We start from the raw sequence: 144179 nt of genomic DNA, 5'->3' as shown, positions 1-144179 counted from the left end.
AGCATCGTCAGAAAGGAGGGAAAGTGAGGGAAACCAAACAACAAACTCTGTTTCTAGCAATTGATGCACGTTTTTTGTGCTGAAATCACCAATTTCCCTGTTTTTCTTAGAACCTGTGATAATCCCTGATGACTGGGGTTGGGGTGTCAAAAGTACTTGAACAATTTGGAAAAGTATAGTAAAAGAGGGAGGTCCAGGAGGATTCATCTACAGACTCAGTTTCACCTGTAAAAAGAGAAAATCTTAGCATGCATCTCCCAGGGTTACTGGGAAGCCTAAAAATGTAAGTCAACCTAAGAACTTGAGCAACTTCCCAGGTACGGTGCCAGGCTCCTTGCGCAATCAGCGTCCCCTTGGGTACTGTCATGTCCAGAGCAATGCTGGGAGTGAGGCATTCTGTGTGCGTCACTATGCTTTAATGGCGGCACGGCGAAGTGTAGAGCTACAAGAGACAAAGGAGCGGGGAAAAGAAGCAGAAAGGAAGGGAAAGGAGAAGGTCCAGGAGGGAGAGAAAGCAAAGGGGGAGGAAGCGGGCTGGGATAAGGAAGGGCCTTGAAACAACATCCTCCGAGGGAATACAAAGCACAAAAGTCAAGACAACTGGAGTGCATCCTGATTAAGGAAACAGACTTTGTTCATTCAGCCTCACACTTAATGCTTATCTTGTGACCAGCGTGGTCCTTGCCCTCTTAGCATTTACAGTATAGCAGAGGTGACAGCTAATTTAAAAGGTCCCTGCTGTACGGTGAGTTACGATACAGTGACAGAAGAAGAAAAAATGGCTATGATGGAATAGAGCAGGGGCAGGGAAATAGTTTTCAGTGGGTTCGAGGGAGGTGAGGGTTGTCTGGAAAGGCTTCCACTTACCAGGTACCAGGAATAAGATACAGGAGAAACTACTCAGTGTTGCCGAGTCTCAGTTGCTCATCTGTCAAATAGGCGCCATGACACTGCTTACGTCACAGGAACGCTATAAAGAAGAAATAGGACCATCTGCGTAAAGTACTTCAGCAGGGTGTCCGTCGGTCAAGCAAGGGATTGAACCTGGTGGCCGCGGGGCAAATTTAACCTCACTCCATCTTTAGTCTGTGATTCAAAAGGAAATGAGGTGGCCATCTTTAAAAATTGGGAAATTTCACAGGAATCTGTATCTCTAGCTTCTCATGAAAAATACGGAAACCCGGCAACTCTGTTCTCAAATTCCATGTGGCAGAAATTGGCTGGAATTGAGGAACAGCTGCCCTTCTGGGCGCGGGGTCTGGCCTCAGGTTGGCCATACCCCAGGCACCCTTCTCTCACGTGTGTTCCCTGCCCACCCTGCACTCTTCTGAAATGATCACTCAGATTACTAAATACAATGCAGATCCCTCACCCCAGCTTTGCCCCTCTTCCTGCCTTTGCCCTCGTCATTTCAGCAACCCTGAATAACCTACATCTCCCCCATGATCTCCGTGCAGAAGTGCCCTTTCTCCTGCTGCTCTTTCTGCCCAGAAGAAGAAGCATCAGTTAACTCTTACTGAAGTGGATTTGAATTCTGTTTTCAGGCATGAAAAAACTTGCTTAGACAAAGCCATGGGACAAATGGCACATCATCCTTGGGGTAGTTTTAGGCTATACGCTCAAAAGAGAAAAATTGGGCTGACCTTATTACCAAAGGGGGAACGTTTCTGCCCAACACCTGTTGTTTCCTTCCAAGTGAAGGGGGCTCCTTCACGGTGTGACACCTGGACTCTCCCAGCTTTCACTTACTCTTCCCAAGGAAAGAATGAATTTGGGTGAGTTTGGAAGAAAGAACCAGAAAGGCACCACCTGGCCCCTTTTTTCAGTCCTTTTCTTCTACTTGCTGGTGTGCCTACAGAAGGCGTGTGTCTTGCTCTGCCTCTGTCCTGTGGGAAAAGAACCTTTCCCAGAAAGGATGAGTTCTAACTTCAGCAGAGTCTAGATGGGTAAGCCTGAATGGTAGGTTATTTGCAGGAAATGGCTGAAAGTATTCCTTGTCCTGTACCCAGCCCTGTTAAGTAGTTCATACAACTTGCAGGATGAAGACAGCTTTCAGGGAAAGGGGAGAGGAAACCTGGGAGGCGGCGGGTTTGGGGGATGGGGGAAATCCACAAGCTATCTGGACATCACCTTTCAATTCTAAACTCCTTTATTTCTCTGCCACTTTGAAATTTTAAAGTCCCAGTTCTGCAAAGGACAATCTTCAGTCTTTGCTCACCTAGCATTTGACCTCTCCACATAGGAGACAAAATGTGCCTTCTAGTCTGGAATCTGAAATCCTGGACATGGCCTTTGCTGCACTCGCTTGCAGCAGGAGGACCCTCTCCACTCCAGAAATGCTGTTTCTGGAGATTCAATGTGGAATCTGAAAATAAAAGATCACCCTGACCACAAAGCTTCTGCCAGCAGGACTTCTCAATGATTTATTTATCATCAACATTGATGATATAATGCATTCAACATCATGTCTTTTTTTTTTTTCCAACAAGAACTTTTTCTTTTTTTACAGCGAGAGAAGAGTTTAAGCCCATGGGATCCACTGTGATTATCATATACCCCATCACCTAAGGATTCCTGACCTTCTAGAAGAGTGGGAAGACTTCTTGAAAACTCAATCTTCATGCCAGTTGGACTTCCTTGCATGGCTGAGTTGCAGTTACACATATAAAATGTAGGATATGCTCTGAGCCAGACAGTAATTCACTGGTGTTTTTCTCATAGCCCAAATACATTGCACTCCACACCCACAAGGGACTTTAATGGTTTTAGAAAACTCAGTGTCCAAGAGAATGTTTCCTTTAGGAGACACAGAAAGATTTCTTCAGATGGGGCACTGACCCACTGCCTACATATTCTGGCACCTCTGTTAGAGGAATGGGGGGAAGTGAGAGGTAAGGTGTTGGTTAGGAACATGAATTCTGATCAGCTAGGGAAGGTGGACAGAGAAGGCAATGGCACCCCACTCCAGTACTCTTGCCTGGAAAATCCCATGGATGGAGGAGCCTGGTAGGCTGCAGTCCATGGGGTCACTAGGAGTCGGACACGACTGAGCAACTTCACTTTCACTTTTCACTTTCATGCATTGGAGAAGGAAATGGCAACCCACTTCAGTATTCTTGCCTGGAGAATCCCAGGGATCGGGGAGCCTTGTGGGCTGCCATCTATGGGGTTGCACAGAGTCGGACACAACTGAAGCGATGCAGCAGCAGCAGAAGCAGGGAAGGTGGAAGGCTGTGTTTTGATCTCGGGTGGTCTCCTGTGATGGCTTTTAGTAGTCCTTCCCTGTTAGTGACAAAAATGAGCGGAAGATAATAGCAACCCCAGGCAGGTAGAACACAAAGGACCCCTACTCTGCGGGGATGAACATGTGGGTCAACCCGCCAGGTAGAAGACTTCAAGCATCTGATAAGTCAAAGAAGTCAAAGGCAACAGGAAATGGATAGAAGAGAGGTCTTAAACTGACAAATGCTGACTGTAGCCTTATGAACAATTACTATAGTTAGTTCTCTGTGTCCTGGCACTTTCTTCCTCCTTGACTTGCACGTACACAGACGTATTGACTAATTTTCTTCTTTCTTCTGTCTCCCGCTATGTCAACTTCACAATTTATTTTCCTACAATACGGAAAGATTGAGATGGGATGGTGACTTTACTAAAATAAAAATGGGAAATAGATGCCCCAGACCTGGAGCTGAAGCTAGAAATGACTTCATGTTGGTTTCTTTGAAGGAGGAGATGCAAAGTATTTTTTATTTTATGAAGGCTATCTGCATTATATGAGATTTTGTTTGCTTATGTGTGTGTGTTGATACTGTAAATTTGGGGAAATCAAAACATGGTAAAGAACATTTAAATGCCAGACATTTGCCCTGATTTTTGGCTGTCCAGCATCTAAACCCCGCTTCCTACATGTGGCGGGTCCACCCCTGGTAAGGCAAAGCCCTTCTCCCACTAGAATCTGAAAATGCCTTCTGTTTCTTTACTCATTGGGCATGTAACCTCCACCTTTCCTACTGAGTATACCTGCACAAAACTTTGAACCGGAAGGTAGTCAAAACTTTGAACCGGAAGGTAGTGATAGAAAAGAGGCTTCCCTGGTAACTCAGCTGGTAAAGAATCTGCCTGTAATGAGGGAGACCTGCATTCAATCCTTGGGTTGGGAAGATCTCCTGGAGAAGGGAAAGGCTACCCACTTCAGTGTTCTGGCCTGGAGAATTCTATGGACTATATAGTCCATGGGGGTCACAAAGAGTTGGACACGACTGAGTGACTAAAACTTTCACTGAATCTGTGCTTGGATGGGCAGTGACACCAAAGGCAGAAACAGAAACGGTCAAAGTAGTGCCAGTGAGTATAGTGACCAGTATTGCCAGCAGCAGCCCAGGGATGCTTCAGGCTAGTTCCTGTGCTTTGGGTATTGCCCGACTGTAAATTCTGAGCTGAAACCTCAGGCTTTCCTAACCATTCTGAGAGTTACTCTATTATCTTAAAAAAAAAAAAAAATTTATGCATTTGGCTACTCTGGGTTTTAGTTGTGGCATCTGGAATCTTTAGTTGAAGCATGAGAGATCTAGTTCCCTGACCAGGGATTGAACCTGGGCCCGCTGCCTTGGGAGCATGGAGTCTTAGCCACTGGATCACCAGAGAAATCCCTCAATTATTTTTTAATGAATTTGCTTTATGCTTAAATCAGTCAGATGTAGTTGCTGTTGATTGAAACTCTAGGCCCTAACTTGATAAATATCATTCTTTCAGTGACTATTAACTGAACTCTTACCACACACCAGACACTGAAGTGCTATGCTGTCACCCACCAGTAGAGAGCAAATGTAGATATGGTTCCTGCTTACAGAGAGCTTAGTCTAGAGAGGTAAATATTCGTCAATAATACTGAAGATACATTTGAGTCTGATTCTCAATCAGAATACGTCTTTTCCACATTTATAGTTCCTCAAAGTCCATGTCACTATCCTCTCCTCACACTAAAGCGAACTGTTATTTCTGAGTAAGAGGGAGGAGAATGAGAACAACTGGCATTTTCTTCTTCACACTTTTGGGCATTTTTTAGATTCTTTAGAATTGGTAAATATGTCTTTTAAAAATCTGTCTTTCCCATTAGACAGACTATACTTCATTCTCCAACTGGAGTCATTAAAATCTGCAAAGATTTTTGGTTAATGCAATCAAAACTATTTTCCACTTCTCTGGATCTTTAAAACAGCATTTAGAAACTGCATTCTGTTTATGGAAAATTATACCAAATGAATTAAGTAAATATATCTTAATGTGATTGGAAAGATATGCTTTATTTTATTGTAAGCACAGTTATAAACCAAGAGAAGCAGGTCAGGTTATGGTAAGAACAATGTTATTGCACATTAGAGTAAATAACCACAGAGGGTTATTTATTTAAAATTTTGCAAATAAGTTCAGTAATTTAAAAATTGATTTATTAAATGTCTAAACTGTGGAACCTGTTCAGTTATGTAAAATGGTATTACTTTGCCACCATGGTGAATAAACAATTATGTCAACAGAAATTGAAGTCATTTTTCTCTCTCTTCTCCCTCCCCCGCCAGCTCATTCTTCATGCTGTGTTTGTTTATCTGAGTCATCTGATGGTCCCTTATGTTCAGACTTCTGCATCCCACCAAGTTTCCCTCTCTGCTGCCATTTAAAAGAGTATAAAATTTAGCATGGTTTTGGACAATTAGCTTGAAAGAAAGTTTAATAGCAAAAGGGGAATTCTACTTGCCACATTTCATGAATCACTGGGGTTTTCTTTGGCCAACAAATCCCTTCTTTGGGAAAGTAGATTCCCTCTTCATTTTGCTTCCTCTATTCCTGTAGCCTTCTTTCCTCCCCACCGAATTTCTCTTCATCTGTATATAAACTGCTCAATCCACTGGAGAAGGGATAGGCTACCCACTCCAGTATTCTTTGCCTTCTCTGGTGGCTCAGCTGGTAAAGAATCTTCTTGCAATGTGGGAGACCTGGGTTCGATCCCTGGGTTGGGAAGATCCCCTGGAGAAGGAAACAGCTGCCAGTGTTCTGGCCTGGAGAATTCCAGGGACTGTATAGTCCACGGGATTGCAAAGAAACCAACACAACGGAGAGACTTTCACTTTCACTGTTACTAGTGATCAGTCGCTCATCATCAAACTCAAGAACCTACTCCTTTCCCCACTGGAGATTTTTATAAATTAGTAAGATCGCCTTCTTCCTCAAAAAGGCAAAACCCAAATCCTCTGAGGTCAACAATGGGAGGAAAATTTTTCACATAAAAAGGGAAGCTGGACTTGGAAGCCCTCACCATTGTCCTCTGAAGCTCCCCTTCCTCTTTGGAAGATACTTGCTCATGACTTCTCGTCAAAACCACCACAAAGCTGGCAGGATTGAGGGGGGATGTTACTCAGCTCTAAGCTTTAATACTCGGTCCTTTCCTCATCTTGCCATGACACCTCATATAGGCTGCTCACTTATGCTTAAGGAGCTAACTTTTGGCTTTTTCCCATTATCAACAGTTAAAATTCTGGATGAAAAGATGGACCTATCTAGGACACAGTGTTCCCAGGGTCCTTGTCTGGATGGAGGTGTTGCACTGCCCACAGATTGACTGTTATTGGGCAGATGCCCATCTTTAAGAAACCCAGTGGTACCTCATGTTTGTCACCTGAAACAAATCCTTTTAAAACAATCCTTTCCTCTATACTTCAAAAACGTTTTTAGTAACCCTGTCATAATCAACAAAAATTAAATGCAATATTGAGTATTTACTTTTACAGCAAATAATTTAAAGAAAAGATTTTTCAAATTATTGTTTGAAACCCATAAACCAGTTTATTTATGAACTAAAATTTGTACTTCTTGGCAATAATATGTATTGCAGCTCACTGTCTTGAAATTTAAACAAATAAAAACTCCAAGTCACCCCATAAAACTAAAGTAGTTCGTTTCCCTTTTTTTTTTTTTTTTCACAATCACAGGACTAACATTGTTAATTTCAATTCAACTATTTAATTGCAGGGTTATCTTGTGCCATAGAATCTGGAGACAAGAACCAAAGCAGAAGAGAGCTGGGACAAGTCAGAACTGCTCTCACTTGACAGTGAGGTCAGAATGAGTCTGCATTTTTTTAAAAATTTAAAACAGCTATATCCATATGCATCAAGGCTCAGTTTTATGATTGGGAGTTCTTCAAAGTGACTTTCACAGAGAATATTACACTTGTTAGATGATAACTAATACAAATTACATCACCTGTAAATGATTAGAGCTCACAGTAACCACAGGAATTGAATAGAACTTAGACCAACGGAAGACTTTTTCATACCATTTTATCACTGACATTGTTTACAATAGTGATAATAGAAACCTTGATTTGATTCTCATCTATATTTACATGGTGATAATGAAAAGCATTTGGCCTTGGAGTACAGAATGAAGCAGGACAAAGGCTAATAGAGTTTTGCCAAGAGAACGCACTGGTCATAGCAAACACCCTCTACCAACAACACAAAAGAAGCCTCCACACGTGGACATCACCAGATGGTCAATACCTAGAATATAATCAAATCAGATTGATTATATTCTTTGCAGCCAAAGAGGGAGAAGCTCTATACGGTCAGAAAAACAAGACCAGGAGCTGACTGTGGCTCAGATCATGAACACCTTATGGGCAAATTCAGACTTAAATTGAAGAAAGTAGGGAAAACCACTAGACCATTCAGGTATGACCTAAGTCAAATCCCTTATGATTATACAATGGAAGTGACAAATAGATTCAAGGGATTAGATCTGCTAGACAGAGTGCCTGAAGAACTATGGATGGAGGTTCATGACATTGTACAGGAGACAGGGATAAAGACCAACCCCAAGAAAAAGAAATGCAAAAAGGCAAAATGGTTGTCAGATGAGGCCCTACAAATAGCTATGAAAAGAAAAGAAATGAAAGGCAAAGGAGAAATGGAAAGATATACCCAGTTGAATGCAGAGTTTCAAAGAATAGCAAGGAGAGATAAGAAAGCCTTGCTCAGCGATCAATGCAAAGAAATAGAAGAAAACAATAGAATGGGAAAGACTAGAGATCTCTTCAAGAAAATTAGAGATACCAAGGGAACATTTCATGCAAAGATGGGCTCAATAAAGGACAGAAATGGTAGGGATCTAACAGAAGTAGAAGATATTAAGAAGAGGTGGCAAGAATACACATAAGAACTATACAAAAAAGATCTTCATGACCCAGATAATCATGATGGTGTGATCACTCACCTAGAGCCAGACATCCTAAAACGTGAAGTCAAGTGGGCCTTAGAAAGAAAACATCACCACGAACAAAGCTAGTGGAGGTGATGGAATTCCAGTTGAGCTATTTCAAATCCTAAAAGATCATGCTGCACTCAATATGCCAGCAAATTTGGAAAACTCAGCAGTGGCCACAGGACTGGAAAAGGTCAGTTTTCATTCCAGTCCCAAAGAAAGGTAATGCCAAAGAATGCTCAAACTACCACACAATTGCACTCATGTCACACGCTAACAAAATGATGCTCAAAATTCTCCAAGCCAGGCTTCAACAGTACATGAACCATGAACTTCCAGATGTTCAAACTGGATTTAGAAAAGGCAGAAAAACCAGAGATCAAATTGCCAACATCCACTGGATTATCAAAAAACCAAGAGAGTTCCAGAAAAACATCTATTTCTGCTTTATTGACTATGCCAAAGCCTTTGACTGTGTGGATCACAACAAACTGTGGAAAGTTCTTCAAGAGATGGGAATACCAGACCACCTGACCTGCCTCCTGAGAAATTTGTATGCAGGTCAAGAAGCAACAGTTAGAATTGGACATGGAAAAACAGACTGCTTCCAAATCGGGAAAGGAGTACGTCAAGGCTGTATATTGTCACGCTGCTTATTTAATTTATATGCAGAGTACATCATGTGAAATGCCAGGCTGGATGAAGCACAAGCTTGAATCAAGATTGCCAGGAGAAATATCAATAACCTCAGATATGCAGATGACACCACCCTTATGGCAGAAAGTGAAGAAGAACTAAAGAGCCTCTTGATGAAAGTGAAAGAGGAAAGTGAAAAAGTTGGCTTAAAGCTCAATATTCAGAAAACTAAGATAATGGCAACTGGTCCCATCTCTTCATGGGAAATAGATGGGGAAAGAGTAGAAACAGTGTCAGACTTTATTTTTCTGGGCTCCAAAATCACTGCAGATGGTGACTGCAGCCATGAAATTAAAAGACACTTGCTCCTTGGAAGAAAAGCTATGACCAACCTAGACAGCATATTAAAAAGCAGAGACATTACCAACAAAGGTCCATCTAGTCAAAGCTATTGTTTTTCCAGTAGTCATGTATGGATGTGAGAGTTGGACTATAAAGAAAGCTGAGAACCAAAGAATTGATGCTTTTGAACTGTGGTGTTGGAGAAGACTCATGAGAGTCCCTTGGACTGCAAGGAGATCCAACCAGTCCATTCTGAAGGAGATCAGCCCTGGGATTTCTTTGGAAGGACTGAAGCTAAAGCTGAAACTCCAGTACTTTGGCCACCTCATGCGAAGAGTTGACTCACTGGAAAAGACTCTGATGCTGGGAGGGATTGGGGGCAGGAGGAGAAGGGGACGACAGAGGATGAGATGGCTGGATGGCATCACTGACTCGATGGATGTGAGTCTGAGTGAACTCCAGGAGTTGGTGATGGACAGGGAGGCCTGGCGTGCTGTGATTCATGGGGTCACAAAGAGTCGGACATGACTGAGCGACTGAACTAAACTGAAGGGTTGGGGAAAAGGAGGGAACAAGTCAGGGGTCCAAAGCCTAAAATGCTGTGCATGCTCAGTCCCTTCAGTCACATCCTACCTTTTGAGACCCCATGGACCGTAGCCCACCAAACTCCTCTGTCCATGGGATTATCCCGGCAAGAATACTGTAGTGGGTTGTCATTTCCTCCTCCAGGGGATCTTCCCAACCCAGTGATCGAACCCACGTCTCCTGAAGCTCCTCTATTGGCAGGCGGATTCTTTAGTAGTTAGCCACCTGTGAAGCCCTCTAAAATGCTGGGTTAGGTCTAATTCTTCTTTTAGACTTAATGTTGAAGAAGAAAATTCAAGACACAAAGAAATCTAACAGACCATGAAAAGTGATATCCATAATACTGCTCCTTTGCTGCTGCTACTGCTGCTAAGTCGCTTCAGTCGTGTCCGACTCCGTGCGACCCCATAGACGGCAGCCCACCAGGCTCCCCCGTCCCTGGGATTCTCCAGGCAAGAACACTGGAGTGGATTGCCATTTCCTTCTCCAATGCATGAAAGTGAAAAGTGAAAGTGAAGTCGCTCAGTTGTGTCCGACTCTTAGCGACCCCATGGACTGCAGTCCACGAGGCTCCTCCATCCATGGGATTTTCCAGGCAAGAGTACCGGAGTGGGGTGCCATTGCCTTCTCCAAAAACAACGTCACACACATGACATTCAGAACTTCTGATGTTGAAGAGGATAAGTTAAAATTTTACATAACCTTCTTCTCTTTCTGCCTCTGTAACTCACCTTGCTCCTTGCAAAGTCTGGATCACATAGGTCTCAGAAAGTGGGGACTCACAATACTAGGAACTTGAGCTTATCTCACTCACCCTTGTCCTGCTGTTTATAATTGCCCAACCCCTGCAAACCTGCTTAATCATGTCTGTTGGTGTATAAAAACTCTGCAACCCCTTTGTTCAGGGCTCACAGCTTGGAGTGTTAACTCCTCCAGGCCCGCCAGGATAATAAACCTGAGTTCTCCAACTCTCCGAGTGTGATGCTTGGTTTCTCCAGTACTGGTTTCTGCAACAATCTCACTGACACTGGTTTCAGCCCCCTGCTTGTGAGATTTTTTTGTTTTTTTTGTCCAAGCAGATCTGCCGCTCTCTTCCCTCATTTTGGTGGATATAGTATGTTTGTTTGTAATGGGGTTTCTTCTTTAAAGGCATAAAATGTTCTGCCTTCATTTCTAATGACTAACTAACCACACCACACCACACCCCCTTCCACATTCATGATTTAAGGTAATATTAGCAGTAATATTATTTACTTTATAGTCTTCCCAGTAGTCATGTGTGGATGTGAGAGTTGGACCATAAAGAAGGCTGAACACCAAAGAATTGATGCTTTCGAACTGTAGTGTTGGAGAAGACTCTAGAGGATTCCTTGGACTGCAAGGAGACCCAACCAGTCCATCCTAAAGGAAATCAGCGCTGAATAATAATTGGTAGGACTGATGCTGAAACTGAGACTCCAATACTTTTGTCACCTGATGCGAAGAGTCAACTCATTAGAAAAGACCGTGATGCAGGGAAAGACTGAAGGCAGGAGGAGAAGGGGACAACAGAGGACAAGGTGGTTGGAATGCATCACCAACTCAATGAACATAAGTTTGAGCAAGCTCCCGGAGATGCTGAAGGACAGGGAAGCCTGGCATGCTGCAGTCTATGGGGTCTCAGAGGTCAGACATTGACTGAGCAAGTGAATAACAACAATATTATTTAAGCAATGCTATTAGCTTATTGGAAGCAAATTTAAATATTTTATGTATTTATTTGACAGTGCTGGGTCTTAGTTATGGCACGTGAACTCTTAGGTGCAGAATGTAGGATCTATCTAGTTCCCTGATCCAGGCTGAACCCTGGCTCCCTGCACTGGGAGCATGGAGTCTTAGCCACTGGACCACCAGGGAAGTCCTTGAGGCAAATTTAATAGGCAGCTCTCTCTCTTGCCTGCACAATCTCCCCACAGCCCCACTTAGTCACTCCCTTAAAAGACCATAATGGCACAGTCTATGGATGAAGATTTCTCATAGGAACTTTATATGCATTGCATATCCCATCGAATGCAACATTTTAAAACATTTTTCTGAGAAAGATGAACACCGATATCAGTTCAGTTCAGTCACTCAGTCGTGTCCAACTCTTTAAGACCCCATGGACTGCAGCACGCCAGGCTTCCCTGTCCATCACCAACTTCTGGAGCTTACTCAAACTCATGTCCATCGAGTCGATGGTGCCATCCAACCATCTCATCCTTTGTTGTCCCCTTCTCCTCTTGCGTTCAATCTTTCAAAGCATCAGGGTCTTTTCAAATGAGTTGGTTCTTCACATCAGGTGGCCAAAGTATTGGAGTTTCAGCTTCAACATCAGTCCTTCCAGTGAATATTCAGGGCGGATTTCCTTTAGAATGGACTGGTTGGATCTCCTTGCAGTCCAAGGGACTCTCAGGAGTCTTCTCCAACACCACAGTTCAAAAGCACCAATTCTTCAGCGCTCAGCTTTCTTTATGGTCCAACTCTCACATCCATTCATGACTCTTGGAAAAACCATAGCTTTGACTAGACAAACTTTTGTTGGCAAAGTAATGCCTCTGTTTTTTATATGCTGTCTAGGTTATTCATAGCTTTTCTTCCAGAGAGCAAGCATCTTTTAATATCATGGCTGAAGTCACCATCTGCAGTCATTTTGGAGCCCCCCAAAATAAAGTTTCTCACTGTTTCCATTGTTTCTCCATCTATTTTCCATGAACTGATGGGACCAGATGCCATGATCTTAATTTTCTGAATGTTGACTTTTAAGCCAAATTTTTCACTCTCTTTTTTCACTTTCATCAAGAGGCTCTTTAGTCTTTCCTCGCTTTCTGCCATAAAGGTGGTGTCATCTACTTATCTGAGGTTATTGATATTTCTCCTGGCAATCTTGACTCAAGCTTGTGCTTCATCCAGCCTGGCATTTCTCATGATGTACTCTGCATATAAGTTAAATAAGCAGCATGACAATATACAGCCTTGACGTACTCCTTTCCCGATTTGGAAGCAGTCTGTTGTTCCATGTCCAGTTCTAACTGTTGCTTCTTGACCTGCATACAGATTTCTCAGGAGGCAGGTCAAGTGGTCTGGTATTCCCATCTCTTGAAGAATTTTCCACAGTTTGTTGTGACCCACACAGTCAAAGGCTTTGGTATAGTCAATAAAACAAAAGTAGATGTTTTTCTGGAACACTCTTGCTTTTTCAATGATCCAGCAGATGTTGGCAATTTGATCTCTGGTTCCTCTGCCTTTTCTAAATCCAGCTTGAACACCGATATAGGTAGAACTTATTTGAAAACATCAATCATATCAGAATTGTTCATTTCTTTCTTAAGAGGAGGGCTTCCCTGGTGGCTCAGATGGTAAACAATCTAAGTAAGAGTAAACTAAACTATGACTGTAATTCATCTTCCACCCCATGGGAAAAGAATCAATACAAGATCTCTTGGCTTCCCTTAAAGTTGTTGAAATAGTTGGAAAACATGACTCCTCCCCTGGAGGGCTTGACAATTTTTTCCACAAAACAAACTCTAACTGCACAGAGTCTCCCCTTACATCTCCTATTGAGTCTCTGATCTGTTCTCCAGCTGACTCTGTACTGCCTGTAGTTAAGAGCTTGGGTTTGGTATAGACAGACCTGAGTTCAAATTCCAGCACCATTTACGTGCCCGTATGACTTTTGAGACCTATTTAATCTCCCCAAGCTTCAGTCTTCTATTAAAATCAATGTGGGATACTCATGCTTTTCTACTCAGGGGTTTTGTGAGCATTTTGTCAGAAAATACATGTAAGGCACATGGTACAATACTGGGTACATACTAAGATCATGAAAAGTTATACCTCTTGTGATTAATTTTATGGTTTTTTCAGTAGTCATGTACAGATGTGAGAGTTGGACAATAAAGAAGGCTGAGTGCCAAAGAATTGATGCTTTTGAACTGTAGTGCTGGAGAAGACTCTTGAGAGTCCCTTGGACTGCAAAGAGATCAAACCAGTCAATCTTAAATGAAATCAACCCTGAATATTCACTGGAAGGACTGATACTAAAGCTGAAGCTCCAACACTTTGGCCACCTGATAAGAGCTGACCCATGGGAAAAGACCCTGATGCTGGGAAAGACTGACGGCAGGAGAAGGGGGTGAGAGAGGATGAGATGGTTGGATGGCATCACTGACTCAGTAGACATGAGTCTGAGTAAACTCCAGGAGGTAATGAAGGACAGAGAAGCCTGGTGTGCTGCCGTCCACAGGGTCTCAAAGAGTCGGACATGACTTAGTGACTTTACAACAGCAAAGGATGTTAGCTATGTGCTAACTCAGTTTAGTTCAGATCAGTTCAGTCGCTCAGTCATGTCCGACCCTTTGCAACACCATGGACCACAGCACACCAGGCCTCCCTGTCCATCACCAACTCCTGGAGTGTCAGGAAGCATTTAACAGGAGGCTTCCTGTGTGCAATTTTGGATCTGTCAGGAATCCTCCGTTCCTTATCAATTCCTGAATATTCAGGAATTAAAAGGAGAGGCAAGCCTCTCCCCAGGCTGAGGGATCCAGGCAATTTCCTTCTTTAGTTTTTCTATATGGTGATAAGTACCCTCATTATGGTAATATCTCTGCTGAAAATAGCTATCTTGTAAGACAGTATAAATACCTACACAATGTTGAATAAAACACCTTTTCTCCAACAGAGCTTCGGTCCCTGTGTCCCCATGTCCGAGAGAGCTTTCTCTCTCTCTCTCTCTCTCTTTTTCAGGCTGATTTCCTGGAGCACAGAGGCTCTCTGAGTTCACTTTCCTGTCCGGGCTTCTAAGACCTTCTCAAGAAACCTCTCTGTGCCTTCGCCCCATCAAGAGGGCTCCTGAGGCCTCCGTGAACAGAGCAAGCCCCGTGCAGGGGCTTTACTGGCTTTCTGCGTAAACCAAGGAATATCAGCCTCTTTCTCTCTCCTTTACTTTCTTATTGGTCGACTCCGGACCACCAGGTTCTAGTCCATTAAAGGACCTCAACAAGTGGCACCTGAACAGGGACTTGACACACATATGCAGATTCGGACGGAGTGACCCCTGGGCCTACTGAGGCCGGTAAGTATTAAGACAAGGGTAAAACAGCTGGAAAGCTCCATCACTTTTCTACTTTACTTCATCACTTATTTAAAGTTCAGGGACCTAATGAAACGTATGCTGATTTTTTAGCTAGATTACAAACTGCTGTTTCCCGTACTGTAATTGGAGAAAAAGCCAAAAGGCAACTAGAGAAATTACTTGCTTATGAAAATGCAAATGAGGAATGTCAAAAAGCTATAGCTCCAATTTGTGAGACAGGGACTATTATTGATTATTTGAAGGCTTGTCACAATCTAGGATTAGAAACTCAAAAGATGCAAATGCTAGCTGAAACAATGGTTGCTGCCTTAAGAAAGGGAAATGAAGGATGCTTTACATGTGGAAATAGAACCATTTAAAAAGGAACTGCCCTAAGAAAGCTAAAAAAAAAAGGAAAAAATAAAAAAACCTCCAAAAATCTGCCCTCGTTACTGTAGAGGAATGCATTGGGCCAAAGATTGTAAGTCTAAATTTGACATTGAAAGAAAACCTATTCCAGGAAACTCCAAGCAGGAGTTCCCCCCCCCGCCCCCAGGTCTCTTTCACCAAAAACCAGGGGCAAATTCCATCTTTTCCCTCAAACCCTCAACATCCGGCATAACTGCTGTCGATATACCAGTTTTGTTTTTAGATAATATGAAGTTAATGAGCTCTATCTACATTTAAATTCACATAACTAAAAAATATTTAATATTAAATATAAGGTTTATTTAAATATAAATATAATTTAAATATAATTTTTTGCTAATCTAATTAAGACATGTCTTAAGTCATCAACATTATATAATACTTTTATTATGCCTAGGTTTAAGGTAAACTGGACTTCCATGGTGGCTCAGACAGTAAAGTGTCTGCCTACAACACGGGAGACCTGGGTTCAATCCCTGGGTCGGGAAGATCTCCTGGAGAAGGGAATAGCAACCCACTCCAGTATTCTTGCTTCCCCCTTCCCCCCTCAAAACATGGGCTCAAAGAAATATTTCGGAGAAGGCAATGGCAACCCAGTACTCTTGCCTGGAAAATACCATGGATGGAGGAGGCTGGTAGGCTGCAGTCCATGGGGTCGCTAAGAGTCAGACACTTATTGAGTGACTTCACTTTCACTTTTCACTTTCACGCATTGGAAAAGGAAATGGCAGCCCACTCCAGTACTCTTGCCTGGAAAATCCCATGGATGGAGGAGCCTGGTGGGCTGCAGTCCATGGGGTCGCTAAGAGTCAGACACTTATTGAGCGACTTCACTTTCACTTTTCACTTTCATGCATTGGAGAAGGAAATGGCAACCCACTCCAGTGTTCTTGCCTGGAGAATCCCAGGGATGGTAGAGCCTGGTGGGCTGCCGTCTATGGGGTCGCACAGAGTTGGACATGACTGAAGTGACTTGGCAGCAGCAGCAGAAGCAAGGTAAACTAAATTTGTCAACAAAAAGATAACTCTTTACATATACATATATGTATATATATATATAAATATATAAATGAGATGAAAACTTTTAGATAAACTCTATTATAAATAATTATATTTTAATAGAATAATCTATTATTATAATCTAAAATAATCTCTTAAGATTGAGATAACTTAAATTTCTAGAGTTGTACTAAACTAAATAATAAAAGTTTATTAAATAGCTAGGTCATTTCCAAATAAAATAAGATTTTAAAACATTAGTTACTAAACATTAACTTCCTCTTACAAAAAGTTTTTCTTACAGAAAACTAAAGAGATTTTTAACTATTAATAAATATATTATATAATGTATAATATATTTATATATATTATAAATATATATATTATAATATGATATAATAAATATATTCACCAATCTATAAAATGCTAATATACAAGACACTTCATAGTTGCTAAAAAAGGTAAGATATATGCTTTTAATAAAAAGATATAAGATATGACAAACTTAGATATACATTCCACATTTTTCCTAGGGGCCACTGCACATTTAAAAAACAATACACTTATTAAAATAACTTGGAAGAATGACGAACCTATTTGGACAGAGCCGTGGCCTATCACATGAGAAAGAGTAATTACAGGTGGCTCAGAAATTTATTCACTGGAAAAGACTCTGATGCTGGGAGGGATTGGGGGCAGGAGGAGAAGGGGACGACAGAGGATGAGATGGCTGGATGGCATCACTGACGCGATGGACGTGAGTCTGAGTGAACTCCAGGGATTGGTGATGGACAGGGAGGCCTGGCATCCTGCGATTCATGGAGTCGAAAAGAGTCGGACACGACTGAGCGACTGAACTGAACTGAACTGAAGAAACTTATGCCGGAGAAGGCAATGGCACCCCACTCCAGTACTCTTGCCTGGAAAATCCCATGGATGGAGGAGCCTGGTAGGCTGCAGTCCATGGGGTCACTAGGAGTCAGACACGACTGAGTGACTTCACTTTCACTTTTCACTTTCATTCATTGGAGAAGGAAATGGCAACCCACTCCAGTGTTCTTGCCTGGAGAATCCCAGGGAGGGGGGAGCCTGGTGGGCTGCCATCTATGGGGTCGCACAGAGTCAGACACGACTGAAGCAACTTAGCAGCAGCAGCAGCAGCAAGAAACTTATGCAGAGTACATCATGAGAAACGCTGGGCTTGAAGAAGCACAATCTGGAATCAAGATTGCCGGGAGAAATATCAATAACCTCAGATATGCAGATGACACCACCCTTATGGCAGAAAGTGAAGAGCAATTAAAAGGCCTCTTGATGAAAGTGAAAGAGGAGAGTGAAAAAGTTGGCTTGAAGCTCAACATTCAGAAAACGAAGATCATAGCATCTGGTCCCATCACTTCATGGGAAATAGATGGGGAAACAGTGGAAACAGTGTCAGACTTTATTTTTGGGGGCTCCAAAATCACTGCAGATGGTGACTGCAGCCATGAAATTAAAAGACGCTTACTCCTTGGAAGGAAAGTTATGACCAACCTAGATAGCATATTCAAAAGCAGAGACATTACTTTGCCAACAAAGGTTTGTCTAGTCAAGGCTATGGTTTTTCCAGTGGTCATATATAGATGCGAGAGTTGGACTGTGAAGAAAGCTGAGTGCCAAAGAATTGATGTGTTTGAACTGTCGTGTTGGAGAAGACTCTTGAGAGTCCCTTGGACTGCAAGGAGATCCAACCAGTCCATTCTGAAGGAGATCAGCCCTGGGATTTCTCTGGAAGGAATGATGCTAAAGCTGAAACTCCAGTACTTTGGCCACCTCACGCAAAGAGTTGACTCATTGGAAAAGACTCTGATCTTGAGAGGGATTGGGGGCAGGAAGAGAAGGGGACGACAGAGCATGAGATGGCTTGATGGCATCACCGACTTGATGGACGTGAGTTTGAGTGAACTCCTGGAGAAGATGATGGACAGGGAGGCCTGGCGTGCTGTGATTCATAGGGTCGCAAAGAGTCGGACACGACTGAGCAACTGAACTGAAGAAACTTATAGATATACAACTAGAATTAAAGCATATTGAAGAATCTTGTTCTCCTTCGAACTCTCCTATCTGTGTTATAAAAAAAGAAATCTAAAAATGGTGTCTCCTAACAGACCTTAGAAAAGTTAATTCATCTATGAAACCTATGGGTGCATTACAACCAGGAATCCCATCACCTACCACTATTCCACAAAATTGGCATATCTGAAATATTTTGGAGAAATTTCATTTCATTATCCTTCTGGTAAGCTGTGGAATTTCTTCAAAAATACTGAATTTATTATTTCTTGCATAATCAGCTCACAGTCTATACCACAGGCTGAGGTTTTTTATATAGATGGGACTAAAAATGCCAAAGCTTCATTCTGGTCTCTTAAGGAATATAAAGTCTTTTATACTAAATTTCATTCTGCTCAACAAAATGAATTATATGCATTTATTCAAGTTATTTGCCTACATCCTTACCCCATTAATATAGTCTCTGACTCTATATTTTCTGTTTTTGTATTTAAAAATATAGAAACCTCCACCATAAACTCTAATCAACCTATTATTCAACAACTCTTTTTTGAACTACAATCTGTTGTTAGAAACTGCTATTCTCCCATTTATATTACATATATTTGAACACATTCTTGTCTTTCGGGCCCCATGATTTATGATAGTGGACAAGCTGATAAACTGGTTTCCTTTGCTACTCCAGAGGAACAGCATGCTCTGTTGCATAACAATGCTGGCTCCCTACTCCAGCTATGGAAAATCCCATACCACCAGGCTAAAGAAATTATTAGTAATTGCTCTACTTGGAGACCCCTACATCTTCGACCCATTGCACAAGGTATTAATCCTCGTGGTTTGCAACCTAATGAACTATGGCAAATGGATGTAACTCATTGCCCTAGACTTCCTCCATTTTCTTTCCTACACGTCTGTATAGACACAAATTCCTCTTTTATCTGGGCCACACCTCTTCGTGATGAGGCTACACAACATGTTATACCCTGCCTACATTTCTAGACACTTTAAACAATTTTTACAATATTTTTCTATTAAACATATTACAAGTATTCCTTATAACCCACAGACAGAAGACATAGTCAAACAAACACATCACACACTAAAGTTACAAATAAAAAAATTTAAAAAGGGAGAATACACAAGGTTCACTACTGTCTTCCTTATCTAAAGTAGACTTTACTAGATTCCAACATAAGATATTTTCTAGACTTATAACTATTGTTAATACAGTTTTATTTGTTTAAAAAATTTTTTTTAACCTCTTTGGAAGATTCGACCCAAGGTGGCCCCTGGCATTCAAAATGGAGATGAAACAACAAAAACCCCAGGAAGAAAAAATTCCAATATAGGCTATGTCAGCTCTAAAGATCTCCAGAAAGCACCGCCCTCGGCAGCATCACCCTATGATCTCCCCACTTGGGGACAAATAAAAACCCTTACTAATCGAGCTGAAAATTTGGTCTCTCAACAGGGATTGCCTCCGAGTCCTGAATCCTGGCAATGCTCAGTCTTTTGGCCTGTACCTCCCCCTGCTGGACCTCGACTAATATCCAACCCCCATCTATTCAGATCAGATCAGATCAGTCACTCAGTCGTGTCCGACTCTTTGCAACCCCAGGAATCGCAGCACGCCAGGCCTCCCTGTCCATCACCAACTCCTGGAGTTCACTCAGACTCACGTCCATCGAGTCAGTGATGCCATCCAGCCATCTCATCCTCTGTCGTCCCTTTCTCCTCCTGTCCCCAATCCCTCCCAGCATCAGAGTCTTTTCCAATGAGTCAACTCTTTGCATGAGGTGGCCAAAGTACCGGAGTTTCAGCTTTAGCATCATTCTTTCCAAAGAAATCCCAGGGCTGATCTCCTTCAGAATGGACTGGTTGGATCTCCTTGCAGTCCAAGGGACTCTCAAGAGTCTTCTCCAACACGACAGTTCAAAAGCATCAATTCTTCGGCGCTCAGCCTTCTTCACAGTCCAACTCTCACATCCATATTACAGGTGGTCGAATGGACAGAGAGAGGACCAATAGTTTCAACTAAAGAGTATACATATGCCCCCTCCCTAGAACCTGAAGGAGCCATCACACCCTGGGGAGGAAGGAAAACTAATTAACATTTATTTAGGCTATGAAGTCCTTCCATTGTGCCTGGGCCCAGAGAAATTATCCATAAACATCAGCCAACAAACTTGGCTTTCATCCTGCCTCCAAAAGAAGACTTTCAGACATTGCTTGGATTATTTACTGCCCTTTTTTTGTCCGTAAACCATGTTTATACTACTGAAACTTTAGGGAAAGAGTTGGGGAAAGAACAAAAAACATTATGTAAAAGGTTACTAATGAAACATTACTATAACAAAGGACTTCTTGGCTGTCTTGACAGTGGAATGGCACCCCCTTCTCCTCCTCGAATCATCCTCGATAAACAGAGTGGGCCTAAACAATGGGACATTTGGGCGGCGAGCACTGAAAAGCTTGGAACTTGGACCGGACATTTTACAGGGAGCAGTTGTGGTCAAAGTAACTATTTCTAAAATCAGTCATATTTTATACAGGCCTATGTCCCACTTCCTTTTGTTATAGCCATAGGAAATTTACAATAAGACTTTACGTTCTGTAACTTGTATTAATTGTAAACTATATACTTGTCTTAATTCCTCTATCTCTTTAAGAAATGATTCCCTTTTGAGTCTTTGATCTTGACGTAATTTGCAATTACCAACGACCCCGGGAAGAAGGTCCCATGGTTGGACTTGCTTCCGGATTACCTCAATTTTGTGTTACTCTTGATTCATTTTAACAATAGTGCCTACAACTGAATACAAATCAAATTTCATTTTACAAATATAATAAAATAGGGGAATTGTCAGGAAGCATTTAAAACAGGAGGCTTCCTGTGTGCTATTTTGGATCTGTCAGGAATCCTCTGTTCCTTATTAATTCCTGAATATTCAGGAATTAAGAGGAGAGGCAAGCCTCTCCCGGGGCTGAGGGATCCAGGCATTTCCCTCGTTAGTTATTCTATATGGTGATAAGTACCCTCTTCCTTTTTATGAACCATATGGTAATATCTCTGCTGAAAATAGCTATCTTATAAGACAATATAAATACTATACAATGTTGAATAAAACACCTTTGCTCCATCAGAGCTTTGGTCCTCAGGTGTTGCTTTCTCTCTCTCTCTTTCAGGCTGATTTCCTGGAGCACAGAAGTTCTCTGAGTTCACTTTCCAGCCCGGGCTTCTAAGACCCTCTCAAGAAGGCTCTCTGTGCCGTCACCCCATCGAGAGGGTGCCTGAGGCCTCCATGAACAGAGCAAGCCCTGTGCAGGGGCTTTATTGGCTTTCTGTGTAAACCAAGGAATATCAGCCTCTTTCTTTCTACTTTCTTATTGGTCAACTCCGGACCACCAGGTTCCGGTCCATTAAATGACCTCAACACTGGAGTCTACTCAAAGTCATGTCCATTGAGTCGGTGATGCCATCCAACCGTCTCATCCTCTGTGGTCCTCTTCTCCTCCCGCCTTCAATCTTTCTCAGCATCAGGGTCTTCAAATGAGTCAGCTCTTCGCATCAGGTAGCCCAAAGGATTGGAGTTTCAACTTCAGCATCAGTCCTTCCAATGAATATTCAGGGCTGATTTTCTTTAGGATGGACTGGTTGGATCTCCTTTCAGTCCAAGGGACTCTCAAGAGTCTTCAACACCACAGTTCAAAAGCATCAATTCTTTGGCACTCAGTTTTCTTTCTTTCATATGCTAACTAATGCTAGCTAAATGCTAACTAGTAATAGGGGTTATGGGGCACATAACTAACCACCCTCAAATTTGGTGGCTTAAAATAAGGAGTTATTTAGCTCATGCCTCTGTGTGCTGACAATTTGGGATGGTCTCAGCTAGGCAGTTCTTATGCTAGTCTTGGCAAGAGTCACTCTTGACTCTTTGTGGAGTTGGAGGGTCAGTTGGGGCTCGCTGATTTACAGTGGGCTCATCTGGAATGGGTGGGATCACTGGGCCCTCTCTCCTCCAATGGAGCCCAGGCTTCACCACATTTTCTAAGTCTCTGCTTGCATGGTGTTTATCTCTGTCCCATTGGCCAAAGCAAGCTGCAAAGCCAGTCCAGCGTCTCCAGGGTCAGGACTGGGGAAACAGAATACCAAAGCCAACTGCAAGAGTGTGCACAGTCAAGGGAAGGAAGAATCTGAGGACTTTTCTCCAAGACACCACAAAGAACCTCTTCTAATACTTTTATTTATCTATGTTTGCTTCTTGTCTTTATGTCCTTTGTGTTTATTATCATCCCCGCTTCTTCCTCTCTCTCTCTGTCTTCCTCTTTCTCCTTCTCTTCTTCAAATATTTATTAAGCATCTAGTGTGTTTCACGAAGAAGGCAATGGCACCCTACTCCAGTACTCTTGCCTGGAAAATCCCATGGATGGAGGAGCCTGGTTGGCTGCAGTCCATGGGGTCGCTGAGGGTCAGACACGACTGAGCAACTTCACTTTCACTTTTCACTTTCATGCATTGGAGAAGGAAATGGCAACCCACTCCAGTGTTCTTGCCTGGAGAATCCCAGGGAGGGGGGAGCCTGGTGGGCTGCCATCTATGGGGTCGCACAGAGTCAGACATGACTGAAGCGACTTAGCAGCAGCAGCAGCAGTGTGTTTCATGTAGAGAGAATACACCAATATATACTATCTAATTCGAGTTGTCTTGTAAAGGATCTCATTGCCTACAGTGCCTCTACGTTTAAAAGAAGTTTTTTTCTCTGTCTCCTTATAGCAGTTCCACTTTAACACCCTGTGTTAAACACTAAAGCTAGCTAGTATTTTAGTAAATAACAATGGGAGATAATGCTCTTCTCTAATTGTTTAAAATGATAGTGTTTCTAAGGAAGGGTTACCAGCTGTTTTGTCTGCTCTAATCAAGAACTCAACCTTATTATCTCAGGATTTTGCTCCCTATCCATTTGCAATTCTCTTTATAAAGCAGAGATGACGGTGACATTTGGCTCGTGGAGTGTGTGCCTGCACGCCGTCCTAGTTGGCATAGAGAGGGGTTGGGAATGACCTTCTGGATTAGAGGCTCATCCTTTTTATTTGTTCTCATGTGTTTCCAACCTCTTTGACAACGACGGAAGTGAGAAAATTACTCTGGCATTCAGTGTGCTGTGTTCTCAAATGCATGAGCTTAAATGGCAACAGAAATAGCCTGATGACATGTGTGGCATGCCTGGGTAGAGCTTCACTGTACTTCAAGTCTTTGCTTTCTCTCTCTCTCTCTTTTTTGATGTGGACCATTTTAAAGTCTTTATTGAATTTGTTATAATACTGCTTCTATTTTATGTTTTGGTCTTTGACCTCAAGGCATGTGGGGTCTAAGCTCCCTGACTAGGGACCGAGCCTGCACTCCCTGCACTGCAAGGTAAGGTCTTAACCGCTGGACCATCAGGGAAGTCCTTCACCTCTTTCCTAAGAGGATGGATCTCCACCTTGGTTGCGCATAAAATATCTGGGGAGCTTTTAAATTAGGTCCACACCCAGGCTACGCTGCAGACCAAACTACATCAGAATCTGGGAAGTAGGATCTGGGCGTGGCTATTTTTTAAAAGCTCTCCTGGTGATTTCAAAGTTGAGTCAAGGTTGAGAACTACTGCCTTGAGGGGACTCATAAAATGTTACAACACAGAAGTCTCTCTTATCTTGAAATTGAGGAAAATTACATCCAGAGATGTCAAAAATTCTCAAAAGGCTAGGTAAGAGGGAAGGCAAGATTCAAACCCAGGTTTTCTAAGTCCAAAGTCTGTGTTTTGATGCCTCATAAAACATAAGTGACCTCGGAAAACCCTGAGTCACTATTAGGCGATGGTGGAAATAGAATGGAGTGAAACAAAACAAGAAGGGTATACTCCTGATATAAATATTTAGTGAGAAAGAAAACTAAGCAATGAGAGCATCAAATTGCATCATTATGACTTTTTGGGAATAAGCTTTTGGGAGAAGTAAATAACAGCTATTTCCTATAAACTGTAAATTTGCTGGCAAATACCTTTGAATACGCAAATGCATGCTAATTAAAAGTGAATCATCTCAGTGCCTGATTTAGAAATTGGAACAAATACTGGACTAAACCTAAAGCAGAGCTATTTTGAGCAATTCGGGCTATAAGCAAATATTCTGATAGGATGTCGACAATGGTATTTCTAATACCATTTGGACGGATACTATTCTTTCTGGAAGAGCGATCTATGCAGAGGCTCATCTTTGTGTTGGCCCCACGCAGTGTGTAAGAATCAGAGCTGGGAGGTGCGGGGACACAGAGATCGATAAATTCCAGTTCCTACCAGTCCAAATTTGGCTTTAAGAGAGGAGCACTGGCACAGAGTGGATAGGAAGGGTATTCACGAGAGGTTCAGGACAGGCAAACACCCTTAGCTCAAGTACTAAAGAAGGTGGTGGAAGAATCAGTCCTCTAGAAATTGAGGTGAGGAAAGGGGTAATACACAGGCAGAACCTGACCCAGAAGATTTGATAGGGAAAGGAGGTCTGTTCAGTAACACTGTACTGAAAGCCCACCTGTACTAACTTGGAAAACACTTCGGCATAACACTTAGGTTATGTGATGTTATCTGTGCTATCATTATTCCTGACTTTCAGCTGTCCCTTCCTTAGGATCTTTGGCTGCTGACTTTATTTCTGGCAATGATACAAAACCAAAAGACCAAGAGGGAGTTTTTAAAAAAACCAAAAAACCCAAACCCATTATGGGTCAAATGATCCAGGGCCTCTGAGACTTGTATCTTTTTTGAACAATGTAAGCAGAGATGTCTGTCATTCAGCAGCGTGTCCTCCTTTGCCTTCTGGGGCACTGTGCCCTCTGGCTCTCCTCCATCTCTGTCATTCTGGCTCCACACCCTCCCTCAGCAGGCTTTCTCTGACTCCTGCCCTCAGCTTCTGTCCCTGGGCCAAAGATTTCCAAATTTCTCTGAGATCCCTCTGCCTGCCTTCCACCTGGTATGCCAGCTGCCTTCAGATCTATTTGCTCAGATGTTTCTCTTGGACGTCATCTCAGGCTTAATACGTAAAAGAGAAACTCACATCCTCTCTTCACACCCCCTCCCTAAAGCAGCTTTCCTTCCCAAGTTGTCTCCTGCTCTTCCAGCCCCATCCGTTTCCTTACTCCAAACTTTGAGTTACGTAACTAACATATGCCTCACTTTTGCTCCCAAGTCAGCAGACAGCAAATGCAGGGAGTCTGCTTATGCAGTAAGATTCAGCCCTTTCCTTTTCCACAACCACCAATACTTCCTTCTGTATAAAAATCGAGGTCTCCCCTCCATGGTTCCTCTGCCATGCTGTCTGGTCCATAGAAAGCTGTTCCTGATCTTGTAATGATATTGTCCTTATAAAGAACCTAGATTCTTAAAGGACAAGTTCCACATTTGCATGTAAAGTTGTTCATTAACTAGTTCTATTGTACTTGCTTTATTTTTATATCCATTGAATAAATATGTATTTTATTTACATAGTTGTTAAATTAATATGCTTTAGATACTTTCGAACTGTGGTGTTGAAGAAGACTCTTGAAAGTCCCTTGGACTGCAAGGAGATAAAACCAGTCAATCCTAAAGGAAATCAATCCTGAATATTCATTGGAAGATTGATACTGAAGCTGAAGCTCCAATACTTTAGCCACCTGACGCGACAAGTGAACTTACTGGAAAAGACCCTGATGCTGGGAAAGACTGAAGGCAGGAGGAGAAGGGGATGACAGTGGATTAGATGGTTGGATGGCATCACTGACTCAATGGACATGAGTTTGAGCAAGCTCCAGAAGATGGTGAAGGACAGAGAAGCCTGGGTGCTGCAGTCCATGGGGTTGCAAAGAGTTGAACAGGACTGAACAACAACAAGCCCCCCTACTGTGCGCCAGGCTGGAATACAGACATAGGAACCAAATATGGTTTTTGCCATTTTCTGAAATGTGTACAGTCCACTGGTGGAATATAAGCACGTATAAAATTTTAATTAGGATTCAGTGAATAAACTGCTACAGTAAAGGTGTCCTGAAAGTCTGGGCAAGGTATCTGGGAGCAGGAAAGATGTTACAGATGATAAAAATATGCAGCAAGGCATTGAAAGAAAACCAAGTACTTGGTAATCTGGCCTTTACCATTAGCAAGAAACAGTCTCCTACATATGGATTGTACACTCTCCTCTCATCCACTTCCCTGACTCACTTTAAATTGCCCTCTACCCTCCCCTAGTCTCTTTAAGAGCTGTCCAGGTCTTTGCTAGTTCAATTTTTTTTTTTGCTAATTCTGCTTTTTCACAAGTCCACCTCAAGACAAACTCCCTCAAGCCCTGCCCTCTCTTATCTTCACCTTCTTTCTCCTCTCCATACTGCACATCATTTCTTAACTAGAATGTTGGCACTACCCTCAAAGACAAAGAATTTCAAAGCTAAATATATACTTGAATCACTCTCATGTGTGATTCATCGGGTTTAGGTAGGAAGGCAGGAATTCGATTTTTAGTAGATTCCCAGGTGATTCAGGCACAAGAAACAATCCTGAGTCACTTTGAGAAACACCGTTTGAGACCCCTGTGGGCTTCCTATTTCTTTCTCCACATAGGCTGTCCGCATCCTATAAGGACTAGCAAAGCATATGTGGGTTGCTGAAGGCTCTGGGCTCCAAGTACCAGCTTAGGCCGTTGACTAATAGACACATCAATTACCAGTGACAGAGAGTCAGGAAAAATGACTCAGTCAAGTGGACAGAACCTCTGTCTCTGGAGGAAAGTAACTCCGGAGGCATGAAATCTCTCTGAAAGTCATCCAAGGAGCAAGAGGAAATTACATTTTCTGTCCTCTCAAAACAGACGCAGCCACCGCCCCGGAGGACCTCCGGACGTCTCAAATAAATCACGCTTCCAGAGAATAAAAGACGCACTGCAAGTTCAAGGGCTTAGAAGAGAAAAACCCTACGGGTACTAGACGCATTCATTCAACGCCATCCTGCTTAGCTTACAACCTCATAAACAGGTGCAACTGCTAAGAAAATAATTGTTGCTAATGCACCTCGAATAAGGGTTCGTGAAAACGAATGTGACTCAAACCACTCCTTTTTGACAATAAAGCGAAGTCCGAGGATGCCCAAAGCGCTGCGCAGTCCTTCCGCAGGTCCCCAAGTCCCCCCATGCCGCCCCTCCCACCTTCGAGTGCCACCGCCCTGCGGGGGGGCGGGGCCTGGACGTCGGCGACGTGCTGACGTCAGGGCGTGGGGTCGCCCCGGCGTCGTCCAGCGCGGGGCTGCGCCGGCGGGGGCCTGCTGCTGCCCGCTCCGCCTGCGTGGTCTCGGAGGTCCGCGTCGTGTCTTTCGGCCTTTCGCCCTTAGCCTCGTCCCGGCCTCCGCGGCCCGGGCGGCTGGCCCGTCGTGATGCGGTCAGCGCGCCCGGCGCGGCCCCGCTGAGCCTCGGCGCAGCGACGAGCGCGGCTCGGGGTCATCATGCCTACCCGTGAGTGGCCGCCCTAGGGCCGGGCCGGGCGGGGAGCGTTGGGCGCGCACTCCGGGTGTCGCCGGGCCGGGGAGTGCCCGCGACCGGCCGAGTTCGTTTCGTTTGGGCTTAGGCTTTCCCGGGAGTGGGCGGGCAGAGGTGGTTGCGGCGCGGGAGCCCGTTGCACGGAGCAGGAGACCGAGGCCCGAGCGCGGAGGGCGCCCGGCTTCGGAAGCGGCAGAGCTGCCAGAAGTCAGCCCCGCAGGACTTCAGAGTCCAGCTGTTCCTCCAGCAAAGCGCAGGGACTTCCTGCAAAGGCGGGGAACTCACCCCCCCCCCCACCCCCCGCCATCGCCATAGCCTCTTCACTTCCTCGAGGACGGGCGTCGCCGGTGGGGACGCCCCGGCCTCTCCCGGAGCGCTTCCCCACGACGCCCGAGCCCCGGCAAGCCTGGATTTTCCCTCTGAGACACGTCCTGCTGGTTGAAGTAGGCGCGCTCCTTGGGGAACTTTGTCAGGCTCGGGTGCCCCGTGGTGGTGGACCACAGGGCTTCCGATCCACCGGGCCGTCGGTTGGAAAAGGAGGGTTTAAGGTCTCCCTCCCTAGACACGTTGAATAAGACTCCCGGAGCTTGGGCCCCGGAATCTGTGTCCTCCGTGTTAAACGGAAGGACCCTGAAGTTTGAAAATCGCTGGACAGTTGGAGGCATTTTGGGCAAACAGGGTGTATGTAGTACAGCATTGCCAACGACCAATTTTTCAACGAGCCCAGAGCATCACCAAGTAGTGATTCTTTAAACCCACTGGCTTAGGTATGTGCCCACTAGGGTAGTTCTAGATTTTGGACGCAGAGGAAAAGCATTGATGATGATTGATTTGAGAATTTTTTTCAGGTAGGGCTCTTGTGAGCACGGTGTTTCATAATGTGGAATCCTGAAACACTTGGCAGCATGTTTCCAGTTAGCTCCTATTTCTTAGAATTCATAACGTTTCCTAATTGTCCTTATTTTTGTAGACATATGGGACAGTGGATTTCCAGGTCAGCCTCAAATGCTTCTTTTGTCCAGTGGTGGGTAAAGAGGCATTATCTCCTGATACTAGAAAGGTTTATGTAATGCTGTTGCATATGTTTAAACAGTCTTGATTGTAAAGATGACTAACAACTTCTCCTGTATGTCTGGGTAAGGTGGGTTTTGTTCTCTTAACACAGATTTCCTAACCTTGATCTTCTTGGGTTTTGTATCCAGTATGCATGTCAGCAGGCTTCCCTGGTGGCTCAGTGATAAAGAATTTGCCTGCCAATGCAGGAGAGGTGGATGCCATCTCTGGACGGGGAAGATCCCCTGGAGGAGGAAATGGCAACCCACTCCGGTATTCTTGCTAGGATAATCCTGTCGACAGAGGAGCCTGGTGGGCTGCTGTCCATAGGGTCACACAGAGTCGGACACAGCTGAAGCGACTTAGCATGCATGCATGCATTGGGGAAGGAAATGGCAACCCACTCCAGTATTCTTGCTAGGATAATCCAGTGGACAGAGGAGCCTGGCAGGCTGCACTCTATGGGGGCTCGAAAAGAGTTGGACTCGGCTAAGCACACACACGTTCATATGTCAGCAGTTTATATTTTAATTTTATTCATCTGGACTGGAGGAATATCCTCATCACTGTTACTGTCAGTTTATTGTTCCTGAATTCATGTTCGTGTTATTCAGTGAATTAGCACTGTGCTAATCTACACTCCAGTATTCTTGCCTGGAAAATCCCATGGACAGAGGAGCCTGGTGGGCTATAAGTCCATGGGGTGGAAAGAGTGGGTCATGACTTAACAACTAAACCACCACCGTGAATCTACTTTCTTAGAAAGCAAAGTGTGGGGAGGGGACACCTTTCTTGAAAGTTAGGACTTCAAGTGGAATTTATTGGTAAAGTGGCAATTATTTTTTTTTAATTATGTTTTAGGGTTATCTAGCTTCATAGACGGAGAAGGCAATGGCACCCCACTCTAGTACTCTTGCCTGGAAAATCCCATGGATGGAGGAGCCTGGTGGGCTGCAGTCCATGCAGTCTCGAAGAGTCGGACATGACTGAGCGACTTCACTTTCACTTTTCACTTTCATGCATTGGAGAAGGAAATGGCAACCCACTCCAGTGTTCTTGCCTGGAGAATCCCAGGGACGGGGGAGCCTGGTGGGTTGCCGTCTCTGGGGTCCCACAGAGTCAGACAGGACTGAATCGACTTAGCAGCAGCAGCAGCTTCATAAAATGGACATAGGAAACATTTGTTTGTTTTCTTCAGTTCAGTTCAGTCGTGTTCAACTCTTTGCGACCCCATGAATCGCAGCACACCAGGCCTCCCTGTCCGTCACCAACTCCCAGAGTTCACTCAGACTCACGTCCATCGAGTCAGTGATGCCATCCAGCCATCTCATCTTCTGTCGTCCCCTTCTCTTCCTGCCCTCAATCCCTCCCAGCATCAGAGTCTTTTCCAATGAGTCAGCTCTTCGAATGAGGTGGCCAAAGTACTGGAGTTTCAGCTTTAGCATCATTCCCTCCAAAGAAATCCCAGGGCTGATCTCCTTCAGAATGGACTGGTTGGATCTCCTTGCAGTCCAAGGGACTCTCAAGAGTCTTTTCCAACACTACAGTTCAAAAGCATCAATTCTTCGGCACTCAGCCTTCTTCACAGTCCAACCCTCACATCCATACATGACCACAGGAAAAACCATAGCCTCGACTAGACAGACCTTTGTTGGCAAAGTAATGTCTCTGCTTTTGAATATGCTATGTAGGTTGGTCATAACTTTCCTTCCAAGGAGTAAGCGTCTTTTAATTTCATGGCTGCAGTCACCATCTGCAGTGATTTTGGAGCCCAAAAAAATAAAGTCTGACACTGTTTCCACTGTTTCCCCATCTATTTCCCATGAAGTGATGGGACTGGATGCCATGATCATCGTTTTCTGAATGTTGAGCTTTAAGCCAACTTTTTCACTCTCCACTTTCACTTTCATCTAGAGGCTTTTTAGTTCCTCTTCACTTTCTACCATAAGGGTGGTGTCATCTGCATATCTGAGGTTACTGATGTTTCTCCCAGCAATCTTGATTCCAGCTTGTGCTTCCTGCAGTCCAGCGTTTCTCATGATGTACTCTGCATGTAAGTTAAATAAGCAGGGTGACAATATACAACCTTGACGTACTCCTTTTCCTATTTGGAACCAGTCTGTTGTTCCATGTCCAGTTCTAACTGTTGCTTCCTGACCTGCATACAGATTTCTCAAGAGGCGGGTCAGGTGGTCTGGTATTCCCATCTCTTTCAGAATTTTCCACAGTTTATTGTGATCCACACAGTCAAAGGCTTTGGCGTAGTCAATAAAGCAGAAATAGATGTTTTTCTGGAGCTCTCTTGCTTTTTCCATGATCCAGCGGATGTTGGCAATTTGATCTCTGGTTCCTCTTCCTTTTCTAAAACCAGCTTGAACATCAGGAAGTTCATGGTTCACGTATTGCTGAAGCCTGGCTTGGAGAATTTTGAGCATTACTTTACTAGCGTGTGAGGTGAGTGCAATTGTGTGGTAGTTTGAGCATTCTTGGGCATTGCCTTTCTTTGGGATTGGAATGAAAACTGACCTTTTCCAGTCCTGTTTGTTTTCTTAGTTGTGTGATTTACAACGCAAAATGACACAAGGATGCGCCATGGTGTACTTTGCATAGTTAAGAATACAATATTCATGACCTGATTGGAAGAAAGTGAACTACTTGAGTTGTCTGTCACTGTTAATATTTATTATGGTACGGTTTCTGTGATTGCTTCAAAGTATGATACTGATTGGTGGTACCCATGTGAAGTCAGTTGTGTTTGTAATTGCCGTTTTCTCTTTTTGTGACCAGAACCACCAAAATCGCTGGGATAGTGCAATGAACATTAGTACCTCTCAGAAATTCTGCATGTAGAATAAGTAATTTTTGCAAAATCATTATTTTGTTTAGGGATTTTTTTTTTAGGAACACCTACCCACCCCAATAAACGAATGTGTTTTTCTTTTTGGTGTCAGGCAAGTTAAGAGGCTCGTGTATATGCTTAGCTAGTTAATCCTTAAGGGTTTAGTGAAATAAATGTAATGGTTTTCTGTAAAATGAAGGTGTTGGAGATGATCACCAGGGTTTTTTCAGACTCTATAATTCCAAGTCATAGAATTTTTCTATTCCTGCTATTTTGTTGCTTACTTGGAATGTTGATTCTCTCAGTCGTTGAAACTGGAATCGGTGAGTAGAATCTAGTGGAGCATGGCACACCCATGAAGGCAGAGTGACAGCGTGTCTCATGAATGTTAGCAGTCACGTCACTGGAGTTATTTAGAAGATCCAAAAAGGTCTTTTTCAGAAAGCAGCTACCTGGAAGGGTGTCTGATAGGAAGTGACTGCAGCACAGGAACAATTCTGTGGTCATGTCACTCTATTCAGGCAGTTGTTTGCAATGGTCACTAAGCACAGATTTCAAGACTGTCTCCCTAAGCGATCTCTTCAAACCTGCAACCCTGTAATTTGTCACGTCGTTTTTCTAAAGGCCTTTATTTCATCCTCCTCCACTCCAAGGACCATTAAGAAACATTTTGATTGTGAAGACTTTCCAAATTCTGAATCAGAGTTTGAGTGGAAGACATGTTAAAGCTTCTTAATTCCAGTCGTTTTATTTATTTTGTTTTGTGTATCAGGAGACTGAGACTCAGTGAGTTTCAGTAACTTGCTTAGAGTCAGGTGGAGTAGAACCAGGGCTTGAACACAGACCTGGGGGTTGGGTTGGGGTTAGGGTTCCTATCCATAATCACAATGAGCATAGATAATGTTTATTTTTCCATAGCTAAGCTGATAATAGTTTATCTTTTCAAAAAATATTCCTTGGAGTTACACTAAGGCAAAAATGGTCTTGGCCAAAATTTACATCAGATATGTGAACTTATAAAAATACTTACAGTTTCGTCTTTGCTTCTGTCTTGTCGCCGGAATCTGAGGGAAGAATACTGGGGATCCCAGGGGTATGCTAGGTAGATTCTTGGTTATATAAGTGTAGACATAAGGTTTTTAGTAAACTACTTACATGAAAGGGACCCCTTAGCTGACAGATAACTTGTCTTGAAACAGTTCAGTAAAATGTCTGATTGAATGTGCTCTTGTTTTATATATGAAAACCTGTTGTATATTGGCTAAGGGAAACTGCATCTTAATCATTTTTTGCTGTGCTTTCAATGATTATTTGTGGTTGACGTGTTCTTTTCTCGTTTAGATTGGCATTGATATTTGGCCGCATACATTAGGCTGTGGTAATGTGGTCCATCTATGTTTGGTTTTTTCCCATTGATGAGGTTAATTATATTTGACTTATTTTTCAATCCATTCTTATGAAATAACTGCAGAATATAGATGAATTGTGATGTGAGGGATGAATGCTGTTTGAAGTGTTTTTGTTTAGAAACATAAGCAGACTTGACCTGCACGTGTGAGCATTCTGTCTGTTCCTTTGCTCTCCCTTGCCTGCCACTCACCCCCTTCTCTCTCTCTCCCACCCAGCACCTATATATATTGTCAGAGTTACAGCTGAAGAGTTCTCTTTCTCACAGTGACCTTTGTCCCAACACTGTTTGGGTTACTACCAGAAGTCATCTGTCCCCACTCATGGGGACGTGGGGCTGCATTGAAGATAATATATGTGGTGGGAGATGAGACTGGAGAAGGAGGAAGGAGCCAGAATTTGCAAGATTTAATACGCTGTGCAACTAACGTGACTAAAATTGTCTTCCAGCTGTCACATTCACAGGAAGTGGCTGTTTTGTAGGCATGTTAGCAGTTTCCAACTTACTGGTTACTTTACAAAAACTTAGAATTTGCTCTTAGTAACAAATTATTTATGGAGTGTTGATTGTATACCAGGCAATATACTTTGTGCTTTATAGGAATGATCTTATTTAATTGTCTCCCACATTGAGGAAGGTCCTATGTAACCGGTTACAGAAACGAAGAGATTGGTTCAGGGAAGTCAAGTACAGCCTGATGACAGTGAGTGTGGAGCTGGGCTTGGAGCCGGATGCCTGTGACTGCAGCGCTCTGCTCCGGGTGCAGCAGGAGTGGAACCTGCTGTCAGATCCTATCAGTTTCTTTCAACACGGTCTCTTCTGCTTAGCACTCTGCCTGATCACGTCCCAGGTACTTGGTCAGTATTGACTAAAAGAGGGAATTCGAACTGGAGTCAGAGCAGTGCTTCTTAGATACGATAACTTGAAATAACTTTTTCCCCCATAAAAACTGTTCTGAAAGGTTTTATAGTTTATGATTAGATTCTTAGCAGACCTGTCTGAAATATTTGCCAGGCCTGAGACACAGAATACCAGTGCAGGCCTGCAGACATACTCTAAGTTGGGGTTTCTCAGTTTTTGCTCTGTTGATGCCTTGGGCTGCATTGTATTTTGTTGGGTGGTCTCGGTCAGTCGGGTGCATTGTGGTTTGTGTAGCAGCGTCTCTGGCCTTTCCCCACTAGAAGCTAGTTGTAGTCCTCGCTGTCCTAAAGTGTGACAGCCAGAAATGTCCTCACACATTGCCACGTGTTCCCTAGGGGGGCACTGTCCCCAGGTTGAGAACCACCAGTCTAAATACTGAATGTTACTGACCACGCTGTGCCCATAGCCTGGCCTGCTTTCCCATCCACGGCCCTGCAGTTTGCTCCCTAGAGATGACCTCAGGCTGCAGGCCCAGGCGGCCTACAGGCCCGATCCAGGCAGCTGTAACCTCTTGGGTCAGGGCAGGCTCTTTCCTGACCCTGAAGTGAGATTGGTGTGTCACACTTCTCTGGGGAGCCAGAGTGAGCAGATTCCCTCTGCCCCATCCCTCACGGTTCCATCTCAGGAGTTTGGTGCACTTCTGATCCCCTCCCAAAGCTATCCCACCAGAGTAGGGGGCAGGTAGGAGGAAGAAGCCCAGCTTCTTGGGGATACTCGATTTGCCTAGACTCCCACTTGGGGTGATTTGGAGGGGACAACTTTACAGAAAAACAGCTGCCGCCATCTCTCTGGTGTTTTAGGATGTGATTTTCAGTATAGTCTCTGTCCCCTCTCCTGCTCACACATGCTTCTCTGAAAGAAAAGAATACTCTGTCTTTTGGGAAGCAGAGGTCCTTTGTACCTGAGTCAAATGAAGGCACTGATTCTTAGGAGAAAGCACCTTTTACCTATTGTATAGCCCAATTTTGGTAAGGGATGATCTGAATACTTGGTGGGTGTTGACAACTACATAAGTTCATACTGTCTTTACGGGGCATGGAGAGGTGTAGGATAGAAGTATTATAAAAATCTGGCTAAAGATTTGAAGAAGGATTCAAAGTTAGTATCAATTATAAGAGATCAGTATTTGCAGTATTTACACAAATCAGAGAGCAAAATGCCATCAGCATTCCATGGTTAAACCACACACCTATGCTTGTCAGCAGTGTTTGATCAGGCTTGGGGAAAGATGATTCATTTTCACTAATGAATAAATGCTAATTAAAAACTGGAATCCTTTGGAGTTTGTCGCATTACCAAAGATACAATTTTAATCTCTTCTTCAGCAATAATAGGCAAAGGTGGTGGTGAGGTACAATAGAAAAGGCAAAACTTTGGTATGACTCTTGAAAAGTAATTTGTCAGTATTTTATCAAGTTCTCTGATAATGCATTTACTCATTGACCCAGTAATTGCACTGTTTGGAATCTATAAGAAATGATGAAAAACATAAACTGCGCCAGGATTTCTGCACTGAAATGTCTATCACAGTAATATTGGTAAAATAGTAAAAACCCAGAAACTTTAATATTCAATCATGGGGAAGTGCTGCACATTGAATATAGAACATCCTTGCAAAAAAAATGCCATACAGCCATTAAAAATGATACTTGTAGAAGCACTGGGTTTATAAATTTTTATTTTGTGTAATTTATGTTTTCCAGGTTAACCACAGTTGGCATATAGTCCACAACCAGAAAAAAGAATGCTTAAGATTTTTATAACTTTAGCATAATTTTTTCATAATTTTTTACAAAACCTAAATGAAACAAAATATTGCCATGAACTGGTTCTTCCTTTATCACATAGAAAAGAATTCGGGTAACTTGATGAGATAGTGTCTGTTGTATGTGTGTGTACATTTATGGCTTAGGAAAATAGCGTATTTACTGTCTGATTGCTCTTGCTGTTGTTGCTAAGTTGCTCAGTCGTGTCCGACTCTTCGCGACCCCATGGACTGCAGCCTACCAGGCTCCTCCGCCCATGGGATTTTCCAGGCAAGAGTACTGGAGAGGGGTGCCTTCGCCTTCTCCGCTCTTGCTGTTGCTGCTGCTGCTGAGTCGTGGCAGTCATGTCCGACTCTGTGCGACCCCATAGACGGCAGCCCAACAGGCCCCCCCGTCCCTGGGATTCTCCAGGCAAGAACACTGGAGTGGGTTGCCATTTCTTCTCCAATGCGTGAAAGTGAAGTCGCTCAGTCGTGTCCCGACTCTTAGCAACCCTATGGACTATAGCCTACCAGTCAGGCTCTTGCTGTTCAGTTCAGTTCAGTTCAATCGAGTCGCTCAGTCGTGCCCAACTCTGCGACCCCATGAATCGCAGCACGCCAGGCCTCCCTGTCCATCACCAACTCCCGGAGTTCACTCAGACTCACGTCCATCGAGTCAGTGATGCCATCCAGCCATCTCATCCTCTGTCGTCCCCTTCTTCTCCTGCCCCCAATCCCTCCCAGCATCAGAGTCTTTTCCAGTGAGTCAACTCTTCACATGAGGTGGCCAAAGTACTGGAGTTTCAGCTTTAGTATCATTCCTTCCAAAGAAATCCCAGGGCTGATCTCCTTCAGAATGGCCTGGTTGGATCTCCTTGCAGTCCAAGGGACTCTCAAGATTCTTCTCCAACACCACAGTTCAAAAGCATCAATTTTTCTATGCTCAGCCTTCTCCACAGTCCAACTCTCAAATCCATACATGACCACTGGAAAAACCATAGCCATGACTAGATGGACCTTTGTTGGCAAAGTAATGTCTCTGCTTTTGAATACGCTGTCCAGGTTGGTCATAACTTTGCTTCCAGGGAGTAATCGTCTTAATTTCATGGCTGCAGTCACCATCTGCAGTGATTTTGGAGCCCAAAAAAATAAAGTCTGACACTGTTTCCACTGTTTCCCCATCTGTTTCCCATGAAGTGATGGGACTGGATGCCATGATCATCGTTTTCTGAATGTTGAGCTTTAAGCCAACTTTTTCACTCTCCACTTTCACTTTCATCTAGAGGCTTTTCAGTTCCTCTTCACTTTCTACCATAAGGGTGGTGTCATCTGCATATCTGAGGTTACTGATGTTTCTCCCAGCAATCTTGATTCCAGCTTGTGCTTCCTGCAGTCCAGCGTTTCTCATGATGTACTCTGCATATAAGTTAAATAAGCAGGGTGACAATATACAACCTTGACGTACTCCTTTTCCTATTTGGAACCAGTCTGTTGTTCCATGTCCAGTTCTAACTGTTGCTTCCTGACCTGCATACAGATTTCTCAAGAGGCGGGTCAGGTGGTCTGGTATTCCCATCTCTTTCAGAATTTTCCACAGTTTATTGTGATCCACACAGTCAAAGGCTTTGGCGTAGTCAATAAAGCAGAAATAGATGTTTTTCTGGAGCTCTCTTGCTTTTTCCATGATCCAGCGGATGTTGGCAATTTGATCTCTGGTTCCTCTTCCTTTTCTAAAACCAGCTTGAACATCAGGAAGTTCATGGTTCACGTATTGCTGAAGCCTGGCTTGGAGAATTTTGAGCATTACTTTACTAGCGTGTGAGGTGAGTGCAATTGTGCGGTAGTTTGAGCATTCTTTGGCATTGCCTTTCTTTGGGATTGGAATGAAAACTGACCTTTTCCAGTCCTGTGGCCATGTTTATCATGCTGTTGTATTTTGAAAGGAAGAAAAACTAATTTCTGATCTATTAGGTGGTGTTTTCAGTTGTGAAAACCTGAAAGGTTGAGATGAACCACTTTGTGTGACTTCAGTTTATCAGCAATTTGTAGGGTTCCCCCCCCGCCGAATGATTGTGTGTTGTAGAATGAACACAGTTCTGCGGAAGTATCATCACAGAATGAATGTTGGCAATCCGTCCTATGATTAATATGTCAGACCTGTCAAAATTCTTTCGTCATTTCTATCTGCCAAGTTCGCTCCACTCTTGAAATGAGGCTGTTTTCACATATTCTTGAAATTCAGCAGGAGCTGCTATCAATACTGATACTCCTCTTCCCATGTAGGCTGTCATATTCTCCCTTCTGCATATTATTAGACAGCATGATCCTAATTTTTATTAAGAAGGAATCACTACTCAGGTTTTTTTCATTGTACCTCTGCATGAAGAGTTTGCTCTGTTCTAAAAATAGGCATTAAGCCTTTTGCTCTGTAGTCTTCAGGAGGACTTTCTTTCTCCCCAGTGCTATTATTTTGGGTTTTATTCTGGTGAGTTATTCAGCTATATCTTTTTGTTTTCATTACCTGAGCTCCAGGGTATTTTTGCTGCACTAGTTTGCTGGATAATTCTAAGTGTTCTTCACACCCCTGCTATTTGATTGGCTTTTTGAACAGCTGTCTTGGCTATTGGCTACAAAGTTCTCTGTGCTATGGTTGCACTGAACTTTAAATGGATCTCACTCCTGCCAGGCAGAGAAAATGAAATGTAAGATGTTCAAGTTTGCCATAGTCATTTCCTGCTGCTGCTGCTGCTAAGTCGCTTCAGTCGTGTCCGACTCTGTGCAACCCCATAGATGGCAGCCCACCAGGCTCCCCCGTCCCTGGGATTCTCCAGGCAAGAACACTGGAGTGGGTTGCCATTTCCTTCTCCAACGCATGAAGGTGAAAAGTGAAAGTGAAGTCGCTCAGTCGTGTCCGACTCTTAGCGACCCCATGGACTGCAGCCCACCAGGCTCGTCCGTGGGGCCTTATAAACTTTGCAGCAGTTGCCAGCGTGGAAGTCAAAAGGAGTGGTCTGTTTATGACATCTGACATACGTTGATTTATGAACTTAGTTAAAAGTATTTTTATTAACTATTTGATCCCTTAAATGGGACAGGATAATAGCTCTCAGGGAGACTTAGATGAAGTTGAATTTATGTCATTGTGCTTTAGAGGTAGAAATGACTTATGACCATGTGATTGGAATCAGAATCACTACTTGGATTGTTGCCTTTATTGCACCTGATTCCAAAAGGGTATCTGCAGTGGAGGGTGCTCCAGGCACATGTGTAATAACTGAAATTTGGGGTCTGAGTCCCTGTGGGTTTTTCCCATTCTCTTAGCTGGCTGCACTGCGTGAACTTCAGGGGCCCAGTTTCCTTTTCAGTTCACAGCCCGGAACAGGAACAGACTTAAATAATCTGTTCCCTGCTGCCTTTTCCCTTGGTTCCATCCCGCTTCTTTGTGTGGTCTTCCAAGGATGGGAGTGCCTTTAGCAAGCTGCCACAGGTTTGTCTTAGAGCACCGTCTTTTTGAAATGGAAGAGCTCAGGTCCAGGAGTCTTGGGGGAGAAACATGGACATCTGCGCCAGGTGGGTTCTGTCTGTATTACCTTTACTACAGCACCATCCCCGGCACAGGGTTCCCGTGTTAGCTCCTGAGCGTTACGTGTTGCTCTTGATCCGTGTTGCAGGCTGGCGCAGGGGAAGTTTGAGCTACCTTAAGAGCTCAAGCTTCCCCAGTGTCTTCCATGGAAGCATAAGAGGGCCTGTTGTGTGGAGACGGTGTGGAGGGGACTCAGCAGGTGGCCTCTCTACCTGACCCTGCCTCAGCTGGACCAGCTCTGTTTTTGTCTTGTTGGTGAAATTCTGCATTCTGTTTCAGGAGGTAAATAATATTGCTTACTTTTTTAAAAGTTTGGAATTTATGGTCTTAGATATTAGAATATGCCCTCTGACAAGAGCATGAGATATTTTAGAATCAAAAGCTTAGGACCCTAGAAGCAAAACCAGAGGCATTTAGTGATGATGTCTGACCTGCTTTTGCTCTCATGCACCCCAGGAGTGGAGCTGTCTCATCTTGCCTTGTAGTCACTTCAGTCGTAGGCACTGTCAGGATACTCTTAGAGTCACAAATGCTCTCTTTCAGCCTTTCCTATTTTCCTGTTGGATTTCTCTTAGGGATTGATTCATTTAGCAGATTATTGTAGTGCCTACATGTGCAAGGCCTGGGGAATATAGAGGTGAATAAAGCAGTCCCTAGCTGTAAAAAGTTGATCCAGTTTATAGAACCTTGTGTAAATGGCTCTGACACAAAGAAGGAAATGGCAAGCCCCCTGAGAACAGTGCTGTGGAGTTGAGAGCCCGCAAGAAGGTGAGTGGCAGATGGTGTCCTTGGCCTTAGTCGTTTCAGAGGAGTGTGGGTTGGGGAAGACATTTGGGTTGAGTCACACAGTTGGAAATAACCAGCAGCCAGTTGGAGTAACACTGGGGCTGGGGACGTGACAGCTTTGAGGCCATCTATATAATTGGTGATTTTCTTTTAAGTAACACCTGCTTATCAATACCTAATGTGTGTCGGTTACTGTAGGCACCAAGGGCTTAGCAGTGCCTCACACTGGACACAAGGGCGTCTTCCTGGACATCATCTCTGCCTTCATGAAGCTCAGTCTGGTGAGGAAGACAAGTGCTGAGCAGACAGAGCTTTACAGGCACTGAATCCTGGTTTTCTTTGCTACTGTACATATGGTTTTTGGTATACTCGGTGGCTCATTGGTACACCTTCAGTGTATATTTGTAGAGTGACTCAAATTACTAAAAGAGAAACAGAGGTTGCTATGGGAACACATGAGTGAGGTAGGAGGGAGAGCAGTTAGAGGTTATTAAAGTACAGTGGACAGAGTGGTGGGTTTTGAACTTGGGTCATAGGCTTACCCAGCAGTGCAGTGGTAAAGAACCCGCCTGCCAATGCAGGAGATGCAGGAGACAAGGTTTCTGTCCCTGGGTCAGGAAGATCCCCTGGAGGAGGAAATGGCCACCCACTCCAGTGTTCTTGCCTGGAGAATCCCAGGGACAGAGGAGCTTAGCAGGCTGTAGTCCGTGGCATCGCAAAGACGAGGACTGAGCACACCCGCAGCAGGATGAATTGCAGTGTAAAATTTGAATATTATTGAGAAAGTACAATTCATAGGATTAGCTGGGTGAGGGGCGGAGGGAGGAGTCAGGATTGATACCCAGATTTCAGGCTTGGTCATTTGGGTGAAGTGCTCCGGTGTGATACGGGGACTTCCTGGAGGACGAGCGGTTTGGGAGGTGAGATGGAAGGTGAGTCCGTTTTAGGGTATGATAGGTGTGTGGTGCCGTACAGGACTTTCAGGGTACATTTGTAGCAATAACTGAATGAAATTATGAAAGGACAGGTGGTAAAGAGTAAAAACAAAATGCCATTGAACAAATGCTCGCATGCAAGAACTGGGTAAAACTCAGGAGAGTCCATCTGGTTGTAGAAGCATTGGAAACATTTCAGTGTAGCAAGAAAAAGAAGCTAGGACAGTCTCTTACTGTTTGATCTGATGCTTTGACAATGATAATTTATGGAATGTTAGGAAAAAGATCTTACTTTAAAGCTTTGGGCCTTAAAGATGATCATTCATCTTAACTGTGGTATGTACTATCTATCCTGTACTTAACGCCATTCACTTGTCTTGTCACTGCTTCGTAGCTAGGGGAAGAAATTGTCAAATTAGACTAGGCTGAGAGTATGTAAACTCTTCTGTAATTCCTGGGCAGACAAGCTAAATTGTGCAACTTAAGAGTAGAAATAGGGAAGCCCCACATGTGTAACCTAAAAATTTCATCTAGATCTCTAATATTAGTAGCTTCTCATCCCATTCTGTCTTTTTCGAGTCTTGCTATCATGTGAATTTGTGGAAGAATTGAATTTGCTTGTAGCAGATACAGTGCTCGTGTAAACTTGCTGAGGAACTGCTTTATTTCAAAGAGAAAAAAGAAGTGAGGGGGCGTTTGGAGACTGGAGCGGGGAGCCTCAGAGACCTCCTTGAGTGTGGATCACCACCTTCTCCTCCTCACAAATGGCGCTGCTCTTTGTTCCCTTCCCTACCCACTGCTCTCTGCACATTTATTCAGCGTCCTGGAGTAAACAGGCTCTGTCCTCTTTTCAGCAACAAAGAAGTACCGCTGCTCTTTTTGTTGCCTACCCTGATAGGGAATACAGCAACATACTGGTTAAGGGCTGAACAGTTGTAAAAGCTTTGTATCCAGTGGTTTCAAGAACATGAGGGAAGGGCGACTGTAATTAAATGTGGTTTGGCTGCTGCACTTTTGCTGGAACGGTAGTTGATTCCACTAATTCTTCATGTTTTTCCATCTAAAATTGCATTGGATTCAACCTTTATAAAGAATTTGAGTATTTCCATAAAAGTGGGATGATTTTCTGTTGTTCTCCTTTTAATTTTCAAGGGCTTCCCGGGTGGCTCAGCTGGTAAAGAATCCGCCTGCAATGCGGGAGACCTGGGTTCGATCTCTGGGTTGGGAAGATCCCCTGGAGAAGGGAAAGGCTACCCACTCCAGTATTCTGGCCTGGAGAATTCCATGGACTGTAGTGGCTTTCACTTTTAATTTTAAAGAGTGAATAGTTTCTGTTTGTAGTTGCAGTAATTAATGAATACTCCAAGTATGTACAGATTTCCAGATTCTCCCTTTGTGTCTAATGCCACAAAAAGTTGCTGTGTTTTTTATTTCTTCCATGCACTCGCTATAAGTCTTACCTTTGAAGTGGAGGAAAATATGGTAATAGATTAAAATCTTGGGTAGCATCAAATTTTGGTTTATGAGTCATTAAAAAAATTATTAGAAAAGATTAGATGGCCTTCTTAGAGTTTTGATTAACATAAAACATGTAACCATTGCATGTATAATAAAGTAAAAGAATACCTAAGTTAAAGAAGTCTAAGCTTTTGATGTTGTGTTACCAAAGTCTCAGCTGGAGTAAATACAAAGTGTTTAGAGTCTCTGTGGTTTCTTTGGCAGTTTTGGGAGACTGGGTCAAGCGCTGAACTTTGAAGGTTTAACTTGGCAGCTTAGTTTCGTGAAAATAAACTTGGTGCTTGGCTTGGCCCTGTCAGCCAGTCCTGTTACATTTTACTGTCTTCAAACTTCAGACAGATTCTGTTTAGGTATATAACTAGAGTGCTCCCCGTTTTTTCCTTTACTGTTTAATCAAAAAAATTAATCATCTCAATTGGAATGAAAATCTTCAGCATATGGCATAGACACTGTGGGTGTTGTGAACTCTGTAAGAAGAATCAAGGCTGTTGGTATATTGAATGTATTTGTTCTAAAAATAATTTTGGAAGTTACAAACAGCACCCCGCCCTCCCGCTGCACACAGCCAGATTTAACACTTCTGTTACTCTCTGACTAATGAGGAAATAAAAATATGTTAATATTTAAGCAGTTGAGGAATTTTAATGCTGTTTTGGATTTTGCCTGAAATAACTCATATCCTACTTTTGAAATATTCAGAGGATTTTTAATTAAAAAGAACTCAAATGAATGTGGTTCACTGAGAAAGATCCTAGTCATTGCCTATGGTGGATTCTTTGTATTTGTAATGGTGACAAGTGAATATCTTTTTGATTTAGGATTTAGGTTTATTTTCCAGGACTACAGTGCCTTAACTCATTTAGGCAGAAATTGGATTTGGTGGTGTGTGTTTGTTTGTGTATTAAGAACTTAGCTAAAAATCTGCAGAAAGCCCTACCTTTATCTTTTTTTTTTAATATCCAGGTTTTCGTTGTGGAGAATAGTATAACAAATACTTATTAAGGTCACAGTAAATATACTGATGGAAATAATTGACTTTTTAAAAGTCATACCATTAAATTTACCTATATTTAGTATATGGTAAGACTTGATTTTTATGTGAAACAAAAATGGTACAGATTACCCAAGCAGTGATTATAAATGTCAACTCCCGGATGCCCAAACTTGGCTTTCTCCCAGGTTTTAATTCAGTAGGACTCATAATTCGATAAATTGCACTGTGTTAGGAGACATGCTAAAATTAAAAATACCGAGTGGAAAGATTCTGAAATTCTAGTTCTTTTTAACCCCTTTATTGTAGGTCAGAAATTAAAGCTTACACATATATTTTAAGTTTGCTGCTGCTAAGGAATCCAGTGGTCATGTATGGATGTGAGAGTTGGACTGTGAAGAAGGCTGAGTGCCGAAGAATTGATGCTTTTGAACTGTGGTGTTGGAGAAGACTCTTGAGAGTCCCTTGGACTGCAAGGAGATCCAACCAGGCCATTCTGAAGGAGATCAGCCCTGGGATTTCTTTGGAGGGAATGATCCTGAAGCTGAAACTCCAGTACTTTGGCCACCTCATGTGAAGAGTTGACTCATTGGCAAAGACTCTGATGCTGGGAGGGATTGGGGGCAGGAGGAGAAGGGGACGACAGAGGATGAGATGGCTGGATGGCATCATTGACTCGATGGACATGAGTCTGAGTGAACTCCAGGAGTCGGTGATGGACAGGGAGGCCCAGCATGCTGCGATTCATGGGGTCGCAAAGACTCGGACACGACTGAGTGACTGGACTGAACTGAAGTCACTTCAGTCGTGTCAGACTCTGTGTGACACCATAGATGGCAGCCCACCAGGCTCCCCCGTCCCTGGGATTCTCCAGGCAAGAACACTGGAGTGGGTTGCCATTTCCTTCTCCAATGCATGAAAGTGAAAAGTGAAAGTAAAAGTGAAGTCGTGTATGACTCTGCGACTCCATGGACTGCAGCCAGCCAGGCTCCTCCATCCATGGGATTTTCCAGGCAAGAGTACTGGAGTGGGGTGCCATTGCCTTCTCCATATCTTAAGTTTAAAAGTCTGAAATCATCCAGTATCAGATTGCCATAATCCCAAAACGGGTGCTTTAATCTGTCAAGGGGAGAATTAACTGGACTTGCCCCTCTGTATGCCCACACTGTAATAAGGCAAAGGATTCACACCTTATTTTTATAAAATAAAAATGGGCCGTAGCTTCAAAACTGGGACTTGCTTTACATATAGATTTGCTGCTGGAATTTTGTGAAAGTTTATATATAAATGTTTTTGTTATTTTCTTTGGTAATTTTGGGAGTATTTTGTTGTCACAGTAGGTAAGAAAACTTTTAAGACAGCAGTCATCTCTTGGCTGTGATTTTGTAAAGTGATGAGGTTCTGTCTCCCTTTTTCCAGTGGCTGAGCTCCATATAGCTCTTGTTCACTCTCTGGTATACTGGAATTCACCAGTAACTTATCATGGGGGCAATCTAACAGCCTAATAAAATTTCTCATTCTTCCTTTCATGGTGTTCTTGTACCCTTAGGGACATTTTAGAGCTCAGAGTAACCTATAATAGGAAAAGAAGATAATTTTTGGAAGTGGGAAAAGTGAAAGTGAAAGTCACTCAGTCATGTCCGACTCTTTGTAACCCCATGGACTAAACAGTTCATGGAATTCTCCAGGCCAGAATACTGGAGTGGGTAGCTGTTCCCTTCTCCAGGTGATCTTTCGAACCCAGGTCTCCCACATTGCAGGCACATTCTGTCCCAGCTGATGCACAAGGAAAGCCCATATGTTGGAATATGACATTTTATAATATGACAGGTTCTCAGGCAGGGTGTCACTTCTCCATTCTCTACTGTCTGACTTGAATTTTATACCGTGGAGAGCTGTGGTGGCAATAGTGTCATCTTTGGGTAGCTGCATAATATTTTGACTGTGTTTCTCTAGTCAATATTAAACAGTGCATATTATTTAAAAAATTAAAGAAAAAACCATCTCAGGAAGACAGTATCGTATAGAAACTGTTAAGAGCACAGACTCTTAAGGGGGTCCACCACTTCGAGTTGTGTGACCTTGGACAGATTACTTTCATCTTTTTGATTTTCCTATTTATAACCTATAGATGTTGATATCTACCTCATACAGTTATAAGCGTTAAGGAAGATAAAATTTAGAATGTAGTAGATAAATATTTGTTGAATGTGTTCTGAGGGAATCAGACTGACAGGGAGTAAATGAGAACAGGATGTTCCTGAGATAGATTGGGTTAGGTCTTCTGGTTTTCTGCTGTGCTTTGCACTGTATCCCTGCAAGCAGAATCTGTGCCCTAGGGACCTTGCGTTTACTGTTTGATGTTCTATTGTTGACCAGGACTGCTGTAATAAAATACCACAAACTGAGTGACTTTGAACAGAGAATGTATTGGCGCACGGTTCTGGAGGTCAGTCTGAAATCAGGGTTGATTCCTTCCAAGGGCTGTGAGGGAAGGTGTGTTCCGGGTCTCTCTACCTGGCTTGTGTTCATAGATGGCCAATTGCATGTGCATGTGGAGCTCCCCCTGCATGCACATCTGTCTAAAATTCCCCCTTTTATAAGGATACCAGTTGTGTTGGATTAGGGCCCCCGCTAATGACTTCATCCTAACTGAATTACCTCTTATTCTAAATAAGGTTTCATTCTGAGGCCCTGAGAGGACTTGAGCATATGAGTTTTGCAGGGGATGCAGTGCAATCCATAATAGCTCTATGAGACATGAAAGTGAAATGATTTCTTTTACTTAACAGTATTTCTGTGTTTTAAAGCATGCTTATTTTTTAAACTTTGATGTAAACTGATGGCATAGTCACTTTTTCTTGTACTGAAACCAAATATTCATTTACTTAAAGAGAAGTATATCTAGCACAAGAAGAAAATTGGTAGAAATGAACAAAAATTCTTCTCATGCTTCAGTTATTTGGTATGCTACTAAATTCTCTTGGAGAAGGAAAATGGCAACCCACTCCTATACTCTTGTGTAGGAAATCCCATGGACAGAAGAACCTGGCAGGCTACAGTCCATGGAGTTGTAAGAGTTGGACACAATTTAGTGACTAAACCACCACTGCCACTAAATTCTCTGGAGCCTGACTTAAGTCATTTTAGCATTTGAACTGATTTCAGGAATGGTACATACCTAATATTTAAGCAAATACAAAATTTACTGATCTACACATTCTATGAAATCTTACTTGTTTTAGTTTCTCTAAGCTGCAATAACAAGATACCATAAGCTGAATGGCTTAAGACAGCAAAGTATTGTCACAGTTCAGGCAGCTAGAAGTCTGAAATCAAGGTGTGGCCAGGGCCATGCTCCCCACGGAGTTCTAGGGAAGGATCCTGGCTTGCCTCTTCCGGCACTAGTGGCTGCTGCAAGCCTTAGAGTGCCTTGGTTTGTAGCAGCAGAACGTGCGTGTCTTTCCTATCTTCACGCGGCCTTCTTCCTAGTGTCTGCCATATCTTTCTCTTTGTGAGGGACCAGTCTTTGGATTAAGGACCCACCCTAATCGAGGATGAGCTCCTTTTAATTTGATGCCCTGTGCAAAAACTCTGTTTCCAAGTAAGGCCCCTGTCACAGGTACTGAGGCTAGGACTCCAGCACATCTTTTTTGGGCACACAGTTCAACCTGCAGCATTTGTCTGTTACTTTAAAAAATTAGCTTCATTTAATTTCTCTAATCTTCCAAGTATTCCTGACTAGAAAATGGACACCTTTGTTATCATAAATTAATGTTCTTGAGCCTCATTATTCTGAGCCCTCCCACTGTCTTGTCAGGCTGCTCCCTTGGTTTTCCAGGTACAGAATTCTGCTTCCCTTTCAACTCTGTCCTGCTTCAGTAGTTTGTTGCAAAGATGCCTTTCTTTCTTTCTTTTTAAGGTGCCTTTTTCTCATACTTTCTTGACCATCTCAGTGTTATGAGTTATGTTTGAAATTGTCAGACCTACTATTTTAGAATTTACAATGGATTTCAAGTCCAGGAGCGTTTTGTAATTGGAATGTCTGTTATCTTACTACTGAATGCATCTGATCTGTACTACTTTTTGTGAAGATAGGATATTCTATATAGATAGAATGGTATGAGCAAATGCGTGGAAATGAAGAAGTTTGGGGATTGATTTTAAGAACTGTGAATAGTCACAGTTTTTATTTGGGAAACAAGGCTGAAAAGGTAGAGATTATATCCAGGTTCACCTCCAAGACCAGCCTGTCAATGAAGTATAAGTAAATTGGGGAGATCTTTATTTTGGACTTCCTGGTGGCTCGGACAGTAAAGCATCTGTCTACAATGCGGGAGACCTGGGTTCGATCCCTGGGTCGGGAAGAATCCCTGGAGAAGGAAATGGCAACCCACTCCAGTACTCTTGCCTAGAGAATCCCACGGACGGAGGAGCCTGGTGTCCATGGGGTCGCAAAGAGTCGGACACGACTGAGCAACTTCACTTGATTTTGGTAAACTGACTGACTTCACTTTTTAAATCTTTAAATAAATGTGTGTGTGTAGCTAAAATAAACTATTAAATTTATCATATATATTTTGTAAAATAAGTGATTTGGGTTTTTGTAGGTATGCTCTGAATGAACCATCTTATAATTTGCCTAATGTGGAAAAGTGTATTCCCATTATATTCTCAATGTTTCTGACATACAATGAAATGTCTTGTACTCATATTCTTTCTGTGTTAATTTTCTTTTATATGAGTTGCACAGCCTTTCAAAGGCATCTGGAAATGTCAGTTTTTTTTTTTTTTTAAACTTTCACAAATTGGAAATGTCACATTCAGACAACTTCTTAGGAGAAATAAAAGGCTTTTACTGTGAGTCAAGGTTCAACATTCGTCTGATTTTGGTTCATGGTGTTTTGTTTACCAAGAACCAACTTTCTTGTTACCTGCATGGCACGTTAATTTAGAAGGGAAGTATCAAAGCATATGTGTCCTTGTTAAATAGTAGTTTACATCCCTGGTCTTTTCTGTACCTTCCACAATACCTTGTGTAGTACTTTCCACATAATTGGTATTCATAAATATTTGTTTTGCAGTAGAGTTGGAATGTCACATGCTTTTAGAATTAGAAGGAATCTTTGGTTACTTAACCTAACCTCTAGTTTGAATCTGGACAGCAGCTGACAGATAATCCTATCTGAAAGCGCTCAGGGAGTTCTATAATATTTTGACTACTTCTGTTGAGCTTCTGTCCTCTGAGGGGATCACAGACCAGTCCTTTTTTACATGATGTCCTTTAAATATTTGGGTAATACCTGATATTTTGACATTTATTACCTGATACATTCTGTGCTAAACATTTTTTTAAACTAAAAGAATGAAGATTTTGTTAAGCATTATGAGTTGCATTTAGTAGCCTTCAAACATACTATACTACAGTCCGTCTACAGTTAAGTCAAATCCAACAGCAATTCATTTTTGCAGAATCCATGAAATAGGGCAGAATTCCTTTTGGTTAACAGTAAGATACTTACTTAGCTCTTACAGACCGATGATACACTACACTCCACTTCTGACCACTGATACGTGATGAAGAGCATCCAGAGAATTATATAGAAAGGATTTGCTTTCAGAAGATATTAAATATGAAAGCAGCAAATAAAAATGATACAGATTTATACAAATACAGTGTGACAACTAGAAATTTTGAATTGTATCTTTCTTTGGAAAACACACATCTTATATTTCTGGCACTTAACATGGAGTAGAGGCTTTATAAACCTCTTTTGATTGGTTGACTAGACATGAAACAGTTACAGTGTTTTTTGAATGTCTTCAAAGACTTCCTTAGATGTGAAACTTGTGTTAAATTGTATCTATTAGTAGAATAAAACCAGTGCTCAATTACTGATTTTTTAGAAGAAGTCTTGTTTTTATCCTATTTTCAACACCACATGCCAAACAAAGTGTGGGGTTTTCTTCAGGAGTAGTTTTTTTCCTTCCAGTCTTTAATAGAACTTGGATTTTGCAATTATTTCACTCTAATCAATTATTTTTATCCTTCATTATTTACTAAATATTGTAGAACGTAGTCTAATTATGTATTTCAGATAGAAGACTTGTATCTTACTAAAAACTAATTAAGATGGTAATGAAATGTATTACTAGGTCCTTTTAAGGGATATTTCATATTATCCATCATTTTATTTTTAATAAGAACCTATAATCATTGTAAACTATGTGATTAGTCTCTTTATTTTTTCCCACATCAAATGTAGAGTCTGTAGAATAGTATTTTTCATTCTGGATATTCTGAAACTGCCACTGTTTTATTTTTGGTTAAAATAGTTAACACATCTTGAAATTTTAATTTATATTACTGTAAAATATGAAATTTTTCACTTTCATGTGTTTTTTAAAAATGCTCTTAATTTCTTTTTCTGCTCTTTCCTTGTTCTGAGAGTATTTCTTTTTTTTCCTGTTTTTTGGAGTTCTTATTTCTTTAATCTATGTAAATTGGTACTTTTATAGAAGGCATGCAATTTGGAAGACTCTCCTTTGTTTTCTCTGTCACTATTCTTTTTATAGTTTTCTTCCTATCTCTTTAAATGTCTTCCCTTTCACTTCCTTCGCTGCTAGTCATTCCTTAAATGCTTGCTTTCCCCAGAATTCTCTTAATTCCATCCTGTGTTTCTTTGTTGACTTCAGCTAGTTAAACTAGTTGCTTTTGCTATCGTTTATATGCTTTTGGTTCTTAAATTTTTATTTCTAATCTAAATCATTTGCCTGCTACAAGATGTCCCACTTTTAGGTTTGTAACCTCAAATTTAACATGAGCAGAATAAAATTTATTCTCTTTCTGATAGCCTCCTCCCACCCCCAAACTTATCTTCCTCTGTCCCTTATTAGACACCACCATCCAGTCACTTGTTCAGACTATCCTGTCTGTTACTTTTGACTCCTCTCTCTTTGTACCTTCTACTTTGAGTTGATTTCCACGTCAGCTTCCTACAAGTTTGTCTAGCCATTTCTGTCATGCTGCAGAACTTTATGATTTGTTTGGAAATTAAAACTCTTATTCTTGACATCTGGCTCTCCACATCTGGAATGATCCTCCCTTTTTTGCTGAATTCCTGCTGCTGCTTTTTAAGACTTAGTTTAGTCATTACTTTTTGCAGGAAGGTTAGGGTCACTCTGCTGTTCTCCGATAGCAGTCTCTTCTGTCATGGCTGTTACCCCATCGAGTTACAATTCTCTTTGTATATGATTATCTTGTCCTGTCAGACTGTGAGCTACTGAAAGCCAGGGAGAGAGAATTTATCTTTGACCATTACATAATTCTTCCCTGAAAACATATTAATTGTGCAGAGTAATTGCCAACATAATTAGTCAAGAACATGGTGTGGATTCAAGAGGAAAATTCTCACATGCTTTTTTTTTTTTTTAATTACACATGGAGAAAATGTGATTCCTTTTGTAATTCTTAACAGTACTACTGACATTATCACAGAGGACATTTAGTCAGTATTTTGTCTGTTAAAAGGAAAATCACCTGCTATTTCAGTTTCAGTTCTGCCTCATCTAATTTCTTACCTCCAGAGACCAGGACACTGGAATGCTGTGTGCTCCTGTCCAGGACCACCCCAGGCACATTGAAGGAGGGTCTGTGGTGCAGAGTCCAGCCATGCAGTCTGGTCTTAGAAGTGGACGTGAACTTTTGTGTTGTGTCCCAGTGGTGGTGGAGACAGAGGTGTCAGTACTTTGCTTTCCTGTTTGCAGCTCTGGTTTCTGTGTCATTCAGTGGATCCTTTCTTATTTGCTTTGCCACCTAAGCCAATGTCAGATGAAATGAATAGAGCATTGTATTTCCGTATTTTAATTTTTGTGGAGTTTTTTTTCCCCCTGTATGATGATTCCAAAAGGTTTTCAAATGTGGTCTTAACAGAATTACATTTTCTAAAAACCATGCCTATTGTATATTTTATTGCTCAGGTTAACTCTGCTGAGTAATATTTTTTTACAGTTAAGTATGGTAGAATACAGTAAAGTCTAGGTATAAATCTATAAATTGACTATTTGTAAGTAAACAATACCTTTTGTTTTTCTTTAAAATTGTGATAGTGGGGAAAAATGTGTTAAGTATAGACTGATCAATCACAAGTTGACTCAGAAGAAGAAAAGCTGTTTTTTTTCCTACAGACACTATTTCAGAATAGTTTTGTAATGTATACAGACTTTTGTCTATGTTATACCTTTTCCAGAGGCAAGTATTGCAATGCAGTGGAAAAACCATCTTTTAAAAAAGAATTGGAGCTTTAATTTCATTTAATGCCTTTGTTGTCCTCTTTTCCATGAAGTTTATGTGCCTGGGAATAAAAAACAAGTAGTGAAATTGAGAATGAGAAGAAAGATGGTTTAGAATTGCTTACGGAAAGAGTCATGTAATAAAATACTCCTCTAATGGATTAGAATCCTTTTAAAAGGAGCACTGTCCTGAAGATAAGATTATTTTGTTCCCATTTTTCTTTGAGTGCTATCTAATTATTCAGCAGCCCTTTTCGATGCTTCCTGTGTGCCATCTCCTAGGTTCCTTCCTTTCTAAGCTCTGGGTCATTAGAGCACATTTGGGGTTTTCCGTGTGCCGTCCCCCATAGTGAAGCTTGCATAGTTCCATCTGCCTGTAATTGTCCTCCGCTGTCTCCAGTTTCCTCATAGTCCTACTCGTTCTTCAGGGGGAGCCCTCAGCTCAACTCCCATGCCCTTCATAAAACCTTCTTTCATGTGAGCTAGGAGTGCTTTCTCTCTTCTCTCAACCTCTGTGGCCCTGTAGCCATGTGGTCCATTTGACATTAGATAGCTCTTGTCCTCCAGTGTTGTCCAAATCTTGTTTTCAATTGTTATTTATTTTCTAATTGGAGGAAAATTGCTTTACAATATTGTGCTGGTTTCTGCTGTACAGCAGTGTGAATCAGTCATAATTATATACGGGACCCCTCCATCTTGAGCCTCTCTCTAAATTTCAATTTTTAAACCTTTGTCTTTTCAAGTAGTTAGTTACCTTTTTGACTCTCTGTAGTTCTTAGCACAGTGCCTTGTACCCAAGTTGAAGTGCAGGAGTAACACCCATATTACAGGCTTTATAAGTAGTGTATGTGTATGTGAGTGGTACATGCAAATTTACATGTTAAGTGTTAGTTACTTGGGAGGGATGTATGAATATGACTGTAATATTACTGTCTTTTAATGGTGTGAAGTTAGTGTCTTGTTCTGACACTAACTGAATGAGTAGCTTTTAATTTCAACCTTGAAGAGAGTATATGTGATGCAGAGTCTTTTCAAGGGTTTTGGATACCACAGAGCTAGAGGTCTTGAAGTAATGAATTTTTTAAATCTTCTAATAGAAAAACATGCTCTCTCTTTTCAACTTGATTACTGATAGCTTCTGCCAGGTCTAAAAATAAAACATGAATTGTTTAAAGTGATTCAGTTGACATTGTCAGCTATTCATTGGAAAAATTATATGGTTCTGGCATTTATTTAATATTTTGTGGTGGACAGTTTTCTTATCATTTTGATTTATGTAGTGCATATCAGCAGATACTAAATTTATTTTATCAGTGAACCTTGGATCCACATTCGTTAAGTGAAGGAGCATTTTTTGTGAATGTCTGTTATATTCCAGGCATGCAACAAAGAACAAAATATATGGACTTTATTGATATGACTCATTCAGGTAGGAAAGACAAATGTGTGTATAAATAAGTAAAATAATTTGTTTTAGGTGCAATAATAGAAATACCATAAGGACGAGAATCCAGTAATCATAGCTATTCCAATTTAAAAATATGAGATTTAGTAAGCCCTAAATATACCAGCAAATTCCTAATGTATTATGCATAAGAATTATAAACCAAGATAACATAATTGCTGTGTAGAAGATATAGATAGTATGATTTTTTTCCTTTAACAGATCGAGAGACAAACCTAATACAGTTGTTTTCCATCAGAGGATCTAAGCATTCTTCAACTTCAGTGACAGTGATAGTAACTTACTATTTTGTTTTAGAGGATAGCTTTTTCCCAGATATCCAGTGCTATGGTGATGTTTAATAATAAACACTAATTGTTCAATTATTAGTAATTTAGTAATAGAGACATTAATATTTCCAGTTAGATTTAAATTATCATTGGGTAATATAGTTAGTTGAAAGTATAGCTTATTTTAAAGGGGCTCTTAATTATCCAAACCCCCAGACTTACAGAGCTGCATTAGGAAAGCGAATGTCATTACAAACAGCAGTATTCAGTGGGGACAACCCACGAAGCCGAATTCTCCCAGCACCTCAGAGTGCTCATGCACCTGGCCAGCGCTTATGTCAGCTCAGCTGCGAGGCTTTCTGTGCAGTTGCTGAGTGCCTGTTGGCTCGGGTTAGAAGTTATTCGTAACACCTCACCATCAGAGAAAGAGGATTCTAGAGGCCTGTATATCTCACACCTGTCTGCGGGGAGAACTAGATGACACTGGTGAAGTTGCATGTCTTGGGTGTCTCTAAAGAAGAAATGGTTAATTTAGGAGTATGCAGAATTTACTAAAATAAATGTGTGTGTGTGTAGTGTTTTTTAAAATGGCTTCTATATTCCAGGCAGTTTTTTTTTTTTTTTTTTTAAGTACTCCTAACCCTGAGAGATTGGCAGAAGGATTTTTCTGTTTCCTGACTAAGGCTCAGAGAGCATTATTGAACAGATTGCCCCAAGAGCCTGTCTGCACACTACTATAATACACAGCTTGGCATCCTTCTTGGTCATAATTTTTCCTTCCAGCTATGCCCCAGTTCAGTTTTTCCATAGTTCAGTTACCCACTTGAGATTTCCTATTTCTTCTACTATATCGTAAGTCGAGTTCTGAATTCCATATGCTACAGGAGGAGAATAGTGAATTACCTTCTCCTTTATGTGTTAGAAGTAAATTTAAAGGAAGTTACTGCTTAGACTTGCCAGTTGCTGGAACTTCTCTATGCTACACTTAGCCCCCTTTTTCCTTTGGAAAAGAGAAAGTTGGGAAGAGGTCTAGAAGTGAGGAGTTTGTTGGGAGGGATGGGAAGCTAGGATGAGGAAGAACTAAAAGCTTTAAGGAAAAAAATAGAAAATAGGTTTATTTTCTTATTCAAACTGTATAAAAATCTATCGTTAGTAAACTAGCAATGCAGTAGTTTAATCAAAAATCTGTTTAAGCTATTTGGCCTTGCTTGCAGAATTCGATACAGATATTATCAAGTTCTTGATAGCTTTATGTTTGATGTCAACAAGTAGATATGTTACAGTATACTAGTACCCTCTGCTAATTTAATTACAAGTAAAGTGAACTAGGCACTTCCTGAACAGGAGGTAAAAGAGCTGAAAGAGCGACTAGAAACTCGTCTCTTGCAACATGAAGGACTATGTTCAGGTACCTGCAGCTGAACTCGAAAAGCCTTATGAACTGACTTCGACAGGGGAGTCCCCCACACTTCTGTGCCTGAGTAGGTCCAGTGCTTTCATTTTACTTGTTCTTGTGATGTTGATAAACACAGTATTCTCTTATTTAAAATAGCCTATAGAGTTCTCTCTTTTGTGATTACAATTACCACTCACTTTCACCTCATATTACTTTCAGTGTTATCATTTTATAGAAACCTGAGTAAATTGAAGCTTTTAAACCTCGTTTCAGCTATCTCTCTTGATTGGTTGGTTTTCATGTATGGTAAGAGGTCAGGAAGTTGTTTTTGTTTGGACTTCCTGGAGAAACGCACTGTGACTGTGTATCTCCCTCCGTGGCAGGGCACTCCTCGTCTCTCAGACTCGTTCCTGCAGTCGTGTCTGTTGGGCATGGTTTGTGGAGAGCTAAAATGTTTAAAGGAGTTTGGAAAGTGTCCAGTCCTTGAGTTTTGTTGTTGCTTAGTCGCTCAGTCGTGTCTGACTCTTTGTGACCCCATGGGCTGCAGTTTAGTATGGCAGTTAGCCTGTAAAGTCATCGTGTCTGATTGGCATCTCTGCTCGTCTGTATGTACCAGCTGTACGATATGGGGTATGGGACAAATGGGACTCCCTTAGCTCCTTTGCTCCTTTGTCAAACAAAGCTGCTGCTAACCCTCTCAGAGTTGCTGTAGGAGTGCATGAGTAATGCTGTCAAGTCCTTAGTGTAGTGCGGCACACATCATGTTCAGAAAAAAGCAGCTATCCCCTTGGACTCGGGTCTTGTTATTGAACGCTTGTTGTGAACCACATAGAGAATTTGTTGGAGGTTTAGATGATGAATTCTCAGCAAAGGTTTTCACACTGTTGGGGATACTGTCTCAGGGCCCTCACGCACCTCGGTTACCCTGATCGTAGTTCTTTTGTTTTTGTTTAGTCACTCAGTCTTGTCCGACTCTTTTGCAACCCTGTGGGCTATAACTTGGCAAGTTCCTCTGTCCTCCACTTATATATAGCATTAGTAATAATAACTACCGATCTGTTGGATGCTTACCCAATGTTACACCCTTAATAAGAACTTTACGTATAATTTTATTTCATTTTCCCAATAAATATGAAGAAGGTGTTACTACACTGAAGAGGAAACATAGGTAAGATAAGAGAAAATAATGTGCCTGCCTAACTGGACAGTAAAAGATGTTGGGTTCACCTCAGACCTGTCTGACTCCAGAGCCTCTGCCCTTTAACCCCCTATTGAGCATTTTGTCATTTTTCTCATCTGTCTCCTCTAATAGACCCTATGCTTCTTCAAAGTGAGAATTGGATATTACGTGTATTTCGAAGTCCCCATTTTTTGTAAGCTTTTTTAAAACTAAAAACAGTGTATAATATCAGAAAGTGTCAATGTAAATGAGACTTAATACCTCATTAAGAATTCTTAGCCTATTGAAAATTACATAATTTATCATTCTCACAGGAAACTTGAAGCTTGGGTTTCAGTTCCATTGCCAGTCTCTTTGCCATAATAGCATTTGAATTTTCTATATTTGGCCTTGCATTAGTGTAGCAAAGTATTCCTGCTAATCTTCTTATCAAGTTATAACCTTCTTTCATCATTGCAGTACCCAGCTCAGTGCCTTGTGTAAGTTAATCACTTGATATATATTTGGTTTTAATTGATTTCTGTGTATTAACATCCATCTGAAGTGTTTTTATATTAGGTGTGACTGACACAGGAATAGGACTTCCGCTTCCTTTGCTTTTACCCTTGCTTTTCTTTATAATAATCAGGCCTGTGTTTTGCTTTTGGACTTTAAAAATAGTTCAGATATTTTGGAGTTAGTGTGAAAAAAAAAATCCCCTAATGGACTCTGGAATTTTTTTCTCCTTTTAAAGTAGAAAACATCCTGAACAGTAGACAGCATTTTATATTATCTGCATGTGGTGCCTAAATATATGCTGTTGAATTATTCACTATTTTTTATGACCGTTTATAAACTCAAGGGCAGAGATCTTGACTCTTATACTCTCCTGTGTCTGTGGCATCTGATGTGGTGTTCGGGAAGTAGTATGTGCAGATGAAACATCTGCGTGCTGATTCATTTGACCACTGGTATCAGCGCTTTCGTGGAAAGAGCATGACGTTTCAGAGTTAGGCGTTGGATTCTCGCCTAGCCATTGCTGCTGAGTAGATTACTTGGTCAGTTCTTCTACAATTTCTTGTAAAGTGGTAGTGATAACAATATCTCACTGATTTGCTGGAAATGTTAAGTAATGTATGTGCATTACTTTATAATCACCAAAATTGCTGTACATGTCTTAATTCTGTCTTGTTTTATCAGCATAATGACTCCACTCTACTGCAAATCTGGACTCAGTCTTACATGTTTTGTCGTGTTGGGCACTCACTTGACATGATACTGCTGCCTGCGTGAGTTATGTGTGCTTCATGAGCAAAGTGAGATCTGGAGAAGTTGTCTGTTGAATAACATTGCTCAATGAGATGGTAGACGTCTGCTTAGGTCTGAGTTCCCTTAACTTCTAGCTTGTGTTCTCTCATGCCGTGATTTGGTTTCTACATGCATACGCGTGCACACTTGGCCACAGACACACATAGCCCAGTTTCATAAATCATGGAAATGGTTGTCTAGTGGCTCCAGACCAACATTCCCGTTACGTTATTAGTTTGTAGGACAAGAAAACAGATCCCTCCTCCTCCTCACAGAGTTCTTTCCAGTGAGATGATGTGCTTTCCCTCAAGGTCACACGGCCCCTTAAATGAAAGAATTGGCGTGAACCCAGGTCTCCTCATCCAAATGCATGACTTTTTCCTAGATGCCAGCAACGGAAAATGTACAGAGCAGTCTTTGAGCAGTTTTTGAAATTCCTGGACTTTCCCTTGAGGTTGATTCTCTCTCTGTTGTGGCTTCTTTATATAATTCATCATGTAGATAGAGGTGTTAACTGTTTTCACCAGCAGCTACTAGTAGTGAACTCCCATTTTGAGACCATTGTGGCTGGAACTGAGTGGATTGAGCCTGGCAAGAAAAGTGGGGTTTGGGAGGAGGTGTAGGTAGGGAATGATGCAGAGAGTAGTAGAAGATGAGATCAGAAAGGAAGTGAGGTGGGGGTACCAATTACGTATATACTTTATAGGGTGAATTTGGTAGTCATGTATGCATGTACACACACACACGCTCCAGAACAGTTCAGTTCAAAACTCTGGAATAATTCATTACAATGTTCATTTTGACCTGGTGTCTTTGGAAAGGGGAGGAGAAATTTGACTTTTTCATTTCTTACTTAATAATTGAATTTGCATACCCATTTCTGTTTCTGGCTGTTTGAACTTTTCCCCTTTATTTGCAATAACCCATAAATACTCAGAACTTGAACTTTTAGATCACTTTACAATATGATTAATTGCCGTACTTTGTGATTTTATTCTTTTTTGAACAGGAGTGTGTTGCTGCTGTTCTGCTCTGCGTCCTCGCTACAAACGCCTGGTGGACAACATATTCCCAGAAGATCCAAAAGTAATTTGATCTACATCTCCTGATCCTTCTCTTTGCTGACCCATCCTTCCCCCTGCTGATCTCCCTAAGGTTTCCCTGATTTCATTTCTCTACTTTTACTCCCAAGTCTCATCATGTACACTGCTATGTTTATACTTCTCTTTTTTTAACCTTGAAACGATCCGTGCTTGCTTGACTGGTTTTCAGATTCTTTTCTTAGATTAGGCATATATTCAGAATGATGGACAGGTGATGTTCTTAGTGTGTATAGTTCCTAAATTTATGACCTAGTCTCAGATTATCTACAAAATGCCAAGAACACAGCTGTGAATACAGACATGGCCTTCTGCTCTCACCAAGTAAATTGGCAACTGCAATATGTGAAAGAATGCTGTGATAGAGAAGTGACGTACAGTGTACTGCTCGAGTAGGTGGGAATGATACCTGATCTGGACTTGGAAGAAGGAATGCCTGAAGGAGTGAAATCCAGGCTAAGATCCAAAGAAGAAAAAGGGTTGGCCACACAGTTTTCAGAAGAGAATTGAGAAGTAAAGGGAGAATATTCCAGGCAGAGTTTGTTCTCTTTTTACTTAAGTGCTTTTTAATTTTTTATAAAAATTACTTTTTTATGGAAGACTACAGGCTTCAAAGCAGCTGTGTTTGATTGATTTTATTTGACACTGTCTTAACTTTTCTAGAGAACTTCCCTGGTGGCTCAGACAGTAAAGCATCTGCCTACAGTGTGGGAGACCCGGGTTCAGTCCCTGGGTTGGGAAGATCTGGAGAAGGAAATGGCAACCCACTCCAGTGTTCTTGCCTGGAAAATCCCATAGACAGAGGAGCCTCGTAGGCTACAGTCCATAGGGTCACAAAGAGTCGGACATGACTGAGGGACTTCACTAACTTTTCTAAGACTCCTTTAGTCTAGTGTTAAATAGATAGGAATAAAAAAATGTTATATGGGTTTGAATTCCAGAGGTTGCTTTATTTTAAAAGGTAGTCAACTGTAGAAACTTTTTTGTTATCTTAACAATTTATGAGCTATATCTTGTTTTTAATCAAATCTGATTTAAGGAACTATATAAAGGCTAATCTGTTTTACTGAGGCTAATCAGTTAAATATATTGGCTGCCAGATATCCTGGATAATTCATAGCATATAAGTAACTCTAAGATACGGTACCTGCCTTAAGCTTTCCATCCATTGATATAAAGTGAAAGCATACTAAATATTAAATCACAGTGAATAAATTAGAAAGTAAAATGTTAAGTAAAACAGGGGTAAAGTTTCTGCCTTTAAATCAGGAAGGTACCACTCACTCTGAGTTGGCAATCTCTGCGAAGATTCACAGAAGAAATGAACTTGGAAGGATATACAGCATCTGGAGAAGCAGAGATTAGTTTCTTTGTACCTAAGAGAAAAGGTGTGATAAAGTAAGAGATAACATTTGGGACCAGGACCTTCAAGTGGAAGTTCTTGTAACCTAGTCGTAGTATAATGAGTGGTACTAGTGCACAATTCCTGAATTCCTGATTGGAAATTTCAAAAGTATCATTTAATAGACTGCATATTCAGATCATTTCTTTAAGGAATCTGAAACATGAGGCTAATGAAGATAAGGTGGAGGCAAGATTATGGAGGAATGTGAATAACAGATAAGAAATCTACTTATCTTACTGGCAGTGAGGGAGCTTTGAACACTTTTGATATGAGAGTGGTGACAGGTCAGTTGGAGAATGGTTACACAGAATTTTTATTTGTGCCAATATTTAGAAAAAATCTATTTGAGCAATCTGTAAAATAAGATGTAAGAAAAAGAAAAGATCTACATGAACCTTACATACGTATGGCAACCATAAACCCAGGTGACAACACTTCTTATCTTTAACTTATTAAACAAAAAAATCTCCTGTGTCCAAAATGGACCCAGTAGCAGGTGCCCAGAGTGCACATGTCTACCTGTCATAGTCCCTGCCTTCAAAGAGTGCTCTAATGAGGAGAGCAGATAACTGAACCTTTGCTGATACTTACTACAATATATTGTATAATTGAGCTGTTTTTTTGTTTTTAATATATAAAGGAAGGTGTTAGAATAATCCAGTGCTCGTGAAGGTGTATGCTTTCCGAAATAGGGCAGTGCTTTAACTTTTTGAAAGCTCTACATATCCAGAATGGTGATTAGCACTAAAGAGACTGTATCCAGGCAGGCTGAGGGTAAATAGGGATTAATTTCCAATCCATAAAGGGGGGGTGAGAAACAAGCAGCACTTAGAAATACAAACACTAAGCATGGAAATACAGGCATAAGTAGAACCTATTTCACTCGTTGTTTTTATTTTTAGGATGGGCTTGTTAAAGCCGATATGGAGAAATTGACATTTTATGCTGTATCTGCTCCCGAGAAACTGGATCGAATTGGTTCTTACCTGGCAGAAAGGTTGAGCAGGGATGTTGTCAGACATCGTACTGGGTAAGGAAACTACTGTAGTATCTTTGGAAAATTCTTCCTAGGCTAAATCATCCTAGAAGCTATTTTGCCATCTAGGCAGGCAAAGATAGTAGATGGAGAATAAAGCATTGCAATATCATACGAGGATATGTATTACACCGAATAGATGCTGTAGCTTTTATTACTTTCCTCGTAGTCAGGTTTAAGAATAAACTCATGTTAGTTAAAAGAGTTGTTTGTTTAAGCATCCTCTGATTTTTAAACTTCCCTAATGGGAATAGTAGAAATTGATTCCCTTAAAGGCCTGTCAGTGCAGTACTCTAATTTAAAAATCAGTCTCAAAATTGAAACCTATCAGAAATTCTGTTAGCAAATTAATTTTTAGCACAGCTCCAGTTTTGCCTGTCAGAGGAGCAATAAAAGAGGGCTGTGTTTAGGCTTAGGTATTATAATAGGTTCAGAATGTGTAAATTCTGAGCAGGTGTGCTGATGTGAACTGTGCTAGCTATACATGGACCTATAAATAAAGGACTACCGTCTTAATCCATTCTGTGTACTTGAACAGTAATTACTTTGCAGTTTGGTATATAAATATTTTTCCATATTATTTTGTGATCCTAGTTTCTTAGTATATTCCAGTTTCCAGATGATACGCTGGCTTTCTCTGCTTTCACACTGTTACGATTTAGAGCATTTGCTACAAATGGGAGTCTTGATACAAATAGTTCTTATGGTCATTTGTTCAAGTAAAGTTATCTAAATTCTGAATTTTAACTTTTAGTACAAGCTTTAAAATCTGATGAACTGGAAGGTAAAATTTATCCCTTTCCTTACAGTATTGCTGATACTGTTTTATATACTCATATTTACAAATACAAATAGATTGTGTTAGAAATTTAAGCTTATTTCTTATAATAACTGTCTTGGGTCAGATGCAGAGAAATATGGTTAAAAATCTGGAAAATGGAGAATATTTGTGTTTACAAAAACATTCACAAACGTTAACATGGAAGCAGCTCTGGGAGAGGTTTTGCTGAGGAGAAGAGTGGAGGAGTGCAGTCTAGTCTCTGCGTCCTCCCACCTGAGGTCATTTTATGACCCCAACATCCTTAGTGTCGTGAGAGGATTAGGCAGTCACTCAGATGCTGCTAAATTTGCCTTTCTCTGTTCTGTGCATTTAAATAAATTTATTCTAAGTATTCCTGTGAGGGCACTGAGGAGAATCTGGAGAGCTGGAGGTGCTTTGATGTTATTTTTCTCTTGTGTTCAGGTATGTTTTAATTGCTATGGAGGCACTGGACCAGCTTCTTATGGCCTGCCATTCTCAAAGCATCAAGCCGTTTGTAGAAAGCTTTCTTCATATGGTAGCAAAACTGCTGGAATCAGGGGAACCAAAGCTTCAAGTTCTTGGAACAAATTCTGTAAGTAAAGGGTTCTAATTTTAAGAGTAATTACCGTAACTTGGATTAAGTCTTCTTCGAGTGTCCTTATCTGGTAAAGGCAGATGCTCTGGTCAGGGTATTTGGGCAACCAGTACAGTTGTAGATGATTAGAACAGTTTGTCTCAAGGTTTTATTGTTGCTCTGTGTGAAATCCAGGACATTAACAAATCACAAGAAGTGGTAGAAACTTAGTTGGCCATTAAGTGGAAGGGGTCCATGTCCCCTCACAACCTCCCCCTGCCCACCCCCGGCCTTCTAACACTGCTTCTGAACTGTTTCTGCTAACAACATTCATTTTCTTTTATCCAGAACTGTAGTTTATTAAACATGTGTGGGGTGGGGAAGGCATATCTAATAAAGAAAATACAGTACAGTGATAACCTTGCTCCTCGTCTTTAGTTTCATTGTATCACCTTTGGCCTCAGTCTCTCAGTTCCAGCTTCATCTCTGAGGGAGCTTTTAGGTGTTCAACCGGTCTGCACGTTCCCATCCAGATTCTTATCAACAGCAGAGTCATCTGTTACCTGCTGTTGCTTGCAGACAGCTGTTTCATGGTTAGGGACTGTGGTTGCTGACTGGCAACGTGGCTTCTAGGGTTTGACTGCCTTACTCTGAATTATGCCTACAGCACTTTCTAGCTGTGTATCTTGGGCAAGTTATTTAACCGCTCCCTGCCTTAGTTTTTCATCTGTGAAGTGAGGATAATTACAGTACCAATCTTACAGGACTGTCGTGTGATGTGAGTTAATATAAAGTTCTTACAACAGTGATGGCACTGTTGGTTATTACTGTTGGTAGTAATATAATATTTTCCCTTTTTTAACCAAGATTATGTAAATAAAATCCCTATTTGAAAACCCTTAATATGATTTTGTCCGTTAGTTTCAGAGGGAAATATTGGGTATTTCCAAATATAGTTAGGTGGTGTGACTGGCTCCATTTCAGTCAGCGTGGCCACTTATCCTTCTCCTGCTTCCTTTACAGTTGGCTGAGGAAAGTCTAGGAGAAATTGTTTTTTAGTTTATTGGAGTATAATTGATTTACAACATTGTGTTAATTTCTACTGTATAGCAAAGTGACTCAGTTATATGTATATAATGTATACTTTTCTCACTTTCTTCTCCATTACAGTTTATCACAGGATACGGAATATAGTTCCCTGTACTGCTGTACAGGAGGACCTTGTCATTCATCCATCCTGTATATTTAGGGGAAATGTTTTAATGGCTGTGGAGCAAAGGACTTTTAGTGTAAATCTCCATGAAGTCAGCAATGCTGTTAGAATTCCTTTAATGAGTCATTTGAGAAAAAGACAAACATCTCCAGTTACTTACTTTTGATTTGAGTGAATTGTATTAAGTGAAATGCTATATTATCTTGACCAACATTATTTATATAGTATTTCCTGGAAGTGTGATTTTAATTTCTTTGGGGTGCTAAGTTGTCAAACATTGAAAATTGAATGTTAAAAAAATAGTCAAACATGACCGATTCAGTACTTTTGTGTTTATTAGTAGTCTTTGTACTTTTTTTTTTTTTTTTTGGCTGTGCTGGGTTTTTGTTGCTGCATGTGGGCTTTCTCTGCTTGCCTTAAGTGGGGACTTGCTGTGCGGGCTTCTCATTGCGGGGCACAGGCTCTGGAGTGCGCAGGCTCAGTAGTTGGGTGCATAGACTCAGTTGCCCTGCCGCATGTGGAATCTTCACAGACCAGGGATGGAACCCCCAGGTGTGGTATTTGTGGCCTTTTTCTAGATCATATGAGTCATATGAAATCATTTAAAACAGATGACTTGGCTCTGGCTGAATTAATTTAAAATACTTTTAGTGTCATAATTTTATTTTTTCAAGTTTATGCTTACTTTCATTTTGTTCCCAGGACATCTTTAGGCTATTTTAGAAGCAATAAGTCACCAAATAAATGAGAAAGCAAATAAGAAAAAAAGGATGCATATTAAGGGATCATACGGTTGGGTTTGTGACTCACGAGGATATTTAAAATTTCCTAAACATATGCATCTCTCTCTCTCTCTTTTTTTTTAATCTTTTAAAAAGAGGTAGAATAAATTTTACTGTCTGAGTCTTTTTTTTCTCTACTGTGTTGGTGATGTTTTCTTCAGCTTAGGGCCCTTTTTCTTGTCCCATCTTGTTTGTATAAATATTCATTCATGTGTTATACAACAGCTGTCAAGATGTCCTACCTATGATTTAAGAAATAGAACTCCTGAAGCTTTCGGCCTGACTGTGGTTATCATGAAAACGTTGCCAGCATCTGGGAAATGCAGAAGAGCTTCAAAGCAAGCACTCACTCCCTCCAAAGAAACTGCGTCAGAAAGTTATAGTTAACACTCACAATGCTATATTCTTGATTTTGTGAAGTTTGTTATTAAAAAATTCCTTTCATATATATGTGACATTTATGATATTTCATATTTCATTTGCTTTTTATTTGGATATTTCTTGTCGATGTAACAAATAATGAATGAAAATAAATGTATTTTTTCTACACTTTGAAAAAGGTGATAATACACTTTATTGTTATTCTTTTTAGTTTGTCAAATTTGCAAATATAGAAGAAGACACACCGTCGTATCACAGACGTTATGACTTTTTTGTATCTCGCTTCAGTGCCATGTGTCACTCCTATCATAGTGATCCAGAAATACGAACAGAGTATGTATTGTTTTATAATTTATAGTCATGGAGTAGTTTATTGGTGAATATTGTGTTTATATCTTACGTAATGATTGCCAAAGAAGATGGGAAATGTACGCTTTATTCCTAAAGTGCAGCTTTTCATTGCTGTTAGAACTGACTGAAGCAGCAAAATTGAGAGTGGTTTCCTAACAGGATCAGAATAAAATGCAGTCTCCACTGTAGCCCAGAATGCCCCTGTAATGCTGCCTGCGTCGAGGTTAGATCCTGGCATCCTGTCATTTCTTTCCCCTTCCACGCTGATCCGTTGCTTAGGTCTCCTCGCTTGCGTGAGCACATCAGGGACACTTCTCCCCAGGGCCTTTGGACTGAGTGGCCCCTGGCCTAGAACAACTCCCCAGATACTTACCATATGACTTCTTACCTCACTTTGTTCAGATTTCTGTTCAGGTGTCATCTTATCATGAGAATCCTCCCTTGGCCACCTTTTATTTATTAAATATCAACATCTCCGTTCCATTCCCAGTCAAGCTTTATTTTCTTGTTGTATCTCATTCCCTGGTGGCTCAGATGGTAAAGAAGACACCTACAGTGCAGGATACCTGGGTTCAATCCCTGGGCCAAGAAAATCCTCTGGAAAAGGAAATGGCTACCCACTCCAGTATTCTTTCCTGGAGAATTCCATGGTCAGAGGAGCCTGGCAGGCTATAGTCCATGGGGTTGCAAAGAATTGGACACAACTGAGCAACTAACACTTTCTCTTTCACTTTTCATGGAATATGTTCATGGCTTTGTTTTATTATTAGAAATCCCTTTATTTTTAGCAACACACTATCAAATAAAATTAGAGGTCATGGCCAGTAAGAAATGGGACTGCGACTTTAAGATTTTCATAAAATATTTGACTTGGCACATACTAACTTTGTAGTAAAGTTAGGCTTATCCCTTTGTGATTGCAGAAGAATCTCTCAAGACTTTAAGACAACAGCATGAACAGATCCAGCTTCGTACGAGGCACAGTTTGTCTTGTCTCCACGTTCACTTCCTCACCTGTTCAGTGTCATGTTACTGCCACATCCCATTCTCCACCCGCTACTCCTGTAGGCGTGCGTTATTTCCCCGCGGGCTTGTGAAGCAATGTCACCCACTGCCCCTCATCCTCCAGTCTCTAAACCTATTTTGGAAACAGTCCTGGATAAGCTGAATAAACTTCTAATGGTGAATATTTCAGATAGTAGCTAAGTGAAAGTGAAGTTGCTCAGTCGTATCCGACTCTTTGCGACCCCATGGACTGTAGCCTACCAGGCTCATCTGTCCATGGGGTTTTCCAGGCAAGGATACTGGAGTGGGTTCCCATTTCCTTCTCCAGGGGATCTTCCCAACCCAGGGATCAAACCCGGGTCTCCTGCATTGTAGGCAGACGCTTTTACCATCTGAGCCACCAGGAAAGTCTAATAGCTAAAAAGGAGGATAAATAAGTCACATTTGGTCAGAGTGAAGGTGTTTCAGGGAAGATGGGCTACCAGCTTAGCTCTGCTTGTGAGCTTGTTCTTTCCCCAGATTTTATATGCTGTTTTCTGGTTACTTTTCTTCCCATCCTTGAACCGATAGATTAGATTTTATTTTTAAAGAAGAATGAGGAAGAGCTGAAGGAAACTTGAGGCCTTTGAATTGAGAAGGGAAGAGAGGGCAGCTTCCTCTCAAAATGTTACCTGTCTAATACTGTAATGTGTGTGTGTCAGGACACACAGGCGTGTAGTGTGTTCATGGCTTGGGTCATCCGCATTCTATTTTGTTAGTTCACATTTGTCATCCCTCTATAGGAACCAGCCTAGTCTTCCATCTAGGTGGACTTGGAGGAGAGAGGTTCTCAGAGAGAAGCCATGGAGGGACAGGCTGAGGACACATGAAGGGTGTTGAGGACAGTAAAATCCTGTTCTCACTCGGCTGCTGAGACTTCTGGGCAAGAACTGGGAGAGAATGTGATCCTCATTAGTTTGAATTATTATCATCCTCTCAGAAAAATCTAATTCTTTTTTAAACGTTATTGAAGTATGGTTGATTTACAGTGTTGTATTAATTTCTGTAATATAGCACAGTGATTCAGTTACGCATATATAATGTTTCATATTCTTTTCTGTGATGGTTTTATTACAGGATATTGAGTATAGTTCCCTGTACTATATAGAAGGACCTTGTTTATTCAGTCTGTGTATAATAGTTTGCATCTGCTAGTCCCAGATTCACAATCCATTCTGCCCCACCCCTCTCGGCAGTCACAAGTTCTGCTCTTCATATCTGTGGGTTTGTTTCTGTGTCATAGATGAGCTCATTTATGTCATACTTTAGATTCCTCTTGTGAGTGATGTATGGCATTTGTCTTTCTGACTTACTTAGTATGATAATCTCTAGGTCCAGCCACGTTGCTGCAGATACTGTTATTTCATTCTTCTTTATGGCTGAGTAACATTCCATTGTGTGTATGTGTGTGTGTTTTATATATTTATATATGTATCTAGCTTGCATCTTCTTTTGTCTGTTCATCTGTCAGTGAGCACCTAAACAGCATTCAGCCTGTTTCCCTGGCTTAGCTATTGTACATACTGCTGCAGTGAACATCAGGGTGCATGTATCTTTTCAAATTATATCTTTCTATAGAAGTAGGATTGCTGGATCATATGGCAACCCTGTTTTTAGTTTTTTGAGGAGCCTCCATAGTTTCCATAGCTGCCACACCAGTTTACATTCTCACCAACAGTACTAGGAGGCTTCTCTTTCCTCCACACCCTTTCCAGCATTTGTCATTTGCGTACTTTTTAACGATGGCCATTCTGGCTGGTGTGAGGTGGTATTTCGTAGTTTTGATTTGCGTTTCTCTAGTAATTAGCGATGATGAGCATCTTGTCATGTACTTGTCGACCATCTGTATGTCTTCTTTGGAGAAAAAGTTTAAGTCTGCTCATCTTTTGATTGAGTTGTTTGTTTTTTCATTACTGAGTTGTATAAGCAGTTAAGCCCTTGTCAGTTACATCATTTGGAAATATTTCCTCCCAGTCTGTAGGTTGTCTTTTTGTTTTATTTATGGTTTTCTTTTTTGTGCAAAAGCTTACAAGTTTGATTAGGTCCCATTTGTTTATCTTTGTTTTTATTTCTATTGCCTTGGAAGACTGACCTGAGAAAACTTTGGTATGCTTTATGTGAGAGAATATAGGAGAATCTATTTCTTTTGATTATTTTATTGAAAACTGACACATAGACTAACCTTATATTTGACAGTCCTTTTTAACTTTAAATGCTGATTACAGAAAGATTAAAAGTCAGTTTCTTTTGGAACTACCGTATCTCTGTCCATCTTAGATTTTTGAGATTTTAATTTCTTAGACTTACTGTTATTTTTGTTTTATTGACTTGAGATAATAGTATTTATTTAACATCCATTCCCTTAACTAAGCTAACAAACTTATTTAAAAAACTTTTTTCATGACTGAATTTTTTTTTTTTTTTCTTTTTTTATAGAATCCGAATCGCTGGAATCAGAGGTATTCAAGGTGTGGTTCGTAAAACAGTAAATGATGAACTTCGGGCTACCATTTGGGAGCCTCAGCATATGGATAAAATTGTTCCATCCCTGCTGTTCAACATGCAAAAGATAGAAGAGGCTGACAGGTATTGAATAAAGACGGAAGGGTGTGGCAGTGTTTTTCTGTATGGTGTATGTGTGCTTGCTTGTTGGATAAGAATGTTTTATCTTTAGTATTATGTATATAGTAGTCTCCTAAACTTGAGTGAGTTTAAATATATATCCTTTCTGAAAAAATTACCATCTTTAGTCACCACATTAGGCTGAGTAGACCACAGATTCTTACTCAGACACTTAAGGCTTTATTTCTTTTAGAATAAATTATCACTTGCTGCTTATTAATGGGCAGTCTAGATTGCTGTTTGAATTAGTACCATTTAAGCTGCAGGTGTAAGAAATAGAGATTATAAACTGAACTTCTATTATTTAGAGATCCAAGGTGCTTTTTCATAGGGAGTTAATACTGCTACTACTAATAATAATAGCAGCTACAATTCACTCTCTATGCTTTTTCAACATAAATACTAGACTATTTCTTATTTATTCTAAGATATTTTGGCATGGAATATTGTTTTGGGGCATATGCTGACCCCTCCGCTCCACACACACCAGTAGCCTGTTGCACTTAGGATTCTGTACTTATTCTCCTTTTTCGGATGCCATAAGCATGCTTTCCTGGCAGATTTCTGTTGCCTTACACAGAGGTACTATACAACCAAGTTTTAGAAGCAGTGTTTTCCAGTTTGGCTTATTTCCTGATCTCCCTTTTCTTGTAGTTTAAAGAGGGAAAGTCTGAATCAAATTTAAAAGATACTTAATTCTGTAGTTCTAAAAGTTTAACTTTATTTGTAGTTTTGATGATTATGTGTGAAGTGCCAAAGTAAACATGGTCTAGAAGTGAAAAGATGAAATTGGTAGCTCTGTAGGCACTTAATATGTTGATTGAAATTTATAGCAATTACAGAAAATATTTACACTAGATTTCTTAAACGTGATTGTCTGCAGGTTTGAAAACATAAAGTGTGAAACTTGGTATATTTTAGCACCTTCTGTATCTTTCCTAGTTTTGATATTGTGGCTGAGGTTAGTTTTTCTGAAGGTACCTAGCTGGTTGAGAACTGATTCCCCATGATTATGGCTCTTGAGGTACAGGATTAAATTAAGTTGGTTGACAAATTATAAGAAATTGTATTTTCTCATGGTTTTATCCCAGTGCCACAGATACGCTTTTCTTTGTTGTTATTGTACATGAAATAAAGTGTTAAAATATGAACAAATAGTGTCTACTGAGGAGATTTACAGGTGTTCTAGTTAGCTTTTATTTACACTGTGTCGTAATTTTCTACTTGATTTTATTTTTGCTCTCTTACAGTTAAACTGGGTGATCTTTGGGTACCTTTTTCTTGCTGAGACTGTGCTCTAAATGTAGAGAAGTTGTAGGAACTTTACAAAGTAGCAACTGTTGAGTATTTTGCCTTTGGAAAATATATTCTATTAGTTAGGAACAAGTTAGTACAACTGAATTTAGTTCTCCCGTTTTGAAAGTCAAAGGTATTGACTTCATGAAATAAAATTAAGCTCTAAAGTTATTTTGAGGTAAAAAGAAAATGTCATGCTGGAAATTCCGAGAAGTCAAATCTCTCCTGTTTAACTGTTAGAACTGGTGTCAGAAGTCTTGCATTGGTTTGTTTGTCTTCATTTCTCTTTTCTTCCCAGTCGCATAGGCCCTCCTCCTTCTCCTTCAGCAGCAGACAAAGAAGAGAATCCCGCTGTGCTGGCTGAAAACTGCTTCAGAGAACTGCTGGGCCGGGCGAGCTTTGGGAATATGAATAACGCTGTGAGACCAGTTTTTGCGTAAGTCCTTGGTGTTTTCCTGGTTGCATCTAACTGTGCTGTATGCATTCTGTTTGAGTTTATTTGAAATCCTCTTACCTGTATGAGAGAGTTACTCATGGAGCCAGTATAGTGGTGTGGGAAGAGTATGGGACTGAGTCAGACAAAGTCCCTTTGAGCACTGGTTCAAGCACTTCCCCGCTTTTCCCTCTTAAGTAGGAAATGCAGTCATGCTCTTGGTATCATGTGCATTGTTTCGCTGGGATTTCTGCTCACAACTTGGAATGCATATGCCCACTAAAATATTAAAGTAGAGTGTCCAAGTATGATGTATCTTGTTTTATTAATTTCTGATTCAGTTCAGTCGCTCAGTCGTGTCTGACTCTTTGCAACCCCATGAATCGCAGCACGCAGGCCTCCCTGTCCATCACCAACTCCGGAGTTCACTGAGACTCACGTCCATCGAGTCAGTGATGCCATCCAGCCATCTCATCTTCTGTCGTCCCCTTCTCCTCCTGCCCCCAATCCCTCCCAGCATCAGAGTCTTTTCCAGTGAGTCAACTCTTCGCATGAGGTGGCCAAAGTACTGGAGTTTCAGCTTTAGCATCATTCCTTCCAAAGAAATCCCAGGGCTAGTCTCCTTCAGAGTGGACTGGTTGGATCTCCTTGCAGTCCAAGGGACTCTCAAGAGTCTTCTCCAACACCACAGTTCAAAAGCATCAATTCTTCGGCGCTCAGCCTTCTTCACAGTCCAACTCTCACATCCGTACATGACCACAGGAAAAACCATAGCCTTGACTAGACAGACCTTTGTTGGCAAAGTAATGTCTCTGCTTTTGAATATGCTATCTAAGTTGGACATAACTTTTTCGTCCAAGGAGTAAGCATCTTTTAATTTCATGGCTGCAGTCACCATCTGCAGTGATTTTGGAGCCCAAAAAAGTAAAGTCTGACACTGTTTCCACTGTTTCCCCATCTATTTCCCATGAAGTGATGGGACCAGATGCCATGGTCTTCGTTTTCTGAATGTTGAGCTTTAAGCCAACTTTTTCACTCTCCACTTTCACTTTCAACGAGAGGCTTTTTAGTTCCTCTTCACTTTCTGCCATAAGGGTGGTGTCATCTGCATATCTGAGGTTATTGGTATTTCTCCCGGCAATCTTGATTCCAGCTTGTGTTTCTTCCAGTCCAGCGTTTCTCATGATGTACTCTGCATATAAGTTAAATAAGCAGGGTGACAATATACAGCCTTGACATACTCCTTTTCCTATTTGGAACCAGTCTGTTGTTCCATGACCAGTTCTAACTGTTGCTTCCTGACCTGCATACACATTTCTCAAGAGGCACATCAGGTGGTCTGGTATTCCCATCTCTTGAAGAATTTTCCACAGTTTATTGTGATCCACACAGTCAAAGGCTTTGGCATAGTCAATAAAGCAGAAATGTTTTTCTGGAACTCTCTTGCTTTTTCCATGATCCAGCGGGTATTGGCAATTTGATCTCTGGTTCCTCTGCCTTTTCTAAAACCAGCTTGAACATCAGGAAGTTCATGGTTCACATATTGCTGAAGCCTGGCTTGGAGAATTTTGAGCATTACTTTACTAGCATGTGAGATTAGTGCAATTGTGTGGTAGTTTGAGCACTCTTTGGCATTGCCTTTCTTTGGGACTAGAATGAAAACTGACCTTTTCCAGTCCTGTGGCCACTGCTGAGTTTTCCAAATTTGCTGGCATATTGAGTGCAGCACTTTCACAGCATCATCTTTCAGGATTTGAAATAGCTCAACTGGAATTCCGTCACCTCCACTAGCTTTATTTGTAGTGATGCTTTCTAAGGCCCACTTGACTTCACATTCCAGGATGTCTGGTTCTAGGTCAGTGATCACACCATCGTGATTATCTGGGTCATGAAGATCTTTTTTGTACAGTTCTTCTGTGTATTCTTGCCACCTCTTCTTGATATCTTCTGCTTCTGTTAGGTCCATACCTTTTCTGTCCTTTATCGAGCCCATCTTTGCATGAAATGTTCCCTTGGTATCTCTAATTTTCTTGAAGAGATCTCTAGTCTTTCCCATTCTGTTGTTTTCCTCTATTTCTTTGCATTGATTGCTGAGGAAGGCTTTCTTATCTCTTCTTGGTATTCTTTGGAACTCTGCATTCACATGCTTATATCTTTCCTTTTCTCCTTTGCTTTTCGCTTCTCTTCTTTTCACAGCTATTTGTAAGGCCTCCCCAGACAGCCATTTTGCTTTTTTGCATTTCTTTTCCATGGGGATGGTCTTGATCCCTGTCTCCTGTACAATGTCACGAACCTCCATCCATAGTTCATCAGGCACTCTATCCATCAGATCTAGGCCCTTAAATCTATTTCTCACTTCCACTGTATAATCATAAGGGATTTGATTTAGGTCATACCTGAATGGTCTAGTGGTTTTCCCTACTTTCTTCAATTTAAGTCTGAATTTGGCAATAAGGTGTTCATGATCTGAGCCACAGTCAGCTCCTGGTCTTATTTTTGTTGACTGTATAGAGCTTCTCCATCTTTGGCTGCAAAGAATATAATCAATCTGATTTCGGTGTTGACCATCTGGTGATGTCCATGTATAGAGTCTTCTCTTGTGTTGTTGGAAGAGGGTGTTTGTTATGACCAGTGCATTTTCTTGGCAAAACTCTGTTAGTCTTTGCCCTGCTTCATTCCGTATTCCAAGGCCAAATTTGCCTGTTACTCCAGGTGTTTCTTGACCTCCTACTTTTGCATTCCAGTCCCCTATAATGAAAAGGACATCTTTTTTGGATGTTAGTTCTAAAAGCTCTTGTAGGTCTTCATAGAACCGTTCAACTTCAGCTTCTTCCGCGTTACTGGTTGGGGCTAAAACAGAGTCCGAAATGCAGTACTTGGATGCAATCTCAAAAACGACAGAATAATCTCTGTTCGTTTCCAAGGCAAACCATTCAGTATCACAGTAATCCAAGTTTAATTTCTGGTTACTTCCTCATATTTGGCTTCTCTTTCTTTGCTTTCTTTTTTGTGTGACTGGGCTGCCTTAGATTACATTCTCTTCTCTGAGTAAATTTTATTGTATACAGAGTGACTAATCACAGGAATATTAAATATCTTGTTGGTACTTATATGCTGCCCTCCAAGCAAAGTACGTTTATAAGCTTTGAGTTTCTCCACATAGACATGGAGGCTCTTGTCAAGCCTCTAACTCAGTTGGCCCATATAGACCTATGTAATATTCTGTGTTATTTCTGGATGTTTTTGCTAGTCTTTTTTTTAATCGTTTGCCTTGTTCTTTCCCCTTCCCAATTCCATCTTTATAGCGTGTATAAAGTAGTCTAAATGTAATATCCAGAAGTCTTTTTTTTTTTTTTTTAAGGGAAAATATTTTGGTGCAAAGTTGATCTTAAGTTACAAGAATCTATAAACCACAAATTAAGAATAGAGAATTTTTATATTTTCAGAGAGATTCCCCCTTACTGCTACCACCACCAAAAAATGATGTTTACTGTTTAAAGATTCTCTGGGCTTATGAAAATGCTGCTAAACACTAATCAAATTATGTCAGATATAACTGAGGGCAGATTTATTGTTTAATGTCTAGACCTGCTGATTTAATATCAGAATTCTAGTTTTTATCTTGTGCTTGTGCTTTGTCATTCAGTTGTGTCCGACTCTTTCCTACCCCATGGACTGTAGCCCACCAGGCTCCTCTGTCCATGGGGATTCTCCAGGCAAGAATCCTGAAGTGGGTTGCCATGCCCTTCTCCAAGTTTTTATCTTAATCCTGTTATTAACTAAGAGGTAGTCTATATCGCCCTAAAAATCTAGAGAGCTATTGTAGAAGACGTTACCATGTTAACTATAATGGATTGCTTGAGTAACTTGAAAATGGGCTGTATTTTTCTCTATGTATAACTTAATGGACTTACATCCTGATCATGTGTTAGTTAATTAATCTAATTAAATGTTAAATAGTTAATTACATATTGGCTAGTTAATTAGTTATTTAAATGTTAAATGCCCTCTGCAAATAAGATACTAGGCATTTAGGGAGAATATAGTCATGAATAAAAGTCCTAAAAAACTTGTTCTACTCCCTTAAAAACTTGAGAGATCATTGACATTCATAGTGGCCTTTTACCTTGTGTGTGCTGGGAATTTGAATTTTGAGCCCATATTCATTGTCACTTTCTTGTGGATATGAGGCTTGGATTAATGATGTATATAGTCCATAAAAGGCTTTATTTTGCTTCTGCTAAAGACATGGGTGCAGTGTTATCCAGGAACCACTTTGAACTACAACCTTAGGTTCAGTTTTTTTCAACCACACAGATACTTATGAATTCTGTCAAACTACTCTCTGGGTGCTGGGAAGGACTTTCCAGAGAGACTTAGACTTTTTGTGGTTCCTCTCAGAGTCAAGGCCAACACAGACAGCTTCTACAGGAAACATTTCCACACATTCACTGAAGGTGTCTTGGATTGATTTAATGGTCTTGGATTGATGCATGTATTTCTGATCCAATAGCCATCTTTCCCAGGTGGACCCTAAGCTTTGTCTCCAGTTTTCTGTGTATCCCATTAAACCACTACCTGTCAATTACTGGAGATCTGAAGATGTACCTAAGATAGCTGCTGGCTTCAGGGTATACTGACTTCTTCAGATTCCACCTTCCTGTGGAGTCTAGACTGAGGGACTTTTCTTTCTTACCAGCTCATGTAGGTATTAAAAATCACACATATATAGTAGCTTTTATTGTTGTTTTATGAAAGGATCTGCCAGTAAAGGGAAATAAATATAGTTCTTGAAGTGGAAACTTAGCTTCTCTTTTAGATAATATTCTTTTGATTGTTAAGCTTTGTATATTATTGAGGATTCTAGAGGAGAAAGTATAATAAAAGAAGGAATTCTTAAAGTAGTTTTCTTACTATTAATTACAGGCATTTGGATCATCACAAACTATGGGATCCCAATGAATTTGCAGTTCACTGCTTTAAAATTATAATGTATTCCATTCAGGTAAGGATTGAATATATTATATAAGTATATATAAGGATTATATAAGTATATATATAAGGATTATATATTATATAAGTAATTTTGGTTCTCTGTCAGTAAGGATGTCTTCAGAGATAGAAAACACTATAGGAGATAAGACATATTCTTAATTTAGTTCTTGACCTTTATTTTTATTTATACTTATATTCTTATTTGCCAAGATGAAAAGATATCGAATAAAAATAACTAAATGATTTTATGATGATAACCATTATTGTGCATTTATTAAATACATTATTGTGTACTTGGTGTTTTACTGATAAACTAGTATTAGAATTGATTATTACAGCAGCATGTGACTGATACATTTATAGGGTATTTGCTGTGTGATAGTGCATGTATTAATGTATTAACTCCTCTGGTATTCATAGAACCTTGATGAGGCACTGTCATCTACTACAGAAAAACTTGGACAGACCCAGCTAGCTCTTAATTCAATTGGAATTTTAGGTCTTTTTTTAAACATCTGCATTTTTAATACCCTAAAAAGTCATCATTAATTTAAAGGAGATAAGGTTGTAAGAAGCAGCACAGCTTTTAGTACCGGTCATAACAGGATTTGCAGCCTAGATGGGCTGTTTCCTGGTTGCATAGAACTTAGGCAGATTATTTAGCCTCTCTGAGCTTTAGTTTCCTCGTTTCTGAAAAGAAAATTTTAGCGCATGCACTGAATGCTTCATTTTTATACTAAAATAGAAGCTGACATTTATCAAGTGCTGGCTATGCCTCTGACTATGCTAATAACCTTACATGCTTTATTTCATTTAATCCTCCTCATTTTATGAAGTGAACGTGAAGTATGAAAGTGTTAGTCATTCAGTTGTGTCCGACTCTTTGTGACCACATGGACTGTATCCCACCAGGCTCTACTGTCCTTGGAATTTTCCAGGCAAGAATACTGGATTGGGTTGCCATTTCCTTTTCCATGAAGTAGATGTTGTTGTCCCCATGTTATAGATCAGAAAACTGACCTTTAGAGAGATCAGGTACCTCACTCAGGGGCACACAGGTAAGAAAGTCAGGATCTGAATTCTGTTCATCCTATTCTAAAACTTTGTGTCTGAATAAAATACTAATTATAGACTAGCATAATGTAAGTTTTCAATACTTGGTAGCTAGTATAAAGCTGGTTTATATGTGGAAGGATAATTTTTTTTTTTAATTTTCCCAGTTTATTGAAAATAATTGACATATAATGTTATATAAGTTTAAGGTGTACAACATGATTGGTATATGTATATGTTGCAAAATGATTCTCATAGTAAGTTTTCTCAAGATCCATCACTTCACATAGCTACACGTTTTTTTTCTTCTGATGAGAACTTTTAAGATCTTTTAATTTTAGTTTAGTAGGTGAGCAGTTGATCTGGCAATCTGTAGACATAATTAAGGCTCTTCCCCTAGTCTTCGTAGCCTTGTATTTCTTCATTTGCCCTCCTCATTCAGATTCAGTTACTAGATGAAATTATTTTTTGCAAGGAGTAAATGCTAAAGTTGAAGAAACTGAAGGAATCAATCAATATTTGTTGATTAAGTGTTTAAGAAATTATTCTGGTCCATAGCATTGCTTTAGAAGAAGCTTTACGTTCACTATAAGAAGTCCATTCATCGAAAATTGCATGTTAGTACCCACCAGGATGGGAATTTCTATTTTTTAAGGCTATCCTGATACATTCAGGATAATATTTATTATGAGAATAAAAATTTTCTCATAAATCTCTTTCTCAGAGATGACTACTGTTAACATTTAGACATATATAATTCTAGTCTTATATACTTTTTTTAAAAAACAGATTGAATTTTATTTAACACAGTATTTTACAACTGGGCTTCCCTGGTGGCTCAGATGGTAAAGAATCCGCCTCCAATGCGGGAGATCTGGGTTTGATCTCTGGGTTGGGAAGATCCCCTGGAGTAGGGCATGACAACCCATTCCAGTATTCTTGCCTGGAGAATCCCCACAGACAGTCCATGGGATTGCAAAGAGACATGACTGAGCAACTTAGCACAGCACACATTTTACAACTTGCTTTTTTTCACTCAGGATATCATGAGTATTTCCCATTATCCTTATTCTTAAAAAGAATGGTTTTTAATGGCTATATATATTGTTCCATGACTTAAGTACCAGTCGCCTAAATTGGATGTTTTAATGTCACATGATTTATCATTTTTATGAATTCCAGGATGTATATAATTGTTCATATATTCTTACACTACTTTGTTTCTCTTAGGCTCAGTATTCTCACCATGTAATCCAGGAGATTCTCGGACACCTTGATGCTTGTAAAAAAGATTCCCCACGAGTTCGAGCAGGTATTATTCAGGTTCTGTTAGAGGCTGTTGCCATTGCTGCTAAAGGTTCCATAGGTAAGTGCCAGCCCCCCCAAAAAACATTAATCTTTTACAGAATGTTTTTTCCAGCAGGTATAGCACTGTGTGGGATGCTGAATATATTTCTAACATTTTTGAATGTGCTATAATTTCTCTTGAAATTTTGGTTTTCCATGACTATTGTCAGGCCTCTTTAATGTACAGTTAAACATTTTCTCCACCTCAGTCTCTCCTTCCCTTCCTCTTTTCCAGTAAAGATTTTGAAACCAGTTATATGCTAAACATTTGGGAGGGGTACAGATATAACAAGAAACTTACAGTTTACTGAGTTAGACACCTCTCCCTGATGCCATAATATAAGGCACATTTTGATCAAGTATCATAAGAAAGCCAAGGTCCAGAGAAGGGGGAAAATGGATTAGTAGGAGCAAAGCATTATGTAGCCCATTTGACTGGGACATGTGGCGGTGTGTGGAGGAAGCCAGGGACATGGCTTCAGATTCAAATTGTGGCCAGATCGTGGGTATAACTCTTCAGTTGACTAACATGCTTTAAAGATTTACTACAGTCTTCATCAGAGATAATGTTATATGATGCTGACCTTGATGGCAGCAGCAAAAGTGGGAATGTGAAGTCAGCAGGATTTGATTAACTGACTGACTGTGGGGGTAACACGGAGAAGGGACAGGTCAGACATCATGATTTTTCACTCGTGTGATTAGAAGGATGAAAGGGTCCCTCATAAAATTTCTGAAGTTAGGAAAATCTAGTTATGTTTTCTTTGCTTCAAATCAAAGTGGAACTATGTATTACCTACTGAAATATTGTAATGCTCACTCAGTGTCAAATGAGAGTGCACATTTTGTATATGGACTCATCATTACTCATAATTTACCTCAAAGAGATGGAAACAGGTTATTTTTTGGAGAGCTACTTCATTTGACATATTAATATGAATTGAATCACAGATGATGCATTGATTGAGTCATCTCACTACTGATGTCTTTTATGTGTGAGGAACTGTGTGTTAGGTTAATACATTCAGAGAAGGAATTACACGAGGCTGCCTGTCCTGGAGAAGGTTATAATCTAGAAGGCAGAAGTAAAAAGCACTGATTAGACTGTATTGTGATGGATGCATTGACAGAGACACACAGAGTGTTCACAGAATTAAAAGCAGAGAGTAAATGTAGTTTACCCAAATTGGGTAAATTGGCTAGCTTCATTCTAATAATTGAGACAAAATTCCTTCTTCTTCAGCCGTAAAAGATGCAGAATAAATTTCTTATGCTACAGTGGGCTCTATTATCATAATTCTATGGATTCTGACCCAGCAGGTTATCACAATATGCATTCTTTTGAGTAGACAAGATTAGATAGATGCAAAGTTTTTGGTAACTTTTATAAGAATATGCATGTTTGTGTGTTTGTATCAAAGATTCCAACAGCCAGTTGTTCCGAGATGCCCAGTAGATGTTTGCTGGAATAGCTAGGAGACTTTCTTGCTTAGGGATTTCTCATTTACTTTTTTAATGAATGGTTAGTTCATAAATTACGAAGTATTGCCAGCTACTTAGAAAATATCTGGAAGTCTCTGTTGAGAAACATGAGTATTGGCTTTGAGTCTGTGATGCTGGAAGAATGTACTCGCTCACACCAGGGTTCATCTGCAGGACCCACAGTGCTGGAAGTCTTCAACACCCTGTTGAAGCATCTGCGTTTCAGTGTTGAATTGGAAGCAAATGATTTACAGGCAGGCTCCACAGGCAATGCCAACTTAGACACAAGTTCCAAAGACAGCGATGAGAAGATTGTGCAGAACGCCGTCATCCAAACAATAGGTGAGTACGTTTCCCTTTTCAGGTTACTATGGAAAACAGTGATTCAGAAAGCCCTCATTGAAAGGACTTGACTGTCACGCTGCGTTAGTTAAAGGTGAATGATAGGTTAGACTTTAAAAAAAACCTTTGTGTTTAGAAACTAAACAAACACGAGAATACAGCAAATTACAACCACGAACACCGTATGTACCTTCACCAGATTCATCTCTTAATATTCTATGCCTTTATTATATCATTTCATTTCTCTCTCTGCCTGTCTCCCTCTCTCCCTCCCTTTCTGCGTTTCTCTGTGTGCGTACGCATACCTGTATATATATGTGTATATCTACATATATGTGCATATATAAATCTGTACATATAGAGAGATGCATGCATGTGTCCATCTACCTTTCTTTCCTGACCACTGCATATTAAGTACATATATATCATGGCTCTTTACTACAGAGTATTTTTTCCAAAGAATAAAGATATTTTCTTACATATCCAGAATACAGTTATCAACATCAGTAAATTTAACTTCATATAGTACTTTAATCCGGAGAAGGCAATAGCACCCCACTCCAGTACTCTTCCCTGGAGAATCCCAGGGACGGCGGAACCTGGTGGGCTGCCGTCTGTGGGGTCACACAGAGTCGGACACGACTGAAGCGACTTAGCAGCAGCAGCAGCAGCAGCAGTACTTTAATCAAACTTGCATGTTTCAGTTTTGTCATTTGACCTGATAATGTCCTTTATAGCGTGTTTTCCCTTAGGTCCAGGATCCAGTCTAGGATCATATATTGTGTTTAGTTGTGATGTTTCTTCGGTTCCTTTAGTGTGGAACATTCTCTTATGATACGGACATTTTGTAAGAGTATAGGTCCCCCTTGCTGCTGCTGGCAGGTCACTTCAGTCATGTCCAACTCTTTGTGATTGTAGCCTGCCAGGCGCCTTTGTCCGTGGGATTCTCCAGGTAAGAATACTGGAGTGGGTTGCCATTCCCCCCTCCAGGATAGGTCCCCCTTACCCCTCACTTTACAGAACTCTCCTTTGTAGTCTCCTTCACATGGGCTTGTCTAATGTTTCTTCATGATTAGATTCAGCGTGTGCATGTCTGGGAGGATGCTATTTAAGGGGTACTGTTCTTCTCAGATCCTCCCATACAGAGGCACACAGTGTGTGTCCGCTTTTTGCTGGTGGTGGTAGTTGTGGTCACTCAGCGTGTTGCTGTGCTTCTCTGCTGCACAGTTTCCATTCCCCCTCGTAAACAATAAGCAGTGTCTGAGAAGAGACTTTAGGACCATGCAGATCCTCTGCTCTCCCTACATCTAGCAAGACATTAGAGACCAGGATCTGGATACTGATACTTAGGGTTTAAAATCACATGCTTCCCCGCTACTCCACTCCACACACACAGACACACACACACAGACACACAGACACACACACACACATGTGCACAACGGGTACAAGGATATAGAGCATGGTGTAATGTTGATTGTTTTCAATTAATGTCTCTATTTGGTCACTGTCAACTTCAAGTGGTCAGTCTGACCATGGAGTATCATCCAGCGAGAAATCTGCAGCATAAAACTTCACAAAACACTTTTGATGCATTCATTCAGTCACAGCACCTTCTCGATACACTGTACAAATCCTTTTTTTGCATTTCAGTTGCATTTTTACCTTTCTTGAAATAATAAAGCATGACATGCTGTAAATGTTTCTTTTTGTCCATCTTCAGTACTAAAATGGCTATACAAAAATTCAACTTTGGTAAGTGTTTTTTCTTAATGCACTGCTGATATGACAGCTGTCACAGTACAGTCTATCAAAATTGTTTCAAATGAAGGTAAAGACAGCTAAGCATTAATAGAACCATCTTATTGAAAAAAAACAAATGAAACTTTGACCAACCTAATATTATGATTTTTTTATTTTATGGAAAAATTAAGTTTTCAATTTGAAAAATACATCTTAAATTTATCTTGATATTTTTACAGGATTTTTTGGAAGTAACCTGCCAGATTATCAGAGGTCAGAAATCATGATGTTCATTATGGGGAAAGTACCTGTTTTTGGAACATCTACACATACTTTGGATATCAGTCAATTAGGGTATGTTTTTGTGGTTGTCCTGTGTTCTCAGACTGAAAATTTCTCAAACTGTAAAGTTGAATACTCCAGGCCAGAATACTGAAGTAGGTAGCCGTTCCCTTCTCCAGGGGATCTTCCCAACCCAGGGATCAAACCCAGGTCTCCCACATTGCAGGCAGATTCTTTACCAGCTGTGCCACCAGGGAAGCCCTAATTTGATTTTACAACATGCTAATGCTTTAGTTTATAAAGAATTTAATAAGGAAATGATAGTCTTATTTAAGATATTTATTTGTTTGACCATTAATAACCCTTTTTTCATTTGTTAATTCTTTTTTGAAAGAATTATTTGTATAACAATTAGGCACATTCTTGCCTTCTTATTAATATATATTACATAGATATTATGTCTGTCAATTATATTTGCATTAGATATATTCTCCAGTTTATAGTATCTTTTAATTATTCTGGATCTTTTGTTGTGATTTAATACAATTGACTTTTCATGTCATTACATGCATAGGTCTGTTTCCTTTGTGAACCAATAGCTTTTTAATGTTTTTTGTTTGAATTTGATTTTTGTGCATATAACCCTGTAATTCATATGAAGTTTACTTTAAAATATAAAATGAGCCAGACTTAGTATGAAAGCAAAGTCTGTTTCGCTAATATGAATAGAGTTTTAAAATCAAAAATAATAATTTAAGTAAATAAGGTTAATTACTTTTAATAAGATAATACTACTGTTTTGTGTATTTTAGGGATTTGGGAACCAGGCGGATTCAAATAATGTTGCTGCGATCTTTGCTTATGGTAAGGAATTTAAGACTGGTAAAGAACACCCTTAACCTTAAATTATTAAAGAGGTTAAAAGAATAGCTTCACATTATCAGCTTCTTTTTCTTATAAGATACCATTTATGGTAAGTTTTCTTTCTGTGGTTTGTATACTATACTTGAATGTACTTGAATTTTGCTTTTACTGTTTATTCCTCACTTTCCCATCATCATATTTGGTTTGCATAATGATGAAAGATACAGAAGGCAGAAGGCATTACCATTTTATAGGAGATGATGCCTGGGCCCAGCTATAGCCAGATTTCTCAGTTCTTGCCTATATGTTTTTTGCTTTTTTATTTGTATCTTGTTTAAGAGCTCTTTGCCTGCTCTGATGATATAAACACATTTGTTTATATCTTTTTACAAAAGGTTTACAGTTTGGCTTTCCACATCTAGAACTTTGATCTGAAGTTTTATCTATTTCTGTATGTGATATAAAATACAGATATGTTTTTAGGTTTTTTAGGTAAGTAGTAAATGTCCCACCCATTTCTACTCACTTATAAAATCACCTTTATCCTATAATGAATGCCCAAATATAAATGGTAGATGTTCCGTATATGCTTGTAATCCTTAATATAAATAGAGATTACCCACCTGAAATTTCATTTGGCCCTAAGCTTTTTTTAATTAAATAAATTCCCTGAGCAAATAGCCTTGTCTCTAATCCTAGCTGTACTACACAGTCAACTGAATGAATGTCTGTGTGTTATGGTTAAACTGTTTAATGGCATTTAAGTATAGGCTGATTAAAAGCTCCAACTTTAGAGATAGGAATACACTCAGAAATGTCACATCAAATAATGAAAAGAGCTTTCCAAGATGAAAATGCATTCCTATTAAACTGAACTGCTTAATTTAAAATAAAATAATTATTTGCAAGTTTAAAATTTTCAAATCTTACCTGTGTTATTTGTTATCTAATTTCCTTATATCCATTTAGTACTGACTTCCTGCCCCATATATTCTTAACCTGTCTGAGCCTCGGTTTTCTTTTACAAAATGGGGAAGCAGTAATAATTCCTAGCCTCACAGGAACATGGTAATGATGAAGTTAGTACACATACAGTGCTTAGAGTCATGCCTGACATAAGGTAAATGTGTGCTGATACTGATTTTATTAACTTTATGAATGCTGTTTTTGTAAAATCCTCATCATCTCACAAATTTTCTTTTAGTTTTTCCTTTAGACTTACGTTTATACTTCCTGTTTTCCCTAAGCTAATGATTCTTAGAAAACAACTTGAGAGTTTTACCAAAGAAGGATTCATGACAAAGGTGTTTTGCTTGTTTTTCCTCCCTATAATCAGGTAACTTCTGGATACAAAGCGAAGACAATAGTTACTGCACTGCCAGGGTCTTTTCTGGACCCTTTGTTATCACCGTCCCTCATGGAAGACTATGAACTGAGACAGTTAGTCTTGGAAGTAATGCATAATCTGATGGATCGCCATGACAACAGGGCAAAGCTTCGAGGGATCAGGTATGTGCTGTTTGAAAATAGGCTTAATGATGAAATTTTCAGATTTCTACATTAATGCATTTAAGTACAGTATTGATTGTTTTGGGTTTTTTTTACCCTTTTAAAGTGTTTATTAATTCAGTGGTTTTCAGTAAATTCACAGTTAGAACCATCACCATTACCATTATGCAGTATTGTACTTTTTTTCATCTAGGATTTTTAGGTTTTATTAATCCCAGAATTTAATTTGTATAACAATTACTAATATATTTTAAGATAGTAAATGTTAAAGGTCTTTTAATGTACTTTCAGAGATCTTATCTACTAGTAATCATTAGTTCCATAAATTTTATTTTGGTTTTGCCTCAAGGATTACTTTGTGCAATTATACTTAAACTTGGTTATTCAGTAGAATCATTATATATAAGCTTATTTAAAATGCTCATTGAAATGAGTGGTAAATAGTTCAGACTTCTAAGCATAGCTATGATTTGTCATATAAGATGATATAACAGTCATTCCTTTAAATGATGCATTGGTTCTCTCTAGAATAATACCAGATGTGGCTGACCTAAAAATAAAAAGAGAAAAAATTTGTAGACAAGACACAAGTTTCATGAAAAAGGTAAGATTATCTTCTGAAAAATAATGCATGGCTTAAGTTGTAGCCATTTGAATTCTCAGGTAGGTTTGCATTGATCTGTAACCTTAAAATGAAATGAAGGGGAATCTATTAGAAGAACATACATAGTTTGTATCTGTAGCCAGAAAACTCCCACTTACTAATACTGAACCACAGACCTAAACAGGGTTAATCAGTCAGGCATTGGCACAGCTGGAGAGGCGCCTCTTACCTATATGGGTCCATGTGCATATTAAATAGATTACAGAGCAAAATGCATAACCCTACAGACGGACTGGCTTCAGAAGACTACTGTTGTGGCCTGTGACCCTGGCCACACTTTACAATCACCGGGGGAGCTTTGTGCTTTTACAAACACTGATGCTCACGCTTCCTCACTGATAAGTTAAGTCATATCCGGGGTGGGCAGTGGGGCCTAGTGGAGAGGAAGCGTGGTAGTCGTTCAGTTTCCCTGTTGTAACTTACAGTTTGTGTTGCAGACCAGTGTAACTTGTTGAGTTAATTACCACGTGGTACTTTGAAATGGGAAAAACGCTTTTATTTCTGTTTGTTGTCACTTGACAATTGGACCTGTACTCTGGAATGCTTTAGACCACAGGCTTTTCTGTTTTTGACTAACAGAACTTCCCTCTGGTTTAGAGGGAAACCTCTTACAGTCCTGGGGGTGTGTCTGTGACCTCTCCTCGTGGGTGGACTTTAGACGTGCCTGTGTCACTTCAGACCAAAGTGTGGCAGAGCCTGGAGGTGCTCTTCCCTGCACAGCTCCTAACCCACCTCCCAGGAGGTTGTTCCCTCAGGCAAGAAAACCTGAGTTCATTTCTGCTCAGCCAGGTGTTTCTTATTATTGCCAAGGCTCCCATAATTCTGCCATTTGTTTCAGTTTTTCTCAAATCTGTCTATAATTTGCTTGTCTTTTCAAATTATTACTAAAGACATTTTCATTGTTTGCACTGGAACTATTTCTGACTTGCTGTTTTTGTTTAATTTTGTCTTCAACTCCAGTGTTAGTGTGTAGTTATATATCGATACATTTATTGATGTTAATAATTGGAATACAATTTGACCCTCTGATTATCAGTTTAAATCTCTCCCATGTTATGTGATAAGATAGCTACTTTATAAGAGGTTATATACACCTCTGAAATCTGCCCTGCTACATTTTAAGCAAGACTGTCTTTTTTCTGTATCGTTTCCCTTTTCAGAATGGGCAGCAGCTGTATCGGCACATATATTTGGGCTGTAAAGAAGAAGACAATGTTCACAAGAACTATGAGCTACTTTATACTTCTCTTGCTCTTATAACTATTGAATTGGCCAATGAAGAAGTAGTTATTGATCTCATTCGATTAGCCATTGCTTTACAGGTATGCTTTCATAGCCTTTCATTGACAAAAGCATTTTTTTACAAATTAGACACCATCTTTAAAGTATTATCATCTTTACTCAGGGACATAAATTTTTTAAGTGAGTTCTCTAGTTTTAAATCTAAAAAACTATGATCACATTCATTTATTCTTTTTACAAATGTTGAGTAAGTATTGACCATGTGCTAAATATTGTTCAAAGGCATAGGATTACCATGATGAAAAAGACAGCATGGTCCCTGTGCCCATCCTTTCAGTGGAGAAGATAGTCATTAAATAATAAAAATTACATAGATGGAGTTGTTTAATTAGAGTTTAAATATTACATAATAATTAGAACTGTGTGCAATGAGAATACATGCATTTATTTTTATATATCTAATATACATTTCACCAGCCCCCGAATCCCCCCATCTTTAGGAAAGGCTTTCCTGAAGAAGACCTGTTTGAATTGAGAGTTTTAAGTCTTTTATAAAGGGGTATTTATTCTCCTTTTAGAACTTTTTTTTTTTAAGAAAGCTGCTTCTAAGGTGACATTTTTGTTAGCATTCCAACTTACCTGCAGTTTTTTTAGTATAATCATAAAGAAAATGCTAATGGAGCATGAGACCTTGATCTGTCCATGTGTGTTTGTTTGTTTAATTAAAGGATAGTGCAATTATCAATGAAGATAATTTGCCAATGTTCCATCGTTGTGGAATCATGGCGCTGGTTGCTGCATACCTCAACTTTGTGAGTCAGATGATAGCTGTTCCTGCGTTTTGCCAGCATGTTAGCAAGGTAGTATATTTAGATAAGTCCTTGCATTTGAACTGCACGAGAATGGCAGATTTTCTACCAGTGATAATTATTTTTAATGTTGATGATTATCAAATTATTAAGATAATGCTATGTTTATATTTTCTTTGATGCCTGTTGTTGTATTAGAATTTTTCTGTATAATGGTTGAGCAGGAAATACGGTTTTCTTCTATAGTACTTCATACAATTTCTTATACAGTTATTTTCCTTTTAAAACATTATGGATCTTAGTATCTCATATTTCTTTAATTATACTGTTTTTATTGTCATTATGTTTTAAACCAGTCTCCTTGAGTTAGATCTCAAAAGTTAAGTAAATAATACACCTCTCAGATTTGTCCTGTGTCATTTAACTGTATTTATCTTTTTCAGCAGTAACTCATTAAATAGTTACTGCATGGTTTAGCATACATTTCAGAGCCGCTGACTTACCTGCAGAAAAAGTCCACTGTAATTTTTATTCTTTAAAGACATCTTTCAGGGAGAACCTCGTTTTTATGAAATTGGAAGCATCTCTCTCAGTCCTTCCTAAAATGTAGGGGGTTTTAGTGCATTCTAAGAAATAAAACTCATTCATTCATTAAACAAATGTTTGAGTGACTATTTGACATCTGCCATTAAAGATCCAAATTCTGTGAAAGCAGAGTTCCCCTTTAGGTGGCTCCCAAGTGAGTTGGGGAGCTAGACCTCAGAAGAGCGCTGAGACCACGGGCATACGCGGCAGCAGGTCCCGTGGAGGAGGGGCACAGCGAGGGCCTGTGGCTTGTGGAAGCGTCTCCCACACAGGGTGCTTGAGAAGGCACAGGTTCTAATTGCCTCTGTGGGAGGTTTGATCAGATGTGATGTATCATCTTTTTTCACAGCTTGTATTATTTTATCACTTTGGTTTTGTTACCTGCTGAGTTCATAAACGTGAAAACAAAACGAACTCTTTATTTGGGTTCTCAACTGTAGCTTAAATTCCAAAATAAAGTGATGGTATTTCTTATAAATGTTGAGTTTTTGTTTCTGTGTTTTTAGTTTTCCAAATTTTTGTGGCACCGTCCTGAAGAGTGAGGCTTTTGGTTTTTACTTTATTTTGTTTTTGGATATTTTTCAGGTTATTGAAATTCGAACTATGGAAGCCCCTTATTTTCTACCAGAGCATATTTTCAGAGATAAGTGCATGTATGTTAATGCTTTACATTTCAAGAAAGGGACATTGACTTGAGAAACCAGTAAATGATGATTGAAAGGAGTGAACTATTGTTAGAATAATTTTCTGATTTTTATAATCCTCATTGTTTTATGTTTCTGTCACTTAACTCATCTAACTTGTTGCTCTTGTTATAAAAGTTCTTGTACATTATAAATATAGACTCATACACATGGACTCAGTCTTTGAGGAAAAAAATTTTAGCTTACCTTTTTTTAAACATGAGGATGCAACTCTTAAATAGAGCATGTTCTGATATATAGGTGAACATTCCTTTAAGAGACTATAATATCTTGTTCAAAACTTTGAATAATCGATAACAATATTAATAAAACTATGGGAGAAAGAATGTTTTCCGAAAAGTGATGGTTATACTCTGAACTTTTTTTCTTGCTATCCAAACAAAAAAATACATATATGAAAAATACTTTATTCAGCTTTTGGACTCTTAAAAGCAGTTTAATATTGAAAGCATCAGCATAATATAATACCAAGCAGTTTGAAAGGAAAGTGAAGCTGTATGTCTTGGACGAGAGTTTCCTGTCACTTAGTTGGCTAGTGTATTCTTGATTAGTAGTCAGTGAGCTTCATTTTTATTTTCTTCCTGTAGTAGATTTTTAATTAGCATGATAGTTAAAGCTGAATTTCGTCTTCATCATTTAATGTGTGACTACCAGCAGGATAAAATAAGGCTGACCTCACCCTTGGGATGTTACTGGGGAAGAAGAACAGCAGAACGCTTCCTAGCTGGGTCCACACTCCATATGTTTTTAAAGAGCTCAAATTAGTCACCTAAAATATACTGATTTTCCTATGACTAATTACAGTTTAAGTTGCATTTATATTTAGACCTTGATCTAGAATGTTTATATGTTAACTTATTTTAAATAATACTAAATGGCTTTTGTTTTGATCAACTTGACAGGCTTCCAAAATCTTTAGAGAAGCATGACAAAAATTTGTACTTTTTGACCAACAAGATTGCAGAGTCCCTAGGTGGAAGTGGCTATAGTGTTGAGAGGTTGTCAGTCCCGTACGTACCACAAGTGACAGGTAAGGGGGGGTGATTAAAACTCTATCGAATACGTATCAGCAATTTTTTTGCGAGTTCAGTTAGCAATGAAAACTAATTCTGTTTGTGTACTTACTATACCAACTGTTTCAGATGCTTAAGAAAGTTTACTTCTATTTTAAAATTTTGTTCTTGAAAACCTTTAGTAAAAGACACATACATGATTTTATCATGAGCAAATTGAATCCTCAAGTGTTAATTATTATAGTTCATGTATTATTATACTGAATAATATTATTCTTTAAACAGAGAAGCAAAGTAAGATCTTTGCTCTTTAAGCAATATTGTGTTTAACTTCAGGAAATTGGTAAAAATCATTTAGTTAGTTATTTGTGACTATTGAGCTTAATGAATTAGGTAATTTTTGTCATTTGAAAGAGTACAGACTACTTTCTTTGTAAAGAAACCTGCAAACTTTTTAAGTTAAGAATATGTTTTCCTCTGTGTATAATGTATCTCCTTCTGTTCTTTTCATTGCTTGAGATAATTGTTTTGTTTCAAAGCAAAACTGCATCATATCTTGCATTCACTTTTTACTTTGAAAGCTAAAATCAAAGATTTTTATCTTAGGACACCTTCATTTTCTTTTGATGGGGCTGTATCTGTTCTACAAGAGAGCTGTGTGATTTCATTTAGGTAGTTTTCCGAATTAATCGCTAGAAATAGCATGATATTTGGAAATAACTTTTTTATAATTTGGATCCAAAATATGTATATTTATTACAGATAGTTGTTCATAATAGTCTGAGATGTTAATGAAAGCTTTTGCATTTTCTTTTAAATTCCATAGTATAGAAAATTCTGTTCCTCAGAAATTCCTTGGGAAAGTAAAAAGTGCTAAGAATAAACTTAGTAGAGCTTTATAATTTTAAAGAATTTTTTAAATAGGTTTTTAAAAATGCATTCTTATAATTTGGATTTAGCTCTCTTTCCTTCAGGCAAAAAACCTCATAAACCCAGGCACAAGTGCAAAGGTAAATCCAGTGTCGGTTGGCTTGCCCTTTCCCTCCCCCATCTTTTAGGAAAATAGCTTAGTACAACTGCCTTCTAGAAAATGAAGACAGTGGCCTGTGTATTCTATGTAGTTGTAAACTCAGTTACTGTTTTGCTCTACCTTCCCCATAGCTATAGTTTACTTTCCATCCCTTGTTACTTCCTTCTACCCTGTTCCTTTAACTCCGAACAATTCTGAATGAAAATTACGGTACATTTTTTTTTATTTTAACAAATGGTTTGTATTTCCCATTTCTTCCCACCCCTGAAAAGGATGTATTTTCTTTTTTAATGCCTGTCTATCACTGACTAGAAGAATTCTGAGCATTTCAGCATATTCTTAGTTATGTAACTGCATAGAAATCCCTCAGTGTGAATAAGAGTCTTCTGATTTATAAAGATTTTGGCAATTTAGAACCAGTCTGTGGCATGTGTGTCCTGCCTTAATGCAGAGAGAGTCAGAAGACATAGTAAGACTTTGTGGCCTAATCAATTATTAAATTTTCCTTTTGCTATATAACCATCAGATACTCATTTAAAAAAAAATAAGGGATTTAAGATTTAAGGTATCTTTCTTGTTAAAAGAAAACAGTTTAAATATTTAGGTTGTTGTGTATCATGCATGTATACCCTTCATCATCAAAAGAGTAGCTGCCGTTTATTATGTACCAAGTGTTTGCCAGTCAAAGTGGTACTCTGTATTCGTGTTCTCAGGGAATCTGAGAATGTAGTTTGGTGAGGAAAGTAGCATTAGTTTTGTTTACAAATGATGATAGTGAGGCTGAAATTAAATAATTTGATTAGGTAAGACCACTAGAATTAACTGCCTTGCCTGTTCAGTTAGGTGCTTAATAAATTGATTTTACCGGCTGTGTGCTCAAAGATTGTTCCTTATTGATCCAGATTTATTTTTTCTTGTATTACAAACTTTTACTGAGGGTCTACTATATCAAGCACTCTTCTGACTTTTGGGGTAGAAAGATGTTAAGATTCACTCCCTGTCCTCAAGGATTAAAGTTTGGTGGAGAAGACAGACAAACAGTTGAAATATAATGGTAACTGGTTCTAAAGAAAGAAGAATGGTATGCCTAAAGCTTACTGAACAGTTAGTGACTGGCATAAAGTAAGTGATCAATAAATGTTAGCTAATTATTGCAAATCAGCCTAGAATTTGAGTTAATAGTGTATGTCTAGGTGTGTGTTACATGCTCCTCTATGAAGGGGTACAGTATTTAATGAGTATTTACGATGTGGCAGCTGCTGTGCAAACAGAAGCAAGACAGGTAAAGGTTCTCGGTTTAACAAAGCATACAGTCTTTCCTAACAGGATTCCTCATCTGGACCAAGAAACACAGAAGATGATTTTGAATGACGTTTTTCTCAGTTCTCCCAAGATGGCACATCAGCACTTGTATTCTAGATGCATAGGAAAGAAGTTAATTCATTATACAGTTTGTCTAACAAGACAATTAACTAGACGATTGCAGTATGCCTTAAAAGCTGTCATCAGAGAGGTTTGGGGTCCTCAGGCAGCACCTAGGAGAGTCTTCTGTCCAGGTTTTGTGAAACAGGGGTGTTTTCCAGAAGGAAAAAAAACCCCTAAGCTGAGCCTGAAGCAAGGGTTAGGCAAGTGAACTGTTTCATGCCAACATAACAGCATGTGTGGAAGAATGGAGGCAAGCAAGAAGATGATTTTTCAAGGAATTACTGTAAAGTTAGTCTACTTCAGAGTGACTTGGAAGAGTAGGATTGGTTAAATAGTTTGTTCTGAAAGCACTGGGGAGTCAGTAAATGATTTTAAACAGGGAATGGCTTGATAAGAATTGCATAGAACCTAAAAAACCAGTTTCACTATAAATAAATACGCGTTAGCTCTAGATGGAATTTTGTGTTTTTCTATAGAACCAAAAAAGTCTTATCTGTATAAGTAGTATCAGTGTTAAAATGAAATTTTGTATAGATAAGTTACCTCTGAAATTTCGTTTTGCCGGTTAGCTTTTTAATTGAATCGGAGCAGCATTGTAGCCCTAATTACATTTCATGATTTATTAATATACAGTTAAGTAAATTCTTCTACCTTTTCTTATACAACCATAGACAATTATATTGAGTAATTTAATGTAGTTCTGTATTATTCTTGTGTTCAGACTGTTGTATCTACTTGTGTTTCTCTCTTCTTTAGCCATCTGAATGCAGTTCCATACATTATAGACAGACACTCCAGGTGGCAGCAGAATATCACTGTATCACTGAAGGAAGTTAGGCCTCACTGTCTCCAAGTATTGCTCTAAAACCCAGGTTGCAATTAAAAACAGAAAGAAGTAACAATGATTACCATACCGAACAGCAGATTATAGGAAGTGGAGAGGGAGGTGGGATGGGAAAACCGAAGGGGCATAGAAAGTAGCGTCTGAGATTGCCCCAGGCCAGCCTGAGGAAGAGAAGCAAGGCTCTACCCGGGGAGTGCACATGCAACGCACTGAGACGCCGAGAGGCAGTTCTCGAGCTGGCAGGACAGGGCCGTCCACAGCGGCTGCAGTGGTGTTGCGTCTCAGCCGCCCTTGAAGGACAGGTCAGGAGCAGACGTGGACGGCCCATGAAAACGGGCGTTATCTTCTGTAAGCTGTGTTGTGGAGAGCTTACTCATGTGTAGATGTGCACGATACTTAGTTGTGGCTGGGCTTTTTCTGTTACCTTCAAGCAGGTTGCTCTATTGATGAAAAGAAAGAACTTTCTGAGAATAGAGTGTTAGAGTTTCCCATTGAGTTTCGTTTTCTTCCTTTGAAAAATTCCTTGTCTTTCTCAAATCTCTGCCCATACCTCCCTCCCGTTCTAACTCACTTTTGCCTCTCAGTGATCCCTCTCCTGCTTCTGTACTTCTCCTTTCCTTTTTTTTTTATCTTAAGCTTCAATTTCTCTCTTCTCTGCAACCCATCAGGTTTCATATGTTAACCTAGAAATTCTTGTATGGGTTTTTTTGGAGAAGCAGGCTATTATTTATTCCTCATTTTGAGTTCTAGTAAAGCCTTGAAAGTTGAAAAGCAAGTCAGCAGTGATGACCATACTGTTTTGTAGCAGTTCGATTGATGTTGATTTTTATGTTTGGTGATTTATATTAGCACATATGATCATGAGGAAAAATTAGAAAAAGTACAGTGTCTCGGTTACCTCAGTAATAGTCATATGCAGGAGATAAGATACTTTCAATCTGAAAACTGTAGTGAAACAATATGTAGTAATTTGTCACAGATGGGTGTGTATTCATTCTGTACCTCCAGCCTTTATACAGCAGAACCATAGTAACTGCTAGATGATAGATGCAAAACACAGTCTGCCACTGAATTCTTGTACAGCTGGGGAGACAAGACATCGATTTACGCGTTGGTAGTTCAAGGCCCAGTCAGTGACTTCCGGGTGATAATGATTGAATAGTGATAAGGAAAGATCAATCGTAACCGATAGGAAATTTCTGGAGCTAGAAGAAAGACAAGTAAAAACAATTAAGTAATATTTAAGATTTAAAGCATGCGATGTAGTGTGTAAGTAGAGCTTGAAAGATAAGAGTCTTTATGGTGGGGGGACATAAGGAAGGGCAGGCAACAGGTGTTTCCAGTAGGAGTTTCTGTTTGTAGAAAAGCATGTGAGGCAGATGCTCAGAGACTGGAGAATAGGCACATTTGCCTTAATACATCAGGGAACAGCCGATGTTCCTATTTGTAGGCTCTGACTGGAGAAAGCAGATTGCATTTTTACTTCCTCAGGCAATGGGTAGAATTGCTTGGAGGAGTGATGTGGTTAGTGTTTAAGAAACTTAAAATAAGATGGTGGCATACAGGGAACATTCTTGAAAGGTCTGTTATCAGGATGGGATGGGTCAGTGGTTCTCAACTGTGAGTGATTTTTCCCACTCTAGGAACCATTTGTCAACCCTAGAAACATTCTCAGTTATTGCCAGTGGGGCAGGCCTACTGGTATCTAGCAGGTAGAAATTAGAGATGCTGCTAAATATTCTGCAATACACAGAATAGCTCCCACAGCAAGAATTACCTGGCCCAAAACGCCAGTAGTGCCAAGGTGAAGAACCCTGGCTAAGCTGTGCTATGAGAATAAACAGACACACGTTCTTAGTGATTTAAAACTGTAAAGACTTACTCGTTGCTCCAACTAACCGTGCATAACCTCATATCCTCCTTGTTCTGGAGTCCAAGCTGATGGAATAGCCACAGTCTAAAACGTTGCTCACTCTTCATTGGCCAGAACTAGTTACAGAGTCCCTCCTAACCACAGAGAGGCCAGGAACTGCAATCCTTCTATGTCCCAGAAAGAGAGTAAATTGCCATATTTGATTAACAGCATTAATTTACTGCCATGGAAGGCTGCCTTGGAGTAGAGGAGTAGTCAGTAAGAAAGAAACCAATGGTTTTCTTAGGCCATGCCATACAGCTTTTGGGATCTTAGTTCCCCAACCAGGGAGCAAGCCCACACTCAGAGCACAGAGTCTTAACCACTGGACCACCAGGAAAGTCCCAAGAAACCAATTTCCTTATGTTTGCCCTCTTTTAGTTCATTCTTGACCCCTTGAGAAGAATAAAATCACAGTAGAGTTGACCCTTGAACAACACTGGTTTGAACTACATAGTTCCACTTAAATGCAGATATTTTTCAATAAATATGTACCACGGTATTACGTGGTCTCCAGTTGAAGCAGAACCATGGATCTGGAGGGCCAATTAAAGTTGTAATGCAGACCTTTGACTGCAGAAGAGTCTGCCCCAAACTCCTAGGTTGTTCATGAAGTGAAGTTGCTCAGTCGTGTCTGATTCTTTGCAACCCCATGGACTGTAGCCTACCAGGCTCCTCCATCCATGGCATTTTCTAGGTAGGAATACTGGTGTGAGTTGCCATTTCCTTTGGTCAACTGCAAATACAAAATGAAATTAGAAAGTGTGTTGCCAGATTATGGTGTGACTGACTGTGCTATTAGGCTAATTTTAGGCCTGAGCTCCCTGTTATTGGGAACCTTACAGGTGTGTCTGAATACTGATCTCCTTAGCTCTTCAGGTAGCTGGGTCTGGTCTTGGGCAGTCAGCTTACAGTGCAGGCAGCTGTAAGCTGACTGCTTACAGGGAGCTTCCATTAAGCTCCCTGTGCTTTACATGTACTATAAGTTTGTGTATGCTTTGATGTGCAAAATCTTGGGAAGCTCAGCATTAGTCAGTAGGCTGGATTTGTTTTAAAATTACCAGTTAGTCTGAAAAAAGATTCATTTTAGAAGCAGCTCTACCGGCAGTATAAGAGGGAGTGCTCTACTGGACCACTTCAGAAGCCATCCTCAAATCTACATAAGAAAAGATAAAAAATTCTGAAGGATGGCTCTCTTGAAAAATAAATATGACAGTGTGGAGATAAAGAAGGTTTTCGTAAAGACGTTAAAATTGAGTTTAGAACTTTTTTTTATTATTAATATTTTATTGAAGGATAATTGCTTTACAGAATTTTGTTGTTTTCTGTCAAACCTCAACATGATAAAACATGTTGAATAGAATTGATTAATACAAAATTGGAAATTTGGACTGGAAACGGAACTGGGGGTATGGAGGGCCAGCTTTGAAGTTCTGTACTGATCTTTGGCTCCTCAGGTGTCAGCGCCCCTACCTCCATATCATTCAGGGGTCAACTGTATGACCCCTATCAATTTTATTTTTTAAATCTGTTAAAGTCTGAGAGCACACTGCTTTGTATATTTAGTAAAAGCAAAAAAAGACAAACTGTCTTAATTTCCTGAAATTTTTTGAAATCTGAAATAACTGGAATTTATACGTGATATACCATTTCTAACTAGCAAATAATGGGGGAATTTTTTTTTTTTAACTATAGATGAAGATCGACTTTCTAGAAGGAAGAGTATTGTGGACACCGTATCCATTCAGGTGGATATTTTACCCAACAGCATTCCTTCTGATGATGTGGTAAGTTGCTGAAAGTTTATGACCAAGTACTACTGTCTTGAGATAGACATCAGTCAATTTGAAAGAGCTTTTTGCCCCTCTGCACTTTTAGAAGCAAATACAACTCTAAATTATTCCTAAATAAAATTGTTAGTAGATGTTAATTTGATTTAGCCTTGAACTTGTAATTTACAATTTATTTTACTGAATTCATTTCAGATACTTACAAAGATAAATAAATTTAATATTAAGTGTTATGGTATCACTGCTTTTCACATTGTAGTAAAAGAAACCATAGAACTAAGCTTTTTTAATAAGTAAGAATTTATATAAGGCCTGTTATTAAATAAATAGGCCCTCTAATCCTATTTATTTTAAAAGATTTATGAAACATAAGTTGTGAGAATAAATGGGATTATACACTCTCAAGTGAAGCCAAATACCCACTACTTTTAGAAAGTTTCAAAATTTCACCTATGAGAGAATTTTTTAAATCATTTTGGAAAGTAAATATAACATTTAATATAGGCTAAGCTTTATCAGTGACCTGTGTACTCTTGAAGGACTTATTTGAAATATCATAGATTTAATGTTCTCCTCCTGTTTCAATAGAGCACAAGAGTGTACCCTCCTGAGTTATAGGAAGAAAAAGCAGCCAGTATTCTCTAGGACTTATCCACACAAATCAGCAGAGAATTTTTTGATAGTCAAGTAAAAGTGCCGATGTGCCAGCATGTCAAGTCAGCCTCCTCCTTGTGGTTTATCCATTGTTTGCTTCCTAGGTATTTCATTATTTCTCTTGGTACAGTATAAATGATTAAAAGAATATCCATATAAGAAAAGGGGAAGGAAATTGTCTGAATTTATGCTTTCTCAGCCTCCTCTCTCCCTCCTGCTTCCAAACCCTGTCAGTTAATTTGTGTGCAGGATTTAAAAGTATTTGGTGGCCAGGGTACAGCCAATTAATTTATATCTTTCAAGGTTTTTGACTCCCTCTTACGTAGAATAACCAGTTTCATAAAGAAATTACCTTCAGAGCATTGGAGTAGTTTGAATAAGCTGTTAGTGTTCATTTTGGAACTTGGGGCCTTGAGGTTGGTTTAAAGTTTTCTTACCAATTTAAGACTCAAGAAAAATCATCTTCCCTAAATTTCACCTCTTCAAAGCCATTTTAATTTTTATACTCATTATTAGCAAGGAGGATGCCTTGCTAACTCTATCTTTAATGATTATGAACTTGCTGATAATACCTTTGGAGGGAAGAAATTCATCCAAAGCCTTAGTTTATATGTGTCAAGAGTGCAGTCTGTTTTACTGACTGGAATTTTTCCCTTTGCCTTTTGTTGACCATTTTTATTTCTCCTAAAAATACATATATAGCACTTCAAACTGTTGCAGAGGGTCAGTTTATTTTAATAAAATGAACCGAAACGAAATTTGCTTGAAGACTTAGTATAGGAGGAAGATTCTTGAGCATGAATTTTACATTAAAAGTTCACTAATACATTTGTTAAATTATTAAAGATCGCTTTTGTTTTATCTTTGCTATAACTGTAAATCCTAAGTCAAATACACCTCACTCTGAGTATTTGAAAAATTAAGTACAGTTTTTAGTTGAGTGCATTGGAGTTTCAAACTCATTTACCATTGTGGTACCTAATTTTGTGTATTAGGAATGGTTGTTCAGATACCAGAAGACAGAATGATGGTACCTTCTAGGCTAAAACCAGGTAATTTCATTGTGTGGACAGGAGAGATTTTCATCAGTTAGGTATTCACCAGTTAATGATGTAACAAAATATCAAACTGAGAATATGTATATTTGTTAACAGTGAATCAAATTAAAAACTGCTCATTTGAAAAATCATTATTTCATCAAAATTATGTGAAATTATATATACAGAATCCCATATAGTCCTCAGATATATGGCACCCCACTCCAGTACTCCTGCCTGGAAAATCCCATGGACGGAAGAACCTGGTAGGCTGCAGTCTGCTGGGGACCAGCCCCAGCTGATCCAGGGTATTCGAAGGAGAGACGGCCTAGGCGACTATTTATATGCTAATTAGAGATATAGAGAACAATAGAATGAGGATAGCTCAGTAGGAAAATTCAGTGGAGAAGAGAAGCTGAGTAGCTTGGTTTACGCGGGAGACCAATAAAACTTCAAGACAAGAAGTTTGCACCACTTACGTAGGCCGCAGGCGCCCTCTCGAATAGGGGAAGGTGCCTCACCCTAGACACCTTCTCGAGTGGGTCTTAGAAGCCCAGGCATAATTAGCGTGGTGGGTTCCGCGCTCCAGATGGAGACTCAGCTGGAAGTTAAAGGGAAGAATGACATGGGGAGACCAAGCGCTGGTGAACAAGGCCCATAGCTTTATTTTTAACAGGGGCTTTTATACCCTAAGTTACACATAGAGGATAATAGGGGATGCAAAGTCAGCAGTCTTTGGTTCTTATCAAAAACCAAGGTTTCTTTCCTGCAAATTTATCGTATACAAATGGTTTAGGTGATTTACATCATCTTCTGGCCAGAAGGCCTACTAACATTTTATGACTCTTGACAAGGACTTATCAACAAAGACTTATTTTCTCTAAGAGTAATTATTTTAAGGTTTGGCACCATCTTCCAAAGATAAAATTGCATTCCTATAGGGCGGATGTGTAATGGGTTTACAACAAAGAAAGAATTTATTACCTTAAGGGTCTAAAGTTACTAACACCAAGGCCACTACTTATTTTTTACTATATACCAACTATTAATTAATACACATTCAAGGATACAATTCAGGGGATGTGAAAACTTGGCAACAAGCATTGACTCATCAATGAAATCCTTTACTAGTTTATTCTGACAGTTTTTAACTCTCTGAGAGGCTCTAAGCTATTTGAATATCTTAAGCTTCCCGTGCCTCTGGAGGCTAGGAGACTGTAAACAATCGTATGCATAGCTGCAGGAGTCCGAGTAAACTTGTCAGGCGAGTTAGAGAGCCATCTGAGGGGTTTGGATTTAAACACTCCTAATTGCCCAGGAACTTTATTAATTGGAGCTGTAAGTTAACTCTTTGACAGGGAGAGAGCGAGATGGTGGTAGGGGACAGCCCCTAGTAAAGTCAGAGGTGAGAGCACAAAGCAATAAAGTAGGCAGACTCTGGTTTTTTGGGGGAAAATGCTCGAGAATATCCGGGGGGACTCCTGAGGCTCGATCCCGCCTTTGCATATGCCGAGCCTCCTTCCTCATGACCTTTGTCATGAGCAGAATGCCTCACCGGCTCCCCGCATCAGTGCATGGGATTGCTGAGGGTCGGACATGACTGAGCGACTTCACTTTCACTTTAGAGCTTGTAACTTTTTTTTTAATGTTGGTTAGATGGAGATCATAGCAAAACTTTGGTTTTCCCCTAGATACAGCTCAGCTTTTTACTAATCTATTAAAATACCTGGTCCATTTGTAGTATGTCAGTTCTAACATTTGCAATTCAAGTTTTAGCCCACTGTGAATCCTTAGTGAACTTCTCCTAAAAATTGCCCTGTATGTGTATAAAGATACTTAAAGTATTCAGGAAGATAAATGACTAAAATAGAATAGAGATATATCTGCTTCCTGAAATTAAACAATCAGCTTGACTAATAGAATAAAGCACCACAGGCATGACTCTCTGATCTCTGGTGCTTACTGAGCCCCATCAGCATGACTGATACGCATAATGAATATAAGTAAAACCTGAAATCGTGACTTAGTTCTTCTCTCAAAAAGATAATAGTCAGTGCTTAATTATTTGGGGGAATGGATGGGGAGTTATACGTGTTAAATTTGGAGTACAAATTAAATTTTTTATACAAAATTAAGTCACTGGTCGGCTGAGAAGAATTGTCACTTTTTCTAGGACAAATCGCAGAGATCTTTTTATACATACATACATACTCCTGCCTTTTCCCCAAGTACAACTGAAGGAACCTATATATGTGCTAACAAAACAAGAAGGCACTCATCAGTGAAAGTGATGTGACAGCTAGTCTGGTTGGAAAAAGGTGAATAGCAGATTTTACACAGGCTCAAGGGCATTGTACAGTGTAAGCGAGAGTTACGGGTCATACGTAAGGCCAAAGTCATAAAGAGTAAAGGAATGTTGAAACTCCTCCAAAAGCCTGCCTTTGCACCATTTCCCAATAACTGCAACACAACCATTGTTTTCTGTAGACTTGGAACAGACTGGTTTGCTTAAACACCAAATGAAGTAGGTGGCTTGTATTTAGCAGCTGCTACTGCTGAGTCGCTTCAGTTATGTCCAACTCTGTGCGACCCCAAAGACTGCAGCCCACCAGGCTCCCCTGTCCCTGGGATTCTCCAAGCAAGAACACTGGCGTGGGTTGCCATTTCCTTCTCCAATGCATGAAAGTGAAAAGTGAAAGTGAAGTCTCTCAGTCGTGTCCGACTCTTCACGACCCCATGGACTGCAGCCCACCAGGCTCCTCCGTCCATGGGATTTTCTAGGCAAGAGTACTGGAGTGGGGTGCCATTGCCTTCTCCATACTTTGTATGAAAAATATGAATCATTAAACATTAGTAGAAAGAAATTCCTCTTTTTTTTAAAAAAAGAAAATTCACAAAAGGCAGGAATGGGAGACAAGATTGAAGCCAAGTTATAGAACATTTCATCCCCAGGCCGAGGGCTTCATGTGTACTCCGATAGGAAATGGCAACACTTTGAAAGTTTGGTAGTGTCATTGTCAAAGCTGGGCTTTCGTAAAAAGATTCTCAGAAGTGTGACTAAGCTACATTGGAAAGAAGAGACCGGCTGTAGAGAGGCCAAATAGAGACCCCTGTGGTAGTTTGCACTGAGGGTGAAGCGGGTTTTGGGTAGCCAGGCTGGAGACGGGGGAGAGGACCGGCAAGGCCCACAGAGGAACTCGGAGGAAGGAGGCAAAAACAGGAGGGAGACTGAGTGACTTGAGAGGTTTCCATGCTGAGGAACGCATCATCATTCTCTGAGGAAAACAAACGAGTTATTAGATAAAGTCCTTTAGCTTTTCATCCACCCAAAATTGAACAGGTAATAGGTAAAAGTTCTGTGTAACAAGGATCCTGGCCTTCTGGCTTCTCCTGTGTTCTTTCTCCTGTGGTCTAATCGTTTATCAAAAGTCTAAAAGTCTTAACCAGTTCTAAGAACAACTTTGAAGTGCTAGATTGCTTCTAGGTACAAATAATTGACCAGCCAGAGCCTAATCTTGTATATCTGCTCCAAATATCTAGACCAAAGCAACTGAAGATCTCCGAGTTTAATCTGACTTCAACTAGAAATATGAACCTTCAGTAGAAAAACTGAGGTAGTGAAACTCTTGCTGCTTGATTTCCAGCTAAAGCCTTTGTATTACAGAGAAGCTAAGGTGCAAAGCATGAAGCCCTTTGCTTTCATTAGTCTTTCTGCCTTAGACTTAGCAAAAGGAAGCTCATGAGCTAAAATTAGGGATGCCCAGAGTCCAAGGCAAGTATTCATGTATCATTTCTTAACTTTTATTGAGATACTATAATAAGTGGATATATTATTCCTCCTGAAAATGTGTTAGTGCCACAAAAAGTATTCCTGACTTTATATAGTATTCCTGACTTTGTTTATGTAGCACAAACGTCTCAAAACAGGAGAGATTTGAAAACTTCAAGTTAAAGGGTGTTTTCTGGATAATCAGACTTGGTGGTTGACCTTAAAAGATCCAGAATATGATTATTTTAAGATGTTGGTTAACTGTACTCATTGAACACTTCCCAAAGTAGTGATTCTTGCTTTTAAACTATTCAGAGTTTCTGATTATTTCATTTTTGATTTGTAAACATATGTGGTACCAAAATTATAGAGAGTATAGAATACTTAGTTCTCATTTATTACACAGCTGAAGCTGCATTTATACATAATCTCTGCCTTGACTGTTAGTTGGGTTGCCTTAAAGGGTGCTAGTTCTGCCAGCCCAGCATCAATCTGTAACCTGTTTGGGGAACCACTGTGCTAGGCTATTGTTAAAACAAATGAAAACGTGATGATTATTTGATACTGTGGAGTATAATCATGAATCCAGCCAACACAAAGAAGAGAAAATATTTGTAAAAGGTCTTAGATGACTTGTAACTAGGTGAGGGTGTCATTTATATTGACCTTTCTAAACCCTCTATTTTACTTAAAATCACTTTTCTCTAGGTTAGTAACACGGAAGAAATCACCTTTGAAGCACTGAAGAAAGCAATTGGTAAGATTTTTGCTTGTTAGCTTCCCTAGTATTTTACTAGCTTCTTCTTCTTCTTCTTTTTTTTTTTTTTACTGGCTTCTCTTTATCTCAGTACTTGTTTAGATGCTGGAATTACCAGAGGCAACATGGCAAATGTATACACTGTTGATTTCTCTATAGATACAGTATCCGTTTATTAGCTTGCACTCTTCAGGTCTTTGTGGCTGTGCTGTCTTGTCCTGGATGAGTATCCTCCTCTGTCCAGACTGCATTTCCTGGAGCTGTGACAGCATCACTGTGTATCTGAGTGTCACCCTTATATGGTGGCAGCATGCAGGCTGCACGAATTTGTGAGAGGCAGTCAATGTATTTCCTTTTTTTTTTTTTTTTTTTTCTAATTTTATTTTATTTTTAAATTTTACATAATTGTATTAGTTTTGCCAAATATCAAAATGAATCCGCCACAGGTATACACGTGTTCCCCATCCTGAACCCTCCTCCCTCCTCCCTCCCCATACCATCCCTCTGGGTCGTCCCAGTGCACTAGCCCCAAGCATCCAGTATCGTGCATCGAACCTAGACTGGCAACTCGTTTCTTACATGATATTTTACATGTTTCAATGCCATTCTCCCAAATCTTCCCACCCTCTCCCTCTCCCACAGAGTCCATAAGACTGTTCTATACATCAGTGTCTCTTTTGCTGTCTCGTACACAGGGTTATTGTTACCATCTTTCTAAAGTCCATATATATGCGTTAGTATACTGTATTGGTGTTTTTCTTTCTGGCTTACTTCACTCTGTATAATAGGCTCCAGTTTCATCCACCTCATTAGAACTGATTCAAATGTATTCTTTTTAATGGCTGAGTAATACTCCATTGTGTATATGTACCACAGCTTTCTTATCCATTCATCTGCTGATGGACATCTAGGTTGCTTCCATGTGCTGGCTATTATAAACAGTGCTGCGATGAACATTGGGGTACACGTGTCTCTTTCCCTTCTGGTTTCCTCAGTGTGTATGCCCAGCAGTGGGATTGCTGGATCATAAGGCAGTTCTATTTCCAGTTTTTTAAGGAATCTCCACACTGTTCTCCATAGTGGCTGTACTAGTTTGCATTCCCACCAACAGTGTAAGAGGGTTCCCTTTTCTCCACACCCTCTCCAGCATTTATTATTTGTAGACTTTTGGATCGCAGCCATTCTGACTGGTGTGAAATGGTACCTCATAGTGGTTTTGATTTGCATTTCTCTGATAATGAGTGATGTTGAACATCTTTTCATGTGTTATCAAGACAGTATGGTACTGGCACAAAGACAGAAATATTGATCAATGGAATAAAATATAAAGCCCAGAGATAAATCCACACACATATGGACACCTTATCTTTGACAAAGGAGGCAAGAATATACAATGGATTAAAGACAATCTCTTTAACAAGTGGTGCTGGGAAATCTGGTCAACCACTTGTAAAAGAATGAAACTAGACCACTTTCTAACACCATTCACAAAAATGAACTCAAAATGGATTAAAGATCTAAACGTAAGACCAGAAACTATAAAACTCCTAGAGGAGAACATAGGCAAAACACTCTCCGACATACATCACAGCAGGATCCTCTATGACCCACCTCCCAGAATATTGGAAATAAAAGCAAAAATAAACAAATGGGACCTAATTAACCTTAAAAGCTTCTGCACATCAAAGGAAACTATTAGCAAGGTGAAAAGACAGCCTTCAGAATGGGAGAAAATAATAGCAAATGAAGCAACCGACAAACAACTAATCTCAAAAATATACAAGCAACTCCTACAGCTCAACTCCAGAAAAATAAACGACCCAATCAAAAAATGGGCCAAAGAACTAAATAGACATTTCTCCAAAGAAGACATACAGATGGCTAACAAACAAATGTATTTCCTTTTATTGGAGATGGGCAGATGAAAATTCTGAAAATTATGTAGAGTCATTTTTAGTGGGCATACAGCAGCGTAATTAGAGGTGTGTTTCTAATGGGGTAGGAGAAAGGAGCTGGCAGAAATTGTCAGTAGGCATTATCACATTAATTCTTGCTATATAATCAGTGAGAACGCTGAAACAGAGAAATTAACAAATTTCCTGAGAGCACATAGCTAGTAAATACCAGAGCCAAATCTCATACCCATGTCTGACTGACTCTAATCTTTCCACTTATCTTTGCATAAAATAATACTCTTGATTTTTCTCCTTTGGCCTTTCTGGAAATAAATTTTACCTCATATAATTTGCCTCTTTTAAAATTTTTTGAATGATTCCTTCAATTAAGTATTAATATAAATTCCTGGTGGCTAATGATGCTCTGAATTTATTTCTAACTGGTAAAGCAATGGAGCATGGAAATTGACTTTCACTATAGAGAGTGGAAATTGGCTCTTGATTTTAAGAAATATTAGAATAAGAGCATCATTATCAAGGGACATGAAACACTCTGGTGCCCATCATACATGAAATAAAATCTGACCTTTTTCAGCTTAATCTTATAGAGGATTTTTTTTCTTACTGTAATATGACATCAGATTTGTCAAAATAAAATTGAATTTCAGTTCAGTTCAGTCACTCAGTCATGTCCAACTCTTTGCAACCCCATGAATCGCAGCACGCCCGGCCTCCCTGTCCATCACCAACTCCCGGAGTTCACTCAGACTCACATCCATCAAGTCAGTGATGCCATCCAGCCATCTCATCCTCTGTCATCCTCCTGCCTTCTCCTCCTGCCCCCAATCCCTCCCAGCATCAGAGTCTTTTCCAGTGGGTCAACTCTTCGCATGAAGTGGCCAAAGTACTGGAGTTTCACCTTGAGCATCATTCCTTCCAAAGAAATCCCAGGGCTGATCTTCAGAATGGACTGGTTGGATCTCCTTGCAGTCCAACAGACTCTCAAGAGTCTTCTCCAACACCACAGTTCAAAAGCATCAATTCTTCAGCGCTCAGCCTTCTTCACAGTCCAACTCTCACATCCATACATGACCACAGGAAAAACCATAGCCTTGACTAGACAAACCTTTGTTGGCAAAGTAATGTCTCTGCTTTTGAATATGCTATCTAGGTTGGTCATAACTTTCCTTCCAAGGAGTAAGCGTCTTTTAATTTCATGGCTGCAGTCACCATCTGCAGTGATTTTGGAGCCCAGAAAAATAAAGTCTGACACTGTTTCCACTGTTTCCCCATCTATTTCCCATGAAGTGATGGGACCGAATGCCATGATCTTCGTTTTCTGAATGTTGAGCTTTAAGCCAACTTTTTCACTCTCCTCTTTCACCTTCATCAAGAGGCTTTTTAGTTCCTCTTCACTTTCTGCCATAAGGGTGGTGTCATCTGCAAATCTGAGGTTATTGATATTTCTCCCGGCAATCTTGATTCCAGCTTGTGCTTCCTCCAGCCCAGCATTTCTCATGATGTATTCTGCATATAATTTAAATAAGCAGGGTGACAATATACAGCCTTGACATACTCCTTTTCCTATTTTGAACCAGTTTGTTGTTCCATGTCCAGTTCTAACTGTTGCTTCCTGACTTGCATATAGGTTTCTCAAGAGGCAGGTCAGGTGGTCTGGTATCCCATCTCTTTCAGAATTTTCCAGTTTATTGTGATCCACACAGTCAAAGGCTTTGAATTTACTAAGCAATTTTTAAACACCTATTATATATAAGATACTTTGAGACATTTAAATATTAATAAGGCATGTTGAGGAATTTACAGTTTGACAGTGTTGTCAGAGTATCTTTGGTCCCCTGGAGTCCCAGGGGAAACTCTTTCAAGAGATCCTCAAGTCCAGAAGTATTTTCTGCATAACACTAGGACATAGTTTGCTTCTCTGCTGCATGTACTAACATGAATGAAGGCAGTGGCCTCAAACTCATCTGATGGTCATCGCATTCTTTGATGCCACATACTCCCAGTTATTTAGAGGATCTGCAGAAGTCAGTGGAGCAGTATTCCAGATGACCACTGCACGATGTTACAGAACCATGCATGAGTAGAACTCTATTCAAAGTGTAAAACAGACCAGTAGATGTTACTATAACCAATTGTAAAAAGTTCATTAATAAAGTTTCAGATTCCATATTGCAACTAACTTTACCACTTGTCAAATTTTATTGTAGAAGAAATAGCTACAATTCTGTGAAAAGGCTATTGAATTACTCTTTCCCAACATATCAGTACATGCTTGTGTGAGTTTAGTTTTTCTTTATTTTCAACCAAAATAACATATTGCAACGCATTGAATGTTTGCAGATAGAATCCAGCTGCCTTCTATTAAGTCAGACATTAAAGGGATTTGCAAAAATATAAAACAGCGCCATTCTCTTCACTAAATTTTCACTTTAGAAAATATGGTTATTTTTTCATTAAACAAATCTTTATGTTAACGTACAGTGGTTTGAGTTTTTGATGAATTTAATGAATATTTTTAAAGTCTCATTTTTATATTATAATACAGAAATTATCAAGTGATATAACACATAAAGGAGTCTTGAAACCAGAAAGTTTGAGAACTGCTGGACAGATTTGCCGCCTGCAGGCCAAATTTGGGTGGAAGCGTTATTTTCAGAAATTGAATTTGAATAAAGCCCTGAGATAGATGTTCAGCTTGCCCAAGTCTGTTTTTCTTACCTCTTTTACTGACCTAATTTAAAACATTTGTTTCGTGCCTGGCCTCTGGCACATTTAAGCTTGTGACCCTGGGCCAGTGAACACTAGAGATGTGATTGTAATTCTGTATTACATTCATTCAGAAGAAGTACATAAAGTCTACAACTTTGTTAGCCTGACACAATTTCAGAGGGAAAAAAAAAAAGACCTATTTCCTTTTTACATGCTACTTCCCCTTTTTTAAACTAGCTAATTTTGTACCTGAAGAGCAGCTTTGTTTTAAGAACCTTGAACAGAGTGTGTTTTGCCTTATGAAATTGTTGACTCACTGGGTTGTTAAAGTAGACCATCAATAACTAAACCATTAATTAGCCTTCTTTCAAATTGTTAAGCAAATAGACACAGTTAGTATATCAGTAGTATCAAAAAGACAGACCTTTTATTGTTTTATAATCTTTGACCAGACCACACATCATTTTAAGATAAAAACAATCCCTTTTCAAATTATGGAAGATTAAAAAAAAAAAAATTATGGAAGATAAATGGAAAAGATTAAACCAATATGGTTCCACTTGACCATATCTAGATTTCAGTCATGCCATTCATTATCAGATTTAGAAGACTTTTTATTTAGTACCTCATATGTGCAAAGGCATGATTATAAATAAAATAATCATTCTTCAGGAAGGGCCTTGAGGTTGCTTGACTTGTAGGAAGTTGTGCTTCTGCTTATTTTGGTAAGAGGGACAAAGATAGTCTATGAAAAAGGGTTTTGTGCAGTGTAATTTTGAAGTTTTTTGTGTCCGCTTTCTGGCCTCAACTAAGACATTTCAGGGATGTTACACGTTTTGCTTTTTTCCCTAAACAAGTAGTCCTGTAAATTACCCTTATTTTTTATGCATAGATCATTTGTTCTTAGGATCATTGGCAATGTTCTATAAAATTCTGTATTCCTTTTAATGGGTTTTTTTTTTTTAACATTTATATAGATACCAGTGGAATGGAAGAACAGGAAAAGGAAAAGAGGCGTCTAGTGATAGAGAAATTCCAGAAAGCACCTTTTGAAGAAATAGCAGCACAGTGTGAATCCAAAGTAAGTGAGCACATAGTGGAGGCGGTGGGGTGGAGTTTGATTTTTGTTGGAGCTTTTCATGGTAACTGATGGGTAAATTCTAAGATTTAGGCAGGTCAATAGAATCCACAAGGGAGTAGATGGAATAGGGACAGAAAACTGAAGATGTAGCTATGAAGCCTTAAATAATGTCTTTGTGCAGTATGAGCTGATTGAAATAGCAGATCCCAAATTAAATGTTAATGATTTTTGTTGCTTTGAAATTTTTTTTGCAGTGGTTTTCAGTGGTTTTGCTGTAGGTGTTTTGTTCTGTGTGTATATCAATTTGTTTTTACTAGTGAGACTAGGAAAGGAATGAAGAGAAACTTCACATTAAATTTCAGTGTATGAGACAGATAAAATCAAAACAGTAAACATTCTGTACCGTCAGCTTAACAGTTACAGTTATGCTTTGTCCTTTAAATCACTTGTGTTCTTAACATACGGACGTTGCGAAAGTAATAGATCCATTGTTAACATTTGTTTTTTCTCCTTGTAGGCAAATTTGCTTCACGATAGACTTGCTCAAATATTGGAACTCACCATACGGTAAGGGTTTTGGTACTACAAGATGAATAAAACAACAAATAAAAACTATTAGACCTCTGTAAATTTCTAGCTTTTAAGTAATTCTGCTTTTCATTTAGAGTAAACCCAAGATCATATAGATATCTTTGTCTTAGTAGTTTTTCTGTTTACTGGATAGTCTGATACCGTTTCTTAAAGTTTTTCTAGCTTTCCTTTTTAGATTACTTAATTCCTTTAAAATGGTTCTATAAAGACAGGCTTCCCTGATGGTTCAGTCAGTAAAGACTGCCTGCAATGCAGGAGACCTCAGTTCAATCCCTAGGTCGGAAAGATCCCCTGGAGAAGGAAATGGCAACGCACTCCAGTATTCTTGCCTGGAAAATCACATGGACAGAGGAGCTTGGCAGGCCACAGTCCATGGGTCACAAAGAGTCAAACACGACTTAGCAATTAACCACCTTATGGACATTTGAGTAATTGGAAGACTCTTATTCTAGTGATATGTTTAACAAGGTAGTTTCTCAGATTTAATCATTTTGACGTACAGAAACTACTGTTTTGTATAGTTCAACCTCATCATTCTTCTAGGGCCATAACAATTCTGCCTCTGCAGATGGCTCACTTGAATTATCAAACATAAATTGAATTTTCCTAGGTTATGTCTATTTGAGTCCTGTTATTAGTTATAGTTGGTCCTCCATATCCACGGGTTCTGCATATTCAAATTCAACCAACAGTGGTCAGAAATATTTAGGGGGAAAAAAGATCCCAGAAAGTTCCAAAAAACCAAAGCTTGAATTTGCTGCATGCTGACAACTACTCCGTAACATTTACATTGTATTAGATGTTATAAATAACCTAGATATGATGTAAACTGCCAGGGAAGATATGTTGTATAGGTCCCATGCCAGTACTGCTCCACTTTATATAAGGGACTTGAGCACCCAAGGATTTTGCTGTCTGTGGGTGGTCCTGAAACCAAACCCCTGTGTACACCGTTGAGCAATTGTATTTTATGCTCTGCAAACATAAGGTATCCAACATGGGTTATTCTGTGTCTGTTATGAAGTGATGAAGCACATCAGAGAGGGAGGGAAAACTCAAGGTTCCATCTGAAGAATGAATTTGTGCATATTATTAGGTTGACTCCAGTGTGGAGACTGCTCTGTGTGCTTCTGAGATTTTTTTTTCCTACATCTTTTATATTTTCAGCTTGATTGAATCAGTTTTGCATCAAACCTTGTATCCTATAAATAGAATAAACAGGTAGATGCTCAGTTGACTTGCTTTTTTTCCCCCAGCCTTTTTACTGCCTTCCTATGCAAGGCACCTTTTCGTCAGTGTAACATCTCATTCCAGGCATTAACCACCATGCCACCCCCTACTAAGCTGCGAATCACTCATTTATAAAAGTTCAGAACAGAGAATCAGACTAAACTGTGCAGTATGCTGTATTCCTTAGATTCAGTGAAAATTGCTAGGTGTGGGCACTTATACACAGCCTATAAGTTTAGTGCTTCTCTGTGTATAGGAAGGTGCAAGGATCTGGGCTCATTGAAATTGTTCCTGGAATATGCACCTTGGCTGTGGGGCCAGTGTCTAATTAATAGAATGCTTCCCATTTCTCCCCATCCTGAATCCCCCTTAGGGCGTACCATTGTGGGAAACGGCAGTGGCTGATGGCTTGACCTTGTAGGATGCGAATGGCAGGCAACATTCCCTGTGTACAGAATCTTTGTTGCCTGTTAGTTCTAATAATAAATACCTACCTGCTTTGTATCTGTTGTTTTTGCTAATCCTCACCACAGTCCTGAAAAGTTAGGTAGATGCTGTGTTTTTTTATTTTCCAGGTAAAGACACTGAGGCTTAGAGAAGTAAAGTAACTTGCAGAAGTTTATCCAGCTAGTGAGTGGAAATAATCGAAATTCAAATTTATAACGCATGTTCTTGACAAGAAATATTGCTAGCGACCTCTATGTTACATTTAATCCCACTATCATAACTATGTGGGTGTAGTATTTTAGAATAAGTATTATGACTAACTTTTTCATTGGTACTGCAACTACTGCTAATAATTTGCATTTATTAAACCTTATTGCTACTAGTTATTTATTGAAAACTTGTGGTATTCTGGGCACTCTGCTGAGTGCATTCTTTTATTTAGTATTTACATCACATTTTAAAAATATGTAGTGATTATTTTTACTTTACAAATGTAGAAACAGATTCATGTAGATGTTCGGTAATTATCCAAGGTCACCTGGTTAGGAAGTAGTAGTTCTGGGTAGTTTACATGATACAGAGAAATGAAACAGACTTCTTAGTGTATCTTCAGGGTTTTCAGTTTCTATCTGATATATTTCCTCTTGTTAATTTTCCACACTGTAACTGCCAGATAGGCTTCCCTGGTGGCTCAGTGGTAAAGAATCCACCTGCTGATGCAGGAGACACGCGATCGATCCCTGGGTCGGGAAGATCCCCTGGAGAAGGAAATGACAACCCACTCCAATATTCTTGCCTGGGAAATCCCAGAGGAGCCTGGCGGGCTACAGGCCATGGGCTCCCAAAGAGTCAGACATGACTTGGCAACTAAACAAAGCAGTCAACTACCAGACAGAGAAGAGAGTTTGTATTCTTGAGAAAAGAAACAAAATAAGCAATGTTATACCTCAGTTTCCACTGTTCCTTCATTCATTTTGACCTTATGGAAAAAAAATTACAAGAAATGCAAAGGAGCAAGAAAATACAGTAAGAATAAGTAGCCCCACAGATCAGTTATTGGAATTAGTAGATAATGATCTTAAAAGAACACACACATATCAAAGAATTTAAAGGAAAAACATAATGTATATTTTAGAAGAGAACTGGAAACTCTGAAAAAGAACCAAATTGTAGTTCAAGAACTGGGTGATACAGTATCTGAAAAAAGAAAAAATGTCATTGGATGAACTTAATAGTATATTGAACATTATAGAAGAGTCTGCATGTATTGCTCATAGTATAAAATGGTACAAATACTCTGCAAAACTTTTGAAGAAGTTTCAGTGTCTTATGAAGTTAAATATATACCTGCTTAATCCTATAATCCCATTTCTCAGTATTTACCCAGAGAAATTAGAATGTTTTAGCAGCTTTTTTCATAGTTACGAGACATCCATGAGCAGGAGAATGGAGAGACAGTAGACAAATAGTGGTGCTCATGATGCAGTGAAATATTATTCAGCAGTGAAATATTATTCAGCAGTGAAAAGGAACACATTTGGGGGGTAAACTTAAAAACTGCATCAAGCAAAACAAATCAGACATAAGAGTGTGTCTTGTATTGACCCTTTTTGTGGCTATATGGACCCTTCATATGAAATTCAAGAATAAGGGACACCAATCTTCAGTGACAGAGATCAGAACACAGTCAGTGTTGGAGGTGTGTGAGCATGTGGAGTAAGGAGAAATTGATTGAAGACACCAAGGAACTTTTTTGAATGATGAAAAGTGTCATCTTTATGATAGAGATAAGAATTAAGTAACTAATTGAGGAAAAGCATTTGTATCATATGACAAAAGATCATTTCCCAAATTGATAAGAGAAAACTATGTGAGTAGAAATACAGGCAGTAGACTCAAATAGGGAATTCATTTTAAAAGAAACACAAAATGAATACTAAGTATGTACCATTAGTAGTAACCCAAAATGTGAAAATAAGAATGAATTCCCTTTTGGCTACCAGAGTGCCAAAGATGAGAACAAGAGAGAACGATTATACCCAGTATTTATAGTGGTGAAAGAGGATGGTGCAGCCAGATGTTGAAAGAATGAATTGTGGGGATCCTGACAGTGTGTACCCATCTCAAAATTGTGAATCTACTTTGGTCCAAAAACTCTATGTGTAAGACTATAAACCAAGAAGACAGGATAAAATTATGTATATGTAAGAATAGACCTGTCAGCCTTATTTATAATAATGAAGAATGGAAATGAATGTACAGTCTTCCCATGGAAATAAGTTAATCATAATATATCTATATATTGAAATACCATGCTGTCGTCATCAAAAAACAAAGCAAGCTTATATGAATGGATATGATGTAATCCCATTGTTAAAATTATATATACCGTATTCAGAGGAGAATGTCTAGTTTAGAACTTAAAAACAGCTTAGTTCCACTGTGATCTATACCCCATGCCACCTTGCAGCTGGCCTGCAGCTCCGTCACACTGACCCCTGTGACGGCAGAGCCTTACCCTGCTGTTGGCAGGTAGTGATGGGGATGCTGTGTGAAGTGAACAGCTTTTCCACACACCTGCTGACAGTGCCTGGTTCTTCTCTTACAGCCCTCCTCCCAGCCCATCGGGAACACTGACCATTACTTCTGGGCACGCCCAATACCAGTCTGTCCCAGTCTACGAGATGAAGTTTCCAGATCTGTGTGTGTACTGAGTGGCTCATGATGACCTCAGCAGAAAGTGTAAAAACTAGGGCCAAGCTGACTTCAGGGTTTACTTTACTGAAAATTATGATGGAATTTATCTTTAACCAAATGTTTGGCATACCAGGTTAGAAATTTTGTAGCTATATGATTTATAGAGTACTTCTGAAGATGGGTTTATGCCATGTTAATTTTTTATTTTTAGGTTCCTATTGGCTTTTAAAATTGAACATATATTGGTGTCACATTAATTCATTGTTAAATAGTATATTTAAAGCCTTTCACAAACATATAATTAAAAAGTTAAGCCTTCCAGAGTTGAAGATGTATGAAGTGTCTAGTGTATTTCTTAGACATCTACGCAACTGCTTAAAATTAGAACTGCTTTTGTTTTTCTTTGTCTGCAAAAGCAAAAACATACAAATACATTAATCGTGGGGCTGCAGAACTGTCCTGTGGCTTTTTGTCCCCATGTTTTGGATGTTGTGATTGGCATCCTTTTGTTCATTCACTTCAACAATATGTGACTGTCATTCCTCAACTTGTCTATGGTCATGACATCTACTGAGTAATAGTCCTAGAACATGACCCCAAAATCCCTATGTGTCTAAGTGTCTAGTTCTTGTAATACTGTGTTTTCTGCCAAAAGTTGACCATTCTACTTGAGAGTCTTAGAACTTACCCTTGGAGTACCAAACTGTGCAATATTTTTTACATCATAAGATGTATTTAGTTTACAGACTATACTTTGAAATTACAGTAGTATTTTTGCTGTGGCTCCATTAATTAAATGAGCTATATATTTAGTATAGGAAAAAAAGACATTTAAAACAGCTACTAGTTCACCTGTGAAGAGTGTGTACATTTTAATTTCTCTTGAGAGCACATTAATTTACATTTTTATATGGTGCATTGTTTTAAATCCTCATAGTCAAAAAAATGCCCCAAATGGAGTTTTAGTTTGTAAGATTTGAACTGTAGCTTGTATGCATCTCTGTTTAGGATTCATGATATTACATTTGAAAAGAGTGCCTATGGGTTTAGCCGTTAAGTGTGCTAAAAGATCACCGGTTTAAGCTTGTGTTGATTTAATAAGCTACCAGGATTACATGTGCTGACAAACACATAGTGTTTTCTTAAAATTATGTACATTTTAGTGAATTCCATCACACGGCAAAAATGAGCAACTTTCTTTGCAGCTTTTATAAAGTTATTTTAGGACATTTTTATAAAATAGTCTGTTTATAATTCTACCTTTTCAGGTTTTTGATTCCTTTTTGCATCAAACAGTATACATATCACAGATTATGACCCAAAAAACAATTGAGTTTTAGCTTTAGCATTTGTTTAAAAAACCGTAGTGAAGAATGACATGTGTTTAGGATTATTTGGGCGCTTTCAGTAGAAACAAGATGGAACAAGTATACTCTAAATTTTTTTGAATATTTAAACAAAAGTATAGCATCTTGAAACATCTTGCAAAAGATTCTAGTCTTGGAAACCTGTCAAGCATCCATGGTGGTTTATTCAATGTAGAGAAACAAGACTTTGTTTTCCAAATAATAATGCAGTCACCACTGGGCTTAAATGGCTCCATTGCAGCTGTCACTATAACTTTAGATCTTGACCAGGCAGAAACGTTTCAGCATTTAATAGGCCAGTGTTTATGTTTTCCTTTATTTTTCCTTTTTTCTTCTGTATTTTTAAAGAAAGATATTAACTTTTGATTGTGCAAAAATCTAAGCAGGGGGACATGCAAAAACAATCATCATCCACTTGGATGTCATTTTATAGATTAACACTGTGTGCTTTTGTATGAAAAGTATATATAATTTAATAGTATAAGAAAAGGAGATATATATTCATTTGCACTCATGCAAAACAAACTTTGCTGGACACAATTTCACGTTTCTCTGTGATTTAAAAATGCATGTATAGCATGTGAAGGAAAACCATCTCAGTTAATGTTTATCACACTTTTCTTGTGGTCTGTTTGTAAACAGTTGATTTGGGTTTGGGGGGGGATTTTCTTGTTGTAGTTGTTTTTAAATCACAGTAGACTTCTGTATATGCTAGATTACTGAACTGGTCTCATTAACGATTCGTAAGAAATATGGATTGTGTCCTTGGCTTGCTATCCCTTCCAGGAGATGGCAGGAGATGGTGCAGGTCATAGGTATGCGTGCTATTTTAGTATAGCTGGTTTGGGTACTAAACGTTAGGATGTATTGAAGTTCACTGTACTGCTATATTTTTGTAGATATTTAAAACTCAATAAAAACTGTTCATCGTTCTCTCTCTGCTGTACACTGTTGCTTATATCATTCATTTTTTTCCTTGACATTGAATAGTTAACATCTAAATGTTCCTTCTGTACTTGTATTGTCTGCTTATATAGAGTCATTGGAATTAACCTGAATACACACACACACACACACACACACACACACACACACACACACTCTTCCTTAATACTTCTGAATACATTTTCTTTAAGAATCTTAATTCTGTACTTTACCAGCAGTTGACTTCCTCACAATATTTTTCTTCTGCCTGTCTGAAAAGGGGGGGACTAATTTGTTTTATTTGTGCCAATATATGTACTAAATGTAATGAATTGAGTTTTTTGTAATGTAAAAATTCACTGCAATTCATATGTAAGCAATAAAAAAAAATCTAATAACTTCTGTATAATAGCCATTCTTACAATAGCTATCACATTTATTAAACTAATCCACTGTTTGGATTCTATTAAGAATGAAGTGCGTTAGTAAAAATCAAGTTGCCAGATGGAGTCATCCTCACGTATGCGGGAAGAATCAGCTCCGTAGCTGCGGATGTGATCAGATATGGCTGAGATGAAGCTCTCAGCATGTGCCCGGAGAGCACTGTCGCCGTGTCTGCATCAGTCTTCGTGTTTGTATTTCCACCCCCACCCCTCTGCTGTATAACCCCACAAAGCCTTCCTCTCAAAAAGCATAGGTCTAGTACCGTCCGCCACCTGGCCCGCTCTCCTGCCACCCGTGGAGCTGTGCGCCACAGCCCGTGGGCTTCAGGGTCTTCCTGAGGGGTGCGGTGCAGCAGCAGGGAGCCCAGGCTCTGGGTTCAGATCCCACACTGCCACTTCCTAGCCGAGTGGCCTTCAGGAAGTGGCTCAGCTTTGAGCTCTGAAGTCTGTAAAATGCAGCTCTTAGGTTCTGCCCCTCAGAGGTTATCTGTTGAGGGGTAAGTGAATCACTTAGAAGAGGTTCGTCGTGTCATGCCTGCGTGGCACAGAGTAGGCACTCAGTCTGTTTATCATGAATGATCCTTGCATTCGCTATGCAGAGGGTCTTATTTGCTATTCAGGGATAAACTGATCTGAAATAAAAAGGAACTATTTGTAGGAATCAAGCCCTGGAAAAGGCAATAGGGTAACTGAACCCAGAGCAGAGGAGACATGGAGGGATTGACTTTTGATATGGATAAGGAACCCTGTTTTTCATCATAACAAGAAGGAAGACAAAGACGACCAATAATTCTGTAGCTTTGGTGGCAGGAAGATCAGGGCATTCCCACTGGAAAACTTCAATTTTCTCAACAGTATTAGGTGAGGCCCTTGTTAAGACAACTGGCCATATGCCTTGAGTTCCTGCATGTCTTGTGAACCAAGACACTAACCACCTTTATTCTGGACTACCTGTCTAAGGTTGCATACAGCATACAGACTTGGAACACAGAGATGGCAGGCACCCATCCGGCGATCTCCCTGGAAGGCAGGAAAGGATATCAACCGTCGGCTTGGCACCGCGACCTTTTGATTTCCTAAGGTTTTCAACCCTGTTGACTCCAGGATAGTCCACACCTTGAGAAGCTCACGAGCATGAACTAACTCCAAAGGCCCTGCTTTCCCACCTGAGGAGCAGGCAGGGACCCTGCACCATGTCACCACAGGCCACATGATTTACAGGAATCAAGAACCAAGGATGCAGTGTGAACTTAGAGTCTGTGTCCTTATCAAATACTGAGGGGGATTCTGGAGGCATTGCCTATTGCCTGATACACAGTAAGATCTCAGTAACTATGGGGAGGGTGGGAGAATAGATGATACAGTTTCAATTTTTTGTAATTCCTATTACATTCATCTGTGTCCAAAAGGGCATTTGTATCCCCCAAACTTAGAGCCACTGGGATTATCCCCTATTTTTTTTAAATCAATATTGCTAGACCCAAGACAGAGTTATCTGTTTTTTCATGGTGGCAGCTGTGGCCACTCAACATACCAGAAAGGCTGTCATATCAGCCTGGCATACATCTTTGGTGGGCTACTGGTGACCCATGTCATCTCATAAGATTGATTACACTCCTTCATATATATATATATATTTCTTTTTTTAATAGAAGGAAAAGTACCTTTCAGTGATTAGGGAGTGGAGATACTCTTTCACCCTCCATTCTTCTTTCATCTCACTCTTGCAATCTATTTGTCAGTATCCACAACATTGCTTCAAAACAAAAAACGGAACTTCCCTGGCAGTCCAGTGGTTAAGAATAAGCACTTCCATTGCAGGGGCTGCAGGTTCAGTCCCCGATCGGGAAACTAAGACCCTGCATGACACGTGGCACAGCCAAAAAGATTAAAACAAAGAAACGGTTGGAATATTTATTGAGCGTCCACAGTGCACTCCAGGAAGCATCGAACCACCCCTTGTCTGCCTTTTCCAAAGGCACACTCGCACGTGAACTGACAAACAGGTCCCAGTGTGTGTGTGCAAGGGTCTCCCTGCACTGTGAGCAGTGGGGTGAGGGCCCGCTGAGGACGGGTAAGATGAGACGGGCCCAGAGATCACGGGAGCAGGAGGGACTGGTCTACAGAGTGCACTGTGAGCCTCCGCTGAGGACGTGGAGGATGAGACGGGCCCAGAGGGGTTACGGGAGCAGGAGGGGCTGATCCACAGGGTGTGCTGCTCAGGTCCTCTGGGCGTCTATCTCGGGCCGTACGGTGGCCTGGTCCCCACGAGACCCAGCGGCTTCCCCAGGAACCTTCTGGTTCTTCTCAGGCCCTCCGTGAGGGGCGAGGACTCCTCGCTGTCCTCCTCGGAGCTGGAGGCCGGGGCGGAAGCCGCAAGCCCGCCGCCCTCGCAGGTCGGCCGGTCGCCCCGGCACTCGCGTCTGCCTGCCGACTGGAGGCTTTGGTTGTAGAAGGCAGAGGTCATGCACTCGGCCGCTGACAGGTCACAGGCGCAGAGCAGCTTCGCACACAGGTTCCCCCCCACACCTGAGGGGCGAGGACAGAGGAGCAGCCTGAGCCGCCGCGGGACGCTCGCCCCCTCTGGCCTGGCCTCCTCCCTCCGTCTTGAACCTCTTGGCCCTGCATGCACTGCTTCCTCTACTGGCTACTGCTGCTGCTGCTAAGGCGCTTCAGTCGTGTCTGACTCTGTGCAACCCCATAGACGGCAGCCCACCAGGCTCCCCCGTCCCTGGGATTCTCCAGGCAAGAACACTGGAGTGGGTTGCCATTTCCTTCAATGCGTGAAAGTGAAGTCGCTCAGTCGTATCCGACTCTTCATGACCCCATGGTCTGCAGCCTACCAGGCTCCTCTGTCCATGGGATTTTCCAGGCAAGAGTACTGGAGTGGGGTGCCATTGCCTTCTTCCTCTACTGGGAATACTCTTAACTTTCTCCTGGTTGATTCATACTTGTCCATCACAAAATGACTTGGCAACCCCTCCGCTCCTTGCCGGCTTAAAGGGGGTGTCTTTCCTGTGGGCTCCCATCAAATCCCACCCTATGCTTCTTTCTATCACAGCAGAAATATATATATATATATATATATATATATATATATATATATATATATATTTTACAATTTGTATTTTTATTTGCTGAGTCTGATGACCCCACTTTATTTCTTGACTGTTTCAGTTGCCTGCAGTCGGGGTGGAGCACAGAGATCTGTGTGATCCAAAAGAATGAATGTGTTTGAAGTTGCTCAGACATAGACAAGCATTCTACAAATGGTAACTTTGTCTGTGGTTTTCAAAGACGTATTAGTGTTAGACACTTGGTCTTGTCCTACTCTGCGACCCTAGGGACTGTAGCCCACCAGGCTCCTCTGTGCATGGGATTCTCCAGGCAAGAATACTGGAGTGGGTTGCCATTCACTTAAGGGGATCTTCCCAACCCAAGGGTGGAACCCAGATCTCCTGCACTGTAGGTGGGTTCTTTACCGTCCGAGCCACCAGGGATGCCCAAAGACTTCCTGGGTCTGTTGGGTCTGTATTGGGTCTGTTTAATTTTCTTTTTTGTCTGATACTACCATGAAGTACCATCAACCAGATCAACCAGACTTTTTTCATCACACCGACCCTCCAAATCTCCGACACGGGCCTTCCGGTCAGCCCAGACACAGCTGTGGCATCTCCACAGCAGGGAGCAGAAAGACGAGAAACAGATGGGCAGAGCGGACAGAGGCGGCGGCCGTTCCCCAGAGCCGCTCCACGCTTCAGCCCGTGCCCCTCGCGGAGGACGGCCTGGAACCGCTCCAATGTGTTCGGCTCTTACACCCCGGCCCTTGCGTCCGCTCCAGGACACCATGCTCACCCCTCACAGAGGGTTGGAACCCGCTCTGAAGCCCCCAAGGAGTTCAAGTGACACCACAGCGTTCCCGGGTTCACTGAGACCAGAGCGATGCAGGCACCTTAAGCTGAGCAGATGGGACCCCGAGGCATGCCGGCATCCCCGAGAACAGCGATCATCTCATCCCGTCACTCAGGGCTCTAACCCCACCCCTGCCCCTCACTGCCTACAGGACGAAGCATACAGCTTTCAGCCTTGGGTGTCTGATCTGCTACCTGTCTTCTCTACCTCACGTTGCACCACCACAGTCCCACCGCCTCCACTTTCTGTTCCCGTAATACAGAACCACGTGTCATTCCCAGACTCAGGAGTTCCCCGAATGCCACAACTTGTCTCTCCCCTCCCCTCCCCACTTCTTTTTTAAAAACACACATGGGCATGGGCATCAGGGAACCCGTTAACCTCTGGAAAACCTCACCTCACTGCCCCTTCTTACTTCTGCCAAGTTCTCCCATCCTGGCTGCCGCACTCCGCGGGTTCAAAGCCCCTTTCCGGCGCTCCTGGGCCCTTGTACTACCTATGAGTGGTACCAGTAAGACTCGAGTCCTTTGCTTATCTCTCTTCCTGCCTGTGAGTGATTCAAGGCAGGGACCCTGTCTGTTCACGGTGTTCCTCATTCCTGGTGGCGGTTTTATGGAGAAGCACATGGTTAGGTGAGTGAATGAGTGGATGACTGAATGCGTGACGTGTAAAGCCCAGAGCTCCCGGGAGGCAAGAGGCGCACATGGCCCTCCAAGGCTGGGTGCCCGGGGGGGAGGGGGGGCACTCAGCCCGGGGCTTCCCCAGATAAAAAGTGAGAGCGACACCCCCCGACGCAGCTCTCGAGAGAAACAGGGACCATTTCCTTTTAAGCTGTGAAGCCTAAGGGAGCTGCACCCACTGATGCAGCAGTCATATGTAGACGAAGTCAGTCCTATAGCAAGCCCAGCACAGTGAGGCTCCCGGCGGCCGGGCTCTTTCCAGACGGCTCCACCGCCACCCCCCAGACCCTGAGTGGCCACAAAGGCACCTCCGGCTTCCACCACTGGGAGGAGTGGAGACGCAGGCCCACCCCTCCCTGCAGCCGGAGTCACTTCCCCTTTTCTGTGGGGTTCTTCAGGAGACCGCGTGGGGAAAGGGTTCTGTTTTTAGGAAGAGAGACCCACTCGCACAGTGGAGACTCAGTTCTGGGTCTGAGGAATTATGGTTTCACAGTCCCAACCCCAGTTCTATGACCTCTTCCTACCTGTGTGACCCTGGACCTCAGTTGCCTCATCTGTAAAATGGGCAGGCTCGTGGGGCTACCTCACAGAACTGGAGTGAGGATAAACTCCAGAACTCAGAAGAGCACGTGGGAAGCACTGGGTAAGTGTGGGTTGTGACGTTAGTCCCCACCTGCTCTCACAGGCTCAGTGACTTTGGTCAGCTGACTTGGCCTCTTGAACTTGAGTCTCCTCCTCAGTGGAATAAGGGTACTAATGTGTGCCTCAGAGTACATAATAAGTCACATTAGAGGTGAACAAGTGATTGTGGAAGCATCTGACAGATGAGCTGTGGTCCCCATGCTGAGCTGAATGAAAAAACAACCCACTTTGCTGGCCCGCAGCACTTACACTCGGGGGTACCGTCCACGCACAGCACCGGCGACTGAGGAAGCCTCTCGAGCAGACAGCCCAGTCTTCTCACCTGCTCCAGGCAGCAGTGATGGGACAGACAGCACCTAACAGCAAGGAAATCGTTTATTGCCAGGCCCCCGCTGCCCCCAGAACTCCCTCCAGGCTTGGTTCTCCCACGCTCCCTGTAGTAGCGACAGTAGTCAGCGCCTCCTTTCCAGTGCACACAGGGCTGACTGATACACACACCAAGGGCCACCATGTATGGGTGCTCAGGTTGTGGACCGTACCAGGATGCCACATTGAAGGCAGGGTCCATCCACTGGAAGCATCTTGTAATTGTAAAAAAAAGTTTTTTGTATTTTTATCATGACTCTGTTGACTGAAAAGATAGGTGATTGCATATTTGTTACAATAATCTTGTAACAGAAAGAGTCTTGAGGAAAAGGTCCCACTTTAAGTATATACAAAAGTACCACATGGGCTAGCAGTGACACACTCCCTCCAAACTTTTATACAACAGAACAGTTAATCCTACATCCATAGGGTATCCCCTATGTCCCCAGCCTTAAAAGAGAACAGAGTAACTATCCTGAGCGTAAAGAACTGCCTCTAAGGAAGTGGCTAGCAAAGAGCAAGATCTCAGGAAACAGATGGGGATGAATCGTGATCTTGCTTTTTAGACTCACCCATCTGGCCCCATAAAGCCTCACAATCTCCCTCAGTGTCCCCCCAAGTCCAAGGAAACTTGTGATATAGTTTCCAATCCTCCTTAGGCAACTTCACCATTGGAGGGTATGGGCAGTGTACACCATTCCACTAGAGCTCTAACTGGCCATGAATTGGGTGAGTCTTTAGGTGCAATCAACCTTTAAACTCGACCAGTTCCGCTCTCAGAATCTTTCTCTAATTCATCTCCAGGTTGAGTCCCCCATTGTTTCCCCGTGTCCTAACCACATATGTTATAGTGTGTGGTGTTTTGTTGAATTGTCCGTATCTCTCACTGCAAGCTCCAGAGGCAATTTGTTGTGATCTGCTTTGTTTAAGTTTAGTCCTTTATATGTCTCTACCACCTAGCACAGTGCCAGACACACAGCAGAAGCACAACAAACGCAGGCCGAATGCCTATATTAATGAATGAATAAATTAATCAATGCATGAGGTCAGTGGAAGTTCTTCCAAGAGCAGTAGGTACAAAATTTGACAATTAAACTTAAAAGTTGTCGAGAAGCTCACTTCAACGTGTCCTGTTGCAGAGCAAATCAACTGAAGACCCCAATTCTACATGTTGCTGTTGTTGCTGTTTAGTGCCTAAGTGGTGTCTCATTCTGTGACCCCATGGACTGTGTAGCCCACCAGGCTCCTCTGTCCATGGAATTTTCCAGGCATGAATACTGGAGTGGGTTGCCATCTCCTCCTCCAGGGGATCTTCCTGACCTAGGAATCAAACCCACATCTCCTGCATTGGTAAGTGGATTCTTTACCACTGAGCCACCTAGGAAACCCAATTTAGAGCAGCTGGGTAGTACTTGTGTCTAGACTCCCATATCAAAAGATCTGAATCTGTCTGGCTCTGTCCCTTCATGGCTGAATGACCTCAAACAAGTCAGTCTTGGAGCCTCTGCTGCTCATCAGGACAAAGGGGTTGTCATGGCAACAAGCCCCTGAGTGCGGTAATGCAACACTGTGAGCCTGAAGCGATGACCCACGTACCTGTCCAGGGCATCCCTCGGCTCGCCTTGTCCTTCCTGCCCACAGTAACAGCCGTAGGCTTCAAAGTCCTCGGGGCACCGGGATGTCAGACAGAAGAGCATCTCTCCAAGCTGCGACCTCACCCGTGTGTGGTCCCCGCTTCCCGGATGCAGGACGGTGAGCCTGTCACAGGCTGAGAAACAGGACTCTCATTTCTGTCTCTCTCTGCCCTGCTTCTCCCCTCCCCTCCTCCTCACCCTGCAACTTGGGCTAAGCCAAGCAAAACCCATCGTCCTTGCACACCCCATCGTCACAAGTTCAGAGGGGGAAGGACCACAAAGCCCAGAGGCCTGAGCAGCGCCTTGCCAGTGTCTTGCCCAGGAATGAGCCCAGTCCCCCGTGTGTGTCCCACCAGCTGTGGCTCCTTGCAGGTGCGGGGCCTTTGCTAAGGCGCCTGAGAAAGGAGAGCCAAGGAGGAGGACCATCAAAACCCAAGTGTTTCATTCTTTCCAGCAAACCACGGTGCAGACGATGCCGAGCTCTTTCTTTCTGAGCCGGTAAGAGCGACAAGAGCCCTCCGTCAGCGGTTCCTTTCCCGGTTCAGCCTCCAGCAGCTGATGACTAAAGGTGCTCATGCAGGAGAGATGGCGCCCTCTAGTGGCACCAAGTGGGATGGTCACAGTGCCTTATGGTGACCTAAGGGCCTTGAATTCTTGCCTGGAAAATCCCATGGATGGAGGAGCCTGGTGGGCTACAGTCCATGGGGTCACTAAGAGTCGGACACGACTGAGCGACTTCACTTTCACTTTTTACTTTCACGCATTGGAGAAGGAAATGGCAACCCACTCCAGTGTTCCTGCCTGGAGAATCCCAGGGACGGCGGAGCCTGGTGGGCTGCTGTCAATGGGGTCGCACAGAGTCGGACACGACTGAAGCGACTTAGCAGCAGCAGCAGCAAGGGCCTTGAAGAACCACCCCACTCATAAGAGGATCTTAAGACCGGGAGAGGACAGACACCGCTCTGCTTCTGCTCACCTTTTCTAGATGTCTCCTCGGGACCGCTTTTGATGGACGATACAGCCAACCCCAAAGATTTAATGCCAGCGGGGACGACGGTTACACCTTTCTCTGTGGCAACAATTTCTGCAGACCCTGAAAACACACGTCTTTATGGTCCATATTCAACAAGTGATTCGAGGGAAGTTAAGGACTTTGGGAAGGTCATGTGCACATATTTAAAATGAATAACCAACAAAAACCTATTACATAGCACCTGGAACTCTGCTCAATGTTATGTGACAGCCTGGATGGGAGGAGGGCTGGGTGGAGAATGAACACGTGTATATGTATGTCCCTTCCCTGTTCACCTGAAACTATTACAACATTGTTAATGGGCTACACCCCAGTACAAAATGTTTTTTGATGTTAAAAAGAATAAAAAATTAAATTAAAAAAAAGTGGTTTGAGAAGAGATTTGCAGATGGACGCATGCTCAAGGCCAAATTCAGACAAAGCATCAGGAGAGAGAGTCTTCTCAGACTGGGTCTGCAGACAGCCAGGGCAGAACCTCAGGGATCCTCGGCTGCTACGTGAGAATTTCCAAATTTTCCATGATGACGTTAAAACTGTTGGGGCCCAAGCTAGAACATGTGGATGACATCTTGGGGGCAAGAAGCTTCACAAGCTCTCAAGCCTATATGCGTGTTACGTTTACTATCGTGCGCCTGCCAAGTAAAGGCCACCAAGATGCTCACAAGTGAAGAGAAAACAGAATGGTGGAGGCATTAAGCCAGTTCTCAGTACAAAATCACGCAGGCAAGCAAAACTCTCCCTCAAACTCTTCAAAACCGCGTTAGCCTCTCTTCATGCTCAGAATTAAGTGCGAAGTCCCTTCCACCGCGGGCAAGCCTGCCAGCGATGTGGTCCTGCTTCCTGGACCTCCCTTCGCTCTCATATATCAGTCCCACCTGCCCCCTTGGCTGCAGGCAGGAAGGTCTCCAGCCCCAGGCCAGATCTCCAGCCCAGTCTGGTCCAGACCAAGGGAGCGTCAGGAGGCTCTGCCCCACTTGTCCACTGACCTAGGCTCAGTCCCCAGAGCTCAGGCTAAGGCCTGGACCTCTAACTTGCAGTCCTTCTCCAGACGTGCCATATTGGTTTTATTCATACATCCAGGCCCCTGTCTCTGCTTGCTCAACACTCTGGTCCTGATGGGTTAGAAGCAGCCCTTCAGGAACCTTGTCATAACCTCAGCCTCCTAAAGTTAGCATCCTGTTCAGTTCTCCAGCCCCACAAGTGGAAACCCATTAAATGGTGACTTTCTACCACACTCCAGAGAGCTGGAAACAGATGAAGACTCTCCCTGACCAAACTTCAGTCAGGCCCCTCTGAGCCCTCCCTCGACCTTAGCCCGTGAGCACTGCAAGCTCTCCGCACTCCCCACCCTAAGAGACTTAACCAAATTCTAGTGTTAGTCACTCAGTTATGTCTGACTCTTTGTGACCCCATGGACTGTAGCCCACCAGGCTCCTCTGTCCATGGAGACTCTCCAGACAAGAATACTGGAGTGGGTAGCCATTCCCTTCTCTGGGGGATCTTCCTGACCCAGGGACTGAACCCCACTCTCCTGCATTGCAGGCAGATTCTTTACCATCTGAGCCACCAGGGAAGCCCAAACAAACCCTAGCCTGGTTTCTAACACTCAAGGAAAGCCTTGTCCCTGGGATGACCCAGCTCTGGTCTTCCTTAAGGTCCTTAAAGTCCAAGAAAGCGCAAGGCAGTCAAGAGAATTCACTGCTTTCCATCCACACCCACCTTGCCGAACAGGTCTCAGCAAACAGCCCCTACCCTCTCTTTGGAATTTTCCACTTTTCTGGCTCTGCGGGAGCTCCTAATAGTTTCCCCTTCCTCCTCCCTCATCGGCCTTTAAAATGCCCCATTGCTTCTGCACAAATCGAAGTGGAGCTCAGTTTATCATGAAGTCCACGCCTGGACAAGCGGTCGTAGGGTGAGAGAGGCCAGCCCAGTTCAGGTATAAAAAAAAACACACACCACGTTTAATTTTAATCAGAGGAAACAATGGAAAATAATGAGCTACCATTTTTTTCTATTAAAAACTAGAGGTTTTTCATTCTCTTGTTTTTAAATAGTACCCACTATTGGCCACTGGAATGCACCTGTGAGTGTAAATTGATTCAGTTTTTCTCCAGGGCAATATGGTGACATGTTGAAAGCCCTGAAATGATTACATCTTTTATACAGCAATTCAACTTCTAGGTATTTATCCTGACAAATTAATCAGAAGTGCATAGGCATAAAGAAAGTACGTATCTATTATTTATAATAACACATGTTAGAAATAATTGGTTAAATAAATGATAGGATTCCACATAAGGAATTGTTGCACAGCCTGTAAAAACCATGTTACAGAAAAATACTTCATGTCAGGTGAATATCACCTCGTTGTATGAAGTGATACAACTCAGACTGTGAAACCGTAGCTGCCAAGTGATCTCAAATTCATTTTGTTTATGTTACGGATGTGCTTACTCTGGGTTGGGTAGAGACTGGAAGAAAACATCTTCAAATATTAAAAGTAGCTATTTGTATTCTGTGAATTTAAATAGACAACCAAGTATAGTTTTCTGTATTTTTTCCTAAATGCATCTCTTTAGCAGGTAGGTTTCTGTATCTTCCTATTAACGGATCTTTTGATTTCATTTTGTCTGTTTTTTGGTAAAGGGAGTAATTTTTGTAGAGGAGGGGAGTTGAAAGTAAATTGGCTTCAGTGAGTTCTCTCATTTTGGGGAGCACACGATAAATGTACAGGGGACAACAACATGCGCCAAGGGGGGAGAAGCTGAGCATGCCTACCTGGAGAAGGCGTGGTCCCAGAGTCCTCCATGCCTTCCTGGTCTCCACCTGGTTCTGTCCCCAAGGGAGAGACAGGGAGTGAGCATTAACTCCAGTCTGTCCCATCTTAGTGTCCAGAGGCGGCTCCCATCCCCTGGGCGCAGGAGGCCACGTGCTCTTTGCTCTGCCCCCGGTCACTTCCCAAGGGACAAATAAATAGATAAGTAAATATTTTAAAAAATAGAGCCATGGTTGTTAATCACCACGAACAAAGTAAATAGGTTAATTCTCTTGATGACGTCTTGCCCATCTACTTTTAGATAAGACTTTGTTCTCTGTGAAATCACAACTGTATAACAGGAAGAAGACAAATCTTACGTTGTGAAGTTTGGGGTTAGAAAGCAGTCCAGAAATCAAGGCTAGAATGACTTAGAGTTTTTAATATCCCAGAGTCTTGGTTTCCTATATAATCTGCAGAATGGGCATAGTAATACTCACTCCAGACCCTGTCAAATAGTGGTCACTGGTGTGAGTGTGTGTGTGTGCACGCTCGGTTGTGTCTGACTCTTTGTGACCCCATGGACTGTCGCCCACCCGTCGCTCCTCTGTCCATGGGATTTTCCAGGCAAGAATACTAGAGTGGGTTGCCAGTTCCTACTCCAGGGGATCTTCCTGATGCAGGGATCAAACCCATGTCTCCTGCACTGGCAGGGATTCTTTACCACTGAGCCACCTGGGAAGTCGGTCACCAGAACTCAGCACAAATACCGAGATGGCATTTTCTATTAGGTGCCCTCCTCTGAAGTCCCTTCTGCTTACTTGTCCTGGAGAGCGTGATCAGTTGGTCAGCTCCGGTCTCAGATGCCACTGTGAAAAGAAATCATCAAATCTCAATTACCAACCCAGCTCAGCACCTTAGCCGGGCAGAGGAGAGAAGACCCATGGCAATCTGATCAGGGACTCTGTCTGGGTATTGTGGCTCCATTACTTCTCAACTCAGTGGACAAAAGGCCAGATAAGGGCCCATCTTGCGTTTAGACAGAAAGACCAGCAAATGACCACTCTGGGAGAAACAGCCATTATTTTCCCTGGTTGGAATGGCTTCGTCTGGGAAGGCAGCTTAAGAGGAAACGTAGGTCTAAAAGCAAGGATGGAGGAAGCGACATCTTCAAATCTCAACCCTCCCACCGACTCTGGGTTTCGACAGCTTCTCTCCATCTCAATATGCCATCTGAATATGGAGATTCTAGTAATTATTTCATAGAATTGTATGAGCATTAAATGAGGCTACATAGTTTCAGTCTCCCAGTATCCTGCTTGTGGTTTGACATTGTGTGTGCTTTTTTTGTAGCCACATTAGAATTTTTGGAAGAAGATGCTGGCCCAGAATCTTCCCGTGCTCTGTCTCATTGAATTCTTCTGTCTCCCCAAAGAATAGGAACAGTCAGCCTTTTCCAGGGATTGGTAAACTATGACCCAGCCCTCGGCTCATTTTTGTCAATAAAGTTTTATTGGCACCACAACCACACCCATCCAGTTACAGACTGTCTGTGGCTGCTTTCCTGCGGCAATGGTAGAGTTGAGTAGTTGTGAAAAAGATCTTCTTGCCCCCAAGTCTAAAATATTTACTATCTAGCTCTTAACCTGAAAAAAAAAAAAGCTGATTTCTATGCAAAGTGAAATTTAGAGAGGTTAAACCATGCTCCCCAAGTCACATAGCTGAAAAATAGGAGAGTCAGGAATCCATCCCAAATCTGCCTAACTCTAAAACATAATTTCACCCCATAATGGTGAGAACAGCTGCAAACCCTTACAAACTGTCCCATCGGCACTCATGTGATTGATTTTTGAGCCCACATTAAGGCTTCCTCCTCGGAGGGCATTTGTGAACACTGCTGAGGTCGTGGGTGTGAAGGTGTTGAGTGTGTGTTGGGGGCAAAGATGTGAGTGTATCCACCCTCTTCCTCTACTTAGACTCCAGACTCCTTGAGGAACCTTATTTACTTTGAGTCTTTCCCAGGGTCATGCCACAAGGGGAGTAAGGATTCTGGTTGAAGAAAGTGGAAAATGTATGAATTGGGGGGTGATTCTGTGATTGTCTGGTGGGGCCAGGAAACCCGTAGCTTATGCTCAATTTTTTTATTTATTCTTTTTTTGTTTGCTCTTGGCCATGCTGTGCAGTAATGGAAGACCTTAGTTCCTCAACTGAGGATTGAACAAGTGCATTGGGACCTTGGAGTCTTAAACACTGGGCAGCCAAGAAAGTCCCATTATCCTCAGTTTCGAAGGGACGTGGCCACTGCCAGTCACACTGGGTGTGGCGGCTGCTTAGGGGCAGGGCGTATGGTGGAGCTTTGGTTTGGTGTTGGTGCCCTCTCCTCTTTTCTCAGGACCAGGAATCCAAGGCACGGGCTATCTGGGAGCTGTTGGGGATGACATGGCCTTGGACATGGAGGATAGCCACGGGATGAGCCCATGAACCTCTGCTTCTAACCTTGCAGAAGCAGCAGCAGCAGCAGCAAAAGAGAACTAGATGCAAACCTGTAGGCAGCGGGTATGCAGTGGGCTCTCCCCGCGGTGATGAGTTGCCAGATTTAGCAAATAAAAAACCAGGAAGCCCAGTTACATTTGGATTTCCCATGAACAATAAATATCTTTTTAGTAGAAGTAGGGCTCATGCAAATTCTGGGACACACTTATATGAACACAGAATTCATTGTTCATCTGAAGTTCAAGGTCAGATGGTCAAGGGTGTGGGTCCTGTGTTTTAATTGGTAATTCTCCTGAGATGGGACTAGGAGTTGTGGGAGAAAGCTGAGCAAGTAGAAAAGAGATCTGTGGGTCAAAAGGAAGTAGGGGGGACTCTGGAATGTTCCTGAGGTGGTTCCACTGCAAGCCCAGGCAGGGGGAATTTTAAGTAGCCAATCTCAGCAAGTAGGCAGATGGCACCATCAAAACACAGGTATTTGGGGTCCCCACCGGTCCCCTGTGCTCACCTTCTCCTGAGATGGCCATCAGGCTGGAGTCCGTGGGCTCCACAGGAACCACTGGAGAAAGAGAGACCCTGGGAGCAATGGGTGATGAAAGCAAGTGCCAAGGGTCTCCAAGGACAGGCTGGGCAAGGGAGGAGGGAGGGGGCTGGCAAAGATGTTCCCAGAGGGGCTGCTTATCCTGCCTCTCGCACCCCACCTCAGGACATAGGGGTGCCCAGCAGGGACCCTGCTCAGGAGGGGCTCCAGTCAGTGCTGGTTCTTGTGGGGAAAGTGACACCATCAGTCACAGGCTGTTGCAACCAAAGGGCTGCAAACCCTGAAGGCTTGTGGCTGTGGACCGTGGTCCCCACCCGAGAAGAGTGCTGTTCACACGGGATGGCAGAGAGAGAGGGTGCTGGACTCAGAAGGTCCACAGAGATACCACATGCATACACAACCCACACACACGTCCACACACGCATGCCTACACATGCTCATACACAAATCCACACACATATAGGCACAGACACACCCACATCCATGGCACACACAGTCACACCAACTTCCTCTTTAGCAAACACGGCAGGACTAGTTCTGAGAAAGAGACTGCAGCCCCAGGAAAGGAAGGATGCTCGGCCAGGGTGCACCTTGAGCTTCCCATCCTTGGGTACCCACGAGGTTGGGACTGAGAGATCGTGGGGAATTTGGCAGACAAGGAATGATGTGCATAAACTTAACTCTCACTTTTTTTCATAAGACTCATGTTTTAGACTTAGAACCATCCCTTGCTTTGTTCAGTAGACAGTTATGAAGAGCCCACCTGGTCCTGAAAAATGACATAAAGAAAACAACCTCCTCTTTAGGGAGTCCCCACCTGAGCCCAGGTGGCTCCTTGGGCCGCATGCTCTGGGGGACAGACGAGGGAGGCAGCCAGTCTATCCCCAGGAGGCCTCAACCACCAGGAGGTCACCCGGCCGGAAGGGCCTTGCCCTATCTGAGCACTGAACTATGTCCTGCTCACAGCTATAGACAGAGAGGAAGAACCTGGGGTCTTCATCCTAACCAGATCAAATTCACACCTGTCTACCTAGCAAGGGCCATTTGATGTTGGCTATGGACTGAATTTATCAGAAGTAACGGTGTTTCTTAGAGAAGGAAACGGCAACCCACTTCAGTACTCTTGCCTGGAAAATCCCATGGATGGAGGAGCCTGGTAGGCTACAGTCCATGGAGTTGCAAAGAGTCAGACCCAACTGAACAACTTCACTTTACACTTCAATGGTGTCTCTAGCTGGGGGAGGTGGACACGCCTTCAGTGCCACCGGTCACTCCAGCTCCCCAACCTAACCCTGATCCATCCAGTCCCATCTGCAACCAAGGCCCTGTGGTCCAAGCAAGAGTGGCTTCCCGAAGAGGCCTTACCTCTTGGCAGGACGGTCAGCAGCTCTTCCTTGCTGGCTGTCTCTGAAAAGAAAGCACGTTGGAGAAGTGGGTTTGGGGATGTTAGAAGGCACTGGACTTGGGCATCTGAAGAAACGCAGCGATGATGGTCTCTGACCAGCTCCCACCCCAGATCACCAGCCCCAGCAATGACGCCAGGCCTGGGTCTTCCTACCTGGAGGCTGAACCAGACAGAAAGATGTGTCCAGAAGGTTCAGGGAAGAGTTGATACTGGACCGAGCCAAGCACTCTATGGCAGCCTTATCGCAGGTACACAGCAGGTGCTCACAGGTGTCCCTGGATTCTGTATGCAGAGCAAGGACAGAACAGATGGGAAGAGCTCACTGGGAATCCCAAGAGGTGATGCAAATGCTCAAACTGACTGCTGACTTGCCCTCCACCGCCCTGCTTCTCTTGCGGTTTTCTTCAGCTCATCCACGACAGCTCCGTCCCTTCCGCTGTGTGATCCAGCCTGGGAGCCAAAGGCACTTTTCTCCCACACTCACACCCCATCCACCAGGCCACCCTACCGGCTCTGCTTTCAACCTATATGAATCTGATCATGTAGCCCTGGGCTTTCCTGGCAGCTCAGTGGTAAAGAATCCGCCTGCCAACGCAGGGGATGCAGGTTCGATTCCTAGGTTGGGACGATCCCCTGGAGAAGGGAATGGCAATCCACTCCACTATTCTTGCCTGAGGAATCCCATGGACAGAGGAGCCTGGTGGGCTACAGCCCACAGGTGGTAAAGAGTCAGACACAACTGAGCAACTAAACAATAGCAACAATGCACCCCCACCTGCTCTCCACCACCCCCCCCTATCCTGCCTGGCTTACAGCAGAGGCCTCACTAGGCCCCCCGCCTCCTCCCCTGTTGCCCAGCCTCTTCTCACCACTGAGGGGCCAGAACAGTCTTTAGGGCTCAGGTCAAACCATGCCTTTCTGTGTGTGTGTTCAGAATCCTCCATCAACGTCTTCACTCAAAGTAAACACCACTACCTCCTGTTCCTTCTCAGACCTCACCTCCTTTCACTCCTCCCTTGTCACCCCACTTCTGACCTGCTGTCCCCCTCGTTCCTGACACACCAGGCCCCTGGAGCCCGGGTCCGCCGCGGGCCACTTCCTCCATCTGCTGTTCTCCTGAAAAGCCACAGGCGGCTTCCCCCTCCTCTCGGTCTTCACGCAACTGCCGTCTTCACAGGGAGGGTTCAGCCGACTTTCTTATTTAAACAGGACCCCCCTCCCCAGGCCTCTCTGTGCTTTTCCTCTGATGTATTTTCCTCCCCAGATCTTAGCCCTTCTTAACGTATCGTACGGTTCCTTTCTGACGTTTCCAGTGTCTGACAGCGAGAGGAAACCCCAGGTCAGGGCACCGCCGACATGTAGGTGATTACCTTGCACGTGGTGGGGTGCTCAGTGTGTAAGTGTTGGGTGAATGAGCAAATGAGCCATGGTTCCCTGGTTCACTGTGCTCCTCACCTAGTGATTTACACCCTTCCTGATGCTCCAGACTCCTGCCAGTTGACATTACTTGGACTGAGGGGCCAGTCAAACCTGGGTTCAAACTCTGGCTTTGCCACTTGGCAGCTATGTGACTTTGGGAGAGTTATTATTTAATTTCTCTGAGTCTTTCTGTCCTTATCTGAACACTGGGGATGACGACCCCTGTCTAACAGAGTTGTTAGGATGACCAGAGTTGCTGTGTATACTATCCACGACTTGTAACAGTCACTCAAAAAGGCTGGCTCTAATACAGTACCCCGTCTTGCCATGGTCTTCTTCCCTCTCTGCTTTGGCCTACTCTACTTCTTCTGCCAGGATTGTTCAGAGACATGAAGTAAAATTCCTAGAGTCACACAGCAGGTAAGGTGGAGAGCTAAGACTTGAACATACAAGTGTCTGATTCTTATAAACAAGCACCCCAGCCTTATTCATCCATCATGGCGTCTGCCTCCACTTCCACCATCATTGCATTCTCAACAGATGCCAGTCTCCATATTGTTTGACATTTAACACTGTTTAAAAATTGTAAATGTAACATTTTAAGCATTACTTAATGTTTATAACAAATCTCTGAAGCAGGTTCTGTCCTCCCCCTTTTGAGGATCAAAGTTGTTAAGTAGAAGGTCAGGGTACTCCCTCCCCGAAATCCACAATGCCTAAGTAGCAAACTATTTGCCCTCCCCAAGCTTCCAGGGTTGGTACAAGCATAGCATTGTAAATCAAATAATCGGCTGAGCAACTGTTGTTTCAATTCAGAAAGCATGTAGTGGGCCTCTACTGCCTGCAAGGTGCAGCTGCCACAGATCTGGCGGGGCTGTAAGTACCCACAGCGATGCAGGCAATGGTGACGATGACAAGGGTGGACCCTGGGAGCCTGGGCCTGGAGTCTCTGAACTGTCGTTTCTCAGCCCAGTCTCCTGAGACACCTGGAGACGCTCACCACACGAGATACTCTTGCTTATGCAGTTGACATCTGTGCTAAGCTTGGCAGGGTCTTGCAGACAGTCCATCTCAGCGGCCTCCTCGTAGCACCTGCGATGCTGGAAGCAGCAGCTGCGGCAGGAAGGGTCGGAATGAGAGCGTGGGTTAGAGCACGGGCAGGCAGCACACCATCATTCAGTGTCCCCGGATGGTTCCTGGCAGTGACCTGTTTCAGTCCTTAGTGTGCGCACACACACACATGCTTGAATTTGAATTGTGTTGCCTATGCAGCAGGTGCTATCATAGCTATCAGCATTTACATATGTGAAAACTGAGACACATGGAGCTCTGTAACTTGCCAAGGTCAAGGTTGATCACAGAGAGAGGCTGACACACCAAACAGCTAAGTCAGGTGGCTCTTGCAGTGCAAGCAGGAGGACAGTGGAGCCAGACGCAAAGAAGAAAAAACACACAGGCAGCTGATGGCCTTGGGCAGGCTGCTGTTTCTGACACTACCTAACTTATAGAAATCTGTTAAGGTCAATAGAATGTCAATACAGACCCTACCACGTGGTAAACACTCAATAAAACTACAGCAATTATTTTTGGGGTCTGGCAAGCAAGTTCAAGGTGGAAATAATCTGTATCCCAGAAGTCTGGAAACTCCCACCTCCATCAATTGCACCGTGTAAAGTCACTGAAATTGGGTGTGACGCAGCATGCTGCCAGTTTCGGCCATCAACGCTTTGATCATTAACACAGTGATGAATTGCTGCTTTATTTTTTTGACTTCTAGGTCTGCTCAGTATTTTAATAACTAAAAGAAGTGGCAAGAGAGGACCTGAAAGAAAAACACGTTCCCAGAAACGGTCCTGGCACCATGCCCCGAATGGAATCAGTTTCTCCCTTTCTGAATGTCAATGAGCTGGCTTGTGGTCCCAGGGATGGAAGACTGCCCTCTGTTCCAGAAACAACTTACACCCATGGGAATCCTTCCCTACCTTCTGGGAGTCTGTGTGGATGAAGGCGCACACTCCATCACACTGGATTTGGGCACAAATATAGTACCAGTGGGAATTCCCAGGTGGCACCAGTGGAAAGGAACCCACCTGCTAGTGCAGGAGACATAAGAGACGCAGGTTCAAATCCTGGGTTGGGAAGATCGCTTAGAAGAGGATGTGGCAACCCACTCCAGTATTCTTGCCTGGAGAATCCCATAGACAGAGGCGCCTGGAAGGCTACGGTCCAAAGGGTCACAAAGAGTCGGACACGACTGAAGTGACTTAGCATGCATGCATAATGCCAGTGAGGTGTGGACACAGTCCCAGAGTAAAGGTGAGACTTCCACACTGCTGCAGTTACTATGGCTCCAATTACTGCTAGAACTACTACTACTGGTAGTAGTACTTCTACTACTTCTACTTCTCTTACTACTTTAAATACTACTACTACTACCTCTAGTACTACTAATGTTACTACTACTATTACTAGCCCAACCCCTAAACCCTGATAGCAGTTTTATTAGTACTGCAGCTATTGCTACTACTGTTACTATTACTACAGCTACTACAGCAACTGTTCTACTACTATTGTTACTACTACTACTAACACCAACACCATCACAGGTCACTAGTACTGCTTCTGTTGCTATCACTGCTATTACTATTAATACTACTGTAGCTACTACAACAGCTGTTACTACTAATATTGTTATATCACTACAACTATCATCACTACTAACACAGCACTACTAATCTTGTTGCTGTTGTTATCAATCACTAATAACCCTTGAAAACAATAAGTCAGGCAGAATTCCATCACATTAGCTTGTATTTGGTCGTGTAATCCTAAATAATAACTATGAGGTAGGTGTTTTTATTACCTCCATTTAATAGGTAAATAAACTAGAACACAAGGAAGTAAAATAATTTGCCCAAGGTCAGGTCCCTAAGGAACAGAACATGGGAATTACTGGCTTATAGGTGATCTGCTTAAAACTCTAACATGTGTGTAGCCTCAGTCGTTCAGTCGTGTCCAACTCTTTGTGACTCCATGGACTTTGTGACCCCACCAGGCTCCTCTGTCCTTGGGGTACTGGAATGAGCTGCCATTTCCTGCTCTAGGGCATCTTCCCAACCCAGGGATCCAACTCAAGCTTCCTGAGTCTCCTGCATTGCAGGCAGATTCTTCACCGCTGAGCCATCAGGGAAGCCCCCAAACTCTAACAGATACCAACACATTGTCCTAACTGACCCTCCTGCTACCAGTAGCTATTTGCCGTATCCCTGCTGACGCTGAATGCTTCTAAGATTTTAAATTGTGTTGCACATGCCCACATACACCTGCACACAGAAGCAGGGACCAGGGAGCCTTCTGCACCTGTGCTCTGCCCAAAGCTCAGCCGGGCCTCCACGAGCTCACCTTTGGTCTTGCTCACCTGTCAGACTGGTCCACAGGCAGCCCTTCCATCTCAAACCTGCAGGCACAGCCATAGTCTTCGAAGTCCCGGGGGCAGAGCCCAGCCACGCACCTCATACCATTCACGAACTGGAGCAGCGCGGGGAAGTTGGTGAAGACGGCCTGCAGCCAGGTGAAGTGGGAGCCCAGGCAGTCTGGGGGAGGGGAGCAGGGCTCACCGGGAGCCAGAGTTGAGGAGGGAGCCCCCTTTTCAGGGGGATAGAACCTCCTCACCTACTAAGCACCCACTGCATACTCAGGACTTCTTGACCATTGAAGGGAGGCAGGTTTACAAGCTGCGGTCCCCGTTGGTTGCCCCCCAATGGCCTTTCATCCTTCTGCCTTACCAACAAACCTGAAAAGTACTCAAGGAAGGTGAGCCGCCTTCCGAAGTCCCTAGGGATGTTTAATAATCATTCTCAGCTCATCATGGTAATCTCACGCTTCTGTGATAAGGTTAGTCTAGGGCTGGCCATGAAAACCATGTATGACCCAAAAAACTTCAGGGGTAGTCTGTTAGAAGCTTTGGAGACATATTCCTGTCCTAATAAAGCATAAAGACATAGAAGAGGGCCTTTCTGACCTACAATTTTCTCCTTCCTTGAAGGTGGTGAGGATATACTGGGCTAGAACTGCAGCAACCACTTTGCAACCATGAGGCCCCATATCTAAAGCTGAAAAACTATTATGTCCAAGGGAGCAGTGGGGCAAGATAAAATGAGCCTGCTGGGTCTCAGATGCCAGTGCTGCGCTACTGCATCAGTCCTTGTGCCTTCAGAAGGCTTATGTGAGATCATTAAATGTCTTTATTATTTAAGTTCCTATTAGTTTCCTGAATGGCTCCCAAATGATACAGTCTTGGCAATAAAGAACTATAAATCAGCCTGAGGAAAAAAAAGGAGTATAGACACTAATAATCTGGGGTTACCTGTTATGTGCCAAAAACAGTTAGATGCTTTAAATAGCACAATAGTTAAAATTGATAGAGTGAGTAATGCTATGAAAGGCTTTCATGGTCAACGATCCCATAAATGTCTTGTTCATTCTGAAAGACAGATCCTATTCTGTCACCTCCCTTTCACAGGTAAAAAAACCAAAGGTCAGAGACATGCCTGAGGTATCCACCAGCAATGATGACTTGCCCTAAACAAAATGCTCTTGCAAATGTAACTGGCAAGCAAACAGCATCCAACTTTATGACTCTATATCTCATGCTCACTCTCTCTGCCTGGAGGATTGATACATACTTAATGAGATGATCCCACAGCACCAATTTAAATGCACAGGGTGATCAAAAAGAGGTTCAATTCAGTTCAGTCACTCAGTCGTGTCCGACTCTTTATGACCCCATGGACTGCAGCACACCAGGCTTCCCTGTCCATCACTAACTCCCGGAGCCTATTCAAACTCATGCCCATCAAGTCAGTGATGCCATCCAACCATCTCATCCTCTGTCGTCCCCTTTTTCTCCCACCTTCAATCTTTCCCAGCATCAGGGTCTTTTCCAATGAGTCAGTTCTTCCTATCAGGTGGCCAAAGTATTGGAGTTTCAGCTCCAGCATCAGTCCTTCCACTGAATATTCAGTACTGATTTCCTTTAGGATGGACTGGCTGGATGTCCTTGCAGTCCAAGGGACTCTCAAGAGTCTTCTCCAACACCACAGTTCAAAAGCGTAAATTCTTCGGTGCTCAGCTGTCTTTTGGGGGAGATCCAAAGTTGTGAGGATCACATCCACCTTGACTGTTCACTGCTCTGCTAGTTTCTTCCTACCTCGTTCAAACTTCCCTACCCGTGTTTTGTTTCCACACAGTCTAATCAGAAACATGATAAAAGGTTTTACGTTGATGGGAAAAGTCCATCTGGGGTTTATGTGTGTGAGTGTGTGTGTGTGTGTTTATGGAAACATGCATTTTCATTCAAGACCTGCACTCAGTCATTTATACATTTTAAGTGCACTTTTAAACCTAGCATAGTCTAATCTAATAGGCAATGCAGAGCCACCTTGCTTGTGTCCATCATATTATAATCTTGTTTTGGGTACTTTTAGTTATCGAGGCTAGGAATCATCACAGCATCCACAGCATCGTGCAATTTGTAGTCACGTAATGAATACAGAACTGATCCACGGAATGTTTCTCAAGCTTTATGTATATTTACTAGTTGAGAAGGAAACATAAAACTACTTCGGTGTAAGACCAAGCTCTGGACTCAGAAAAGACCTTGTCCCTTCTGGTTGTGTGGCTGGGCAATTCCCTTAACTCCTTTGCCTGGAAAAGAGGGATGCCATTCCCCTCCTGACCAGGCTGTGGTCAGTAAGAATGAAGAAAGGATAACAAAACCACCTAGTCCCTCAGTGACTCACCCTACGATAAAAGGCACTGCCATTCACATCAGAATTTGATCACGTTGTTCGGAGCTTGCAGGGGAGGCCATGCTCAGAGGGCAGACCCCCAAGTTCTGTTAATTTCCTTAGATTTCCCCACACACACACCCCATGCCCTAACACCCAGGGGATAAAAGCAAGTTCAGATTTAACTCACCAAAAATTTCGGCCACACCTTCTACATTTTTAAACATCCCATTGAAGAAAGTCATACCTAAGTGGAAGGAAAAGATAATACATTAGAGTTGGGTTCTCCCCTTTCCTTTCCCTGTCCACCCCCTTCAGGAAGAGTGAGTAAAACTCCTTCTCTAAGAATAGATTTGACCTTAGGCTAAATTTCTAGTAACGCAGGTTGCCATGGAAAACTAATAAGATAAAAATTGAGCTGTGTTGTTGTTGTTCAGTCACTCAGTAGTGTCTGACTCTTTGTGACCCCTTGGACTGCAGCATGCCAGGCTTCCCTGTCCTTCACCATCTCCTGGAGTTTTCTCAAATTCATGTCTATTGAGTCAGTGATGCCATCCAACCACCTCATCCTCGGTTGTCCCCTTCTCCTCCTGCCTCCAATCTTTCCCAGCATCAGGGTCCTTTCCAATGATGGAAAAGACTTCCAATTCCAAGTCGGCCCTTCACAACAATGCTCAGTGGTGAAAAAGACCCCTGGATGGTGAGGTCTGTCTGGACTGGTAGAAACTATGGCTAAACTACAAACACCTGGCAGGAAGTCATCATTTTGGGTCTCCATCAACGTGATGACTTTTGGAACTGGGCATCGTCCCTTCTGGGCATTTTAGAAATTATACCTATGAGCTGGTTACTAGGTATACTGACTTCTATGGAGAATGCAGCTTCGAGGTTAAGGCAGGTCTGGGGCTGCTCTGGGTGAGCCCTTGTATCTGAGCTGTTACTTAGGAGCTCCTGGACTGCCGTGTAGATCGATGCCAGGGCTTCTCCTGGTAAAGAAGAGTGGCTGGCATGGCCTGTTGGCACACTGTGCTTCCTGGCCTCAATCCTTCTAAAAGCCAAGTGTGGCTTGTGAGTCTAAACATCTACCTGAAGAACACCTCCTCCTGGGCATTGCACTTCCCATGGGGGTTGTGCCATTTGGATAGAGGCCATGAATGTGTCTGGACGGGACTGGTCACTTAGCTTGCATGGGCTAGTGCACAAATAATTTGGTTGACTCCAGTTACCTCTCTGAAAGGTCAGAAACGAACCCTTAGTTCAGGGTAAACCTCACCAGCTATGTACTCTATTCGATGCCTGTATAAGAACCCACCTGAGAACTCTTTACAATCCAGCGCCAGGAAAACCTTCCCTTCTCCAAGGGACAACTACAGATCCCCTTTTCTGATAACCTGAGCCCTGCAACGCGTCACCTTTTTATTTTTGTCCTTTCAATACAATTACCGTGTAACCCTGATTGATTAGCCCATTTCCTTCCTTCACCTGGTTTCCCCTTCCAGCTGACCCGTGTCTCTCGATAAAAATTTTTAGTGCTTTGTCTCAAAGGAGAGCCTGATGGTGGGTCAGACACCAGAATTAACTGTGAGGGAGACGCACTGGAGTCTTACTCAGATCACTGTACCGTCAAATGCCATAGCAGTAAGCAACTCTAGGGTATATTCAGAAGGGATCAGTCTCTCTGCCAATATCCTAGACAGCTTGCTACCAAGCTAGGTCTCCTAAGAAAAGAGCAAAGGATCCTTACTGATATTTTCTGAGAGTCCCAGAGGCAGCTCATGTGGAAGGTGTGGGGTGTCAAGAGGGTGGCCCCCTATAAACGAGAAGAACAAGGTTAGTGCAAAGACAGGCACTGCCCACGTGCCGGGGAGGGCGGGGAGGCGGCAGCCGGGAGAGTGATGAGGATGCAGGTCAGCTGGATTCTACACCTGTTTTTCTAGTGCCTGGAGTGACCAGGGTGGCCCAGTGTTTTATATTGGTTGGTCTTAAGGGAGTAGTCTTCTGGTTTGGGATGGAGATTTTGAGACTTATCTTTAAGCTGTTGTTGCATAGGAAGCATATAATTTTAACTTACATGGCATGTTTGTTTGGAGTTTCTTGAGATGAAGGATTGGTGGAAATAAAAACAGATACAGAAAAGACCCCAAACCCTGAGTAGTTTATAGTTGAGGACAGGGGTTTTCCCCAGACTGTCAGCATCAATCTCACCTGGGATGCAAGCTCAGTAAAAGTTATGGTCCTTGTGCCCTCGCTCAGGTCTGATCCCACAGACTTACTCCAGAGTAAGTATCAGAAATAAACATTTTTAATAAGCTCCCCAGCTGGTTTGAAAGTTGCTGGTCTAGAAACTGCACTTTGATAAATGTTGCTTGGGAAGACGACAACAGGGTGGAAGACCTCTGTTGTTCAGTCACTAAGTTGTGTCCAATTCCTTGTGACCTCAGGACTGCAGGCTCCTCTGTCCTTCACTATCTCCCGAGTTTGCTCAGATTTATGTCTATTGAGTTGATGATGCTCTCCAGCCATCTAATCCTCTGTCGTTCCCTTCTCCTCCTGCCCTCAGTCTTTCCCAGCATCAGGGTCTTTTCTAATGAGTCCACTCTTCACATCAGGTGGCCAAAGTACTGGAGCTTCAGCATCAGCATCAGTCCTTCCAATGAATATTCAGGGTTGATTTCCTTTAGAATTGACAGGTTTGATCTGCTTGCTGTCCAAGGGACTCTCAAGAGTTTTCTCTAGCACCACAATTCAAAAGCACCAATTATTCGGTGCTCAACTTTCTTTATGGCCCAACTCTCACATCTGTACTTGACTACTGGAAAAACCATAGTTTTGACTATATGGACCTTTGTTGGCAAAGTGATATTTCTGCTTTTTAATACGCTGTCTAGGTTCTTCATAGCAAGGAGCTTACTTGATGGCTTTAGGGTTTGAATGTACTCTTGAGAGTCCCTTGGGCTGCTAGGAGATCAAACCAGTCAATCTAGTTTGAAGGGGCAAGGGAGCAACCGCGGGTCAAAGAGGCCATCACACTCCAAGGGAGTCAGCAAAGCAAAGGCCAGCGGCTGTGAACCGCGGGGGAGGAGACGCACTGTTGGGTGGAGAGGCCTTCGCTCACTGGTCCCCTTGCCCTTTGCTCGCCTTGGTGCCCACCTCAACCCCCATCCCCCACATCCATGCTCAAAATGTGGATTAACCCTCAAGCTTATCACTAATGTTTGCTTTCCATCACTCACTTGGCAAGAGGATAAAAATAATAAGTAAATCAAATGGAATTTGGCAAGACGGCCCAGGGTTCATGCGCGTCTGCGTGTGTGCGCGTTCAGTCGTGTCCCACTCTTTGTGACCCCATGGACTGTAGCCCGACTGGCTCCTCTGCCCATGGGATTTTCCAGACCAGAATACCGGAATGAATTGCCATTTCCTTCTCCAGGGAATATTTCCAACCCAAGGATGGAACACGAGTCTTTTGCGTCTCTTGCATGACAGGTGGATTCTTTTTTTTTTAATTAATTAATTTATTTTAATTGGAGGCTAATTACTTTACAATATTGTAGTGGTTTTTGCCAAACATCGACATGAATCAGACACGGGCACACATGTGTTCCCCATCCAGAATCCCCCTCCCACCTTCCTCCCCATCCCATCCCCCAGGGTCATCCCGGTGCACCAGCCCCCCTGAGCGCCGACAGGTGGATTCTTTACCACCAGCGCCACCTGGGAAACCCCAGTGTTCATAGTAAATATATACAAAGCCAGAAATACAGTCAAATACCATTACTTACCGCCGTGTGGAGCCATCAGCATTCCCAGGAGGAGAAGCACAATCATGGCAGCAGAGCAAAGGGAGGGACCTTGGCATCAACTGGCACAGCGTCCTGGGAGAGAAGTCAGCGGAGCATGGTGAGTATGCTTTCAGAAACCAGGACACGAGACCCCAGAGGATCTGTTTGTCCTAAAATGCAGTGCAGGAAAAGGAGAAAGGCCCCAAAGTGATCCTGTCCCAGCCTTGCAAGCGGCTTAACTAAGAGTAATGAGACAGGTTGGGACCATGGACTCTTTCCTGCAACCCTGCAGTGCTCGCACCTGGACACAGCTCTCCTCGAACAACAAAATATTAATACAAAGAAACCGTAAGAAACTAAAAATAACTGTGTGCACGCTCAGTTGGAGCAAACACTGGACCCAAAAGACAGAAAGAGACCAAAAACCCCAGCTGCCAGTTTTGAAGAGCCTGGAGTATAAAAACAGTGTGTCAGGAGCAAAAACAGGATACTGGGCATGCCCCCTACACACACACACACACACACACACACACACAAGCCACCTCTTTGGCCTGACCCCTGGACAGACCTCTACCCTCACCCCACATAAGGAACACTCACTCACCCCTCCGGAGCCAGCAAGCAAGGGAAACTGTTGTTTGTTTTTGCTCTCGCCTGCTACCACAGAGCCCCCAACAAAGCCTTGCCTGAATTTCTTGTTTAGCCTCTATTCAATTTCTATTGATTGGGGAAGGCGAAGAACCCTAGTCTGTAACAATATGACAGTAAAGAGATCACATTCCCTCTTTGAAACTCAGTTTATCCATCTGTAAAATGGAAATGTCACCGTACACTCCTTGAGGACATAGTTCTGCTCTCATTTATTTATTCACTAAATCGATGGTCATTTGTTATGTGCCAGGCACGTAGCAAGGATGCAGGAAAGCAAAGTGAAGAAAACACACCTTACCTGTGAGTGGCTCATGGACTTTGGGGAAAGGCAGCAATTTAACAAGCACTATAGTTTGACTTTTGTAAACTGAGTTTTGAGGAACCCATGTGTGTGTCCAGCAGCATTCTCAGCAGTATTTTTTTTTAACTTCTTAATCCATTTTTAAGTTGAAGTATAGGTAGTTTACAATATTATTTTAGTTTTGGGTGTACAGCAAAATGACTCAGTGATTTATAATATACATATATTTTCAGATTCTTTTCCATTTATAGGCTATTATAAGATATTGCATATGGTTCCCTGTGCTATACAGTAGGTTTTTGTTTATCTATTTTATATATAGTAGTGTGTATCTGTTAATCCCAAATTCCTAATTTATCTCCTCCCACCAATCTCCTTTGGTAACCACAAGTTTGTTCTCTATGTCTGTGGGTCTGTTTTGGCTTTGTAAATAAGGTCATTTATATAATCTTTTAAGATTCCACATATAAGTGATATCATGGGATATTTTTCAGCAGGATGACTCTGAACCTTCGTACCAACATCACGGGATAAATCTGGCCACAGTGGCACTGCCCTTTAGCAAACAGTGCTTTTCCTGCAGCGGCTCCATCTTTCCTCCCTTTGGCTTCTGAGTCATTTGAACACTTGGAAAAAAGTACAGGTGGGTTCAGGAAGCTGCCATATTTCAGCTCTAGCTGCCCTGTGATCTGAGCAGTAAATGTACTTCAGTAGTCACTCACTGCCTATTGACTCACCTGGGTCAACTATTGTTTAATAGGGAAGGAACAATTTAAAGGCCAGGGGAATTTAGGATGATTTTAGCTCCCTGGGAATCTAACTCCCAAAGGATTGTGACTTATACATATTCTGCTTTAGAACATGTTTTTTATTTATTTATTT

At 41.4% G+C, this 144179-nt stretch overlaps 2 protein-coding genes across 6 annotated transcripts; one reads left to right on the top strand and one right to left on the bottom strand.

Moving 5' to 3' along the window:
- The first annotated feature begins 27677 nt into the window (after positions 1 to 27677).
- On the top strand, positions 27678 to 115852 carry EFR3A (EFR3 homolog A). Of its 5 annotated transcripts, none has more exons than XM_070802434.1 (23): positions 27679 to 27907; positions 58611 to 58687; positions 61009 to 61136; positions 62386 to 62536; positions 65106 to 65227; positions 68726 to 68875; positions 70506 to 70643; positions 75567 to 75645; positions 77919 to 78054; positions 79692 to 79859; positions 81842 to 81956; positions 82697 to 82748; positions 84085 to 84257; positions 84786 to 84861; positions 86082 to 86243; positions 86892 to 87023; positions 88143 to 88210; positions 89164 to 89291; positions 96181 to 96272; positions 102444 to 102492; positions 108095 to 108198; positions 108716 to 108765; positions 110595 to 110613. In XM_070802434.1, exons 1-23 carry the CDS (start codon positions 27898 to 27900, stop codon positions 110596 to 110598), a joined length of 2364 nt encoding a protein of 787 aa, XP_070658535.1. In that variant the 5' UTR covers positions 27679 to 27897; the 3' UTR covers positions 110599 to 110613. The 5 variants fall into 5 exon arrangements, 4 of the variants coding, with proteins under 4 accessions (XP_070658536.1, XP_070658535.1, XP_019829296.2 ...); XM_019973737.2 differs by lacking the exon at positions 110595 to 110613 and adding an exon at positions 113075 to 115852 and having other exon boundaries at positions 27680 to 27907; XR_011570483.1 differs by lacking the exons at positions 108716 to 108765; positions 110595 to 110613 and adding an exon at positions 101507 to 101580 and having other exon boundaries at positions 27678 to 27907; positions 108095 to 108159.
- A 1954-nt stretch (positions 115853 to 117806) lies between these two features.
- On the bottom strand, positions 117807 to 142391 carry OC90 (otoconin 90). The gene is made up of 14 exons (XM_019973405.2): positions 142346 to 142391; positions 140308 to 140373; positions 138754 to 138810; positions 136193 to 136367; positions 133775 to 133887; positions 131509 to 131637; positions 131316 to 131357; positions 129918 to 129968; positions 127741 to 127788; positions 126943 to 126996; positions 124108 to 124224; positions 123094 to 123265; positions 121381 to 121487; positions 117807 to 118426 (listed from the first exon to the last, which is right to left on the bottom strand). The coding sequence occupies exons 1-14, from the start codon at positions 142389 to 142391 to the stop codon at positions 118134 to 118136; spliced, it is 1470 nt and encodes a 489-aa protein (XP_019828964.2). The 3' UTR covers positions 117807 to 118133.
- Between the last annotated feature and the right edge of the window lie 1788 nt (positions 142392 to 144179).

This window comes from Bos indicus, chromosome 14 (genome assembly GCF_029378745.1).
Source record: "Bos indicus isolate NIAB-ARS_2022 breed Sahiwal x Tharparkar chromosome 14, NIAB-ARS_B.indTharparkar_mat_pri_1.0, whole genome shotgun sequence".
Classification (NCBI taxonomy): Eukaryota; Metazoa; Chordata; class Mammalia; order Artiodactyla; family Bovidae; genus Bos; species Bos indicus.
This window is presented reverse-complemented; position numbering and strand designations above follow the sequence as displayed.

Coding starts and splice junctions, on each gene's coding strand:
- EFR3A (XM_019973737.2), top strand. Junction 84,862..86,081: donor ACACAAGTTTCATGAAAAAG/GTAAGATTATCT, acceptor TTCCCTTTTCAG/AATGGGCAGCAGCTGTATCG. Junction 89,292..96,180: donor GTACGTACCACAAGTGACAG/GTAAGGGGGGGT, acceptor TTTTAACTATAG/ATGAAGATCGACTTTCTAGA.
- OC90 (XM_019973405.2), bottom strand. CDS start 142,391: ATGATTGTGCTTCTCCTCCTGGGAATGCTGATGGCTCCACACGGCG. Junction 136,368..138,753: donor AGGTGTGGCCGAAATTTTTG/GTGAGTTAAATC, acceptor CCCCTCCCCCAG/ACTGCCTGGGCTCCCACTTC. Junction 133,888..136,192: donor CCTGTGGACCAGTCTGACAG/GTGAGCAAGACC, acceptor TTCCTGCCGCAG/CTGCTGCTTCCAGCATCGCA.